General features: G+C 39.5%; 2 protein-coding genes across 8 annotated transcripts in view; one reads left to right on the top strand and one right to left on the bottom strand.

The window, feature by feature from the left end:
• The window catches only part of mtfr1.L (mitochondrial fission regulator 1 L homeolog), a 32,285-nt gene extending 27,135 nt beyond the window's left edge, over nt 1–5,150 (top strand). Inside the window, 5 exon segments of the mRNA NM_001095325.1 lie at nt 612–721; nt 2,141–2,373; nt 3,032–3,293; nt 4,048–4,204; nt 5,035–5,150. Coding sequence (NP_001088794.1) covers nt 612–721; nt 2,141–2,373; nt 3,032–3,293; nt 4,048–4,204; nt 5,035–5,100 — 828 coding nt within the window. The 3' untranslated portion in view covers nt 5,101–5,150.
• Nucleotides 5,151–8,903: 3,753 nt separating this feature from the next.
• On the bottom strand, nt 8,904–93,015 carry pde7a.L (phosphodiesterase 7A L homeolog). 7 transcript variants are annotated; one of them, XM_041566447.1, is made up of 15 exons: nt 90,375–93,015; nt 53,782–53,865; nt 39,067–39,127; nt 33,346–33,378; nt 32,798–32,881; nt 27,830–27,981; nt 24,542–24,605; nt 23,961–24,056; nt 21,622–21,722; nt 19,463–19,594; nt 17,593–17,684; nt 16,900–17,044; nt 15,652–15,748; nt 14,388–14,468; nt 8,904–10,611 (listed from the first exon to the last, which is right to left on the bottom strand). In XM_041566447.1, exons 1-15 carry the CDS (start codon nt 90,510–90,512, stop codon nt 10,457–10,459), a joined length of 1,515 nt encoding a protein of 504 aa, XP_041422381.1. In that variant the 5' UTR covers nt 90,513–93,015; the 3' UTR covers nt 8,904–10,456. The 7 variants fall into 7 exon arrangements, with proteins under 7 accessions (XP_041422381.1, XP_041422382.1, XP_018123535.1 ...); XM_041566448.1 differs by lacking the exon at nt 33,346–33,378 and having other exon boundaries at nt 90,375–93,013; XM_018268046.2 differs by lacking the exon at nt 53,782–53,865 and having other exon boundaries at nt 90,375–93,012.
• Nucleotides 93,016–132,309: the final 39,294 nt, after the last annotated feature.

The following is a 132,309-nucleotide window of genomic DNA, read 5'->3' on the forward strand; positions in this document are numbered from 1 at the left end:
ATATATGAAATCTGTGCATGTAATGTAACCTTTGATGTTATGGAAGGGGTTAATCACGTGCTGGCAGCTTTCTATTATCCCCATGCATCAGAAACTGCAGGGCTGCTTGTGTGTTGGCCTAAAACTACCCATATATTGGTTGATCTAAACTGGAAGTTTCCACTGCATCCACTGGTTGGTGTGGTCTTCTCTAAATAGGGCTGCTTTATGAATCACATGGGTAGGCAGAATGGGCAAAGAACCATTCATTTGGCAACTTTCCCAAACATGTACTGTATGCCCAGCTTTAGCCAGCCTTCAAACAGGTGAACCCTGAGTCAGAGAAACTGATCAGTATTACAAGTGCTGATACTGGTACATCTCCCTGCACAATACAGTTCAGCATAAGAGTTCTATGGGCTCAAACTCTATTGGCCCTTTACAGCTCTTTTTAAACACCAGTTTTCCATTTTCTGGCCTCAGTTGCTTATGCCGCCTCCTCCGATTGCTATATTTTTATATAATTATTCATTTGTACATTATGAAATGGGATGATAGATGCTGTGTGTAGTGTTGTGATGCATTTGATTTTGCATATGTTTTTTGATAATTGTACCTTTTGTTTATTTCAGCTTATCCCCTACCCGGTGGAAATAAATGCTCAGAATGGGAACACAATAGCATCATTTGCTGATGTTGGCTGGGTTGCAAAAGATGAAGGGGAATCATTCGCTAGGCTGCGGTATGTAACATAACTGTGTCTGTATTTTTTTGCCCTTACAGTACAAAGCTGTCTGAAATCCATGTTCAGTCTTATGTTTATTGGCTAGTGCCCAGATTTCTTTCATTCACAAATATTGTTTTTGAAATTGGGTGAATTTTATTTCTCCTTTGTGTTGCCTGACTGTAATTTCCCATGAAGCTGTACTAACACAGATAATATTATGGCCTACAGTACAGTTGTCCCACAACTACATTGCGTCTGTACTGATACAACTCCAAAGGAATAAACAAACTCGTTTTCACTGCTCTAGAAATTGGGCAAAACAAATCACTCAGTGGGGCTCATTTATAAACTTTGAGCCGGGCAGTTTGCATGTGGTTACATTTATAAAGCTGAACAAGAGTGTGCAAACAATTGCGAATTTCTTTTTTCACAAAAGAGCTTTTTAAATATGTCAAAAACTGCAAATTGTGAATATTATGTGAACACTCTGCATTTGAATTACGCCACAACGATGGTGGCGGAGAAAATATTCACAAACCAGTTTTGAAAATTGCAAATTTAAGTTACGGTCAACGCTATTTTCGCATACAACAGCCTCGTACAGTAGGCACACTAATGCAAACACCTGTCTCGTTTGCGAGCCATTTGCGAAAATGTATTCTCAATGTGAATTCGCAAAACCTGGAAAGATGGGCAGAGTAATATATTAATATTAATATATTAGTGTTCAGGAAAAAACATGGGCAATACAACCATTTGCGAATAAATATGCACTGCAGTGAGTATAATTATTGTTCAAGGGTCGTGGTTTGGAACCTTCAGTTTTCCAGCATTTAAATTCCTAGTTTTATTGTTACATGTATGACCAGCTTCAGTTATAGACCACTAGACTTGCCCCAGTGTTGCATGAATGACAATTTACTGAAGGTAAAACCGTTCCTGGTTTTTTTTGGACATGGTCTGACACGCTTGCTCAGCTGGTGTGTGGTGTAGACTGCAACATTCATATCTTTGCATGCAGCTGGATATACAGATATAGACAATATTACTGAAGTTACTAAAAAGTAAACACTGCAAATAACATCTGAATTATATTGAGCGTTTTAGCTGCACTCCCCTGTGTTCCGGTTTCATGCGTTCAGCCGCAGGGGAGCGCAGGAGTAGACGCACTGAATTCTTTTCAATGGGGCTGTACTCACACAGACGCATGTAAGCGGCGAACGCAGGAAAAATGCAACATGCTGTGTCCCAACCTGCGTTCGTCGCTTACATGTGTCTGTGTGAGTACAGCCCCATTGAAAAGAATTCAGTGCATCTACTCCTGCGCTCCCCTGCGGCTGAACACATGAAACTGGAACGCAGGGGAGTGCAGGTAAAAACCCTCGTCTATAAAAGCCCTAACTAACGTAAATGTTTTTCACCCCTCCTTTATAGTTCTGAAATCCGTCCCAACCAAAACACACCTGTATTACCTGAGCCAGTCCCTATGGAGCAGCCACTCATCAGACAGACCTCGTTACCTGTGCTGGCGGAGGAGGAGGTTAAAGCTCAGGGTGTAGCCAATAAAGATGCAATGCAAAAGATCAGCGCCCTCGAGAGTGAACTTGCCAATTTAAGAGCCCAGATAGCAAAGATTGTAACCTTCCAAGAACAGCAAAGCTTAACAGGTATGAAGTGCTTCAATGGAGAGTTCTATTTCTCGGTCCAACGTGTGGCACTCGGACACCACTTGCCACAGTGGAAAAGCTGTTGTGTCATGGGGCGCTGTACATTTTATCACTAGGATTTTAGATATGTCACACACACACACACACACACTGTCAATGTATAGTAAGGGGTTTCTCCGACTTATTAAAGGAATAGTTCAGTATAAAAATAAAAACTAGGTAAATAGGCTGTGCAAAGTAATATAATTAGGTACTGACTGGTAACCAATAAGAGAACTGCAAAGCAGGAAGTAGTGTTTTAGTAATTGTTAGACATCCAGTTACTCCAGCCTTTATAGATTAAGTTTTTGGCTAACTAACTAACTATATTGAAAACGTTTTCTATTGTAAACCGTTTTTATTTTAACGCTGAATAATTCCTTTAAGCGATAAATTGTTGTTTCAAAAATAGAAATTCAGTAGACGGATAAATGGCAGCACTGGGCTGTCTGCCTGAGTCCACACTAGCAACCTCATGGTGTGCTCTTTATACATTATAGAATGAATGCTTATGTCATATCTTTTCCACTGCTCATGGCATTCATTATGGAGTGATATTTATCATTTAAGTGATATCCTTCTTCTGTGTCCTTTATTTCTTGTTATTTTGACTTTCTAGGTTCCTCTACAAGTACAGACAGCGGCAGCCTCTCCACTCCCCCTCCATCAGCAGCTCCTCCTCCACCGCCGCCGCCACCTCCACCTCCACCTCCAGGGCTCCAGAAAAGTGTCTCCGCTATTGACCTTATTAAGGAGCGAAAGGGCAAAAAGACCAGCACAGACATATCCCTCACAGACAGTGCACCAAAGAAGCCAGAAATGCCCAGTATGTTGGATGTCCTCAAAGACATGAACAGGGTGAAACTGCGTTCTGTGAAAAGGTAACTGCTTACTGTGCAGTGGCTGGAGTTCAATTGGGTTCCTCTCTCATATACTGTATTCCATATTGTGAAATACAAACCTGTAGCCACTTACTGCTCATACATTAACATCACCCACACACAGGTCAAGTGCTCCAACCCTGTCACCCCTGAAGTACAGGGATACTCAGTACAGGGATACTCCATTGCCCTGCTTACTGACATATGTAGATTCTCCAAATTTGGAGGCCACATAGTTGGCAAAGTCTGTCTGTCCAGGGGAAGGCAAAAGGACCAGCTGTCAGTTCAGAAGAACAAAGAGCTGATCCTAAAGTTGAAAATTTGCTCCATAATGAATAATTGTGGTGTTGCAAGTGGTATCACTTATGTTCTGTACATTCACAAAAAAGCCACAAGAGCAGCTCACAACGGAAACATTATTCATGGGAGCGCAGGATTCCCTCCTCACCCGAATATGATCCCTCCACCCTCTGTGATGAAGCTCAAGAAGGTTTGTTTTCTAGGTAGGAGCAAACTTGGGGCTGGGTTATTACATAACGCCATATTAACTGCAGGACTCCAGCCCTAATGGTTGTTTTGGGAATTGTGCATATAAAAGCGAGGAGAGATGGGAGGATTACCTTAGACAAGGCTAAACAATAATAGGGAGAAGGTGAGTAGGAGGAAATGTATGTGAAGGCGGATCTCTTTGGTGTGTTTAGGAATGTTCAATGTTAAATTGTTTTTTAATGAAGAGACATATGATCTCTTACAGGAGTCCTGAAGAACACAAGCCAAGTGACCCAACTGACCCAGCTACACTAATAGCAGAAGCATTAAAAAAGAAGTTTGCTTATAGATACCGAAATGACAGCGAATCAGAAAGGACTGTTTCCAAAGCAGAACACCAGCATGTCCCAGAGGTGCCTCTGGTATGTTACAATGTAAAAAAAAGCATGTTTGGGGTCTCTGATCATTGTTAGACTGATTTCAACTCCAGTCTGTAAAAAGTCAGGTTTAAAATACACGGTGCTAGATGATGGTTTAAAAGAGAACTAAAGCTTAACTAAAGAAGTCGATAGAAATGTTGTACATTATGTTTGAGCTTCTGTACCAGCCCAAGGCAACCACAGCCTTTTAGCAGGGAAGATCTGTGTCTCCAAAGATGCCCCAGTAGCTCCCCATCTTCTTTTCTGCTGATTCACTGTACATGCTCTGTGCTGCTGTCACTTACTGAGTTTAGGCACTGACGCACAATATACTGTACATATATATATATATATATATATACTATAAATGTCACAATATAAGGCTGATTAGTAATTAATACTGATAATTACTACATGGCAGCTCAGAAACCAGTGCAACTAGCATCAGAATTTAATAATCCACTTTGTAGCTTCAGCTTATATTAGAGACCAACCTCATTTTCTGCTTGATAATTTGCGACAACCCCTAAATTTACCTTCTCAACAGCTGCTCAGAGCACACAGAGCATGTGCATGTACAGTCCTAACAAAATCCAAGCTGTTGAAGAGGGCCTGCTTACTCTGCAATGTAATCGGGACACTTTCAGGGGGAAGCAGAGAGAGGGACTATCTAGGGTAGTATGTAGGGGCTATATTATTGTGGGAGGAGGGGTTCGTTCTCCTTTAAAACACACAGTGAATGATCCTATAAGTGAGGAACCATGATATAGCAATGCCAAACAAGGTGATTGGTATAAACTCATTTTAGTCTTTTTATTTCTTCTCTCTCTCAGTTTGGACCTCATATGCTGAAATCTACAGGGAAGATGAAGACCCTCATCAAAGCATCACATTCTTGAGAGCAAAAAGAAATATTTTAAAGCTTCTATAAAATGTTCTTCCAGCACGACATTTAGGAGTTTGGACTGATCTCTGTTGATCGCTTTACCTATATATCTGGTATGGCTGCGTGGAGAGTTCTTTAGTGGCTTCTAAAGAGGGAAAGTCTTATTTAGTCATAGGCAAGTGTTTAATGCTAAACAGAACCATGATTCTGCCCCTATAGGATGATCAATAAACACAGGTGACATCAGTACAGGCTTTGTGCAGAGCAGTATTAGTATAGCGCGTTCTTGTCATATTGTGTATTTATTGGGATTAGCAGAATACTGTACGACAGTCAGGGATTGGATGATTTTATCACTCGCTCTGTCTACATTTGTTATAATTGGACAAAATGCAAAGGGAACCCAATTACCCATCTTTGGGTATCCAGTTTTCTTTTGTAGTCATTTTTTTCCTAGGGGCATGTCATCATGATGTCTGCCAATCATAAGCTTTAAAACAGCAGTTTGTACCAAGGATATACATGCCAAGTTTTATTTCATAGTAATACATAATAATGTGCACTAGTGAACTACAGCGCTAAGCATCTTTAGGCAACTGTCACATTGATGTGTTGGGATGTGTAGTTCAGCTCGAGGACTGCTTGACCCTGCTGAAACCTACAGGTATCTCCCCTCCTAGTATATATAAATGCAGAGCTATATGGGCATCATTAGCACAAAAATTATACCGGATTTTTAGGTAAAACTAAGTTGCAAATTAGTTCATTTCCATGCAATTGTTATGTTGTGGTGTTATTGTGAGATGCTGCATTTGGTCCATTGGTCTGCTTTTGGGTTCTAGCTCAGGAGTGGGGCAATTGAATGGCTTATTCTTCCCAAAAACTGTGGAGGGATTGGTGTGCCCTCAGTTCAATAGTAGCTGCCTTGCCAGTGTCATGTATTCTTATTAATGGCCTGCTCCACAGTTAATCCTCACTACAAGGATGATCTAGAATAGTCCGTTCTGAGCAGAAGGACACTAATCACTCTTATCTAGAAGAGATTATAGTTGGCTTTCACATGGTTTCTTTCTAAGGAAACCTAAAGTTTAAGGTTCGCAAAAGTGTTCTAATGTTAGAGGAGGTATAGTGGATGCAATAAGACGTATGCTGTGCTGATATGGGAGTAGATATTCAAGAAACCGTTTTACAGAAAAATACCCCATGAACCCAATAGATGGCTGGAGTATGTTTGGAGAATAGTCCATCGCCCATTTGGAGGGTATGTCCCGCTGTATGGTTAGGTATGTGCAATTGGGAAGCTGCACTGCACTCTTGTCATTGCTCAGTGGTGGAAGCTCATCCTTTACAGAGGTTTAAACTGCAGCCAGGCAATGGATCCTATTGATTGGCTATCTGAACCATCTGCTGTTGTTTTATGGTGCCTAAAGGAAGTCTTTTAGTCACAGGAGCTTGCAATCTTTACCTTTTTATTGTGCAAATCGCGATATAGTTTATTCTGTTACATGAGCAGCAGGATCAGTCTACTTTATTGTATTCTGTTATACTAGTATTGTTGGCAGAAACCCCTTTGTGGCCGTTCTGCCTTGGCCATCTCAGAAATCCCTTTATATAATCATTCAGAACCTCCCGATTTGTACTGTACATAGTTCTGTCTCTGACACTACCTTAATGGAAGCTGACAATGGTTTAGAGTTTTAGAATAATGGTGTAATATTAAATAATACTGTGTTATCTATAATGGTACTTATTTTATTTAAAAAAAAAAAACCCTTGTTTTAGAAGTTGCTAATTTTATTGTATTTATACTAGCTAATTGAAGTTTCCATTTGAAGGAAAGCTACAGCTCAGCTCACAGTTGCCTTATCACAAAAAATTGTTTTAGCAAGTGCCCATGTGCAGGTGGATAGACTCTTCTATCTCTCAGTATGTGTTTAATACAAGCATAGGAGTGTATGGAGGGATTTCACTGCTGAAATATCTGTGACTGATTGAAAAAAAGAGGTTTTGCCCCAATATAAACTATGGCATAAATGTGTGACATGCCATGATTTCAGGGGTGCATTTCGCTGGACTTTCAAAGTGACACCGTTATGGGGGGCTAAAGCAATCAGAGGTCTGAATCTGACCCTTTTGCCATCCCCCAGATTAAACTATATTTGGCATCAAAAACAATACCCACAAAACTGTTCTTATTTTACATTATATAAAAAAAAACTGTTTATTATTAAATTTGGGTTTAAGCTTTGTATAAACTAAACTCCAGCAAGTGTACATTTAAATCCTGCTATATTTATATTTTGAACAAATAAAAGCTGAGATTGCAGCTGTATTGACAGGCACAGAGTTTTCGAAGTTTCTCTGATTATCCAGTCAAATGACCAATCTGATGGGAGGATAGGAAAATGGCTCATAAGTGGAAACTAGAGGCCAAAATAGGACTGTATGTACCTCATGTTTCAGCTCCTAAGGTTTTATCTCAATCTCTGATACATTGTCCCAGGGAGTTGGCCAGCCAAGAAAAGTTAATGGGCATTGCTATGGGCAGTGTCAGACCCATGGATTGTTCTATCACAGTCCACATCAGGGTCCTTCTACCAGTTGCCAGTGTAATGAATGCCATTAGTTTTGTGACTGCTTGGGGGTATCCATGCCAGGGGCACACCACCATATTCATAAAGTGTCATTCCAGAGATTATATAGAATTCCCTGTCCTAGAGAAACCCAAACCTAAGGGCCCCAGCACATTCACACAAAGCAGGGCCAATGTTACCAGGAGCCTGTACCTATTTCAAGTGGGCGAAGGAAACCTAAGAAACACAAACCGATATGGGAAGAATATACAGGTTAGGGAGAGTCTAAAAAAAATTGCTAACTAAGTAGAAAGCATGGGGCAGATTTGATAAAAGGCGAAGTGGCTGATACTCGCGACAATTCAGTAGTGTTTCCCGCCCGCAGGGACATCACCGGGTGCAGGCGCCAATTCGCCAATGAAAAAGACTGGTGCTAGCGTTCATTCGCACTCTATCGCCAGGCCATTTTTCGCTGTGGCAAATGGTCATTAAATTCAAGTGCGGATTTTACTGAATGTTACCTGTTTCACCAGAGTTGCCTTCACCACCTCAGACCAGGCAAAGTGCATTAAAGTAGTTAGATCTTCCTCAATCGTCTTTTCCTTTTTTTCCAGTCTGATTGCCTGCAAAAGACCTAACAAACTTTTTTTGGGCAACCGGTCTTCCCCATACATTTGCAAACCTATGGAACATTCATTTTACAGTGAGCACATGTGTAAGGCATTAAAACAACTCTTGTATTTTATTAAGGTTCCCTGGACATGTGTTTTAAAAAGTGTAATTTGTGAGTATATGCACCAACATTTAACATTAGGACGTCCATACAACTTTAAATTTCCCGCCCTATGCAAATTGATCTGAGCGCAAGATCCCTACGAAGTTTCAATAGGCAGAAATGAAATCAAATGCTCGTATTGCCAAAGTAACGCTAGCGGAAACTTGCCAGCGTTCGCCACCCACAATGAAAAGCCGCATTTTAGTGAACTAGCGTAGCCTGAGCGCATTTACGCCTGGAGAAGTGTAGCGATGGGTGCGAAGCGGTCGCTGGTGACAATTCGCCCTTTAGTAAATCTGTCCCATAGTGTTTTTGGGGGTCAGGTTGGGCATGTTATGAAGTGTGCTAGAATATACAACAGAAAAGCTGATCACTTAGAAAATAAAACAAAATACAGAATGAAGTTGATTGTCTTCTTTAAGCTGATGGCAGATGCACAATACAAAGATGATGCAGATACAAGACTAATACTGTAAAATGAGTTTGTTTTTTATTCATCAAAGTTGAACAGCAACAGGCACGTATTAAAAATGAGTATGGCAAAGCCTTGTACAAATGGCTTTACGCTGAAGCCGTCTCCCAAAAAATGGTCTGTTGCGACAAACTGTAAACAGATAATAAACAGTCGTTTAACAGCAATACCGAGGAAAATACAAACTAAAAAAAAAAAAAGCACCAGTTTCTGATCAAGAGAACAGTTGTGCTCACCAGACTAAAAACAAAATCACAAAAAAAGAATGGAATGTTTTCAGTTTAAAATTAGTCCCACAACTGGTCCTAAAAACAATTCCTTACACAACAAAATCCCACGAGTCGATTATTTCACTAAAGAATGACTAAAAAGGGGAAATAAGAAGAAGAAAAAAAAATGCACTTTTTCAAAAAAAGGGGGGGGAAAAGAATTTGGTCACTTAGCTTTGTGCATAGATTAAGGCATTTGTAGCAATTTGTTACAAGCCGTCCATCCTCTTGATGGGGCTGCTGAACTGATGCACACACCCACTCACAGGCCCACTCGCCCTTGCTCCACTCAAACAGGCGCATACACACTGCAGCAAAAGAGGCATTTTTTTACCCTTGTCCCAATGACTATTCCCTTCCCACTTTATTCCAAATTGGTAAATACCCTGAGCTGATTGTTGTGATTACATTACATTACAACTTGTTGCCCTGCTGGCTCTAGAGTTAACGCCACTTATTTCCATGCAGTTCAAGTGTTCAGTAGTGAAAAAGAATAACAGCATGCAACGCATTCACTGCAGCGCCGTAAAGCACTGCCTTCGAAAGTAAATAACGGGGATGCATTTCCCTCCTGCCTCTGGACTAAAGGCGGGCTTTATGAGCGGAAATATTACAGATGGGAGGGTGGGGGGAGGGGAACTGCTGGGGCAAAAGCTGGGAAGATTTACAGTCAACATTTGTTCTCTTAAATAACAACAAAAAAATGAAAACTCCAGTTAGTGGTTCCGTCAGGGCCATGCGTCCAGGCAAGTTTTCAGTGTAAACAGCATCTCTTGCCAAGGCAGCAAAGCAGTGGGCACTTCACAGTTCCAGCACAAAGTGGAAGGTACAACACCAGTCAGGGAAATTCTGGCCGAGCCATGCCATTCCGTCATTCAACAAGTCTTTTTTTTTTGTTTTCCTTTAACATTTCATTAAAAAAGAGAAGACGACAAAAAAAAAAACAATCCAAGCCAAATATGGAGGGAAACGTGTGGCACATAGAGAAGGAGGAGCTTCCTGCAGTTCTCTGTCAGTCGCAGCTGTGCTTTGCATAATCAAGCTTTCATAGAAAAAGCCAACTGAGGTATGTGCATATTGCTCTGGATTCAGGTCTTGGTTTAAAAAAAAGAAAAATCCGAAAGTTAAAGGAAACCAGTGGAATAAATAATGCTGGCATTGTTTCTATGTAAAAACCTTGGCAACCAGGAGAAATTTCTCTCTCACATTGCAGTCATTGGGAGAAACCAGCAGAGCTGATTCCAGTTCATGGTGCACAGTCTTTCCTGAGGTAAAAGTTATCAGTCAGCCTCTTCGCTGCTCGAGCGCTCCTGCAGCATTCCTTTCCAGCTGGCTTTATTGAGTCCTACGTGGCCGAGCATGGTCTGGGACAGCCTGGTGTTACTGAACCGGGCCCACTCCACAAACAATGGCTCCACCAGGTACGTAATGAAACCTTGGGAAATGGGGGGAGGAAAAACCAAACACATTAGCTGGACAAGAGACAGAGATAGACAGGGTCCAAATTCCCCTAGCAACATACACAGATTTGAATAAGAGACTGGAATATGAACAGGAGAGGCCTGAATAGAAAGACAAGTAATAAAATGTAGTGATAACAATAAGTGTGGAGCCTTACAGAGCATTTTTTTTAGATGGGGTCAGTGACCCCCATTTGAAAGCTGCAAAGAGTCAGAAGAAGGTAAATCATTTAAAAACTATAAAAAAAAAAAGTAAAAAAAAAAATTAAGAATAACTGAAAAGTTGCTTAGCATTGGCCATTCTATAACATACTAGTTGACTTAAAGGAACAGTAACATCAATAAATTAAATTGTTTTAGGGCAGAGACACACACAGTCAGATTCGGGGAGATAAGTCGCCTGGCAACAAATCTCTTCTTCGGGGCGACTAATCTCCCACGAACTGTCTTCCTGCTGGCTAGAATGTAAATCGCCGGCGGGATGGCACTCTGAGCGATTCGTTTTCTGAAATCACTGCAGTTTCCTCATGAGGCAACTCCGGAAATATAATCGCTCCGAGTGCCATCCCGCAGGCGATTTACTTCTAGCCGATGGGAAGGCAGTTCGGGGAGATTAGTCACCCCGAAGAGGAGATTTGTCGCCGAGCAACTAATCCCCCCGTATCTGACAGTGTGTCTGCCCTTAAGTAATAAAAATATAATGCAGTGTTGCCCTGCACTAGTGAAACTGCTGTGTTTGCTTCAGGAACACTACTATTGTTTATATAAATAAGCTGCTGTGTAGCAATGGAGGCAGCCATTCAAAGGAGAAAAGGCTCAAGTTTAACAGCAAATAAGCCCTGTAGAACACAATGGCGTTAAGTTATCCACTATTTAACCTGTGCCATAGTCTTTTCAATTTGGGCCATTGCTACACAGCAGCTTATTTATATGAACTATAGTAGTGTTTCTGAAGCAAACACATCAGTTTTACCAGTGCAGGGCAACAGTATATGATATTTTTATTACTTTATAATACTTTCATTCTTTGGTGTTATTGTTCCTTTAAAGGTGAATCACCCATTTAATGTATCTGCTACACAATAGTCTGTATGTTGTGTTCAGTATGTATGCTTGCTTGGTTTCTCTCTTTCTCAAGCTCAGGTGAATCCTATTTCTGCCCCATTCAGCTGTGCATGCACTTACTGATATATTACTTGCCACCCCTCTCAATGTGGTGCTACTGCAGTAACATTCCCTAATCAGGCAACATATCCTCATATAATACACAAAAGCCATGAATATCCTGTAAATGATATCCTTATAAACGGTGAGTTCTGATGTCATCAGTTATAAACGGTGAGTTCTGTTGTCATTTCGGTCACATGATTCACTGAAATTTGTGTATTATAATAAATAAAGTACCCCCAGTTGCAAAATATGAGGATATTAGAAGTTACCTCGGAGTTCCATGACCTGTATAAAAACACTCGGCCTTCACCCTCGTGTTTTTATAAGGTCATGAAACTCCTCGGTAACTTATAATATCCTTATATTTTACAAGAGGGGGTACTTTATTCAGTATATCACCAACAGATCATTAAAGGGGACCTGTCACCCCCGCCTGAAAATCTGTATAATAAAAGTCCTTTTAAAATTAATCATGAAACCCAATTTTTTTTCTTTTTTCAATTAAAACAACCATACTCATATAAGCTCATTTAAAAATGTCAATCATATATTCCCTGTTCCTCCTCTATGCTTTAGGCATAGAGTCAGAGCAAGCAATTACTTTCACGTTCCATTCTGCAATTTCTAGATGTCACTGCATTACTTTCATTCCCCCTCCATCTCAAACATTTCATTTTGTAGCAAGGGCATGGGCATCAGGTCCCCCATTTTGGTGCATAAACAAGATTTTGGCATGATCTAACGCTTGCCTTAATAACAGTGTCTACAAAATGGCTGCTGCCTGGTTCACGTGATTGTGAATTCCATGAAAAAAAAAAAAAAAAAAGATTTAAATAATTTATATAGTGTAAGTTTATTTCGCTAATTTTGCTTGAGATTAATCTTAAAACAGGATTTGGAATTATTTTTTAGGGTGACAGGTCCCCTTTAAGTTCCTGCAAGACACCAACACCTAAGCCAGTGATCAACATGTTACTCACTAACCCCTTGTTGGTTGCTCCCAGTGGCCTCAAAACAGGGGCTTATTTTTTAATTAGACTTGAAGGCAAGTTTTGGTTTCATAAAAAACAGGTGTACTGTCAAATAGAGCCTCCTGTAGTCTGCTAGTCTATACAGGGGCCACCAAATAGCCAATTACTGCCCTTATTTAGCAGCCCAGGATGTTTTTGCATGCCTGTGTTGCTCCCAACTCTATTTTTGAATGTGGCTCACGGATAAAAAAAAGGTTGGGGACACCTGATCTAAGCTAATCAAATTAAACCCATACCTACAAATAACCACAAGGGGTCAGCAGTGATCTATTTTAAAGGAGGGAAGAAAGACTGTGACCAATGTAACCCATTCCATACCAGCTTCTCTTAGGTCTTATCACATTGCCTTTACCAATACGTGCGAGGCATAGATCACTCATGCATCATCAAAAGGTCAATTCTATGGCAGGTTAAAGTCATCAGTCCTTCAGCTCCATTTGTAGTCCTCCTTTTCTGTAGCGTATTCCTACACCCGATAACATTATGTACATCAGTATGTCTCCCTTTGGCAATCACTTGCACCCACTTACACTGGTATTCTGCCATTTGCCACTGCACATAACGAATCACGTACTGGAAAATATAAGTATAGTCACCTTGGAGCCTAGTGACCTTTATAAAGAATTTGGCTTGCAGCCTTGCTCTTTCAGTTTCAGTTTAGCCTGAGCGTGAACCTTGCAGAAAATGCTAAGCAGCAGTTACACCAAAGGAGTTGTGTGTCCATATAAAGTAGGGATGCACCAGATTCGGGATTGGCCAGGATTCAGACTTTTTCAGCAGGATTGGGAATAGGCAGAATCCTTCTGCCCGGCTGAACCAAATTCTAATTTGCATATGCAAATTAGGAACAGGAAGGGTAATCTCGTGACTTTTTATCACAAAACAAGGAAGTAAAAAACATTTCCCCTTTCCCATCCCGTATTTACATATGCAACTTAGGATTTGGTTCGGTATTCGTCCGAATCTTTCACGGTGGATTCGGCCAAATCCAAAATAGTGGATTCGGTGCATCCCTAATATAAAGGCAGGAGTCTGCAGGCCAGGCACATTTATATTAGTCACAGAACTTCAAAGGGACTTCTAAGTCACATTATATAGTGAATAAAGTACCCCCTCTTGTAAATTATAAGGATATTATAAGTTACCGAGGAGTTTCATGATCATATAAAAACACAAGTGTTTTTATACAGGTCATGGATCTTGGAGGTAACTTTTAATATCCTCATTTTCCAACAGGGGGTACTTTATTTATTATAATGCACAAGATTCAGTGACTTATGTGGCATAAATGACATCACTACTCACTGTTTATAACTGATGACATCACAAGTCACCGTTTATAGGGATATAATTTACAAGATATTCTTTTGTGTATTATAAGGATATATCCTTATAATTCAGGCAATTGTACAAGTGTATGAAAGAGGAAAAGAACTGAAGGGGGCTGGTGAGCTTAATATTCAGGCTTCCCAAATCTCAGATGAAACAGCCAAATCATAGACCCACTGTAGTGACTGCATTCATTGGTCAGAAGAGTATATCGTGCTTACCAATCTGGATATTGGCTATATTCGATGTATGCCGATCGCACAGTGGACCGACATCCAGTTTATATTTGCTTTCAACATCGCCTAAAGAAGAATAAATACGTTACAAAATAACCAGCACATTAGTAACGGGCAGACATGCTGCCACTATTTTCACTACAGAATATAAAAAATAACCCTCAACCCCATACACACACACGTACATGGCACAATTTAAACCCTCCCTCTTCTAAAACCAAATATTAAAGCTGTATCACAGACCTGGAGCAGATTTAAGCAAGCCAGTAGTCACTAGGGCAGTATGGGAAATGCTACAGCAGTATAAATTGAAGCTTGTTGTATTGTTTCCATCTATGATGCACATTTACTACATCACTTCCCAAATTCTGTTTCTAATCACGGCTTTACTTCTTCACATATTTTAAGCTCTTACGCATCTATCCCTGTAATTCCCTATCTCTTCCCTTCCCTCCAAACATTCCCTGAAAATCCACCTGCCTGTCTCCATACTGGCTTCTCCACAGCCAACACACAATAGAAAGGTCACAATAAATGACCACATGATAAGTAAAATTGTGTCAGCTATCTAAACTAGAAATTAAAAACACAACTACCAAATGAAATGTGCACAGTTTAAAGGGATACTGCCATGGGAAAACATGTTTTTTCAAAACGCATCAGTTAATAGTGTGAATTCTGCACTGAAATTCATTTTTCAAAGAAGCAAACAGATTTTGTTATATTCAATTTTAAAATCGGACATGGGGCTAGACATTTGTCAGTTTCCCAGCTGCCCCCAGTCATGTGACTTGTGCACTGATAAACTTCAGTCACTCTTTACTGCTGTACTGCAAATTGGAGTGATATCACCCCCTCCCTTTCCCCCCCCCCCAGCAGCCTAAAAACAGAACAATGGTAAGGTAACGAGATAGCAGCTCCCTAACCAGCTGACTGGTAGATCTAAGAACAACACTCAATAGTAAAAGCCACGTCCCACTGAGACACATTCAGTTACATTAAGTAGGAGAAATAACAGCCTGCCAGAAAGGATACTAAAGTGCAGGCACAAGTCACATGACCGGGGCAGCTGGGAAATTGACAATATGTCTAGCCCCATGTCAGATTTCAAAATTGAATATAAAAAAAATCTGTTTGCTCTTTTGAAAAATGGATTTCAGTGCAGAAGTCTGCTGGAGCAGCACTATTAACTGATGCGTTTTGAAAAAAAAGTATCCCTTTAACCAAGCCCGTAGTTTCAGCCACTTGCCTTGATAAAAGAACTCTTCTGTGACTTTTTCACTCCACTGCTTACTCAGCTCCCAGGTACGGCAGGGATTACATATATCGGCACACTTCAGAGCCATCTGGGGGATCAGAAAGTGAAGGAAAAGAAGTAAAGAATGATATAATTGATATACTGGGTTGCTCTGCATTTGCTGTAGCAGTGACCACTTACAAAAGATTTCTAGTTACGTTACACAGATTGCCAGAGTTCAAGGGATGCAGTTTGCGGAGATTAGTCGCCCCGAAGAAGAGGAGATTTGTCGTGCCCTGACCCTTAAAGGAACAGTTCAGTGTAAAAACTAAAACTGGGTAAATAGGTAAGGCTGTGCAAAATAAAAAATGTTTCTAATATAGTTAGTTAGCCAAAAATCTAATGTATAAAGGCTGGAGTGACTGGATGTCTAACAGAACATAACACTACCTCCTGCTTTTCAGCTCTCTAACTCTGAGTTAGTCACCGACTTTAGTGTGGGCCACATGGGACATAACTGTTGAATGAGTTTACAATTGATCCTCAGCATTCAGCTCAGATTCAAAAACAACAGTTATGACCCATGTCCCCCCCCCTCGTCAAGTCACTGATTGGTTACTGCCTGGTAACCAATCAGTGGAAACCAAAAGACTGCCTGGTAGCCAATCAGTGGAAACCAAAAGAGCTGAAAAGCAGGAAGCTCATGAGCAACATGTTGTTCCCCAACCCCTTGGATGTTGCTCCCAGTGGCCCCAAAACAGATGCTTATTTTTGAATTCCAGGCTTGGAGGCAAAAAACAATAAAAAACAGATATACTGCCAAATAGAGCCTTCTGTAGGCTGCCAGTCCACATAGTGGCTACTAATAGCCAATCACAACCCTTATTTGGCACCACCCAGCAAAATTTTGATGCTTGTGTTGCTCCCCAACTCTTTTTACATCTAAATGCTGCTTATGGGTGAAAAAGGTTGGGGATCCCTACTTTAAACAGTGTTATGTAGTGGCCAATCTAGGGCAGTACAATAAGTTACAATTGTACTCAGCACTGACAAAGATTTACACATCACATCTGTTTGCTAGTTGGAAAAGCTCATGTACAAGAAGGTATGAAAGGGTATTTTGGCCTGCATGTAACATATATGTGTGAGTGTACAGAGGGCATGCAATGGTATTTTGCTGTATGTGGGATTATTACAAATGGCATTCCTCAACAGCAACAGTTTGTTACAGAAGTGTCAAGTGTTCAGAGTCAGACGTACCTGCAGGATAAAGAGTCTGTCAGTGGCGTTGTCTAGGCATAAGTCTCCTCTATCCAGGCAAGTTCTAAACTGCGACAGGTATTCATTTTGCCGACTGATATCTGTAGCAAGAATGATAGAGCCCAACTGGCTTTCCATGTGTTGTCTAGGAGAGAATGTCACAAACAGATCAAAGTCAATAGTGTTTGTGTGATTACTCACATGATGTTACAAGAAGAAAGCACCAACTCCACAGATTGTAGACTGCAACCACCTACAAAGAGCTACCACTCAATTCCTATTCAATACTAGTATGTCTTCAATGGGCTGAACATTATCATCTCAATATTTCCATGCAACTTTCTTTGGCTTCAATAGGATACAATTTTGTATTTGTTGTGGCACTTAGGTAGACTAGAGGGGTATTTGGGACAATAGTACTGCCTGTGGACCAAAATCCTAGATTCCATTTATTTTTTAAGGGAGATCAATTCTGGAGATCCTGGGCACATTTATTAACATACTAAATTGCAACAGTGCAGCATATCAGTCGATTGCCATAAGACAAACAATGATAACTGCTTATTGATTGCTAGGTGTTAATGGAGTGTTGACTACATCAGTACTAGAGCTCATTTAATAGAACATATAAAAAGGTAATAGCAGCATAGTTTGGAAGTAGCATGCATATTGTCACCTTCCATAGTCCCTTACCTCTCCTCTAATGTCAAGTGTGAAAACAAACCCGATTCACGCAACAGACCCACTGCTGATCTCCAGTGGTGGTTCTCTAATACTGAGGTATTCTGAAAGGAAAGCAGAGCCGAGAAAATTAGTGGTGTAAGTTCTACTAGTAAGTTCTACTGAGAGACTTAACATAAAATAACTGCAGCACATATGTATTGCTCAAGCAGTGCAACCTTAGCAGCGGCTGGTAGCCCACTTAGCAAGAGGCTATTGTGCTATTTCTACTCCAGAGGATGTATGGCCATGCAGTAATATTATACATACCAGTCTGAGACTATACAAACATGTTTTTCACAGCTGTTCTTAAAGGGGTTGTTCACCTTTAAACTAACTTTTAGTATGTTGTAGGGTTGTTATACTGAGACAACTTGCAAATGGTCTTTATTTTAAAAACCACAAATAAAAGGATTCTCTTTTTATTTAGCGTTTCTCCAGTTTGGAATTTTAGCAGCTATCTGGTTGCCAGAGTTCGATTTCCCACTGTGGTTTGAACGAGACTGGAATGAGACAAGTTATACACTAAATGGCAGTGTGTTGGGAGTTTCCTTAAATGAAAAGGATCTTGGGGCTTTTGTAGATAACAAGTTGTCTAATTCTGGGCAGTGTCATTCTGTGGCTACTAAAGCAAATAAAGTTCTGTCTTGCATAAGGGCATTAACTCAAGGGATGAAAACATAATTATGCCTCTTTATAGGTCCCTGGTGAGGCCTCATCTGGAATATGCAGTGCAGTTTTGGACTCCGGTCCTTAAGAGGGATATAAATGAGCTGGAGAGAGTGCAGAGACTAAGTGCAACTAAATTGGTTAGAGGGATGGAAGACTTAAATTATGAGGGTAGACTGTCAAGGTTGGGGTTGTTTTCTCTGGAAAAAAGGTGCTTGCGAGGGAACATGATTATACTTTACAAGTACATTAGAGGACAGAAAAGATAAATAGCAGGGGACCTTTTTACCCATAAAGTGGATCACCGTACCAGATGCCACCCCTTTAGACTAGAAGAAAAGAACTTTCATTTGAAGCAACGTAGGTGGTTCTTCACAGTCAGGACAGTGAGGTTGTGGAATGCACTGCCGGGTGATGTTGTGATGCTGATTCAGTTAATGCCTTTAAGAATGGCTTGGATGATTTCTTGGACAGACATAATATCAAAGCCTTGAATAACGGGCAGTCACCACTCCAAATTTGGACTCCTGGATTCTACTGACTAACTGATTTTTTGGTGTTCCGGAGTGGTGACTGCTTGTTATTCAAGGTTTCTGTGTCGCTCCCCTTTGCTGAGGGTCTGGGGCATGAGCACCCAGACCCATTGTGGAAAGCGGTAATCTTGTCCTTTTACTTACAATATACATGCTTCCTATGGTTTTCATTTTATAATATCAAAGCCTATTGTGTAAACTCTATAGATAGTATAGAGGTGGGTATCTAATTTATGTGAGGGTATGGAGGGGTGTGTGTATGGATGCTGGGTTTTCATTTGGAGGGGTTGAACTTGATGGACTATGTCTTTTTTCAACCCAATTTAACTATGTAACTATATGAATAGGAGAGGCTTGAACAGAAAGATAGGTGATAAGGTAACAATATCATTGTTGTATCAAAAGCAGTAGTTTTTGGCAGACAGGGTCATAGAAGCTGGCAAGCATCTGTGGAGGAAGGCAAAATAATTCAAAAACTATTTTTGAAAAAAATGAAGAAAAGTTGCCAAAAACTGGTCATTCTATAAGATCGTAAAAGTTGAACCACTCCTTTTATATATAAAACAAGGGTATCCTCTTGCCTGGGGTTAGTTAATGGGATACAGGTTGAAATTCTGCCTTTGCCCGAGATGCCCCATTACCTTGTATAAAGTTGCTAAGTAGTGGTTTGTTTTTATTAGAAAAGACTGGTTTACACCAGGATGATCCAAATCGTGTGTTGCAGCTGCAATCAAACCCAGCAGGATATCCCAAGGAGTAAAAGACTTGGCAAGCTGCAAGAAGAACAAAGGCACAGTAAGTGAAATGGGACATTTCTTATACAATATCATTTAAAAGATTAGAAATCATGTGCAAAGGGCAGCAGCGTCTTAGAGAAAATCAGTGGATTGCAAGGCAGGTTATGATAAGACTCTTCATTCATTTCCCAGCAATGGCTCTGAGATCATTTATTAAACCATTTGAAGCTGAGCTATGGGCTTACGCTGGGACTCCCCTAGAGGCTCAGACAGCAACAAGCACCCACTCAGTACTAAGATGAGCTGCAAGTGCCGTGTAGTATTTCATGTTCCCTTGGAGACAAAGTATTGCAGGAAAGTGGCCTCTATTACATTAATGATAAGACTGAAAGCAAAATGAATCCACACAATGTTGGAGTGCTCTGTCTGTTACCACAGTACCTTTTCAGGCAGTGGGTGCTAATAAATCCATAGGCCCAAGGTAAGAAAAAGCCAAGAAGTCCCAAATTGCTGTGGCATACCAATCAGTTACTGTGTTTGTATAAAGTGATTTATTGGATCAAAAAGCAGACATCAGTTTATGCAATCACAATAACTGATCACATACAGCACTTCTGACTTTCTCAAAACAAAATGACAACTTATTTAAGGACATAGTGTAAGTAAGACTGGTTGTTCAGCCTACTGTCCTCCAGCTAAACTAAAACTAAACACTGCAGCTGTACCAGTAAAGTTTGTGTTATGCATATGTGTGCGTATTTATATAAGTATTCATTACCTGACAGTGAGAAACTCTGTTATATTACAATCCTAATATGAATTACACTTATTGTATGCACAGAACAGCCCATTTCTGATTCTCTCCAAACACACACATTGATGGGAACTGGCACTTTGTGTGCCTCAATAGAGCCACTCAACGTAAATATGAATAAAGGTGTGCATCAATACATTTTCACCACAACATGGTACATGAGCAGAGTATGAATATTATGGGGGTTATTTATTAAAGTCCGTGTTTATCTCGTTGGCATTTTAAAGGGGAAGAACAAGGTTGTCCGGCACTCAAACGGATCCACCACAGAACCAGAAAATTTTAAATTAAAAAATGTATCCTTATTTTACAAAGTTAAAAAAAAAGTGTATACTTGCATCTCCATCCGCCCTACGCGTTTCATACCATTCCGCCCATGATTAAGTGCCCTGGTTGGTACGAAACGCACAGGGCGGATGGAGATGCCAGCATACACCTTTTTTTAACTGTGTAAAATAAGGATACATTTTTTAACTTGAACTTTTCTGGTCCTGTGGATCCGTTTGAGTGCCTGACAACCCTGTTCTTCTGGTGTGCCGCTACCTAAAGCTGGGGGTCTGGGGCTGGTGCACCCGGACCACATCTACTATTTGGGGAGATTTTTACAAAATATTCTGGGGCAACTTGTCTCTCTAACTATTGCATTTTAAAGGGGAAAACACCATTTTTTTGTGGAAAAAAAACACCAAATACTTTGGGGTTTATTAAACTCCGAGGGTGTTGAAAGTCAGAATAAAAAAGTACTCCAACTCAGACTTGCCGACTTCATGTAGAAGTCAATGGGAGAGGTCCCGAGGATATCCTGATCTGCGCTGGGTTTTATGCAATAATCCAAAGATTTTGTGGTTTTCGGGATCAAAATCCAGCACAGGAAATTTTTGGGAAAATATATTGATAAATAAGGGGAAATAACCAGAGCGGATTTGATCAAAGTATATTTCATTAAGATATTTTCGGATTTTGATAAATAACCCACTATGTGTCTACAATAATTATTATTAATGATAATAAATGGGGCATGTTAATAGTCAAGTTTGTATTTGTGCATATGCAGATTGTGAAATGTCAAGTGATGTGCAGCAATTCAGGTAGAAAATAGTTTATAGTTTACTTACACTGTGATGTAGTATTATTTGCATAGGGATGTGTAACCTACTGCCTAACAGTAATCAGATGTACATGAAAAGTGAAATAAAGGCATAAAACTAGTTTACCCTTTAAAATATATAAGAAAAATTGTGTGCCTTACCGTAGGTTCTTTTAAAAAACAGTACATGGCCTGAGTCACATCAGCAGCGTGGACTGCATTGTGATATGGATTCTGACTGTGGTAATCCTCTTGAACCATAACTGAACAAGAAAAAGGAAAAAATATGAAGCAAGGAGAAAAAAAAAAAACACACTTTTCCATGAATAAAAGCACAGGTAAAGATTTGCAAGAAAAAGGGATTCCTTCACTATGAAGTGAAACGTTGCCTGGTGTTCGGAATGGCGGCACATGTTACCTGGAGATTTAGAATGGCACAGCCATTGCCAAGTGTGCCCTGTAAATTAATAGCTTATACTGTAGACTGTATAGCTTTATAATACACAAAAGCAATGAATATCTTGTAAATTATATCCTTATAAACGGTGAGTTCTGAAGTTATCAGTTATAAACGGTGAATTCTGATGTAATTTCTGTCACATGATTCACTAAAACTTGTGTATTATAATAAATAAAGTACCCCAGTTGCAAAATATGAGGATATTAGAAGTTACCTCGGAGTTCCATGACTTGTGCTTTTATATGGTCATGGAACACCTCGGTAACTTATAATATCCTTATATTTTACAAGAGGTGGTACTTTATTCACTATATAATACACAACAACCATAAACATCCTGTAAATGATTTCCTTATGAAAAGGTGCTTAGTGATGTTAAAAGCTATAATCATTCCTAAGTGTTGTCATTTTGGCACATGACTCACTGAAACTTGTATTATTATTATTGAAAAAAATGTACCTCCAGTTATAAAATACGAGGACTCTAGAAGTCGCCTTGAGATTTCCATGAATTGTACAAAAGCACTTAGCGTGTGGCCTCATGCCTTCATAAGGTCAGGGAACTCATCTAATATACTTATAATGTACAACTGGGGGTACAGTAGTCCCTGTATAACAAACATAATGGCTGGTTTAAAATAAGATTATTAATGAAGTAGAGAATGGTGATGCTTCAGAGCTATCACCATTTTCCCCTTGGAACGGTGAGCTGATATCCGTGTAAGATACTAGTGCCTGAAAATGATTTCTATGTATTAGACCAAAGGTAAACGGGTGAGGGGACTGGGCAAACTAATTCAATCTCTTATGTTATTCAGATGTGTGTATCTCAAATATCTCAATTAGGCAGGTTGGAAAACCCCATCATCTGAGGGCCACATTAGGCCATGGATGAAATCCAAAAACAATGGGGGGAATTCACAAAAGTGGTTATATTGAGACTAAATAAAAGGGATAAAAAAAAAAAAAGATAAAAATATTTCCTACCAAATTCACAAACCTCTATGTCGACTTTTGTGAATTTGTCTTTGAAACAGATGTTTCAGATTTTGTCTTTCACATTTTAACGACATTTTTCTTGAATTTGTCTTTCTCTCTTGCTAAACCTGTCAGTCACCCATTAAATTGGAATTTCCAGGGAGGAGGTTTGTTTTACCTAGGGAAATTATATATAATTATTTTCTGCCTACATGTTTGTGTAATTCCACTTCTCTAACAAGATATAAGGGTCTAAATACAAAAAAATGCTAATTTGCATAATATAGGAATTTGTATCAGAAATGTTTTATTAATTTAGGTCAAGTGTCTAGTGCTGCTGAAAGTAAAAAATTGCCTGGGAGGCTTTACTTTTCCTTTATATAATATATTCACTCAAATTGCTAAAATTGCCTCATTCATTAAGCAAAAACTAGTAAAATAATGCACATGAGTTAACTTTTTACATAAAAATTGTATAAAATATACTTTTTTTATTCATCAGTGTTTTGTTAATGAGGCTTTTACACCTATAGGGTTAAATAGAAATGTGTGCCCTGACTATAAGAGGTTAATCCCTATTAATAAGATAACAACTCCCCAATGGGGCACATACAGGAGGTGTGGCATGAAGATTGGGTGAACTAAAGCAGATCAGATTATTTTAGAATTGTTCTGACACATGGGAAGGTGTTATACTGAGTTTTACTCCATTTTTAAAATGTCGGGAGAAAATGTAGTTTCAAATGTCATTTTTGCAGCATTTTTATGTCATTTGTAAAACAAATTCATAAAAGTGTCTGTACACTGTCTTTCTTTCACTAAAAAATTAAAAGGGACTGTTGAGTCGGAATTTAGGTGGATTTATGCTTGTGAATATAGAGAAAGTATTTTACACCAGTTTACCACCACTTTTACTCCAAAAATGGGATATCTCGACTTTTGTGAATTCCCCCCAATGGGTCTGCAGAGGCCTGCCAGTTGGTCTGATAGAAAGAAGCCCAAAACAATAGTCAGCAGGATCCCCAGGATTGCCTGCATGATTTAATTTTTGACCATGGCTTACCTAGAAATCTTCTTAATTTCACCATGTCCAATTGGAAGTGATCGATCAGACCGTGGTGGCTCAAGAGATGAAACGTTAAGGTAACAAGGCTATTTCCTAGGAAAAATGGAACACAAAAGTAGAGATTATTTCTCCAACAGACACTAAAACATTTATATACAGGTATGGAAACCATTATCCGGAAAGCTTGGGACCTGGAGTTTTCCGGATAATAGATTGTTCCATAATTTGGATCTTCATACCTTAAGTCAACTAGAAAATCATGTAAATATTAAACCCAATAGGCTGGTTTTGCTTCCAATCAGGATTAATTATATCTTAGTTTGGATCAAGTACAAGCTACCGTCGTATTAATACAGAGAAAATCATTTTAAAAAATTTGGATTATTTGGATAAAATGGAGTTTATCATAATTCAGAATACCGGGTTTCTGGAAAACGGATCCCATAACAGTATTTAGAAATAAATTTACTTAGCTTACAGGTGACCATATTTATTCAAACAGAAGCCAATTTCTTTGGAAGCAAAATGTCAAAGCTATATAGTTTAGTGATAAAATAAGAAAAGAGATAAAAACTTACCATTTGTTAACCTGTCAAAAAGAAATATATCAAAACTCCAATTGCCAACTTTTTCCAACATACACTGAAAAGAAAAGAAAAAATGTTAAACCATGACATTTAAAGGCAATCACACACAAAAGACAAAATACATTTTGGCAGATATGCAGATGGTATGGAACACATCAGAAGAGAAAAGCTTGAGAATACAGCAGTGCTCCTTGGTCTGCCTCAAAGGACACCGCTCAGTTTACACATAACTATACAGCCAGGTTCCATTAACATTTTCCTGTTTTGTGTGCGACTGGTGCTCACAATGGATCCTATTTAAGGAGTTCTCAAGTATGTGAGTGACTCCATGCTGTAAGGGTGAATGTTGCATTCTGGCATATGTAAATGCTTAGACCTATCATATGCCTTAGGGTAAAGGTGGCCATACATGGATAGATCCGCTCGTTTGGGGATGACGCCAAACGAGCGGATCTCCCTCCGATATGCCCACCTTGAGGTGGGCAATATCAGGCTGATCCGATCGTGGGCCCTAGGGCCCAACGATCGGATCCTAGCGTTTGCAAATGGGCGGTCGGATCGCGGGACCGCATCAACGAACAGATGCGGCCGCGATGCAACGGGATTTTTAACCCCATCCGATCGAGATCTGGCCAACTTTTGGCCAGATCTCGATCGGGGAAGCCCGTCGGGGGCCCCCATACACGGGCCAATAAGCTGCCGACTCGGTCTGTCGGCAGCTTTTATCGGCCCGTGTATGGCCACCTTAAATCCACACTGGGCGTTTTGGGGAGATTTGGTTGCCTGGCGACTAATCGCCTCGTCTTTTCGGCGACCAAACGCCTTCCCTGACTCTGCGCCGGCTAAAAAAACGCCGTTGCTAATTCATTTTCCGAAGTCACCGAAGTTTCCTTGTGAGGCGACTTCGGTAAACGAACCGCCGCGTGTGATTAGCGCCGGCGTTTTTTCATTTTAAGCCGGCGCAGAGTCAGGGAAGGTATTTGGGGAGATTGGTCGTCGCAAAGACGAAACGATTAGTCACCAGGCGACCAAATCTCCCCAAAACGCCAAGTGTGGACTTACCCTAAGGCATATGATAGGTCTAAGCATTTACATATGCCAGAATGCAACAACTCATGGGCAAAACACATTAGCCAGCATCAGTGTCCATATTAGGACATCCCCCAATTACATTGTTCCCTACATACACCTTTCATGGTGTCAGGTTTGAGTTATTGGTACAGCTTTACTTGAACCTAAGTCATCAATTCTGCTCCCTTTAATCTAAATCGGGTGTCAGGACAATGAACTCCTACCTCTGTGGGCATGTCTTCATTCTCCTTACTACTACAGGTGCCCTTCTGGATTAGACACCCTAATCTTATGCTTTTACTTTTAGGATTAAAGGTATTGTTCACCTTTAAATTAACTTTTAGGCTGACATAGACAATGATATTCTGATACATTTGGCAATTGATTTTTTTCAGTTATTAATGGGCACCTGTTGGGTAAAAATCTAACCCCAACCAAAGGTGCAGTCTAATTGAGCCTGCATTGCGGTTGGGGATAACAGTAGTTTTAAAAAAAAAAAAAAAAAAAATGCCCCCCACAAGCAATAGGCTTGGAGCTCCTGGTGCAAGCCACTCGCATGCTCATAAAGTGCATTTGAAGTCACGCGCATGCACATAATGAGCAATTCGGGGCAGCTTCTTTTTTATTTTTTTTTTAAAACTACTGTTATCCCCAACCGAAATGCGGGCTCTATTAGCCCACACCTTTGATTGGGGATAACATTTTTACCCAACAGGGTTAGCGACACTTATTTGAAAGCTGGAAAGATGTAGAAGAGTATTTTTTATAGTTGTATTTAAGAAACCCGAAAATGTGAGTGTTGGCCAAAAAAAATCAACTTGAAAACTCAAATTTTCATGGAAAACACAACTCAAACCTAAATAAATAACCTCCTTATTATACCCCAACCCTGGAAATAGCTCGAATCTGAAAATACACCATTTAAAACCTGTCAGGGTCACGCAATTTTAACTCGCAGAATCCCATTCAAGTTTTTTCTTAAATAAGAAACCATTCGAGTTGTGAGTTCATTTGAGGTATAAAAAAACACTAACATTCGACCTTTGATAAATAACCCCCTAAATGTGAATGGTTGAGGACGCCAGAGGTCTGACAGCGGATAAACCCCCAGAATGTTGGCCTTCAATTCCTATGGACTTCACTTTCCCATTATTATGAGAAATATTAGTATAAGATATAATTGCATTTTTAATATACTTTGTAATAATGTGATCTATTCGCACTATCACTCACTAAGTTAGGCATTGGGCAGATTTCCCATTCAATGGCCTATTAACAGCCCATTACATTTTGCTTTGTATGAAATAGCATAATATGATGTAACTTAGGGAAATGAGTTTTTGGCAAGCTCCTCAAAAATGCCAAAAGGTGACCAGCTTAGCTGCTTTTCAGCGGGCCAGGGGTCATGTTTTCCCACCAGACATACTTCACTATTCTCACTGCTTAATAACTCAAATTCAGCCTCTCGCTGACATCCTAAATGAGGCTGGATGCCAAGGCTGTGAGCAAGTTTTGGACAGAATGCTGATTAATGTGCATTTGTGAAGCACATGCGTCTATAATGGGACTTGCAATGACAGACTGAATGTCAGATGTTGTTAGAGCACACCAGGCATTTTAGTGACAAACATCAGGTGGAGCAGGAGTCATTTTGACATTTGCTGTGCTCGCAAGGACTGCTGTCTCTTTCATGGAATAATCTTTTAGAATAAACATTCCTGGGTTACAGCTCCATCAGCCTCTTCCATGTAACATCCAGTTATGCTCTAAAACCCGCAGGCCAGAACAAACTGCTTTGGCTGTCCACCCTCGCCTGAAATTAATTTTATAGAGTGCAATATGGTGGTGATTACTTAGTTACCATCATTTTTGGATTCAGCCAAATACTAAATATACCACAATAGATTGGATAACCCAATAAGACCATTTTCCCATTAATTCAAAGTCACATCATTTTAAGGGTATGGATTTGCTTCAGCTGAACACTTCCAAAAGTGTTAAGGTTCCACCATTTCCCAAACTAAATCCTGGAATCCATTCATCCCTATACTAAACTGCGAGTTAAAGGGGGAGGGAAATTGAACGTAAAGTTGGAAACCCTGGAGTATTGAGACCTTTGCGTGGGCTGGAAGCTATAAAATCCAGGGGGTCTTGTTTGAGATAATGCTGAAGTATTATGTTAGGGTTAACAAAAGAACGTATACAAACCTTGGCTTGTCCATTATAATCATCATCTAAAATGTACAAGGAATTCTGTGCAGTGACGCCACGGAAGAAACGAGAGGATTTCAGGTACCGTTGGAAACTGAGCAACCGCCTGATGTTTCTAGCAGACAAGGAGATTTCGATTTCTGAATGTGCTGGAAAAAGTAACAAAAGGAACATTAGGGGTTTCTAAAATATAAATTTGTGTGTTGGCTCACAGGTTAGAAAATAACAATTGTAATTGCAGTTCGTAATACAGGTATGTGACCGGTTATCCCGAATGCTCGGGACCTGGGGTTTTCCGGATAACTAATCTTAAGTCTATTAGAAAATCATGTAAACATTAAATAAACCCAATAGGCTGATTTTGCTTCCAATAAGGAACTGTTTTATTACTATTACAGAGAACAAAGAAATCATTTTAAACAATTTAGATTATTTGGAGAAAATGGAGAAAAGGAGAGACAGCCTTTCTGTAATTCAGAGCTTTCTGGATAATGGGTTTCTGGATAACGGATCCCATACCTGTATACAGATGCTTTTGATGAACGGAGCCAAGACAAGGTATACGTTGTGCAAGGTATGTTAGTGAGAAAAGGAGGTCTGGGAAAGGAGTCAGAGAACAAGTTATCAGACTGCTGCCACTATAACACTAAAGGAATGGCCCAAATTGAAGGTCACTTGGGTTCAAATTGGGAGGTAGAAGCTTCATTACACTTCGGGTTTAACGAGTCATTCATAGATTTTATAATGTTATTTTCAACAGTGTGACCAAATGAGAGACCAAAAAATGGGGGCTTGAACACAAGGTCTGATAACATTAGCAAGAAAGATGCAATGATTTACTAGCAAGTTGTTACATGGTTAGCATGGGCCAATCTGCCTGTATTCTGTATTTGTATCTCTCCGATCCTGAAAACATTACACTGAAAAACCCCTAGCTACCCCCTCATGCCGTCACACCACATTAGTTAGTGTTAAGCAGCCTCAAAAAAGAAGCAATTTCTAGTACGTGGAATTGGTTCCCATCACTTCCCAACTGTACAACTGGAATAGCCACTAACCTGCAAGGCTGGCAATTTGCATTTCAACCAAAAACCATGCAGGATTTAAAGTGGATTCACCTTTTGAGTTAACTTTTAGTATGACATAGAGAGTGATATTCTGAGACAATTTGCAATAGTCTAGTCTAGGGTCCAAATTAGATTGGCAACCATGCATTGATTTGAATAAGAGATGTGATATGGAAAGGAGAGGGCTCGAATAGAAAGAAGAGTAATAACAAGTAGCAATAACAATACACTTGAAAAAGGTAAGCATTTGTTTTTTAAGATGGGGTCAGTGAAAACTGGAAAGATTTAGAAGATGGCAAATAATTAAAAAACTATAAAAAAAAAATAACGATAACATACCAAAAGTTAAATTAAAGGTGAACCACCCTTTAAATACGGTTTAACGGATTCCAATGGAAAATTACTGAAAAGCCCCTTACATTTCCCCCAAAAGAACAGAGAGCATGCAACCCCTGCACGGCTACACCACATAAGAGACATTTGCATTTTAGTCGCACAATTTGTACTATTGTTTCTTTAAATACACACTGTTGCATTTTAGCAAAAATGACGACGCTTGATCTATTCAAACAGCAGGTACACTTGGATTACTGGGTTGGCCACCCGTTCTAGCCTGAGAATGCAAACAGAAGTATTCCCAAATATGCTTACCTTTTTCTCCACTGGAAATACTAGGGATGCCCAAAGAGCAGCTACTGTTCATATAGCACTAGCAGAATCCCTAGATAGTGGCAGTATGCTTGCAAGTGAAGTTCAACAACAGCTGGAGGTCCACAGGATGGACATCCCTGAGTCATATAGAAAACCTATATTATACAGGGAACTATGTACCCCTGTTGTAACTTGTAAGGATATTAGAAGCTATCGGAAGTTACTGAGGAGTGCCGTGATCATATAAAGGCACGGGGCCCCATGGTGAGTTAAAGGAAAAGTAACACCAAAAACCGAAAGTGATTTAAAGTAATTAAAATATAATGTACAGTTGCCCTGCACTGGTAAAAGCTGTGTGTTTGTTTTAGGTATACTACTATAGATTATATAAACGAGCTACTGTGTAGCCATGAGGGCAGCCATTTAAAGCTGGAAAAGGAGAAAAGCCACGGGTTAAATAGCTGATAACATTTAAGCTTTGTAGAATAAAATTGGATTCATCTATTATCGATTATGCAATCGGTGCCTTTTCTCCTTTTCCAGCTTTGAATGGCCGCCCCCATGGCTACACAGCAGCTTGTTTATATAAACTATAACAGTATTTCTGAAGCAATCATACCCGTTTTACCAGTGCAGGGCAACAGTGCACCACATTTACTTTAAAACAATTCTTTTTTGGTTTTTACTGTTCCTTTAAACAGCTTATGCAACCCTTTTGTTGACTTCTAATATCCTTATAATCTAAAGTATGGGCATTTCCCATTGCACCATACAGTAAATTATACAGTTAAAAGCAGTATATAACTTAAAGGGTCAGGTACACAGCTTCAGCCATTTGCCTTGAGACGTCTAGTCCTACTTCTGGCTTGTCTGCTGCCTGTCCCTCTGGTTCCTGCCCTCTCCTAATACTGTCTTTACTCTGTCCAGCCTTGTTCTATTGCCCAAGCTCACCTGCACCAGCAGCCTCCACATCCACCTCCTGCATATTACCAGTATCTTTAAATTCCACCAATACATTGTTCCAGCTCCCCCAATTAGCTTTTCCACCTTTCCACATATTTTATCCATTTGTCTACAGTTCTGCCACCATATTCTGTTCACCTTTCAGCCCTGCTCTCTGGTCTCCACTCACATGCTATCTCTCCTAAAGATGAACTGTTGCACAACCAGCCTATTTCCTGATATAGTGAGAGGACTTTTCATTGGATTGACACTTCCCATTCAATATTTTACCAGTCTGAAACAGGCAAGCTCTAGATTTTACTAGCTCAACCCCATACAACTAACTTAGATACATCTCCCTGTACGCTTCTGTGTATCGGCATAATATTGAGGTTATACTTACTTACACAAGATGGGGTGTAGTGTGACTGTGAATAGAACTTAAGACAAAACTCCCCAGTGACTTCAAATAGCCCAAAAAACTCTTGGGGTACATTATCCACTATATATTACGTGGCTGCTATAATTTACCTGTAAAATATATCCTGAACAGTGCTTAGAGATGTTGTTCGTTATAAGTGGCACTCATTGAGTCCACATGTATAATTTTTTGTTCACCTTCAAACAACTAGTTTTCAGATAGATCACCAGAAATAATGACTTTTTCCAATGACTTTCTATTTTCTATTTGTGACTGTTTTTCTAATATTGAAGTGTCAAGAGTCTTTTTTCACCTTCTGAAGCAGCTCTGGGAGGGGAGGGTCGCCGATCCTGTAAACTGTTCTAAATTTATACATTTAGTTGATACATTTCTTATTTTTGTCCCTGCTGAGCAGAATCTCTGGTTTTCATTACAGGCAGTTGTTAGAATTGATACAATTGTTGCTAATACTCCAGAGATGCTGCTGAGAAATGGATCAACTCAATGTTGCAAAATTGTAACAGTTCAGAGTCTGCACCTGAATTACTGAGCTGCCAGACTCAAACACCACAGACACAAACATTCAACTGAATTGAAAAAAGTGTTTGGAAGGTGAACAACCCCTTTAAAAGATATGTAGACCTGGAAAAAAAAATTCACATTCATATTTTTAGTTTGTGTCAGACCTATTTAACTTTTATTTACTACTAAAATTAATGTTATATCTGTGCCACCTGCTGGTCAGTTCCTGTAGCTGTAGGATCAGAGAGTAATATGGTCAGAAGGAAAACAGAGAGCTGTTATGGTGTTACTTTCTTCAGGAAAGAGATCAGAAGTCTTATAAGATCTCTTTCATATCTTTCTTAAAGGAGAAGGAATAGCATTTTACACTTGGGGGTGCCAAAAGTTAGGCACCCCAAGTGACTACTTTTACATACCTGACACCCCGGGTCGGCACTCCTATCAGCAGAAAACCGCACCAGCCCAGGGTTCTTCTAGTGACCAATATGGAGGGATCCTCTCCCTGCTTCTTCTGGTCTTCTCACAGTTGCGCATGAGCAGTAGACCGGAAAGCCGGACTTTAAACAAAAAAGCCGGCTATTTCGCTCGCCTGCCTGCCCCGGGAAATTTGAAAACTGATGAAGCAGGAAGAGGATCTCTCTGTGGTGCTCTCAAGAAAAACCCCAAACCGGTGTGGTTTTCTGCTGATTGGAGCAACAGCCCGGGGTGTCAGGTAAGTAAATAGTCACTTGGAGTGCCTAATTTTTGGCACCCCAATTGTAAAATGCTATTCCTTCTCCTTTAAGCAGAGCAACATCAGATGAATTCTCTGTTTCTTTTCTGAATGTATCTCTTTACTAACTCTACATTCTCACAGTTAGAGGAACTGGCCATTCATTATCTTAGCAGCTGATAAATTTTGAGAGCTCTGAAACAAAAAAAAATATGTAAATTGCAAAAGGGCTTAGAAAAGCACCATGAGCAGTTTTACATAAATTATCAAGGTTTAAATATCCTTTAATTTTTTATTCCCTGTATATTTTAACTTTGGGGTACACACAAGTTTCAATGTGCCTGTTTCTAAGTGAAATTACTGTAGAGCAATTCTACCTAATGATATCGGTATACATAGTGCATATGGATAGATTTCACAGGCTGTTTATGGCTGTGTAGTGTCAGCTACTTTGAGTATAACAGTCACACAGTTAACATCAACACTCGCAGAGTTTATAAGGTCACATATACAAAGGGTTCCAGAGGGTAAAATCCAAACAACGTAAACTGATCCTCGGTGCTCAGAAGGGGAAGAGGCATTAATGACGAGAGCTGTACATGCCAGTGGGGTTATTCTGTGCACAACTAAACCCGTTTAGAATAACTTACAGTGCAAAACACGAAAGTCAATGTAGGGGTGGGAGCCTCGTCTCTCTGATTCAAACCCAGCTCGGCTTCTTACTCTGACATCTCCTAAAAAGAATAGAAAAGGAAAAAAAAAAAAACAGCAGAAATCAAATCCCCAGGAATGATAATGTGCGTCACTAGAAGAGCACATCTGTCAGCAGCACAATGAACCCTCCCAGCTATCTCCGAGGATTCCAAAACAGGACTTTCAGACATGCAATTGCATGCTTCTGTTATAGGATACAGCCCTGCCTGAGCAAGAGGCCAAAGCATGTGCTGAGCATTCAGATGAAACCAAAGATTATGTGCTCTCACAGTATATAATGGTACAAGGCACCTTAATGTGACAAAACAAGAACATTAAATCCATTCAGATTAATCAGTCCTGCAGTGATGGCTCCCAACATGAGCGTGAGAGAAAGAGTCTGCACAGGGTACAAGGCTTAGCATCTAGAAATGGCAGCTTTCAGCAGTTCAGCTAATCAGATACTTTCAGATAACAGTATATGTTGCCACTAGCATTTACTTACTTGCGCTCAGCTGTTTGAATATTACACAAGAGCCTATCAAAATACCAAAACTCAGTATTAACATTTTTACAGTATCAAGCGGTTCATGTATCGGCTGCAGCTCAATTAAAAAAACAACTTTTGCTCCTTTATGTGGATTCGTTTGCACAACTGAACATCAGGATCAAATAATTATAGTTCTATATATATAGGGATCATGCATTTATACAGGTATGGGACCTGTTATCCAGAATGCTTGGGACCTGGGGTTTTCCATATAATGGATCATAATTTGGATCGTTATACCTTAAGTCTACTAGAAAATCATGTAGACATTAAATAAACCCAATAGGCTGGTTTTGCTTCCAGTAAGGATTAATTATATCTTAGTTTGGATCAAGTACAAGGTACTGTTTTATTATTACAGAGAAAAAGGAAATCGTTTTAAAAAAAAAAAATTGGATTATTTGGATAAAATGGAGTCTATGGGAGATGGTCTGTCTGTAATTCACAACTTTCTGGACATTGAGTTTCCGGATAACGGGTCCATACCTGCATAACTAGAACACAGAATTAAGGTGGCTTGACAGTCGGGTTGCAGTAAAATACCGTACGTGAGGTTTTAGAAAACAGAAGCCCACAGAAATCGATAGGACAGAAGTGATTACATGGTACTCATAAACTGAAATTCCTAACGTCCCCTCCTTTTTGGGGGGAAAAAGCCAATTTTAGCACACCTGCAGCTTCCTGAGCTGCATAATGCTGTGCCTATTTTGAGACTTTACGGCAATAGAAAATCTGATGTTGCCTCTGGAATATATATAGTAGGGCTATTTCACACACAGCTTCGGGAAGGTCTATGTGGCTACTTATAAACAGTACATCAAATACATGAGCAGTTTTAAATATACACAAATATAAAAAAAAGTCAAGTGCAAACTTTTACCCAAGTACAGGTATAGAACTTATCCAGAATGCTCGGGACTTGGGGTTTTCTGAATAATCTTTCAATCATTTGGATCTTCATACCTTAAGTCTACCAGAAAATCATTTAAACATGAAATAAATCCAATAGGCTGGTTTTGCTTCCAATAAGGATTAATTATATCTTAGTTTAGATCAAGTACAAGCTACTGTTTTATTATTATAGAGAAAAAGCATTTTTAAAACTTTGGATTGTTTGGATCAAATGGAGTATATGGGAGGAGGCCATCCCGTAATCCGTAGCTTTCTGGATAATGAGTTTACGGATAACTGATCCCATACCTGTTCTCTCTGAAGGATTTTAAATGCTTTCTATTGCCTTAAGTGGGCATAGACACAAAGATCTGATTTTCGGACCGTGTGTGGAGAGTCCCGACATTTTTCATCCGACGGAGATCTGTCGTTTGGTCGATCTGACAGGTTAAAAGATTTCTGTCGGCTGCCGATAATATCTCTGCATGTATTGCCGATCGTACGATTTTCAGTGGGAGACTGTCACTAGCTTTGGTCGGACATAACTTCCGTACGATTGCTGTCAGGGGCAGAACATCGGCTGATCTGTTCTTTTCTACTTTATTTGATCGGAATGGTTAGTGGCAGGTCGGGAGATGGGGAAGTCCGATCGTACGTTGATTCGTACGATTGAATCTTTGCGCCTGTGGTCATCTTTAGTCATGTACACATTTGAGGTAAATTACACAGGCTAATCCTTAATGCTTTTATGTATATTACGTAAAAATAATGGTTTAGTATCAGTTTACAGGACAACTAATTTTGTGCTGTGTTTTCAGTGTTTTTGTTGTCCAAAACTATGCACAGCTGCAATTATATTGTTTGTTCAACCAATGCATGCTTGTTTCAGCATACATTAAAGGGCTGAATAATCAGAAGAAAATGCAGATCAATATATTTTTTAACGTTAATTGTTTTTTTATTCAGACTTTTTTTCAAACAAAATCAGCTCAATCTCGCTCAGATCTATTCAAGCCAAAAATCCCACCAGCATTTGTTTGAATGGAAATATTTAAATCAATCTACTTGCATGCAAACCTCCTCCTTAAAATTTTCCTGGGCTTCACCTACACCAGTGACAATATATATTTTTCCTAGCCTATTTTGCCAGCCAAATATCTATTTAAAAGAATGCCATTAAAATATGTCCCAGCATCCAAGATAAATAAAACAGCTATTTATTTTCAGGCGTACCAAGACAAAAGGAGTAGGAAGTAAAAAGTTGCCACAAACCAAACTTAAAAAGAGGCTGTATACCCCCAAACAATGCACACATCAATGATGCAATATACCCCCTTTTTCTACATTAGTTTATTTAAAGGAGTAGTTCATCCCTTGTTTAGTCGCTCATTTAAATCAATAAATGGTTGCTAGGGTAAAGTGGACCTTGGCAACCAGATTGCTGAAAGTGCAAACTGGAGAGGTGCTGAATAACAAGGTAAATAACATAAAAGCCCCAAATAATAAAAAATGAAAACCAATTGTAAATTCTCTCAGAATATCACACTCTACATCATACACAAAGTTAATGTAAAGGTGAACAACCCCTGTGTTAGGGCTTTCAATGAACATTCTTTTTATTGTTGTATTGTTTTCAGGTCTGATATTTAAATTCATATTCAATTTCTGGTTCTTACAGGCAAATCAATGGTCCCACCAGAAAGCCCTCTCGATAAACAAAGTCCTCCCTTACCCCAGCTGAAATTTTTTTATGCTGTGCGATATAGAACAGCTCAGTTGCAAAATAGGTCAGGTAGCATCCAAAGTCTTATCATATGACAAAAGAAACTCCAAACACAGAGACACAATTTAGAGCAGTGGGTTTTCAAACTGTGGGTTGTAAAAGTCCATTTTTTTCTGTACAATACAATACCTGTGTATGGCAAGGTTGAAGAAGTACAGCATTAATATGTACACTACGAGACAGCTTTTGCAAGACTAATTTCATGCCCAATAATTACAGAAAGAATTTGGGCAGGTTGTAAAATGTAGTCAGTATTTTCAAAACCTTCATTTTTCTCAGTCATTTTGGTGCAAAATCTGAGAAAAACACATACATTAGGATTTGTAGGATCACAGATGTAAAATGCTGGAAAGCGGTTAGTATGATGTACAGAGTGATATTCTGAGACAAATTGCAATTGGGTTTCATTTTTTATTATTTGTTGTTTTTGAGTTGACTTTTTATTCAGCAGCTCTCCAGCTTGCTGTTTCAGCAACCTGGTTGCTATGGATCAAATTCCCATAGAAACCATGCATTAATTTGAATAAGAGACTGGAATATGAATAGGAGGGGGCATGTAGCAATAACGAAGTAGCAATAACAATTCATTTGTAGCCTTATAGAGCATTTGTTTTTTAGAAGGGGTCAGCGACACCCATTTGAAAGCTGCAACGAGTCAGAAGAAAAAGGCAAATAATTATACAACTATAAAAAATAAATAATGAAAACCAATTGAAAGGTTACTTAGAATTGACCATTCTATAAGATACTAAAGCTACCTTAAAGGTGAACCACCCCTTTAAAATCGAGGTTTGACTGTACATCAGCTCACCATGAAAAAGTAAGATGGCACTCATCTGCAGAACTTGACTATTTTCAGTAGCCTGTAAGGCACCGCAATGTACTATGAAGCATCGTTGGTTTATATTTGCTGCGGAAGATGTATATCCAGACAACTGGAATGCTTTTAATTCTCCCAAACAGCTCTCCAGCAATCTACAGCTAGAGCTTGAATAATTATATACACAGTTAGAGCTTGAGTAATTAGCCTCCCTTTATATGAAAGTAATCTGCAGCTTAGCCATCAGCATGAAACTGTGCCGCGTGGGGTCCGTGACGCATGAAGTTCTAAGAGGGACAAGTCCGAAATGGTCCATGACATCACCTGAACAGCCCAAAGTGATCATGTTTCCTAAACTGTGGTGTAACAACCGGCATTCTATCCCTCAAGCATTCCAACAATGCACACATCTGTAACACTTTCTGTGCATGCATTCAAATGAAAACCACATTACCATCTCAGCACTCGGCAAAAGCCATTTCTAAATTATACTAAAAGGGGACTCTTACCCTTGTGGGATCAGTGTTTATTGCTCAGCCAAACCAGGAAAAGTAAACTTATAAACCAGAGAACCAGCTTACGCTTCGAGAAATGTAGCCAGTTAATTTTCAAGTTTATTTGTGGATAACTTTTATTGTATAAGTAGAGGAAATATTTATTAGAGGGGGTTCCTTATGGCCACAAACATTTAGAGGCCTATTTATTTGTGGGGGGAAAATGGCGGAAAAATACACCAGATAAGACTGTAAAAAGATGGCGCATTTCTCAAGCGGTGCACTGATATTCAGCGATCGCATACCTCTATGTAAAAATCTGGTGTAAATGGAAACGGACGTTTAAAAAATGCTGCCGGAAAATATGGCATTCATCCATAATTTTTTTTCAGCAGGTATTTTCTTGCTACTTTTCCCATTAATGTTAATGGAAAAGGCTTTGTTTTCCGAAGTCGGCAGAAGTTGCCTCACGAGGAAACTTCGAGCAACTTCGGAAAGCCGAAGCGATCTGAGTGCCATCCCACCGACGATTTACATTCTAGCCGGCGGGAAGGCATTTATGGGAGATTAGTTGCCTGAAGAAGAGGCGATTTGTCGCTGGGCAACTAATATCTCCCAGTAGCCACGTCTGCCACCACCCTTACATTCAATAGTCTATTCAATCAGTTCAGCCATAAAGGATTTTTTTTTTTTGGGTGTGTGTGTGTGTTATTTTCAGTTATCCAATATCAAACGCAATCAGCCAAAACAAACAAAGAAACAAAAAATGCACATAAATGGCATGTAATCAGGTGATCATATATCCATCTACTTCAATGCATTCTGCCAATTTGAGCAACCAACTTACATTATTGCCCGGGGTATAATTTGTCAAATATTAGAGAGCACAAGCCATGTGGCTCTATAGAAGCCATAAAGTGCTGTTAGCCATAGCAAAGAATAAAACTTGGTACAGAAATAGGACTTTATGTCCGTATACAATAATGTGCAAATGCATATTTTACTAAACATTAGCCCCAAGCTGTTCCAATTTAAGTCGGCCGGTCTTCACTGAAAATGGACAGAGTTTTGGTTGGCAAACTAACCAGGACTAGGGTGGATCAGAGTGTGCCCGACATTTATTTCCACTTGTATAATGAACTATAAGGCGCGCTTATACATTTAAAAGTAACAGGAATAATTTAGAATTACACATATGCAATATTAAAGGACAGGTTCTGTATACCATAACCAGCAAAAACCAAATATGGGTTTTCCTTTTGATCCAAAACTATGGTAACTATTACCTACATAATGCAGGTTCAAAACTAGGGTAGAAGGAGCAGAGGCACCTGACAAGGGTGCAATCATTTTGGAAAGGGGGGAGCCAATTGCAGTAAAAAATAATTTATACATTTTTATTGTTACATCCCATCAACAATTAATAACTACAGTATGTTATCCAATCCCTTCCTGCACAAGTTGATCTGTGTTGGCCACTAACTATGTCAAACAGTGGGTAATGGTTTTGTACTACTCCAGGGACACCTTTGCTTTAGATGCAAATGCTCTTTGCCCCAGTTCTAACAGAGTGCTAAATAGTATTACCCATTGTTTGGCATAAAAAGTTTGGCTTTTTATTTTCAGAGCATTTTAATAACATACCAATAAACCAAAACATGACGGTTGTGATAAATCAAATTTCTTACCTAGCATACGAATGTACAGAGCAGTTTGGTCAGAGCTATCATAGGATATTGCACCACGTCTCTGCAAAAAAAAACAAAAAAAATCAAAAGAGGTGAATAATAAGCAATTTTGTAACATTAACATTAGCCAAATTATTATCAGTGCACCTTTACTAAGTCAACAATATACCAAGCTTAGCTAGTATATATGAGTGTTGGTTGATCACCAAAATTACTGCCAGTACAGGTATGGGACCTGTTATCCAGAATGCATGTGACATGGGATTTTCAGGGTAACAGATCTTTGTATAAGTTGGATCTTCATACCTTAAGTCTACTAGAAAATAATTTAAACATTATATAAACCCAATAGGATGATTTTGCTTCCAATAAGGAACTGTTTATATTATATATTTTGTATCAAGTACAAGGTGCTGTTTTATTATTACAGAGAAAAATTAATTATTTTTAAAAATCTGGATTATTTGGATAAAATAGATTCTAAAGGAAGACCTTCCCATAAGCAGAGCTTTCTGGATAACAGGTTTCCGGATAATGGTTCCCCTCCTTATGGCTAAAGGTACTTGCATTTTCCATAGGCAAAAATGATGTGTAAATTTTCATTTTGCACCTTCTTATGTCTTTCTAAAGAATCTCCGGGGGTCGCAGACTAACTGTTCTAAATTGATACATTTAGTTGATACATTTTTGAGCAGAATCTGTGACTTTCATTAAAGGCAACAATTGATACAAATTTTAGCTAACATTCCACATATCCTGCTGAGAATCTAATGTATCAAATTGTAACAGTTCAGAATCTTCTCCTGGATTACTAAACTGCCACACTGAAACACCACCAAAGCACGAACATTACATTTTAAACTTCAATCAAATGGTAAAAAATAAAACAAAAATGGAAATTGAAAAAAGTCTGAAAACAAATGAACTGAAAAAGGTGTTTTGAGGGTGAACAACTCCTTTGACATTTGAATATTTCAGTGAGTGTTCTTGTCTTATAGATCACTGGTATTCAATTCCATGCAGCTCTGAGAGCTTGCCAATGGTTGATTCCATACAAATATCTAATCCTGATATATATGACACTGAATTAATAAAAAAAAAAAAAAAATCTAAAAATCCACATTGTAGTAGAGCCATTGATTAACACCTGTAAAGAAAGTATAAGTCAGACATTTCCAGTGTTATCCAAGAAGCATTAACATTCTCAGAATCAGAGATCTATTTGAAAGTGATACTGATACTTATTAAGCAATTCCCAGCATTAAGCTGGCCATAGATGCAAAGATCCGATCGTACGAATCATCGTACGATCGGACTTTCCCATCTCCCGACCCGCCACTAACCATTCAGATCAAAGTCTTACCAGTCAGATTAGTTAAAGAAGAGATCAGCAATGTTCTGCCCCTGACAGCAATCGTACGATACTTATGTCTGACAACACTAGTGACAGTCTCCCACTGAAAATCGTACGATCGGCAATACACGCAGAGATATTATCAGCAGCCGACAGAAATTTTCTAACCTGTCCGATCGACCAAACGACCGATCTCCGCCGGACGAAAAATGTCGGGACTCTCCACACACGGTCCGAAAATCGTACGAATCCTCGATTCGTACGATCAGATCTTTGCGTCTATGGCCAGCTTTAGTCCTGACGTAAAACTACCCTTGCTGGAATATTACCATAGCTCTGACATGCAGATTATACTTTTTACTTTGCAATGTCTCAAAGGATAAAACTTGCCTTAACACCAGGGCTGTGAGTTTTGCAAGGTCTATGGGTGTGTTACTGTATGTCTGCTTTCAGTGTGTACCAATCCTATGCCCCTTCCCTGTGGAGATTTTCCACATTAAAACAGGATTGCCAGGTTATTAAGATGTGAGTTTAGTATAGGCAAATTATAAAAATATTTTGAGTTCAAAAACAGAAAACCAAGAACATATGAATACAAAAGTGAATAAACAACAAGAAACGGACAAGAACAAGACTCTATTAAGACGAACGCAAGACATCTTCCAAACCACATATAATCACAGTTGCATGGGTTTCACCAGGTATTCCGATTTCCTCCCACATTCCAATAATCCACAGACCACAGTATGCAAACGTGACAGGGACCTTATATTGTAAGCGCCACTGGGGCAGGGACTAATGTAGATAATGTAAGTATAATCTCTGTAAAATGATGCATAATAATTTAGCAGTATAAAAATAGAAGATTATTTTCTTGTGTGGTTTACCCATTGTGATCTCACAGCACGTTGGATAGCCCCCCCCCCCCCCCCGTCAGACAGAATACTTTATTAAATTATCCTAGTTCTCCTGCAGTAGGATAGTAATATTTGCCATTTGAAAAAAATATATAGCAGGTAAATAGGGATGATCTGATCTGCTGAGGCATGTAACATGTCATGGGAACTTCCATTCTTTGTTTCAATTTCAAAAATGCACACAGAACCCATGTTTTGTATACAATAACAGCTCAGCCCTCAGATTTACAAACCCAACTTGGGAAAAATAAACATTTGGTAAACCCATAACACACTACTTACATAATGTTTTTACTTTGTAATAGTGTGCTATATGACTTTCTACAAGATCTTATCCAATACCCTGCATATTCAAAGGCCATGCTATGCCCCACAGTGTCCTACAGTGCTTGCTGAAGGGCTACGAAAATCCATCAGATGCCTAGGAGCATCCACTTGAACTGCACCTTCTAAACTGTAGTCCCACAGGGTGATCATAGGTCTCTATAATTTATGATCAAGCTTGAGAGACATATCTGTTTTCACAATACATAAAGTAACCCTATTGTAAAATAGGATATTATAAATCACAGAGGAGTTCCATGACCATATCCAGGTCATGGAACCCCGAGGATACTTATAATAATCTCATATTTTCCAACAAGGAGTACTTTATTTGTTGTAATACACAGTTTAGCGAGTCATGTGACAAAAATGACATCGGTACTCACCGTTTATAACCGATGACATCACTAGTCACCTACTGTCATTTATAAACATATGTCACAGAGGAGTTATGTGACCATAACTCCAAGGTGACTTCTAATATCTTTATAAATTTCAGTAGTGGCTACATTATGCATTATAATCTACATTTTGTGTGAAATGTCGGGAGGGGGGTGGGGGCGTCGGAGGGGTCGGCGTCCAATTCTGGTTGCCGGCGTCCAAACAGGGCGTGCCGGCATCCAATTCGGGCGCGCCAGCGTTCAATCTGAACACATCGGCATCAAATTCGGCGGCCGGGGACCCGTTATAAATGGCTCCTTCGGACGTTTATAAAGATAGAATTTACAGTCTGGTCCCATATTTATATATTTATATATACTCGAGTATAAGACGAGTTTTTCAGCATCCAAAATGTGCTGAAAAAGTCTACCTCGGCTTATACTCGAGTCAGTGGGCAGTAGCTGAGATTGCAGTCACTTTTAATAGTGTTTATTTTCAAACAAAACACATTTTATAAAAATGTGTTTTGTTTGAAAATAAACACTATTACTTCACTACAGAACAGTGTGTGCTGATCCTTCAAAAGACTATATACGATTTATTGATCGTGCACCACTGGCAACATCTGTCTGAGTGCTGGGACTGTGGGATAATAATTGTTGTAAAGCTATATATATATATATATATATATATATATATATACACACACATACATACATACATGCATACACACACACGCACCCGTGTAGAGATTGGAGTGGTCAGAGTGCAGGTACTTTTGGATATATATATATATATATATATATATATATATATATATATATATATATATATATATATATATATATATATATATATATATATATATATATATATATATACACACACATACATACATACACACACACACACACACACGCAAATACACACACACACACACACACACACACACAATGGTTATAACCCTGCATCTGCAAAGTAGCATTCCAAATGTTTCTTGCATTGTATAAAACATGACCTAGATATTGAATTACAAAAACTAACCATCTTGCCCTTTCTTACAAACAATAAAAAGCCGTTCACAAAAAGCCGTTCGCATTCCCTCGGCAGGGGAGAACAGTTTGTAGCAACTCTGCAGGAACATAAAACAAAGCAGAATGTAGTGTTTCAGCAGACGGCGGCTCTTTTGGCTTCATGCAACTGCTCAAAGGAAGGACAAGGCTAAGGCCAACGCTTACACAGGCACCAAACCACACAAAAACAGCCCCAAACACCTAAACCCACAGCAGCACTTTTTATATTCCATCTTCACAAATATAAACTAAAAAAACATTACATAACATAAGCTCATATTCGTTAAAGGCACAGTTCCCATTAATGAAACCTATATAGGTATATATAGCTTAGTGAAACCAAAATAGTATACGCCAAATAATGACTTTTTAAAATTGCTTTCTATTTTCTATTGCCATCATTTTTCGTAATAGGTTCAAAAAATGAATTTATTTTAATTTTCCTGCCTTGGTTGAAGACCGTCTAAACTGTATTTTGATACATTAGTTCATATATTGGTTATGAGTTGAAGGAAATGCTGCTAAATCAATTACACAAGCTGCCCTGTCTTAATGAGCAAATTGAGTTGCTTGGTAAAAAAAAAACAACATTATATGGGCCCAAAAACTGATTTTTGAAAAATAGAATTAATACCGTTGCATGTTTATCCCTTTACATTCCCTTTGTCTGACTTTTAAAGGAATTGTTCAGTATAAAAATGAAAACTGTAAAATGTAAATAGATAAGGCTGTGCAAAAAATAAAATGTTTCTAATATAGTTAGTTAGCCAAAAATGTAATGTATAAAGGCTGGAGTGACTGGATGTCTAACAAAACACTACTTCCTGCTTTGCATCTCTCATTGTAGCCACTGATGCTGCATGCTGAGGATCAACTGCAAACTCATTGAACAGTTTGAATCTGAGCTGAATGCTAAGGATTAATTGCAAACTCACTGAACAGTTATGTACCGTATGGCTCCCCTTAAAGTTGCTGACTAACTCAGAGTTAGAGAGCTGAAAAGCAGGAAGTAGTGTTCTGTTCTGTTAAGACACCCAGTCACCCCAGCTTTTATAGATTAGATTTTTGGCTACCTATACGAATAACATTTTTTATTTTGCACAGCCTATTTACCCAGTTTTTATTTTTACACTGAACTGTTCCTTTAAAAAAGTAAAAAAAAAATGTAACATGATCAGGACTCTTCCAGTCTTTTCCAGTACATGGTATGCTTTGTTGCTGGAGAAGGAAAAAATGCAAGAGAAAGCATTTCCCCTACAATTAGGTGATTTAAATGTTTTAGCACCTGTGATTTACAATTACTTCTATGTGAAGGTATTGTTTGATATTTTGTTGCCCAAGCTGAAGACTTCGCACGGATAACAGAACCAGAACACGCTTAACTGGCTTGCACAAGCTGCATTCAATAGCAGTTACATTTACACTTAACTTCACGTCCACAGCACTGCTTTAGGGTATATCTAATGCTGAATTCAGTCTTTGGGGCAAATTTATTAAAGGGCGAAGTGGCTAATGCTAGCGAAAATTCGCCAGCGTGACGTCATTTTGCCACTTTGCCAATCTACTAACGGGTGCTGGCGTAAATTAGTTAGCAAAGGGGACCTACTCTAGCGCTACTTCGCACCCTTACACCAGGCGAAGTTTCGCTCTGGCAAAGGGACGTAACTACGCTAATTCACTAAGTTGCAGATTTTCGTGAACGTTACCTCTTGCGCCAGTCTTTACTTCGCCGCCTCAGACAAGGTGAAGTGCAATAGAGTAGATAGGGATGGTCCAAAAAAAAGTTGAAAAGTCCCAAAAAAACGCTGGCGTCTTTTACTTTTTATAGGTTGATATTTTTTTTTTAGGGTACCCTCCTTCCCCACTATGGCACCTAAACTAAATTGTGGGCATTAAAACACATTTATTAAGGTTGCCTGGCTTTGTGTAGTGTAATGTGTTTTCTGCTGCATATACGGCCATTGTACTTTAACTGCACGCCATATGCAAATATGCCATCACTAGCGTAACTTCCAACCGCTGATTGTAACATCGCTATCGCAACTTTGCAAACAATTGGTAAATTGTGCGCAACTTCGGATCTTCATGAATTTGCGCAACCCTGGCGAATCTACACCTGGCGAAGTCAACGCTGGCGCAACTTCGGAGGTAAGTGAATTTGCCCCTTTGATGGGGGGTATGATTATTAACACTCTGCAAATCTAAACCTGGGCAGTAACCCCAATGGGCACCCAAAGTCTTTGCCATATCTGGCTGGGGGATATACATACGGAAATATACGGTCTAAGGTGAAAGCTAGTTTTATACCAAAACAGCTGAACATGATATTTATATTGTAAACATGGACCTTAAAAAAAACCCCAAAAACTACAAAGAATCTTGCTTTACAGCTCAATAGTGTCAAGCATCAGCATGTTACCTTTATGCAAGGCCTTACCTGCGCTTATCTCAGATCTCAAACTTTGTGACAATGATAGGCCCGATTGTCATACTCGTTTTGTATTGTGCCCGCAACGTTGCACAATCATTGAACCACACACACTATTTCCTGCATGATCTTTAAAAGTAAGCAAGAGAAACTCTCCCTTCTTATTGGTTTAAATCAGATACCAAAGTACAATTTGGTGGGTTGGGGCAAAATAAAATAGTATATAATTAGAAACATTATCACAGCCAAAAAAGTTTCTAATAGTTCTAATCACAAAAGTCAGTTTAGGAAATCATGGAACTAAACATTTTTAATAACATTTTCCACTTCATTCCTTGAAAATATTATATATATATATATATATATATATATATATATATATATATATATATATATATATATATATATATATATATATATATATATATATATATATATATATATATATCTATATCTATAAAATATAATTTAGTTCTATATTTACATATGTGTATACCGCTATGTTAAGGGTGATCTTTTTCCTTTTTCTTTTTCCCTTTTATATAGATTGGTCGTATATTACATTTCAATCTATGCACATATAACATCCCTTTGTGGGTGTGTCTTATAGCTGTAACCTTTTAAGGATGTGAGATCATTGTAAACTTTATTGCTTGACAAAGTAGCGGGAGCTTCGAAATGTTGCATTATTACTTGCTTGATAAAAATTTTCTTTTAATTGCACCAAGCAAGTCGTCTGGACTTTTTTGTTCATTATAAATTGTGTCCTTGCTTGGACTAAGTCACGGACTGGGTTCACACTCCACTCCATTTTGTTTATATATATATATATATATATATAGGATCTGTTATCCAGAAAGGTTCCAAATTATGAAGCCTTTCTCCCACAGACCCACATGGACATTTTATCCAAACAATCCAAATTTTTAAAAATTATTTCTTTTTTCTCTGTAATGCTAAAACAGCACCTTGTAATTGATCCAAACAAAGATATAATTACTGTTAAGTGGAAGAAAAAACAGTCTGAACATTCTGTATAACAGGTCCCATACCTGTATATCAAAACTCACACCTAGGATCTTGAATAAAAGATGAATTAACCGCAGAAAAAAAAGACCATAAATACACACTGGCGTTCAGTGGAAAAAATGCACAAATAAATTTCTCCCTGTACAAATGCTCAGGCACAGCCAGTCTATGTAAACAGCTGAGTATTTGCCTACCTTAGAAGTATCCACTTGATAAGTATTAACGCTATTGACCAGATTGATGCTATTCCCATCGAGTCACATAAAACAGTGCATCATAGTCCTTCCCTGCACTTCAGATGGCAGCATGGGCGTTGAGAGCATAATAAAGAACAAGCAATCTGTGACATTAAACAGAATGGCTCCAAGTGACTTGAGCTTAAAGCAGCTGCACTAACATTAATCAACCGATTACTGGGGGCAGAGTCTGTCTCTGCACTGCTCTGTGTGACTCCCTGATAAGGACTCCAGTGCCAGCCAAACACAAGGGACCCAATAGCATAACCACCGCACGTTGTAGGAGCCAAGTCATGGCTGTTATTGCCATCAGCATAGTTAACTGAGGTCACTGTTAATTATTTATTTCCATCTGTATCTTGGAATTATTTTACTGCACTGCTCCATTACATAAGTTGGATTCCAGTCCTTAGTGATCCCCATTTGAAAGCTAAAAAGAGTCAAAAGAAAAAGGCGAATCACTGTAACACAAAAAAAAAAAAAACAGTAGTAATGAAGACCAATTGAAAAGTTGCTTAGAACTGGCCATTTTATAAGATACTAAAAGCTAACTTAAAGGGGTGGGTCACCTTTAGATTAACTTTTCGTATGTTATAGAAGGGCTTATTCTAAGCATCTTTTTTCAAAATTATTAAATTATTTGCCTGTTCCAGTTTTAAAGGGAGGGAGGGAGGGAGGGAGAGGGAGAGGGAGAGGGAGAGGGAGAGGGAGAGGGAGAGAGAGAGAGAGAGACACTCGCGATACAAGCAACTGCCTGGGCGCTGGTTATAACATAGTGTAATAATCCACAAAATAAAACCGCACTCCAAGGTCTTGAAATAGCGAAAATAGTGGAAAATTTATTTCAACATTTCGGCACACTGACTCGGGCCGTCTTCAGGAAGTGTGGCCCGAGTCAGTGTGCCGAAACGTTAAAATAAATTTTCCACTATTTTCACTATTTCAAGACCTTGGAGTGCTGTTTTAATTTTTTGGATTATAACAAACAAGGGAAAGTTGTGCTCACCACTATTTTTTAAAACCATTAGGCAGGGGTGCAATGAGGGTGTGACCACAAAATACATATAGTCAACTACAAGAGTCCTCTGCACTCAACCCATTATCAATATATTTAAGACAGAGACATTTTGTGCATACTGCTACTGAAAAATGCCTTACCCTTTAAACAACACAGGGATTGTTTGTCCATATAATGTATAATTAAGCAATTGAATTCTTAATGAATCAGATGAAAATTAAGCGTAGGACTGGCCAGATATGGGATGACTTTGACGTAGTTGGCCATCTTAAATATATTGCAATATATGGACAAACAATCCCTGTGTTGTTTAAAGGGTAAGGCATTTTTCAGTAGCAGTATGCACAAAATGTCGCTGTCTTAAATATATTGATAATGGGTTGAGTGCAGAGGACTCTTGTAGTTGACTATATGTATTTTGTGGTCACAGCCTCATTGCACCCCCGCCTAATGGTTTTAAAAAATAGTGGTGAGCACAACTTTCCCTTGTTTGTTATAGTTATACAGGAGCAGTGACCAGCTCCATGTTGTAGCTCCCACCCCTCCCAGCTATAGTCAGGTGATCCCACTGGTGTCTAATAAAAGGGCAGCCAAGTTTGGGAGTTTTACTTTGAAAGCAGCTAGTAAGTTGCAGGTAAAACCTAGTCCCTTTGTAAAATGTATAATGAAGCAATTGAATTCTTAATGAATCAGATGAAAATTAAGCGTAGGACTGGCCAGATATGGGATGACTTTGACGTAGTTGGCCAGCTTAAATATATTGCAATATATGGACAAACAATCCCTGTTTTGTTTAAAGGGTAAGGCATTTTTCAGTAGCAGTATGCACAAAATGTCTCTGTCTTAAATATATTGATAATGGGTTGAGTGCAGAGGACCTCTTGTAGTTGACATATATATATATCTATATATATATATCTATATAGATATATCTATATATCTATATATTATTATATATCTATACATATATATATATCTATATCTATATCTATATCTATATATCTATATCTATATATCTATCTATATATCTATCTATCTATCTATCTATCTATCTATCTATCTATCTATCTATCTATATATATATCTATATATATATATCTATATATATATATATATACATATATACACACACACTATATATATATATATAGATATATAGATATATAGATATATAGATATATAGATATATATATATATATATATAGATATATAGATATATAGATATATAGATATATAGATATATAGATATATAGATATATAGATATATAGATATATAGATATATAGATATATAGAGATATAGATATAGATATAGATATATATATATATATAAAATATGGGGTCCCCTGACAATTAGTTTCACATAGTTAAGATTTATACATGCTGTTGCTTACGGCCCCAGGTATATGTACTAGATGGGTTTGACACACATGCCCATGGGTTAAAATAACTACACTTACAGCTTAAGGGTTACAGCTAGATGGTGATACGGATTTAAAAGGGCTTATTGATGTGGGTTAAGCCAGCACAAGATTTCCAGTTTGTAGAGGCAGGGCCCTGACTAGATAATCAAACGAGGTGAACAAACGTAGGAACCATTAACCCGCTTAGAGAGTGGTATTTTTAAATAATTTTTAAATAATTGATAAAGTATTTAGTATAAACAATGAATGACTCTCCGTTTAGGCCTATTATTCTAACTCAATTTTAGGATGTTTTTAGTAACAGTGTTTAATGACATGCAGCATATTTATGTAGATACAGTATTACTAATAAGTTGCAACATTTTTACACAATATCGTGTTTTTATCTGTATAAGGGATATATTGTTTTAAATGAGATGATTTATAACTTCTAGTTATACATGTGCTTTGCCGTTTCTAGGTTTGCTTGTTCGGAATGAGTGATACTTAAATTATGTTACGTTTCTGTGACGATGTTGCCACGTCAGTTCCAATTTGTCAAATGCCTCTTATTTAAGTGCATTTTCACCAACTACCAGACACTTTGAGAAAGGCTTCAGAGGAGGCCTAAACGTTATTCTCGCATACAACAATACATTTTTTTTTAGATTTACATAAAACCTGTCAGTGCGGATCCTCTTTCCTGGTTACTTATTGAATCTTTGATACTGCACCCAGGCAACTCAAACCTTTATTCTTGAGGTGCTGGCTACCTTGTGGATTGTGTGTATATATACACAAATCAGTGCAGGGTTGCTAGGGTAATTTGGACCCTAGCAACCAGAATACTGAAATTGCTAACAAATAAAAAATTAAAGCTGATTGCAAATTGTCTCACAATATCACTCTCTACATCAGTGGTCCCCAACTAGTAACTCCTGAGCAACATGTAGCTCACCAACCCCTTGGATGTTGCTCCCAGTGGCCCCAAAGCAGGTGATTATTTCTGAATTCCAGGCTTGAAGAAAAGTTTTAGTTGCATAAAAACCAGGTGTACAGTCTGACCTCCTATAGGCTTCCAATCCACATAGGGGCTACCAAATAGCCAATCACTGTCCTTATTTGGCACCCCAGGAAATTTTTCATACTTGCGTTGCCCCCCAACTCTTTTTACACCAGAATGTTGCTCACGGATAATAAAGGTCGGGGACCCCTGCTCTACATCATACTAAAAGTTAGTTTGAAGGTGAACAATCCCTCTAAAGGGATACATTGAGTAGGAGAAACAACAGCCTGCCAGAAAGCAATTCCATCCTAAAGTGCTGGCTCTTTCTGAAAGCACATGATCAGGCAAAATGACCTGAGATGGCGCCTACACACCAATATTACAACTTGAAAAAATACACTTGCTGGTTCAGGAATTAAATTTTATATTGTAGAGTGAATTATTTGCAGTTAAACAGTGTAATTTAGAAGGTATCTCTTCATACTCGTCTACAGTATTTTATACTGCAGTGATTCCAGTAAAACATAGATGGGATCTATTACCTGGAATGTTGTCGATCTAGAATTTTCCAGATGAAAGATCCTATAGATAGATTTCTAACTTCCCAATAAGTGATGCTTCTCGACTAGTAGCTAACGATTATAGATAAATATATTTAATTTGTGTAAATTTGAATTTATTGACCAAAATATAGGACTAGCGCTAGGGATAGATGAGCCTGTCATTTCAGCTACTGCCTAGCAGGCAGATTCACATACAAGCAACAGGTCATGTGCAAGTCAGCTTTAACCCTTCAGAGGCTGTGTTGCTATTTTGTCAGCAGCAAATACATATTGCCTCTGTTGCACTTACCTTGACTGGGGACTGCACAATGCAGCATCGGGGGGGGGGGGGGGAACAGGGTATTGCAAAGAATAAAAGAGAAAGCTCATAAATCTAAATATTGGTAAAGTATCTGAGGCTCACTGATCATTATCAGTGTTGATTAGCACATGTAAAGCCAAATGTACAGAATGTGTAATATGCAGATTTATATGTACAGGCATAGGATCGGTTATCCAGAATGCTTGGGACCTAGGGGTTCTGTAATCTCCATACCTAAGGAACAGTAACACCAAAAAATGAAAGTGTTTTAAAGTAATGAAAATATCATGTAGCGTTGCCCTGCACTGGTAAAACTGATGTGTTTGCTTCAGAAACACTACTATAGTTCATATAAACAAGCTGCTGTGTAGCAATGGCAGAAATTGAAAAAAGGCTATATGGCACAGGATAAATAATGGATAACAGATAACATTATGTTCTACAGAGTTTATCTGCTATGTAACTGGAGCCTTTTCTCCTTTGAATAGGTGCCCCCTACACAGCAGCTTATTTATATAAAAAATATAATTTCTTAAGCAAACACAGCAGGCTCTTCGTTTTCCAAAGTCGCCCGAAGTTTCCTCGCAAGGCAACTTCGATCGACTTCAGAAAACGAAGTGCCGCTAGTGCCATACCGCAGGCGCTTTTTCATTCTAGCAGGTGGAAAATAGGGGGAAGCAGTTTGGGGAGATTAGTTGCCCCAAAGAAGAGGCGATTAGTCGCAGGGCGACTAAATCTCCCCAAATCTCAGAGTGTGACATTACCCTAACCAGTGCAGGGCAACACTGCATTATATTTTTATTACTTCAAAACAATTACATTTTTTGAAGTTACTGTTCCTTTAAGTCTGCTATAAATCATTTCAATGTAAATTAAACCCAATAAGACTGTTTTGCCCCAATAAGGATTAATTATATATAAGTTGGGATGAAGTACAAGGTACTGTTTTAACACTACAGAGAAAAAGGAAATAATATTTAAACATCCGAATTATTGAATTAAATAGAGTCTATGGGAGATGGCCTTCCCGTAATTCAGAACTGGATAATAGGTTTTCGGATAACAAATCCCATACCTGTGCTGCCAGTACATACACATTTGCATATTATCAGATGTTGCTTGCCAGTTAAAGGAATTGTCCAGTATAAAATAAAAACTGGGTAAATAGATAGGCTGTGCAAAATAAAAAATGTTTCTAATACAGTTAGTTAGCAACAAATGTAATGTATAAAGGCTGTCTCACATTATAGCCAGAACACTACTTCCTGCTTTGCAGCTCTCTTGCTTTCCACTGATTGGTTACCATGCAGTAACCAATCATTGACTTGAGGAGGGGGCACATGGGCCATAACTGTTGCTTTTGAATCTGAGCTGCATGCTAAGTATCAATTGCAAACTCACTGAACAGTTATGTCCCATATGGGCCCCCCTTAAGGTCTCTGGCTAAATCAGAGTTAGAGAGGTGAAAAGTAGGACGTTGTGTTCTATTATGTTAGACATCCAGTCACTCCAGCCTTTATAGAATACATTTTTGGCTAACTAACTATATTAGAAATGTATTTTATTTTGCACAGCCTATTTACCCTGTTTTTATTTTTACTCTGAACTGTTCCTTTAAAGCTGTAGCAGTACAGGGTACAATGTTTCTATGGCCGGTGTCTATGTGCCAGTGCTTGTGGCAGGGGATTAGGACAGAGACCCACCGTCATTTCCTTGGATTGTCAGAGTTACTGTGTATGAGAGTCTGTAAAGGGGGAAGGATGAAAAAGTTGGTCTCTGGGATTCCCTCCCTCCCACAAGGACACCTGTCAGTCTTGGCATCAGTCTTTATCATGTGCAGAAGATTTAACTCTGCGTGGAGATCTCTTGACCAAATTAGGCCAAGCTCATCTGCATTGACATCAGTGCTTATAATTTTGGAATCCAATGGACAGAAATAGCTCCATTGCAGTGAATGGTATACAAACCAAGTATCTTAAAGAGACAGTGGAGCACTTTAGGCACATCGTGTTTCCCAAGTCTGCCCTGTCTGGAACGTGCCTCAGGCCAAGTTCTTTTTTTTTTCCTAGTCTACTTAAAAGAATACTATACCCCCGAACAATGTAGGACTCTATAAAAAGATATTGCATAAAATATCTCATGTGTAAAACCCTGCTTCATGTAAATAAACCATTTTAATAGTAATATACTTTTCTAGTAGTATGTGCCATTGGGTAATCATAAATAGAAAATCGCCATTTTAAAAAATAAGGGCCGCCCCCTGGGATTGTAGGATTCACGGTGCACACAAACAAACCATACATGTTATGTCAGATGAGCCAATTAACAGACAGAGTTGTGTCTTTTGCTTCCACACTTCTTCCTGTTACAGTTAGAGTTGTAGTATTTCTGGTCAGGTGATCTCTGAGGCAGCACACAGACCATCACGAAATGATAGTTCAAGGCAAGAAATGTAAAAGGGCAATATTTACTTATATATATATATATATATATATATATATAAATCAGTTTGGTAAGATTCTTTATTATGTCACTTAATATGATATAAACTGTTGCTTAAATATTCCTTTTGGGGGTTAAGTTTTCCTTTAAAGGGACATTAAAGGGGGGGGGACCTGTCACCCTAAGACATAATTCCAAATTGTTATTTATTGTGCTAGTTAAGCAAAATAAACTTTACTTACACTATATAAATTATTTAAATCTTGGTTGCAGTCAGCCTTGGAATTCACCATCACAGCAAGCAGGCAGCAGCCATTTTGTGGATACTGTTAAGACAAGCATTGCAACACCTCAAAATCTTGTTTATGCACCAGAATCGGGGACCCGATGTCCATGTCTTTGCATTGGCTACACAATTATATACAGTGAACGGGGAGGGGCAATGTGGGGAGTGCAGTAACCTGTACAAAATGCAGAATGGAAAGTAATTAACTGCCCCGCCTCTACGCCTAAGGCATAGAGGAGGGGCAGGCAATATATGATTGACAGCTGAAATCTTTAAATGCATAACTGGTTTTTATAACAAGTATGGATGTTTTAATGAAAAAAAGAATTTGGGTTTCATGTCTAATTTGGAAAGGACTTTTACTATACAGCTTTTTATGTCTGGATTACAGTTCCACTTTAATAAATGAAACCCTGACAAACACTCACAATCTTACTTTGCCTGTCCCAATTTTTCAGGAGGTCATGTTCAAACTAAGTCACAGAGACTACATTCAGCAGTTTAATTGTGGCTTGCTCATGATTTCAGTAGCCACGGTGGGGTTGCTGGTGAATGAGCCAACACAGTGTCGGATTGGGACACCAGGGGCCCACCCAAAAACCTTAGACCAGGGGCCCACCATAAAACCTTAGACCAGGAGCCACTCTCAGTTTTATTCTTCATCTCCTCGATCAACCTCTATTCTCCTATAGTTTGTTTTCTTTACATACTACAATCAATTACTCCATCTATTTAGCCTCTTTGTTCTCATAGAAATAGGGAATGGCTATGAAACAGGCAGAAAGTTAAGCAGCATGAGGGCCCACTGACACCTTGGCCCACCGGGATACCAGGAAAACTCCCGGTGGGCCAGTCCAACACTGAGCCTACAATGAGGCATGCCCCCCCCCATCCTCTGGATAGAGAAGACTGACACAGGTGATGATTAATACAGAATGAGAGATAATCCCAGGTGATTGTCAGGTCAGCGCTCCTTGGGCAGCAGACAAAGGAGCCTTGTAGCTAGTTATCAAAAGCAACTAGTTTTTATTGTTCTTTAGTTTGATAGTAAACTATATTGGTCATAATTAATGTCCCTAGCAGCTGCCAGGAGCCTGAATGACGGACTCTTAGAATAAAAGTAGAAAGATGAATACAAAATAGTACTGACCTTAAAGCATTATCTATCAGCATGTGATCTTGTTGTTAATACATGGGGATGGGCAAGATGAAAACATTTTGCGGCACATTTATCAAGGGTTGAAATTCGAATTCATGCAAGTTTTTTTAAAACTACAATAAACTTCCATGAACCCGAAATTCTAGCAATCTAAATCTAAAATCTACATTTTTGAACTCAGGTGGAACAGGATCGACCCAAAAACTTGAATCGAATTTGACTCCGATTTTAAAAACTGCAGGAGGGCTGCAAATGACTCCAAATTGATCTCTGAAATTGATTGACTTAAACAGCAATTCTGCAGGTATTAGGTGGTGAAGAGTCAATTTCAAGATCTTAAAGGGCCAGAGTATGGAAAATCTCAAATCAAATTTTTTGAAAAACTCTAATCAAATCCCTAGTCAAATTTGACAGTTTTGACTATAAAAAAAACTCGGAACATTTCAATTTTCGATTCGACCCTTGATAAATCTGCCCCATACAATCTTAATGTAACATTTACCAAAAAGAGTGATCCTCAAACAGTAGCGCATGAGCAACGTACTGCTAAACAACCCCATGGCTGTTGCTCCCTGTGGCCTCAAAACAGGTGCTTGTTTTTAAATTCCTGGCTTGGAGGCAAGTTGTGTTGCATAAAAACCAGGGGTACTGCCAAGCAGAGCCTCCTGTATGCTGACAGTCCACATAAGGGCTACCAAATGGCCAATCACAGCACTTTATGAACCACCCAGGCACATTTTTCATGCTTGCATTGCTCCCCTTTTTTTATTTTTTATTTTTTTATCTGAATGTTGCTCATCTGTATAAAAATGTTGGGGACCCCTAAAATAGAACTTAAAGAAGCCACCAGGGGGCAGCATGGCTTACGACCAGTAATGAATTCTTGATCTGTAACAAACATATTTTATTTATGCATATTCAAAAACTTATTGATACAATAATTTCCAGCTCCTAATTTAAAACTCAAGAATGCCATTGGTTTTCCACATCAGGTGACTCAGCTGCCATGAACTGGCACCACAAACGCAGTAAATAATGTGCTGTGCTGATGATACAAGTGCTGCTGCTCCCAGAGCTCTTCTGGAAAATGTGGAACCCCAAAAGTATTTGTACCTCATCTTCTGGCTGCACAACCCACACCTGCCCTGGAGCTACATGCTCCAGACAATTAAGTACACATAACTACCCAAAAGCATTTTGAATCCCAGACCAAAGGCTGAGTCAATAAAAGCGAAGGGTCACCAATTGGACACACATTTCCACTCAAATTAGGGTCTAACCATTCAAATGCTTAGGGCTCCCTTATCTATTATTGTCGCCCTGCCCAAAGTAAGGTTGTTAAGTCAAACCGTATCCATGGGCTTGGAAAGGTTAAATAAGAATTGCTGCAGACAGTATCTAGGATTTATGCACTACTGCCGCTGTAAATGACTCCCAGAGTGCAAAGAAAAAGCAGCAGTACATTGTGAACTGAAAGAAGGGGTTTCCAGTAACATACAAGAAACAAACCATTATGTTAATAACTTAGGGACTACTGCAAATGGAAAGTAAACTAACCAAAAACCTCTATTTACTGGAAAACAGCACAGTTCTCTTCAAATGGTCAATCTGACCAAATAGGGCACCTTATGTAACTAGTATATAAATGCAAGATGCAGTATTTCAACATTTTAGGAGTCTCAAATTTAGCTTCAATAATTTAACCAAGCTTCTGATTCTGGCTAGATTGCCAGTTAAAATATATTTGGTAGTGCAATGTTTACCTTTAAATCGTCACCCTCTAGGAAGTGATATTTCAATAAAAACCTAACTACTTAGGATCCAGTACAGTTATCCACAGTTTGTTCCACAGAGGAGAACAAAAACAGCAATGCTATAAAGACTTCTGTGAAGGAATATTAAAGGAGAAGGAAAGGTTAAAACTAAGTAAGCCTTATCAGAAAGGTCCATCTAAATATACCAGTAAACCCTCAAAGTAATGCTGCTCTGAGTCCCCTGTCAAAAGAAACACTGCATTTCTTTCCTTCTATTGTGTACACATGGGCTTCTGCATCAGACTTCCTGCCTTCAGCTTAAACCTCATTGCCCTGGGCAAGAGCATGCTCAGTTTGCTCCTCTTCCCCACCCTTCTCTTCTGTAATCTGAGCCCAGAGCAGGGAGAGACTCAGGCAGGAAGTGATGTCACACCATGTTGATACTGCAGCTCCTATCCTTAACAAACAGAGAGTTTCTAGAGCTATTTACTCAGGTATGGTAAAACATTCTACAGAATAAATATAGCATTCTAGCTTGCACTATTGTCGCTAATCTATTGGCAATAAAATGCCTCCGTAGCTTTCCTTCTCCTTTAAGTTGCTACTGGTCCCAGTAGTGAGGCAGAAAGCACAGCTGCAGAGATCACACATAATATGGTTGTTTGGAGGTTCCACATGCAGTGCTAAACTACTTCAACGTTTTGCAACATTTGACAGATTTCAAATTAGAAATCCCAGCTTCCCGTCTGATCATCAAAAAGAAGAATTGTGAGTGATTTTGTTTTGTAACATGTTTAAGCCAAAGGGTGCCAATTCCACGAGCCAGTCATGGTTGTTCACCTTCAAACAACTTGTTGGTTTCAGATAGAAAATAGAAAGTAATTCTGTAATTGTTTCTGGTGATCTATGTCACTGCAATATTGAAGTGTAAAGTGTAATTTTTCACCTTCTTAAGCAGCTCTAGGAGGGGAGGGTCGCCGACCCTGTAAACTGTTCTAAATTGATACATTTAGTTGATACATTTCTTATATTTGTCCCTGCTGAGCAGAATCTCTGGGTTTCATTACAGGCAGCTGTTAGACTTGATACAATAGTTGCTAATATTCCAGAGATGCTGCTGAGAAATGGATCAACTCAATGTTGCAAAATTTTAACAGTTTAGCATCTGCATCTGAATTACTGAGCTGCCAGACTCAAACACCACAGACACAAACATTCACCTTTACACTTAGATTTTGGAAAAACAGTAAAAAATAAATAAAGGAAAGCAACTGAAAAAAATCTATTTCTGGGTAACAATCTGAAAACAACTGAACAAAAAAAAGTGTTTGGAAGGTGAACAACCCCTTTAACGGCAGCATACTAAAATATAGCTATAAATACAGTCATATGAAAAAGTTTGGGAACCCCTCATTTTTCTTTGGAGTTTTGTTTATCATCGGCTGAGCTTTAAAAGTAGCAACTTCCTTTTAATATATAACATGCCTTATGGAAACAGTAGTATTTTAGCAGAAGTTTTTTGGATTAACAGTATTGGCTAACAATAAAAATACATTACAAGCTTTCGGAGCACTATGAAAGCTAGAAAGACACAGCATATATTCTGTTAGATCAGTGAAAAGTATTCATGAGCAATAAATTAGGAAGTTACAGATAGAGATCAAATGTCTGCTTCATCCAATGTGGTATTCATGATTACATGTACAAGGGGCTCTACAGGAGGCATATACATTGGTGAAACAGGACAAAAATTGCGCACAAGGATGAACCATCACAGACATAAAACCAACACCAACTCATGTGATACACCAGTGGGGCAACATAGGCCACCTTAAATACCCTTTCTCATGATTGGGCACAGCTGCCTATGAAGTTCAAGGCTTAACGAGCTAATCCAACCAATTTAGTGTTGCCAGTAATCAAAATTGAGCAGTTACATGCATTCAAATTAGCAAAATTACAAGGGTACCAACATTTTTTGCACAGCCAGTTTTCCACATTTGATTTTATCTCATAACTAAATACTGCTTCACTAAAAATCTTTGTTCAGAAAACACCCCAGTACTCCGATGTTAATGGGAAATGAAAGACATACCACTGTTATCTTTTTTGTTGAAAGTGAAGTAAATTATTATGCAGGCTGAGAGGGGTTCCCAAACTTTTTCATATGACTGTATATATAAATTAAGAAATCACTTTGCGGCTTTTTTTTTGTTTTGTGAATAGTGACATTACAAAAAGATACGTCCATATATGCAAAAAAAAAAAGTTCACTGTGAAAGTGTTTTCTGGCATGATTTAACCATAGTTACCATGACTTTTTCCTATACATTTAAATTTTACTACAATGTGTTTTTAGATGAGCTATAAATATACGCGCTAATTTTATGTCTATAAAAATGTTTGTGTACATTTCAGATGTAAAAGACAACCGGATAAAAATAAAAAAGAAAACATTGCTAATGAAACTATTGACTATTTGAATGAAACAATGTCCCTGTCATTTCACTACATGGGGTTTTACAATATTTGATTGAGCAATTCTCCACAAGAGATAATGGCGCAGAGAACAAAAAGTATTGCATTCTCAACAATGACCATAGAAGCCAAAGTCTTTATAGGTATATTGCACTTCATTCTCCTTTGTTTTCAGTTCAGTTGTTTTCAGTTTGTTCCCCAAAAAAAGGACTTTTTTCAATTACTTTCCATTATTTATTTTTTACTGTTTTTCCAAAATCTGAGTTTAATGTTTAAAGTTCCTGTCTCTGGTGTTTGAGTCTGGCATCTCAGTAATTCAGGTGCAGACTTTAAACTGTTACAATTTTGCAACATTTAATTGATACATTTCTCAGCAGAAGTATTAGCAGGAGTATTAGCAACTTTTGTATCAATTCTAACAGCTGTAATGAAACTCATGGATTCTCCTCAGCAGGGACAAAGATAAGAAATGTATCAAATAAATTTATCAATTTAGAACAGTTTAGGGGGTCGGCGACCCCCTCCCAAGAGCTGCTTTAGAAGGTGAAAAATGACACTTTACACTTCAATATTAGAAAAACAGTCACACATAGAAAATAGAAAGTCATTGGAAAAAGTTGTCATTTCTGGTGATCTATCTGAAACCAACTAGTTGTTTGAAGGTGAACAATTGTTTATGAACTAGCCAATGTGCTTGGTTTGCATTTGATTATATATATTGAACATGAAAATGGTTAGGTTGCAGAGCAGAATGTGTAATAGCGTTACAAGCCTGCATTGCAATCGAATGTAATACTTACTGTCCCTTTAAGCCATGTATGTTTGCGTCACGTCTTTTATATTTCCTTGGGAACTTTTCATATGTTGAAAAGCCCTGGAAGTAATTAAGTCCTAGAAGTAATGAAACTGGAAACCCCTTTCAGCAGAGAGAACACACAGTTAAATTATCAAAGTAAACACGGGGAGTAAGTGTATTGCTCTTCCACCAGTACAGGGCAAACACTGTAGTCTTATATGCAGTGTTTGATTAGGCACTGCTGCCTCCATTACTTGGTTATAATAAAAAACACTTGCACACCCTTTATGTAGATAAATAGAGTTAAGCTCGGTGGCCAGTGTTTAGAGCAGTGATCCCCTACCAGTGGCTGGTGAGCAACATGTTGCCCCCCAACCCCTTGGATGTTGCTCTCAGTGGCCTCAAAGCAGGTGCTTATATTTGAATTCCAGGCTTAAGCTCCCCATAGACGCGACGATTCTTCTTGCCGAACGACCGATTTTAGAGAAGCCCGACTGATCCTTCGAAATTATCGTGCGGTTAGTGGGATTCGAACAATCGTACATCTTACGATTTTTCGGCCGACATCTGTCAGGAAATTGATCAGCCAGGTCAAAAAATCTTTGTCAGTCCCAGTGCAATCTATCTATGTTTGCAGGGACAAGCAGGCAGCTCCCTTTTGCAAATTGGTCTTTTTAGTTGATGGTAAATACGTACGATTGTTCGGAGAAGATCGTGGTCTCACGATCAGGATCTGATCTTTTAAAAATCTCAACATCTATGGCCAGCTTTAGAGGCAAGTTTTGGTTGTAAAAAAAACAGGTGTACTGAACCAGTCCACATAGGGGCTACCAAAAGCCCTTATTTGACCCCTCGCAGGAAAAAATTTTGTGCTTGTATTGCTCCCCAACTATTGTTAAAATTCAATGTAGCTCATGGGTGAAAAAGGTTGGGGACCCCTGGTTTAGAGGATACAGCAACCTCCAGGTACAAAGGACAGGATCTTGAAATGGCACAATAATGTGATAGTGAATGCAGAATTTAAAACTAGACAACTGTATTTTCTTTCTGGTGTAAGAATCCAGACATTAGCTGACCTCACATAAAACGTTGAGGGCAAAAATGATCTATAAACACACCGGAAAGATCAAAAAAAGCAAATGGGAATCTACAGGTGTACAGCAAATATTTTACCAGAATGCCAACCACTCTGGCCTTCGCTCACCAGCGCAAGGGCCACATTCAGAAACCTAAAAGGCAGAACAATTCCATTAAAGGGTTGTTGACTTTAAAATTAACGTTAATGGTTATATAGAGAGGGATATTCTGAGACAGTTTTTAATTGGGTTTAATTTTTTATTATTTATGATTTTTGAGTTATTTAGCTTTTTATTCTGCAGCTCTCCAGTTTACAATTTCAGCAATCTGACCTAAATTACCCTAGCAACAATGCACTAATTTGAATAAGAGACTGGAATATGAAAGAGAAGCAATAAAAAAGTAGCAATACAAATAAATGTGTAGCCTCACAGAGCATTTGTTTTTTAGATGGGGTCAGTGACCCCATTTGAAATCTGGGTCAGAAGAAGAAGGCAGATAATTCAAAAAGAAAAAATAAAGAAAAAATGAAGGCCAAATGAAATGATGCTTAGAATTGGACATTCTATAACAGGGCTGTCCAACAGGCAGGCCCACGACCCCCCCCCCCCCTTTCTATGGCCCCCCACATGCTGTGTTTGCTTACCATATGTAAACTTTAAAAGGTATCACTACAGAGATTAACTGGCCCCTGCATTGTTTAAACCTCAAATTCAGACTGTAATCCCCTATATTGTTCACACCTGTGATCCCCCTGCATTGCTCACACTTGTGACACCTCTATATCCTAAAGCCCTGTACTGTTTACTAGTGATGTGCGGGCCGACCCGCTGGTCGGGCGAACCCTGGACAAAATGCACGGGCTTCCAGTGCCGGAATTTAGACTTCTGCCTGCCCCGCCCCTTTTGTGACGTCACTGTGGGGCGGGGACGGGTCTATGAATAAAGGGGAGCGGCGGGCCCGGGTTGGATGCGGGTATTGGGTGTGCCATTCTCTGCTTGCCCAGTGCTGCTTGGGTGTGCCATTCTCTGCTTGCCCAGTGCTGCTTGGGTGTGCCATTCTCTGCTTGCCCAGTGCTGCTTGTGTGTGCCATTGCCCAGTGCTGCTTGTGTGTGCCATTGCCCAGTGCTGCTTGTGTGTGCCATTGCCAGTGCTGCTTGTGTGTGCCATTGCCAGTGCTGCTTGCATGTGCCATTGCCCAGTGCTGCTTGTGTGTGCCATTCTCTGCTTGCCCAGTGCTGCTTGGGTGTGCCATTCTCTGCTTGCCCAGTGCTGCTTGTGTGTGCCATTCTCTGCTTGCCCTATGCTACCTGTCAAATGTAAGCCTGTTAGGAGTTTGTTCTTGGGGTTTGTTAGCATTTGGAAATTGTTGTTAAGGGCCCCTTAGGTGTTTAATCATGTGTTGGAGGGTTGTTGTATTATCCACAGGGGAGGATGAGGCATATGGATTTCAGTTCTTCACATATGAGTGATGAGGGATTTCCCTGCAGTGAGCACCAACCATTTGGTTTTTTGGCGTGCTACCACCGTTAATGTGGATATGACCTTAAATGTTCTTGTGGTAACATGGGTGTGGTTTACAGTGGGTGTGGTTTAAAAGGGGGAGTGGCCAACACTGACTTCCATTATCGGCTCTCCACCACATAGGCCAGTAAAATTTTGGCCCTCGGTACCACAGAAGTTGGACAGCACTGTTCTATAACATACTAAAAGTTAACTAAAAAGGTAAACCACCTCTTTAATTTTTCCCAACCCTTTCCTAAGATTTATCAGTTCCATTCCGTTCTGGAACACATGTATTCCAGGAGTTGACATTTATGATGCATTAGTGAAAATCAGCAAAGCCACACACAAAAGCCTCAGTGCTATAATCCACCAACTGGCGAAGTCTCTTTGATTTTACAAGATGATAACCCAAAAGCACTGGGGGGTACAGAATTCTATGAGTGTTAAATAGTACAGACTCAATACCTCAGAATGATCTTAGGACAAATGTCAGATTTCCATACACCAGTTTACCACCCTGCAAACCAGACTCTGTGAACCAAAGGACAGCGAACCATCCAGTTAGTGAAAGGCTGGATTAACCAGCGTATTTAAGGACAGCAGAGATTCCCAAATAGCGTAGACAAAAAGTACTTTACTATTTCCATTGTAAACAGGGCCGCCATCAGGGGGGGACAGGGGGGACAAGCGTACCGGGCCCGGGCATGAAGGGGGGCCCGGCAGCGCTGCATTTTTTTGAAGATCCGGGCCCCCCTTACAAGCGCCCGAGCCGTACGTCATTCCTCTTGAGTGCCGAATGCGGAAGTGCCGAAAAGCTGAAGCCGATGCGCCGAAAAGACCCGAAGTCACGGAAAAACCCGAAGTCCCGAAGTCACGAAGCGCCGAAAAGACCCGAAGTCACGAAAACAGCCGAAGCCCTGAAGCAGCGCAAAGACCCGAAGTCACGAAAACAGCCGAAATTGAAGTCCTGAAGCGGTGAAAAGAAGTACTGAAGCCATGAGTTCAATTCTACTGAACACCAGTTTGTGTTTTTTTTTTTTTTAATCCCCTGGCCACCAATGTATTATTTTAATATTCTATAGGCCCCTGCCACCAATCTTTTTTTTAAAACTTTTTTTTTGGGGCCCCAATTTTTTTTTTAACTCGTAAGGGGCCCTTGCCACCATTGTTTTTTTTTTGTTTTTTTTTTTTAAAAAAAAATTAATTTTCTTTTTGGTGGCCCCAAATTTTTTTAACTTGTAAGGGGGCCCCTGCCACCAGTTTTTTTTTTTTTTTTCAAAAAAAAATTATTTTTTTTTTAAATTTTTTTTTGGGGCCCCAATTTGTTTTTAATTTATAAGGGGGCCCCTGCCGCCAATGTTTGTTTATTTTTTAGTTTTTTTACATTTTTTTTTGTTGGGGCCCCAAGTTTTTTTTAACTTATAAGGGGGCCCCTGCCACCAATGTTTAAAAAAAAAAAAAAAAAAAAAAAAAAAAATTTAATTTTTTTTTTTTGGGGCCCCAATTTTTTTTATAAGGGGGCCCTGACCATCAATAGCTTTTTACAACTTGTGTGGGGGGGGGTTACTTTTTTAGCGCTGATGTCTGTGTGGTCTTTTAACTGCGATGTGGGCGGGATATGGGGCGGAGCTTGGTCGTCAGTGTGGGCGGGGCCCAGGGGGCCCCAAAAATTTTGTTGTACGGGGCCCCGTGATTTCTAATGGCGGCCCTGATTGTAAATAACTAATTTGTTTTACTTGACAAAATAATAATAATTGCCCACTTCTCTTATAAAAACAAGGGTTATTTGAATGGAGGGAGGATTTGCCTAGCTTCTATTTTTTTCAAATTGAAAAGCCCTTCCATCCCACTTTAGGCTTATTCTACATGTATGGTATCTGTTATCCAGAATCCTGCTATTTCCCATACACTTTATTTTATCTAAATAATCCATATTTTTAAAAGTGATTTCCTTTTTCTCTGTAATAATAAAACAGTAGCTTGTACTTGATCCAAACTTGGACGCAAACAAATCTATTGGGTTTTTTAATGTTTACATGATTTTTTTGGTAGACAAAGTGATACTGACACTAAAAAAAATATATATCAAAATATTAAATGTACATTAAGGGGCAGATTTACTAAGGGTCGAATATCGAGGGTTAATTAACCCTCGATATTCGACCAGGAACTAAAATCGTTCGACTTCGAATATCGAAGTCGAACGATTGAGCGCTAATCCTGCGATCGACCGATCGAAGGATTATTCGTTCGATCAAACGATTAAATCCTTCGAATCGAACGATTCGAAGGATTTTAATCCAACAATCGAAGGAATATCCTTCGATCAAAAAAACGCAGGCAAGCCTATGGGGACCTTCCCCATAGGCTAACATTGAGTTCGGTAGCTTTTAGCTGCCGAACTAGGGGGTCGAAGTTTTTCTTAAAGAGACAGTACTTCGATTATCGAATGGTCGAATAGTCGAACGATTTTTAGTTCGAATCGTTCGATTCGAAGTCGAAGTAGTAGTCGAAGGTCGAAGTAGCCCATTCGATGGTCGAAGTAGCCAAAAAAACACTTCGAAATTCGAAGTTTTTTTAATTCGAATCCTTCACTCGAGCTTTGTAAATGTGCCCCCAAAAGTAGGGATGCACCGAAACCTTGGTGAAAGATTTGGCCGAATACTGAACCGAATCCGAATTTGCATATGCAAATAAGGGACAGGAAAGGAAAAAGTGGGAAAAAAAAAACCTCTTCTTTTGTGACGAAAAGTCACGTTATTTCCCTAACTGCCCCTAATTTACAAATGCAAATTAGGATTCGGTTCGGCCAGGAACAAGGATTCGGCCGAATCCTGCTGAAAAAGGCCGAATCCCAAGCTGAATCCTGGATTCGGTGCATCCCTAATTAAAAGTTACCTATAGCCCATGCTGATAATTTTTCACCGATAGCTCTGCTTTTGTAAGTATTTTTACTTGAAGTTCTTAAACCTGACTGTTTTGCCAAACCGACTGTCCCTTCCCAACAAGTCAGAGTTTCTAATGCTAACGGACTACTGAAGCTCAAATATATCAGCCCCCTCATAGAGGAACATGGAGGATCAGATGTGTAATGTAAAAGCATCTGCAAATATTTTTATGGCAAAATTATAGATCGCATGCAAACACAATATTATGATATATGTAAAAAAAAAAAAAGGTTTAATTTCGGGTGTCAGTATCTTTAAGGTATGAAGTCACTTCTGCTTTTGTGTGATCTTGGTTGGAAGGTAAGTAAGTTGACCCATTGCGGGCCGAGTCAGGTAGTGAATCACTGGGGACAAATTGCGGTTATGGGTCGGGTCCAGATCCCAGAAAATGGACCCGCACAGGACTCTATTATTTGCCAGTAAGTTTATAATACTGCCCCCCCCCCATCCCCGGTTGGCATTTTCTCAGTTAGGCCGGTGAAACACCAGTCAGATGGCAACCCCAGTAATACACATACAATAGGTTTCAGCAGAGTATACCTTATATTTTATTCCATGCAAGTTTCAAAGAGTCACGTGACAAAAGTGATAGCAATAAGGACCATTTATATAATCCGTTATATAGTGAATAAAACTCCCCCTATATATACCCCCTATATATAAGGATATTTTAAGTTACATAGGAGTACCATTTTTATACAGGTCATAGAACTCCGAGGTGACTTCTAAAATCCTCATATTTTGCAATAGGGGGTACTTTATTATAATGCACAAGTTTCGGTGCGTCATGTGACAGAATTTACATCACTAAACTCCAATTATAACCAATGACATCACTAAGCAGAGTTTATAAGGATGGTATTTACAGGATATTCATGACTCTTATGTATTATATAGTGAATAAAGTACCCCCTCTTGTAAAATGTAAGGAGATTATAAGTTACCGAGGAGTTTCATGACCATATAAAAACACGAGGCCGAAGGCACTCTTCCTCTTCAAATAATAATGTGTATATTTTAAGTTACCAAGGAGTTCCATGACCATATCAAATCACGAAGGCCGAAGGCCGAGTGTTTTTATACAGACCATGGAACTACGAGGGGACTTCCAATATCCTCATATTTAGCAACAGGGTGTACTTTATTTATTATAATACACAAGTTTCGGTGAGACATGTGACAGAAATGATACCGCTAAACTCTGATTATAACCGATGACATCACTAAGCACCATTTATAAGGATATCATTTACAGGATATTCATGGCTGGTGTACTATAAATAGTGAATAAAGTACCCCCTCTTGTAAAATATAAGGATATTATTTGTTACCGAGGAGTTTCATGACCATATAAAAACACGAGGCCGAAGGCCGAGTGTTTTTATACAGGTCATGGAACTCCGAGGTAACTTCTAATATCCTCATATTTTACAACTGGGGGTACTTTATTTATTATAATACACAAATTTTAGTGAGTCATGTGACAGAAATGACATCACTACTCACCGTTTATAACTGATGACATCACTACTCACCATTTATAAGGATATAATTTACAGGATATTCATGGCTTTTGTGTATTATATACATATATGAACACGTTATAACAATCAGCCATTGGTGTGTTTGCATGCACTTACAGTGAGGAATTAACATCTCTAGGAATAAAGGTAGCCATACACTTGAAGATCCGCCCATTTAAAAATCTTTGCCTAGAATGGCCACCTTATTCTGGGCCATATTGTGCGAATCAGGTGGTTTGACCCTTGTGCCAACAATGCAATCCTAAGGGATCAGCGCACATGCTCAGATTCGGGGAGATTAGCCGTCTGGTTACAAATCTCCTCTCCTTCGGGGGGACTAATCTCCCCAAACTCCATCTCGCCGGCTAGAATGTAAATCGCCGGCCAGATGGCACTTGAGTGCCTCGTTTTCAGAAGTAGCCCAAAGTTTCAAGCGACTTCCAAGTGCCATCCCACCGGCAGTTTACATTCTAGCCGGCGGGAGGCAGTTCGGAAAGAGTAGACGCCGGGCAACAAATCTCCCCGAATCGGAGCATGTGCCCTGAACCTAACAGAGGACAAGTCAAGAGACAACCACAAGGGTGTGCACTGATGCAGCCTTTGCACAAGTTGGTAAATTAAACAAAACATTTGATTAAAAACTATACCATACAAAAAATAAAAAATGTATTGTATATTTAGTTTAGCACAGAAAGTATGAAGAAACAACCTATTGCTAATGAAATATTTCCATTATGATATATGATTGGGAGCTGCCAGACTGGTTGTCAGCAACATCCTACGCAGACCACCTTCTAATGCACATGGTTATAAAAATTGCAGATGCAAGCATCAACTTTCTATCAACTTTTATTCTTATAGATACATACATAAAAGAAAATTATATGCACAGCAGGCTATTCCTTTATATTTTATAGTAAAAAAAAAAAAACACATGAATGCTTGCTGCTGTACTGTGCAGGATCTGACATGCATTGTGCTGCTTTGCATCAGAGATAAGGATCAAGCACACATACACTAATACCCATTAAAAACCAGTGAGAACTAGTATATCTAGACATAACAGTATTTATCTGGTTATAAAATCCCACAGTTACTATTTTTTCCTTGACATGATCCATGTGATATTCATACAAATGCAATAAGCCGTAAGCTTTGCAATAAACATGGGGTATTAAAAGTGATATCAACAGAAGGCTAAGGGTTTCAAGGATATCAGATATTTAAGGGATATTGTTTATTTATCATATGCTCAATTCATGTTATGTGTCTTCTGTGCAGAGCAGAAATCTGAAGTATATCCATATCATACCTCCCCACATTGTGGAAATGGAAAGAGGGACAAAAGAATTTGCATCTGTGGGGGCAATTTTTTTGACCATGCCCGTTTTTACGGCCACACCCCCTAATTACCACGCCCATTTTACAAAATTTGACAGGTTATTAAAGTTTGAACACATTTCCTGTAGTTTTTATGTTTTATTATAGTTTTACTAATGAAGGTAAATTGCCCTTTAAGCTGTGAGTCTAACTTCTCCCAAGGGACAAAACTGTTACAAATGTATCTTAAGTATTTATTCAGTGCTCTCTGCCAAGAGCCAATTAAGTTAGAAACTTTGTATCTTTTTTGGCTGTTCAGTACAGAGAAATTGGAACTTTCCAGTACAAAAGCAGGACTGCGGGTTGAGCTGTCAAAAGCGGGACTGTCTATCTCAAAACAGGACAGTTGGGAGGTATGATCGTATATACAGTCTGGTATCCATTATCCAGAATGCTTATGACCCAAGGTTTACCAGATATGGGATAAATCCGGTAGGATTGTTATGTCAACATTAAAGGAAAACTATACCCCCAAACAATGTAGGTCTCTATTAAAAGATACTGAGTAAAACAGCTCATGTGTAAAACCCTGCTTCATGTAAATGAACCATTATCATAATAATATACTTTTTTAGTAGTATGTGCCATTGGGTAATCATAAATAGAAAATTGCCATTTTAAAAAATAAGGGCCGCCCCCAGAGATCGTAAGATTCACTGTGCACACATACAAACCACATGTAAGGTCACATGAGCCAATTAACAGACAGAGTTCTGCCTTTTGCTTCCTCACTTCTTCCTGTTACAGTTAGTGTTGTAGTATTTCTGGTCAGGTGATCTCTGAGGCAGCACAGATAGAGTCACAAAATGGTGGTTCAAGGCAAGAGATGTAAAAGGGCAATATTTATGTAAATATATATTCCAGTTTGGTAAGATTCTTTAATGTCATTCAATTTGATATAAACTATCTGTTGCTTAAGTATTCATTTTGGGGGTATAGTTTTCCTTTAAGGAGTCATGCATCTTAGTTACCATCAAGTACAGGTATGGAACCTGTTATCCAGAATGCTCAGGACATGGGGTTTTCCGGATAATGGATCATTCCCTAATTTGGATCTTCATACTTTAAGTCTACTAGAAAATCATGTAAACATTAAATAAACCCAATAGGCTGGTTCTGCTTAAAGTAAGGATTAATTATATATTAGTTTGGATCAAGTACAAGCTACAGTTTTATTATTACAGAGAAAAAGGAAAGCAGTTAAAATCAGTAAAATTTGTATTATTTAATTATATATCCGCAATTCGGCACTTTCTGGATAACGAGTTTCGGGATAATGGATCCCATATCTGTAAATAATACTGTTTAATTATTAATGAGTAAAAGGAAAACCATTTTAAAAATTTGAATTATTTGTTTTAAATGGTTTCTATAAATATGCCCAAACTCTTCTTTTCTTCTGTTCATGACCAATTTAACTGGATGCAGAGGCACTGATTTAATTCAGCATTTTGAATCGGTGTTACTATTAACATACGAAAAGAGATGGGGGGGAAGCCTCTCAATTTAACAACCTGCGTCTTCTCCTTACAAAAGGCAAGAACAATAGGACTACAATGAGTTTTATTTGCCGTATCTATGATACTCTTCCTATTGTACTTGAATGAAAGAATTAAGGATGCACAAGTAATGCTGTAATTTGCATTGACGTTATTAGGAGCTCCTCATTCACCAGATTTATGGAGAGAACGTATTAGGAATACTCTGCATTATCATCTGAAGAGGAAGAGTGCATTATTTGTTTACTGTATAATACACACGAAGAAAAAACAAGCACACACTCCTGGAGCCAACCGGTGAAGTTAAAATTGAAGTTTATTCCATATTGCTAAAATAACACGTCCTAACGCGTTTCGTATCTACCGATACGTAATCCTAGGCACAAACAAACCGTTACAAGAATATAAACATGTTAAAAGGATATGACGTTAGGATCAATCCTCTTGCGGTTTAGCCCTATGTTTCCAATTTAATCCCAATTTAGTTTATATGGAACATAAGCTACAATGGAAATGGTTAATGCAGGGGGAAACTGGGATCAATTTAGATATTAAAACCTGCAACAAGGTCTCTGATAAAGATACAAACATAATTATACAAAAAATATACAAAAATTTAAATATGTTACACATTGAATTACATTTCCAAAAAGTTTGATAAATGGTAAGTAAAATCTACACTGTGCGCCAACATTCAAGTTTAGTTCATATGTGAAATGTATGCGTTAGATCAAAATTTATTATAACTAAATACTTAATTAAATTCTAATTCATAGAGAAGAAAAGAATCCCTTTTGTTGTAAATTCATAGATTCATGAATCTATTTATTCTCCAAATATTATTTTTGGTTCACTTTATTATTGATTCATGAAGATACTAATTCATCATGTAATTAATTAACTGGTCCTATTAAGTCTATTAATTTATTTGCTCATTAACATTATAATAGAATGTTCTTTGATTGAGTGAAAAGTTGTCGATTTCATGAATCAGAGTTCAATATGAAACGCATTCGGACATGTAATTTTAGCAATATGGAATAAACCTAAATTTTAACTTCACCGGTTGGCTCCAGGAATGCGTGCTTGTTTTTTCTGGTTGTATTCTCACCTCAAGCTACGGGTTTGGGGCACGGCACCCAAACCACCCGTCATTATTGGGGAGTGCGAAAAAAGCAGATTTTACCTACACTAAATTACATTGTTTAAACTGTGCCTGAAAGTGACGGAGCTGGGGTTTACACACCCAGATCACTCTACCCATCGGGTGAGCTGCAGTCTAACTTATTTTGCTGTTCCACATATAATGGTCAGAGTTTTTACATTTCCGTGCTAAAAAAATTCAATTGGACATCTTTTTTACTTTCTGGGATTAGAGCTGGTTTTGTCCATAAATACACAAGAGCCATGAATATCCTGTAAATTACATCCTTATAAACGGTGCTTAGTGATGTCATTGGTTATAATCAGAACATAGTGATGTCATTTCTGACACATGACTCAATGAAATTTGTGTATTATAATAAATAAAGTACCCAATTGCAAAATATTAGGATATTAGAAGTTACCTCGGAGTTCCATGACCTGTATAAAAACACTCGGCCTTCGACATCTTGCTTTTATATGGTCATAGAACGCCTCTGTAACTTATGATATCCTTATATTTTACAAGAGAGGGTACTTTATTCACTATATATTTTGTCATAACAGCTCACATAGGGGCAGTTTTATGGAAAGTGGTCAGGAACCTATTTTACTCACCACAATGAGTAAAATATGTACCAACATTGAGATTAACATGCTAAAGTTGTATCATGAGCTAAAACAAAATAAATCACTTCCCAAAAATGAATGGGTTTTATTAACAAGCCTGCAGCATGCAAAGAAGGGGTTTTGGGCAGAATTCAACATGCTCTCGCGTATTCGGCGCAGAGTCTGAGTGACTCTGAGTAAGTGCCGGTGGATCCGGCAAGAAACGCGTAAGTCAGCTTGCACACCCACCGCCAAAACTCTCACCTGTTTCTATGATGAAATAAAGCCTGGAATCTTGCATTTAACGCTGTTGTCCTTGTGATGTCCTGGATCTGCGCCGAATACGCGAGAGCATGTTGAATTCTGCAATGGATGCCGGCACGAAGTAACCGGAGTCTCGCACAGGCTGCGACCAGACAAACACAGCTAATCCGGGTGAGCTCCGATGCAAACCGCATCTTTCTTTGTCCTATGAAGGGGTTTTGGGCACTCAGAAAAATTCCACGAGGGCTGCCAAAATCAAAGTTAAAAATATATTTTTTTGTAGATTCATTATAAAAGGAACCATATCTCGATTGGCCCTACACGCTCTATGCCCTCCAAGGCACTTAATCATAGGCTGATTGAGTAGCCCATGATATCAGTGGGAGACTGTCACCAACTTTTGGGAGACATAACTTTCGTACGATTGCTGTCAGGGGCAGAACATCGTCTGATCTGTTCTTTTACTACTTTATTTGATCTGAATGGTTAGTGGCAGGTCGGGAGACGACACAGAACAATCGTTCGTCTGATATGAAGGTAAATCTGCACATCTATGGCCAGCCTAATATATACTGTATTCCCCTTGGGAATAGTTTGCGGACCATGACGATTTAAATGCTCTGTATGGTAATACCAAAAAATGAAAGTGCATGAAAGTAATGAAATGTACTGATTTCACTGCACTCGTACAACTGGTGTTTATGCTGCAGAAACTCTACAATAGTTTTATATAAACAAGCTGCTGTGTAGCCAAGGGGGCCGACATTCAAAGCTGAAAAAGGACAAAAGGCACAGTACACTCAACAGATAAACTCTATAGTATACAATAGGATTCTTCAGAATGTATCTGTGATCCATTGTGTATCCTGTGCTTGAATGGCTGCCCTCAGTTTCAGGACTGCCAGCTAAGCAATGGCCGGCGCGTCTTTCCTCGTCGACTGGGCATCCAAAATGGTGGCGCCCATAGGTACCACATGGGTAGCGGCAGCGCCAAAGCGCCGACACCGTCGTGATGACGTCATGCGCCTGGCGTGAAAATTTTAAATAAAAACCCTTCCAGGTCACGAGTTCAATGCCCGATTGTAGTGTTTGTTTGGAACATTCTTGGGTGATTATTATTTCCCATTATCCTGATTTCTGGACTTTTGACCCTGCCTAAACCTTGATTCTGATATTATTCTGCCTGGACTTTGACTACGATTTTGCCTGAACTTATTTGTACTGCGATCTTGGACCCCTAAAACTTCCTCCCTGGTCCTGACTACTCCCGCTGGAAGATGATAGGCCCCCTGACACATAGCTGCACAGCAGCTTGTTTATAGAAACTATAATAGTTTATCTAAAGCAAACACACCAGTTTTACCAGTGTATGACAAAAGTACGGTACATTATATTGTAACTATTAAAACACTTTAATTTTTTGGCATTACTGTTCCTTTAAATTGAACATTCAAAAATGACAGCATAGTTTGACAAAAAAAAAATTGGATTAGCATCATCAGCGCCCGCAAGTGCCATCTAGCATTAGTTCATGAAGGCTGTATTTTTCACAGACTACCTCAATCAAAGGGGGTTGGTTTAGGTTGCTGTGAACTGTAGCCTACCAGTGCATTGCAATGACCAAATATTAGGACATTCATAGGCCTAACACGTTTCGTGCCTGTGTGGGCACTTACTAATATGGGTAAGTGTCCTCACAGGTACGAAAAACGATAGGCCACACAGGCACGAAACGCATTAGCTACTGCTTTACTTGGATTTTTTGCACATTGAAAAATGAATGGTAACCCTTGGACTGGGTTAGTGAGAAACCATTTTGTTATTTTTACCTCTTCCTGATTCCATTTTTCTAGTTTCTTTATTTCTGAACTATCTATTCATTCTGCTCCTGGACAGAGCCACACACCAATACTTGTGTGTTTAATCTTCCATCATCTTCCTTTGCAGAATACATTTCAACGATCTAAAGTTGCTCAAAGCAGAGAATTTTATTAAATGTATCCCAAAGAGTAGAGAATGATCTTAGGGTTTTAAATATGCAGTTATCCAAGAAAAATTACTTATAAATCTCCCTGTCCTAATGTGCACTGTTAATTCAATCAGGAGGTGAAAGCAACATTATGCAACAAAGACCAGAAAGTGGGTTTGGAAGTGCTTCAAACAGCCACTTGACAGTCGCACGGTGAAGGAGCCTACAGCTTTGAAACCTGAAACATCTTGTTCATTATAAGGCAGGTTTGCTAAAAGGCGTCATTATAATCAATTTACAATTGGCAATGAAACAGTACACCTTATTCCAAGGTGAGAAAGAGAAAATGGCCAGGGTGTGGTTCAGTAAACAGGCAAGAAAAGAAATGATAATCCAGGTAAGTAAAAATGTTGTATCTTCCTTTTAACTAGCAATTTTCTTAATCCTGATTAGGGCCATTAGTCCTTTTTTTGCTAATTTGTTAATGTATCGCCGTAAGGAATTCTACTCCTGGAATGAATTCTACAGAGTTTTATGGAGGACTCTTGTGGCACACCAAGGCAAAACTCAAACAATTCTTTCTCAATCAATAATATTGCTAGGATGTCAGTAAAGGGGTCAATCAGGGTAAATCTACTGTACATACCCCCTATTAATCCTTCACTCCATACACTCTGCAGGCACAAGAATTGTAGGTGTGGTCAAATATGTACAATATATGCCTTTGTGACATTAACCTTAGCATAAAGTCATAAAACGGCGGTAACTATATTGTGAATGACATCACTCAAGATGTGACTAATTATACTCGACAGCACACAAAGGAGCATCAGTTGCAGCACATGATAGAAATTCCATTAGTTGGATCTTGTAAACACGTAAACTGTAGGCAAATCAATCTGGCTTCTGAAATACAGGCATAACAGTTTATCACGGTAAATCAGTACCAAGTAGGGTTGCCACATTTTCCGGAAAAAAATACCGGCCTTCCTATATATTTTTCTTTTTTCCCTATTAATAACATTGGGATTAACCATAATTTTTACCGGCCATGCCGGTAAAATGCTGGTCAGGTGGCAACCCTACCCCCAAGTAGTCTCTATGGCCGCCAGGTTTTCAGACATAGCTTTAGGACATCATTTTAATAAATAGATTTGCCCACATTTTTACCCGGGTGAATTTCACTCTAGCGGACTGTGGCGATCTCTAACTTTACTCTTTAATAAATATACCCCCTAGTTTGTGTGTTTCGTGTGAAATATAATAGGGAACTTAAAGGGATACGTTCATGCAAAAACATGGTTTTTTTTTCAAAACACATCAGCTAATAGTGCTGCTCCAGCAGAATTCTGCACTGAAATCAGATTCTCAAAAGAGCAAACCTATTTTTTTTTTTTTATTGAATTTTGAAACCTGACATGGGGCTAGATATATGGTCAGTTTCCCAGCTGGCCCCAGTCATGTGACTTGTGCTCTGATAAACTTCAATCACTCTTTACTGCTGTAGTGCAAGTTGGAGTGATATCACCCCGCTCCGCCCCCCCTCCAGCAGCCTAACAACAGAACAATGGGAAGGTAACCAGATAGCAGAAACATAACAGCTGCCTGATAGATCTAAGAACAGCACTCAATAGTAAAATCCAGGTCTCACTATGACCCCATTCAGTTACATTGAGTAGGAGAAACAACAGCCTGCAAGAAAGCAGTTCCATCCAAGTGCTGGCTCTTTCTGAAAGCAAGATGACCTGAGATGGATGCCTACACACCAATATTAAAACAAAAAAAAAAATACTCTTGCTGGTTTAAGAATTAAATTTTATATGGTAGAAATTTTTTTGCAGTGTAAACAGTGTAATTTAGAAATAAAATCTACAGTACATCATAAAAATCATGACAGAATCCCTTTAAATTTTAAGCTGCACAGGGCAGGGGCTGATGTGAATGTAAAGCGCTGCAGAACACAACTATATATGGATATTAGTCCCAAACTATGTCTTGAATGGAAGGGCAACACACAAATCCATCAATTAGGTATAATTGCTTGGTTTAAATAAACAAAGGCTAAAAGCCTGCTTGTAACTCTTTTCCTTCTCAACATTCTACTACTTCTCCCCCTATGGGGGAGGGAGGTCTATAGATTGTCATGCAGGGTTATGGGTATAATTTCCAGACAAGCATCTCAAAAGTTGACAGCAATCAGTAAAGTGGCTGTAGTGGGTCTGTCTGTGCTTGCACAAGCAAACTAGTCATTCTCGTGTAGGCTGGAAAGGGAGAGCAACAGTGCTCTGAGACCATGATCTCCATATACTGGTATGGGATCCATTATCTGGAAACCCGTTATCCAGAAAGCTCCGAATTACAGAGTGGCCATCTCCCGCAGACAATATTTTATCCAAAAATACCACATTTTAAAAATGATTTCCTTTTTCTCTGTAGTAATAAACAGTAGCTTGTACTTGAGCCAAACTAAGATATAATTAATCCTTAATGGAAGCAAAACCAGTCTATTGGGTTTATTTCATGTTTACATGATTTTCTAGTAGACGTAAAGGGTTGGTTCACTTTTAAAGTAACTTTTATTATGTAATAGAACGGCTAATTCTAATCAACTTTTTAATTGGTTTTCATTATTTATAGTTTTATAATTATTTGCCTTTTTCTTTGCAGCTTTCAAATGGTCGTCGCTGACTCCCTTCAGCTTATGCAAATCAATGCATGGTTGCTAGGGTAATTTGGACCCTAGTTACCAGATTGGTTACAATGTAGATTGAAGAGCTGCTGAATAAAAAGCTAAATAACTCAAAAAAAATTGCAAATTGTCTCAGAAGATCACTCTCTACGTCATACTAAAAGGTGAACAACCCCTTTAAAGGTATGAAGATCCAAATTACAGAAAGATTCTTATCTGGAAAACCCCAGTGCCCAAGCATTCTTGAAAACAGGTCCCATACCTGTACTCACCATGTTGTATAAAAAGCAAAGAAAGCTAGCAATAGCATGTGTCTCTATTAGAAAAAATTGTAACTTGTTTTTATTTAAAATACTTTGTTAGCATGTGTTAAGGCAGGATTGCTGAATTTGCAACCAGAAGGCCACCAATCCCTATCCTGGCAGTTGTATACTGAGAAGTGCTTTCAATCTTTCAATGCCACTGGGTACAATACCAGTTAGACTGGCATCAGAGAGTAGAGCAGCAGGGAGTGTGTGCTTGCCGGTTATTGCATGTACTTAACATATTAAAGGGGTGTTCACCTTTAAGTTCACTAATAGTATGTTATAGAATGGCCATTTCGAAGCATCTTTTCAACTGGCCTTCATATTTTCTTTTTGATCGTTTTTTAAATTATTTGCCTTCTTCTTCTTCTGGCGCTTCCCAGTTTTCAAATGGGGGTCACTGACCCCATCTAAAAAAACAAATGCTCTGTAAGGCTACACATGTATTGTCATTGCTACTTTTTATTACTCATCTTTCTATTCAGACCTCTCCTATTCATATTCCAGTCTCTTATTCAAATCAGTCCATTCTTGCTAGGGTTATTTGGACCCTAGCAACCAGATTGCTGAAATCGCAAATTGAAGAGCTGCTGAATAAAAAGCTAAATAACCCAAAAACAACAAGTAGCAAAATATGAAAACCAATTGCAAATTGTCGCAGAATATCCCTCTCTACATCATACTAAAAGTTAATTCAAAGGTGAACAACCCCTTTAACTAATAATTAAGAGTTCAGCCTTTTTGGCATATAGAGCGGAGTCAGAAACCTCCCAAGTCAGAAAAAACACAGGGCTAAGGTATAGACATCCAGCTGTTACGGCCATCTCATGTCAGTGCCACATCTTTTGGTGCATGGTTTGTTTTGACTGCCACTATACGCAAAGACCTTGCCACTCGTCCTGTTCTTCATCTGTGCCAGCCAGTAACACCTCTTCAGTTAAGTGGTGCCAGGGGGCAGTGCAAAGACCCGAGAGGCTGGGGACCATTTACATCAGTTGTTATGCATAAAGAATCAAATTTACATGTGTTTTAATTTATATGATTGTGCTGATAAGGAAGTAGGAATGACTCCTGATTGGTATTTTATTGCCAGTATTAAGAAATCAAAATATGTGAAGGCTGTTACTTTTTTCCCCAGAAAAAATAACAACCCTATAAACAATGCCTTGTCCAAACACTCTCCTGTAACAGTGCACACCAATGGGGCAGTTGAAATGATTTGAGATGGCAGAATGCTCTTTTTAAAGGGATACGGCCATGGGAAAAAAACATCAGTTAATAGTGCTGCTCCAGCAGAATTCTGCACTGAAATCCTTTTCTCAAAAGAGCAAACAGATTTTTTTATATTTCATTTTAAAATCCGACATGGGGCTAGACATAATGTCAGTTTCCCAGCTGCCCCCAGTCACGTGACTTGTGCACCGATAAACTTCAGTCACTCTTTACTGCAAGTTGGAGTGATATCACCCCCTCCATATCCCCCCACCAGCAGCCCAACAACAGAAAAACAGGAAGGTAACCAGATATCATCTCCCTAACACAAGATAACAGCTGCCTGGTAGATATAAGAACGGCACTCAATAGTAAAATCCAGGTCCCACTGCAACACATTCAGTAGGAGAAACAACAGCCTGCCAGAAAGCAGTTCCATCCTAAAGTGCTGGCTCTTTCTGAAAGCACATGACCAGGCAAAATGACCTGAGATGGCTGCCTACACACCAATATTAGAACTAAATAAAATACACTTGCTGGTTCAGGAATTCAATTTTATATTGTAGAGTGCATTATTTGCAGTGTAAACAGTTTCATTTAGAAATAAAAATGACATCATAAAAATCATAACAGAATTCCTTTAACCAAACAAGTTATTTTGCACACAGAAGGATGTAACGATTTTTAAACGAGTTCAGCAAGAAAAGCAACAAAATATTTACAGTACAGGTATGGGATCTGTTATCCGGAAACCCGTTATCCAGAAAGCTAAGAATTGCGTAATGGCTGTCTCCCATAGACTTAAAGAGTGCATATATTTAAAAATGATTTCCTTTTTCTCTGTTATAATAAAACAGTACCTTGTACTTGATCCAAACAAAGATATAATTAATCCTTATTGGAAGAAAAAACAGCTTTTAGGTTTATTTAATGTTTACATGATTTTCTTGTAGACTTAAGGTGTATGAAGATCCAAATTACGGAAAGATCCGTTATCTGGAAAACGCCAGGTCCCGAACATTCTGGATAATAGGTCCCATACCTGTATAATGTTCCTTTAAGAAGCCAATGAGGAACAATCAGTATTTCTGTGCCAGCAAACATTTTTTGAGACAAGTAGTATAAGGTTTTGCTTCAGGGAAAAAAATATTGTGGAGAGAACACTGTAAAACCTGAACTATTCTTTTCCATATCAGGTAAAGTAGTAAACTGCTAAAGAAAGAAATAAATCACAGCTGAAGAATAGTGCTGCTCCACTTTTTGGGCACATTTTACTGAACCACTCCAGGATGCTTTATTGAATCTTGTGAGGCTCTCGTTTATTTTTCTGCATGGAGGAGCAGATTTCCTGCTAATCACTACATGTGACTCATTTCCACATGTCACTGATTAAAAACAGAACCTCTTCATTTTCAAGGCTGAAAAAGTATCTGCCTTTCTGGCTTTAGCTTCATAAGACAAATATGCAATAGGAGAGGCTGCCTAGCTTGGTGGGATTCACATCATTCCCTCCTCAAGTGAACCAGGACAAGAGCTGCTAGTAATAACACACTGACATACACTAGCACAATGCCATGTTCCCTAATTCATTGAGTTGGCTCAACAACCTTTACAATTACAACATTTCATCCAAACGTCTCAACTAAACATGGGACATACAGCCTATAGCTAACTCAATGGTATACTGAACATGGGCTATACAGCCTATGGCTAACTCAATCGTAGACTGAACATGGGCTATACAGCCTATGTCTAACTCAATCGTAGACTGAACATGGGATTTACAGCCTATGGTAAAGACAGGAGCCGTTATAGTCAGGTAGAGTGAGCCCACATGCAGGGAATCTGCGAGCTGGTGTGGCCAAGGAAACCGATCTGGCCGCGGAATGCAAACAATTCAGAAGATTGTAATCGGACTCCACCAGATGAGGTAGCGATCACGTGGAAACCAGCATTTCGTGACCATTGTGTTACTTCATCAGAAGTTTCTGATGAAGTGACACAATGGTCACGAAACGTGTCGAGCGCACATCCCCTGCCCGCTTGTGATTTTAAAGTGATATTTAATAAAGTCTTCATTTTGTTTTCATACGCTGGTTTCAACGTGATCGCTACCTCATCTGGTGGAGTCCGTTTCCAATCTTCTGAATTATATACAGCCTATGGCTAGGGCTCAGGAAGAAGCCATTTAGGTGAAACGCGTAAGCGGGACTACATGTGTTCGGTGCAGAAGCGACCCTTCTATTGCACATAGAGGAGCCTTAGCATTATCTGGGACGCACACAGAAAATTTTTAATGCGGCTACAAAGAATCTGTTTGAGTGTAATTTTGAATTTTTATTACACTGTTTTAAGTCATTCTGCACATGCTGTTTTTATCTCTCTATATGAATAAAGGAGGAGGATCCTGGAACATGGAATAGAACATCCCTAATTCTGCCTGTCTTAACTCACGTCTGGTGAGTGTATGGTGCCACTGGAGGCACTAGGATCCCTGTGGTTATATCTTTTGATTTCTCTTTCCTAGACAATAATCCTTGCGTCTACCCCTAAGTTATGAGAGAATGTTATAATTGATTGGGGTCACGGAAGAGTTACAAAATTCAACACATGGATTGTATATATTTTTTTTAATCACACACCTAAGGGCAAAAGCAACACTTGTGTTAGTGAATTCTTTTTTAAACACACAGTCCACGGAAGGTGATCCGTATGCACAAAGTGTCACGTGAAAGATGTTATGTAATAAGGCACAAATGTTGTGAATATCACGAAGGGTGAAAACTCTAAGAGGCAGATTTACTAAGCTCGAGTCAATAGTTTGAATCAAAAAATATTCAAATTTCAAAGTAATTTTTTGGGTAATTCGACCATCGAATTGGTCAAATTTGATCGAATCTAATGATTCTAAAGATTCGAAGGAAAAATCGTTTCGAAACCATTCGATAATCGAAGTACTGTTCTTTAAAAAAAAACTTCGACTTCATACTTTGCCAAATTAAGCTACTGAAGTCCAATGTTAGCCTATGGGGACCTTCCCCAGCACTTTTCTAAGTTTTTTTTTTTTTTTGGTCAAATAAAAATCCTTCAATCGATCGCTTAAAATCGATCGCTTAAAATCGTTCAAATCTTTCATCGTTCGAATCGAAGCTTTTGCCCTAAAATCCTTCGAATTCGAAGGATCTTAATTCGAGGGTTCGAATAGTATGGTGTGTTTATCACCATACTGCTCTGAAAATAAAATAGCGGTAATTCCTGTAAAGTAGGGCATGAGCGTTGTAATGTGGAAATAGGTTTTCTCATCAGTAGAGACCAATGCTCTTGGCCAGAGTTCAAAGCAAGTAGTGAAAATCTACCATAGCCCACACCTCAAACAAAGAAAAAAAATAAAATATACCTGCAGTGGCGTATAGTGGCATGCTGTGGGTAGCTTGCTAAAATAAAAGGAAGCATATATGGTGCAAAATACAGGTAAATATAGCCAAAGAACACGCTTCAGTTTGCTAAAACAAGAGAGAATGTTTATCTTTTAGCATATCTTTTAGCAAGACAATGCTCCTGAATACAAGTCTAAAGTGACATTAGAATGGACAAGATTCATCCGACTAACCTAAACAACCTCAAGAACATTCACCTAGAACAATGGGCTAACGCCCCCTAAACAACTACATCTTGTATCTGGTCATCTGCTGACAAGCAAAGAACTTTAGAAGTTGTACATTAGTAACTGATGAAGCGCCATGGCATTGCTTCTTTCTGGATCACCCCCTCTATGTTTTTTACCCGTTATATCAAGCTATTGTTAAAAACCCGCAATGATTAAAATAACTCCAGTGCCTTGCATATTACTTCACCCCCAAGCCAATACTTGGTAGAACCAACCTTGCCCAGACCCATCACCTTACTGTTTTGAAGGCAACAGTAATTCCTGTAAAGCAGGGTGCAACAGTTGTAATGTGAAAATATGTTTTATCATGAGAATAGACCAATAGCATGTAGTGTTATGCTGTGGGGTAGCTTGTTAAAATCAAAGGAAGAATGAATGGTGGAAAACACAGGTAAATAAAGAAGTTGAAGTTTACCAAAAAACATGAGAACCTTTTTTCTCAGGACAATGATCCTAAATACAAGGCTAACATAACATTGGAGTGGCTTAAGAACAAAAAGGTAACTATCCGGCAAAAGCACAGTCAAAGCTTCATCCAACCAACCTGAATTTGCCTACAAAAATGGGTCAAAATTACAGCCCAAACAAAGCAGTTACATATTGACGGTCATTGCAGTGGCAGGTGGTTCTATTGAGTATTGACTATGGAATGAACACAAACTGGTACAACCAACAAACGGTCACAATAAAAATATTTCAAATTAAATTAAATTTCAAAAATCCCAGTTAAATACATTTTCATTCCAGTTTGTAACACACCCCCAGGGGAGTTAAATACTCGCATAACATTCTAAATACAAGGATCCCTACAATGGCTGTTAATGTACAGAATAGACTGCTGATGTAACCTCCAAAACTTGCCAAAATCCAGCACATTATTGTCTGCATTATCTGGTAAACCGATTAGATTTTCTTTATACATGGATAGAGCATCTGGTCTTTTTTTTTTAATCCAGCTTAACCTCGTCCAACAAGCAGCACAGGCCAAAATATGCAAACAGAAAATGTGTTGGCTTCAAGAAGCAGAGACCGGGCAATGGTGAAGTAGCCAGATAAAGCATTAGAAATATTAAAATGATAATGAAAATTAATTTTGTATGAAGCAACAAGACTGCATGTACTGTTTCTGCGTGATAGTTCACCAGTTTCTGGACATAAAAGAAGAATGTATGAAAGGTATTCTGATAAATAGCCAGCAATTATTAGGATAATACAAATGAACCTAACTCAGTTTATACATTAGGAGCACGTTTTCTCAAAAATGATGGGTCCCCGACCCCATTAAATAAATAAATGGTATTAGGAGCAAGTATATGGTCAAAGATCACCTAGGTAAATGATGGGCTTCGGTGCAACAGTAGAGAGCAGTCCAGCAAAACTCAAAGGAATCCAACTTTCCAACTTGCAAACACGTCAGTTTTATTACTAAGCTACAACAGATAAAGCAATGTAATAAAAGTATTTTACAAGCCTGGTGGGGTTCCTTTAAAAAAGAAAAAGTGTCTGGGCCTTTCAAAAGACTGGGGCTTGGACGGGGTACAGGAGCAGAACCATAGGGTTATAAGCTACGGGAAAGAAACCACATCCATTGGAAACAAAGTGACTTTAAAAGACTGGCCCCCATATGTAATATAAAGCACTAAGTTTGCCCAGGAGCAGTAACGAATGACAACCAATAAGATTCTTGCATTTAAACAGGTGACTAGTAAATGCTACCTGCTGATTGGTTGCTATAGGCTACTGCCCCATGGCAAACTTAGTGTCTTTTATTACATAACCCCCTGGGGCTCTTATCACTGGGCAAATTTGTAACAGTCAGATGCAAATAAGATGATTATATTAGTTATTTGCATCTGATATGGTTGGATTCGGCGGTGGCTTCAGGAAAACAGAAGTAAACATAGACATTACATTACCCGTCTATACAACAATCAAAAACCAAGCTTGTCTCAGGGTTAGAGAGGCAAATTTTGACCCCCTCAGTTTCTCAGGCTGTCACAAAAGACATTATTTGAAAGCAGGAGATCTATGGCTCTCAAGCTAAAACACTAAAAAAAGCAATGGGAAATTATTAGAGATTATTTGTATAACATTTACAATTGGCAAAGCAGCTCAGGTCTACAAAAATTGTGTTCTTGCTACAACAAAATGTTAAATAATATACCATAGTGAAATGTATCTAACAAACACAAAACTCTCTCTCTTCTATGCGAGTGGTGCACGAATGGAACACAAAGATAACCACAAACTATGGAATAACCTTAGTGCTAATCCAGTCAAACACGGAATAGATACTTGGTTGTTTTAGAGAACTTAAACAAGAATATTATAGGGCAAACTAGACAGCCCAACTGGTTCTATTCTACTGTTAAATTTTAGGTTTCTATAACAGTGTTAGGGGCTCTTATACATGGGTGTTTCTTGATGTAATTATATGCAGTGGCTTTTTTAACTTCCACCGCACAGGAGCCAAACCTTAAAGGAACAATAACATCAACATTTTAAAAAAAAAAAAAAAAAAAATTGTTTGTATACTACGAAATAAAAAACACCAACACATATTGAACTTTAAAATCGCAAAGTCTTTATTCAGAAATAAAATTACCAAATCTCCGCTTTTGCTCCTCTTCAGAAAAGGCGACAGGGTGACTATTCTTTGTGTAGCGCTCAATTTCTCTTCCCTGGCGCCGCACGATGGATCACCCAATCGCCTTTTCTAAAGAGGGTGCAAGCGGAGATTCGGTAAGTTATTTCTAAATAAAGATTTTAAAGTTTAATATGTGTCGGTGTTTTTTCTTTCGTAGTACACAAATTTTATTTTTAAATTTTATTGATGTTACTGATCCTTTAATCGTTGCTATTAAGTTTCAGTACACTAGTCCCATATATTACGAATAGCCTTTATGAAACCCAGCATGAAGCGCAAATTCATCTAAGCATTAAATAAACATAGAACAGGTATGGGATCAGTTATCCGGAAACCCGTTTCCAGAAAGCTCCAAATTACGCAAAGGCTGCCTCCCATAGACTCCATTATAGTAAAATAATGCAAATTTTTTAACATTCTTTGCTTTTTCTCAGTAATAATAAAACAGTACCTTGTACTTGATTTGAACCCAGAAAGAATTACCGGTAATCCTTATTGGAAGCAATACTAGCTTATTGAATTATTTAATGTTTACATGGTTTTCTAGTAGACTTAAGGGATGAAGATCCAAATTACAGAAAGATCCGTTATCCAGAAAACCCCAGGTCCCGAGCATTGTGGATAACAGGTCCAATACCTGTACTGTTTAAACAGCAGTACTGTATTGCATTCCAACCATGTGGATTCATGCAGCTTAGTTACAAGCACAAGGTACTGTTTGATTATTACAGAGAAAAAGGAAATCATTTTTAAAAATTTGAATTATTTGCCTAAAATGTTCTGTAATATACATGGTCTTCCAGGAATTCAGAGGCTTCTGGATATCAGGTCTCCAGATAAAAGATCTCATACCTGTAGTAGCAAGATTGACATAATTAAAAAAACATATATTGTACTTTTAACCATAAATGTGTGAATATCTCAAAATGTTGCTTTATAACTGTCCTGTAAGCCTAACTGTGCCTTTATTTGAATACTACTGAGCTTATTGTATCAAATGCCATAAGGAACGCAGACACAAAACATGTGAAACATATGTGCTGAAGAAAATGTGGCATTTATCAGAGTCTTCATTCACTTCTGGCAGCTTTGCATTTCCTCGCTGTTTCGCATTTGTAATAAAAGGATATTAGAGCAGATCTTTTGCGTAAGCAATGAGAAAAATTACAGAAATCCATCCTCCCACAAAGCTAATGCACTGGTGAAATATGTAATGCCTGGGAATTTTCCTTTTCTTCCTTTAGAAAGAATATAATCATGAAAAACCGATCATGATATTTTATAATGTCACAGTCAAGAGGCACAAAGTAAGGTATTTACAGTAGATGAACAATTTCAGATCTTTAATAAGCGACTCTGAGGTAAGGGGATTAAGGGCAACAAAAACAAACTTACAATTGTTTTCTGTATACTTAGAAAAATTGCGTAATATAACACAGAGCAGCCCTCCTCTGCATACATCAGCATTAGCAGGAGCTGCCATACATCACCGAAGTAGCAGAGGACTGTTCCCAAGGCCACAGGACGGTATTTATTTTTTTTGGCCTCTCCTACTATTATAATGATAGTTCTTTCGTAGCCCTCTTGTAATGTTGATATCCCCTTTAAAAAAAGATGGTAGGTTGTGTGGCACAGGAGAAGAGTTCATGCAAAGCATCATCATCAATAAAGAGCTTAAAAAAGTTATTTGAGCCAGTCCATTTCAGAACAATACATTTTATGAAGGCCTGTCCCTTTCAATCAGAACAAGAAAGCAGTCATTTGCAAACTTAAGGTGCCCATAGACGCGACGATTCTTCTTGCCAAACGACCGATTTTAGGGAAGTCTGACCAATCCTTCAAAATTATCGTGCGGTTAGTGGGATTCGAACGATCGTACATCTTACGATTTTTCAGCCGACATCTGTCAGGAAATTGATCGGCCAGGTCAAAAAATCTTTGTCGGTCCCAGTGCAATCTATCTATGTTTGCAGGGACAAGCAGGCAGCTCCCCTTTGTTTTCCTGGCAAATTGGTCTTTTTAGTTGATGGTAAATTCGTACGATCGCTCCGAGAAGATCGTGGTCTCAGGATCTGATCTTTTAAAAATCTCAACATCTATGGCCAGCTTTACTCTGTGTCCACTCGACACACATCAATCTATCACTTACACAAACTATATAAGAAAGTGTACTGGAAGGCCCTCAACTGTTTAAGCGAAACGTTAAAAAGCTGAACATACCATATGGGTAGGACTACATGGACGTTTTCAGCGCAATCTAACACGCTGCAACAAAAACGCCAGCGTCAAATCTCATGCGACGGAAATAAGGTAAGTGAATAAATTGTCGGATGAAGTCGCAGCATTGAACGGACGCTGATCACACAAAGGGATATATGCCCACCTTGAGTTCAGAACGATCAGGCTTATCCGATCCTCGGATCATGTAATGCTGGCGGTCCATGTGATGTCAAACCAACAGAAAGTTCAAACCTGTCCAATTGACTTTTCCGATTTTCGGCCAGATAGATTGGTCAGGTGGGCACACAAATAAACTACCAAGTCTGTCTAAAGGACCCAAATTGGCATCTTAAATCCGCCCATGTATGGCCACCTTAATTCTAAAAAAAATCACTGCATTTTGTGCAAAGCACTCTGACAGAGCATAAAACTACGATAGAATTTCCATGTGCAGCAACCTCCTGCAAAAATATTGCTCCCGTCCTCCATGCTCGACTTCTGTACTTCCCAAATATTTGCCAGTCCTCTCTGGTAGTGGTGGCAGCAACCAAAGCAAGCACAGGGGAAACGTCAGTTGCCAAGAGTTCCTTGGACAACTGTGTGCCCACCATCAGAAGAAATAAGTGAGCTGAGGGAGAAACTGGGGCTAGATTTTATGTAATTGAGTGACTATTCAGGTACAATAACTTAGCTCTATGATATATACCGCACACAAACTAGGACAAGCTAACTGTACAGAAGCGAAAGGAAAAAATTATGCACATTTACAATGTAATGAGGTGTACCCAAAGCTAAAATTTATGAACTTGGCTTATGGTGGGAGGTGTTTTATTTTCCCCACAGTATCTTACTTAGATAAACCAGCTATGCTTCTGCCCAGCACAGGGTGCAAAAGACAAGGATTTTGTGTGTTGATGGAGCAAAACCCTTGTTGATATTTTTTTGAGTTGAGTGAAGTGACAGGAAAGGGCAGAAAAGAGATTAGCATGCAGGGAATAGCAGTTCTGCGCAACAGGAAAGGGGCAGGTTCTACAGAAGCCTCTGCCATGTAGGATAATAAACCACAACACACACCATCAGCTTCCTCTCCCAAAGCATAATTACCCTGGCAGGGCTAAAAAGAGTATATGTCTGACCGAGACTTGCATACACAGCAATATAAAAGGCTTGAAGTGGCTAACTTAACAGAAATGCTTCACAGGTGTCAGGACGCAGGAGTGCTTACTTGAGAAAAGCTTTACCATTCTGAGACAAGAGCTGTGCTCCGAGTGCTTGCAGCACAGGTTTATTTAGTTAGCTATTAAAGGTCTAACCTCAAGTCCCTTTTGGTTATTTGTTACTTACAGACTCAAAGACAACACCGGGTCTTGTACACATGTTACGCACCCTGTGGCCACATACGCCTTCCAGAATGAGGAAAACATAAAATTTCCCACAAGTGATTATACACCTGACTGGGATGGAGTGTCTTCTCCCTGTAGTTGGAGCATGTGGTTGAGGTATAACAGAAAATAACTGCAGCCACACAGTCTGCAGCAGGCAGATGTACATTCATGTATGCTTATTTTAACCCTAAAAAAGTATTCAAGAGAAGTGCCGTTTGTGCCCCAAAGTGTAGCTAGGAAAGGCACTACACCTCATGGACAATAAATTACCAAAGTTTTCATCTGCATTGTTCCTGCAATAAACCAACCTTGCCAAAATGTACATTTTATGTATAAAATATACACTGGCACTAGCAAACACACACAAACACCTTTATTGACATACCACTAGCAAAGTGTTTGCACGACTGTTTGTTCATTCTGGCTCCCAATGGTGCAGACATCTTTTAAAATAGCTGGTACCATATCTAAAAAAAATTGCATTGGGCAGATTATAGGAACACGGTCCTCAAAGGAAAACTGAACACATTTTCACTTAAATCTTATTAAACATTTGGCAAGAATATTAGATCCATATAGTTAAAGGGATGGTTCACCTTCTGGACAACTTTTAGTATACCGTAATACAGAATGGTCTATTCCAAGAAAATTTGGTCTTCTGTTTTTGATTTATTCACCTTCCTTTTTTGGATTCCAGCTTTCAAATGGGGGTCACTGACTCAAGCAGCTAAAAACCATTGCAATGTGAGGCTACAATTTTAATGTTGTTACTTTTTATACATTTATCTTTCTAGCCCCTCCTCTAATAATATTTATGTCTCTCTTTTGAGCCACTGCTTGGTTGCTATGTAAAATAAGACCCTAGCAACCAGATAGCTGCCAAAATGCCAAACTGGAGAACAGATAAACAAGAAGCAAAATAATTAATAAACCGCAAATTCTAAAAAATCAAGACCAGTTGCAAACTGTCTCAGAATAGCATTTTCTACATCATACTAGAAGTTAATTTAGTGGTGAACAACTCCTTTAAATGATGAAAAGAATATAAGACAGGAATGTTATGGAGGGTTAGGTTACCTTTAAGATGGCGACAGAAAAAAAAAAAAAAAAAAAAAAAAAAGCAGCAGCATACTTTTATTTCGTTTTGGCCATAATGAAATGTAATCAAAGCTGGAATTTGGAAGGGTATCCCAGATCCCCTACAAAAAGTGTGGCCAAACAACTAGAATAAAGTCAATGTGGCCTTCTGTATAGTTGTTCGCTTGTATGAACTTTCAATCTGTAGCCTAGGCACCAACACAAGCATTATGACGCAAGCATTTTGAGAGAAGATACACCATAACTTAGTATAACCATTACTTAGTATAGAATAATCTCTGATATAGGTCCAGCAGGTACCTATATCAGAGATTACTCTGTCAAGGCTTAAAACCCCCTTTAGAGAAAATTAAGTCTAAAAATACAACTCTACCAAAGAAAATGTAATTCTAAACAACTATCCAATATACATGTATTAAATATTTTTTTTATTGAACATACACTTAGATGTTGCTGCAATTGCAACTCCTTTTCTTACACCTCTAGTTCTGTCTCTTGCAAGAATGCAGCAGGTCATGCTCCTTCGCAGGTCATCTAATCAGCCGACTTCTGCTACATTGTTTTAAAGTCAGAACCAACAGGGAACAGAATAGCAAGGGAGATAGTGATACAGGTATGGGACTTGTTATCCAGAATGCTCGGGACCTGGGGCTTTCTGGATAATACATCTTTCCATAATTTGGATCTTCGTGTAAATATTACATAAACCCAATAAGCTGGTTTTGCTTCCAATAAGGATTAACTATATCTTAGTTTGGATCAAATACAAAGGATCAGTTTTATTATTACAGAGAAAAAGGAAATTCTTTTTATAGATTTTGATTATTTGGATAAAATGGAGTCTATGGCAGATGGCCTTTCCAGAATTGCGAGCTTTTTGGATAACTGGTTTCCAGATAACAGATCCCAACCTGTACTGATTTGAATAGCGGTACATATTTAAATAATGTTAAAAAAAAAAATTGGAAAGTTGCTCGTAATTAGAAATTCTTTTAATAAGAAAATTTTATTTTTGGGCTTACTTCGCCCTTTTTATACCTTACGCAAGGAATAACACGCTATTATCAGTATAATAATCTATAAGCAGTATATTGATCAATCCTTGATAGGGAGAGGGGGTTTTGTCAACTTCTAAATACTTAATGGGTCAAGGGTTAAAAACATTTGAGAGTCCTTGTTACACAGCACATTGCACGTGAATAGTTACAGGTATTATCTTACCTGAGAAAGCTGCCTGGGATTAGGACATCCAAAGAGCGCTGAGCTCGAGCTAAAGCTGATGGCACCTCTGCGGCTGAGGACATGTTTAGGTACCAGCCTGTCCAAAGGCAGCACCGGCAGCTGGTAACATACTTCCATTGAATGCTGTCTGATGAGGGCCGGCCTGGCAAGGCAACCCACCAATAAAGAGAGAGGAGACAGACAAAAAGCAAAATATCTGGGAAAGGGGAACAAACTGATGCGCACCTATGCATCAAAGCGTTGGGGGTCAAATTAGGTGCGCTCAGAACAAAGTCACCAAACCAGCGATTTGTCTAGTCAGTGGTTGGTATAAAACCATAGTCACCCATCTGCAGGTTTTTTTTTGTATTATTTCTTCCCCCAAAGTAAATATTATATATAGATATATAACCGTACACTGCAGCTGTAACAATACTTGGGAGTGAAGAAGTTTAAAAAAAAAAAAAAAAAAAAACTCAAACGATGGCACGTCAATATGAAAATGGAAATCCTTGAAGAGTATGGCACTGCAAAAGGAGCATGGGAAACAGGTGGAGGGGGGCAAGGTCACTGCCAGTGTTAGGAAATAAATCACAGTTGCAAGCAGTAAATGTTTTTTCTGAACTGCAGAACAGTTGGAGACTGTAGGGTTTAAAGAGGGTGAGGACTGTGGAAGTGCCGAATCTCACTGTAGGGAAGGACTTGCTAGGTTACTAATGAGAGGGTGAAAGAATACTGATCTCACTGCAGGGTAAGAGATAATGTTTGGGGAGCTAAGGGAAGGGATTTTTGGCTCAGGATCTCACGGCAGACTAATAGCTGTGGAGCTGGGAACAAACGGCTGGTGGAGGAACCAAGTTGATGAAACTATAATTCTGAAATAGGCTAAAAGATAAATTCTCACTGTAAAAATGATAATGTGGGAAGGGTTTTCTCTAACTAACTCATTAAATTTGCTAGCTATGGCATTCCACCTTAAACAGATGAGCCAACACTTCACAGTAGGTTAGGAGTTGTTACAGGCGAATGTATGGGGTTGCTATGGGATAGGTTGAGAGATGTGGGTTAGCTGGCGACTGGAGGTTCCAGAGTTTGGATGAATTCAGATTATATTCACAGAACAGGGAAAGGACTGGATGCTGTAGGTTTGGGAGATGGGAATCCCCTAAAAGAGGAATCACAAGAAAGATAGGATAACTGGTGTTGGGCTCTAACAAACTTTGGAAGGTAGTGGGACTCTGGAGGCAGGAATTGACTGCAGCCTGTGATTGGGTTGGTGAGAATTCAGTGCAGGAAGGAGGATGTCAGGGGCAGGTAGGGATGAATGAGTCCTCCCAGGATAGGTAGCAGCAGATATGGATTTAGAGGTGTGAGAGGACAAGAAGGGCTGGCAGGGGCCTAATGAGTTAATGGCACTTTGGGGGGGGTACAGCTAATGGGGGGGTACAGATAATGGGAAGCAGATGGAGTCTGAATGGGCAATGAGGTGCTGGGGGGGGGGGGATGCCAGCAGATAAATAATGAATGAGGTGCCTTGGTTGGTTGGTGCAAGGCGGCCGGCACTGCAGCAGTGAGGGTGGGGGCGGTATCAGTCACAACAGGAGCTCAAGTCCATATCACTTCCCCCAGTGTCAGTCTCAGAGGAAGCCGTGTGGCCCTACAGGGCCCGTTCCCACAGTACCGAGAATCCCTTGCAGTGCAGCGGTGCTAATCCCCGGCAGGCTGTGCAGTTGAGTGCTCGGGTTCCGTGTGCTCGGGTTCCGCTGGCTGCTCCGCTCTCCGCTACTTCTCCTCCCTGCCTGTAAGCTCCGCACTCCCATCTTCCCCTCCTCGCCGGGGTCACAGCCGCCGCATCCCCCAGCTCTTGGGAGGACACAGCAGCGCGGGGCCTCTCCTCCAACAGCCCCGGTCCCTCCTCGCTATAGAATCCCACTCAGCGCCCGACCTCAATGACTTGACTTCCTCAGTTTCGGCGGATAATCCCGGCAGCACAGTGAGCGCACATGGAGCCGCTGGATCAGGCTGCCATTGTCCGGACGGCTGCAGCGCTTGTCAATGAGAGGGAACAGGCAGGATCAGCACGGAGCGCTGTGTGACAATGGAAGCAGCATGCGAGCCCGTGGGAGGAGGGATGCACGGCAGTGTTGCCTTTTGTCTGCGCTCCGGGAGATTCCCTCAGCTGCACCTCCTTCCGCTGCTGCTGTCGCACACGCAACACTGCGCTCTCCCCTTATCCCTCACACACGGCCACAAAGGAGATACGGAAAGAAAAAGAAAGAAAATAAAATCCCCTCTCACAGGCTCCCCATTAACCCAGCTGTAGACACCACCTGCCGGAGGCGGGGCACCTTCACCCAGACTGACACTGGCTGCGGCGGCTCCACTTCACCGCCCAGGGAGTTTGTAAACGCGCGCGTGATTGGCTAGAGAGACTCACGGTCAACACAAGAGCCTTTCTGATTGGTGGGATTAGCGTGAGGGTGATCCCAGGGTCTAGGCTATGTTGAACAGTGCTAGGGGGGTATTCCTTCTCTGGGGTTTGCCCTTCTGTTGTGCCGCATCCCTGCAGGTGCTCGTCCTACCTGACAGCGGCACCGTTTGGTTGTACCTCCCCCCACGCCAACAATTACAGTGTTTAGTTCAGTATTTGCTACAGGGACTAAACACTGGGTATCCCTAACCCATGAGTCATGTGCTCTCTGTGCTGGGCTTTTCCCTCATCATACTGAGCAACCAGAAGATGTGTCAATACTTCCAATTAAAGCCCATGTATTTTCATATAAAGGCCTCTCTTGCGAGCATGTCGCCTTTATTATTGTTTCCCACTCAGACTTTTGATTTCGTGTGAGAATTTGTGGTGCATCATTATTTATTCATAGTGTACCAGCTACTTATGCAGCCCTTTGTTATGATTTATAACAAACAGGGGTCTTACAATAATTACACAAAGATTACATAATAAAAATAGGATCACGGGGACCTGCTGACATGGGCACCCAAAAACTGTTTTTTCTTTTAAAGGCATTGTTCACCTTTAAATTACATTTTTAGTCGTATGTAGACAGGGATTTTCTGAGACAAGTTGCAATTGGTTTTCATTTTGTATTATTTTTGAGGTATTTTGCTTTTTATTCAGCATCTCTCCAGTTTGCAGTTTCAGCAGTGTGGTTGCTAGGATCCAAATGACCCTAGCGCTCAGAAACTGATTTCAATAAGAAACTGGGATAAGAATAAGAGAGGACCTGAATAGAGAGACGAGTAATAAAAACATGCAATAACAATACATGTGTAGCCTTACAGAGCATTTGTTTTTTTAGATGGGGTCAGTGACCCCCTCCCGGGCAAATGCCCCTAACTCTTTACTTACCCCTCCATGCAGATTCTGTCCAGCAGAGTTCACAGACGCCACCTTCTTCTCTTCGCTAATCTTCGGAATGAGACCAGCGTATCAGCTCGTGCAGTTGGAGCGACTTTCTCCTTAGCAACAACTGCGTATGCGCCAAAACGCACAAGAATTGCAGAAGCGCCAGTCTCATTCTGAAGATTACCGAATCGGCTGAAGATGGCACCCGTGATCTCCAATGCATGGATCTGCACCATGGGGTAAGTAAAGAGTTAGGGGCATTTGCCCAGGGTGGGGGTCTATGTAGGGTTTTTTAAATTAAGGTTTTGCTTTAAAGGTGAACCACCCCTTTAATTTCATAATGAAATAAAATATAATTGTAAGCCATTTTCCCATATACATAAATTCAGAATTGTTATTTTTTTTATATATGTTTGGTCTGACATAAGAGGAGTCAGATCTCCTTCGGGTCTGCTACAACTAGGGTTGCCACCTTTTCTGGAAAAAAAATACCGGCCTTCCTCTATTCTTGCCGTTTTTCTACTATTAATAACATTAGGATCAAGCATCATTTTTACCGGCCAGGCCGGTAAAATACCGTCCAGGTGGCAACCGTAATGGCAACATTGGTTTAGCAAAAAGAGATTATAAACAGGCAGACACCGTGTTCAATAGCATATACATGTACAAATAACTTTAATTCCACTGGAATTTTTAAATTAATGTATAACGGAAAGTTGCTTAAAATTACATCTTCTGTTACTATACAAATTTGGATGGAGGACTCATTTGAAGTAGCCATGTTTGGTGCATTTCAGTACTTTTTGCACAACCCTTAATAAGCATGTGGTTACCCCTTTGAATGCTAGTCTAAACAACTATGGCTGCAGGCTATCTTCCAACACAGATCTAATTGTGCAGAGATATTACAGGGAAGCAAATTGGAAAGAGCTTGAATCACTAAAGAAATAACTTTTGCAGATGTTGTCTATTAGCGAATGACTGTTATAGGGTAATGTCACAGAGGTGACCTCTCTGCTCTCCTCTTAAATGCTCAGGAGACATTAACCAATATGTTACTAATAGCTGACCCTGGTGAATGAGCACAAAATAACGACAGCCTCTCGGCTGAACATAGACTAGGGCTACAGATCAACACAAGAATCTTGAAAGTTTTTAAAAAGCACTACTTTTTGGCACCATAAATTGTTTCACGAATGGTTTTAGTTCCATGTATTGGAAGATGGATTGTAAAGGTGTGTGTGTGCTGAAGGTGAAAATATGATACATGGGCTTGCATTGCATTTCAAACATTGCTTTAGAAACAAAGTAGCACAGGTCACAGGTCTCCACAAAACCTTACGTTTCTGGTCACCAAGTAAAATATTTTGGCAAACTGAATCTTTGAAGTTTGCTCTTCTGTAGCTGTGACTTTCCAGAAAACCCCACACTGCCAACGAGCTTAGCCTTCAGAAGTACAAATATAGACAATCTTGGAGGCAGCGAAGCAGACTCTGCACTAATAGTGCAATTTTTATTATGGTACATTAACTCCCAGATGATAGCCCTGTTAAAAAGTAGTTAGTGGCAATGTGCAAAAACATACTTACATTAAGGGGCAGATTTATCAAGGGTCGAATTGAAAATTCAAATTTGAATTTTTAAATTTTTTTTATGGTCAAAACTCTCAAATTCGACTAGGAATTTATCCAAATTCTTTGAGTTTTTTAACAAAAATTAAAATCCGATTTTTGAGATTTGTCATACTCTGGCCCTTTAAGAATTTGAATCCGACTATTCGTCACCTAAAACCTGGCAAATTGCTCTTTAAATCAATGGGAGAGGTCCAGGGATCAATTTGGAGATGTTTGCAGCCTTCCTGACATTCAAGTTTTTTTTGGAGAAAAAACTTGGATCGAGTTTGATCGAATTTGATTCAAATTGGATTTGAGTTTTCAGGTCGTTTCAATTCGTCCGACTTTAAAAAATGTGATTTGAATAATACATTTGGATTGGTCGAATTTCGAATTTATGGGAGTTACGAAAAAAAAATTAGAGAGAAAATCTTGATTCATACAAATCGAATAGGTATCGAATATGATTAGATCGGTCAGAAACATTAGATCGAATATCAGACATTCAAATTTTTTCTTAAATAACCTCTGTGAGTATATTCGAACTAAAAAAAAATTCACATGAATTCGAAATTCGACCTTTGATAAATGGGTTTGGCCTCCCCATGTTGCCACAGTCCGTTGTTTACTAAGCCAGTGTAGGACAATGGTTTTTTTTCATAAAAAATGTGATTTTAATAATACATTTGGATTGGTCAAATTTCAAATTTATTGGAGTTATGAAAAAAAATTTCGAGAGAAAATCTCGATTCATACAAATCGAATAGGTATCGAATATGATTAGATCAGTCAGAAACATTAAATAACCTCTGTGAGTATATTCAAATTAAAAAAAAAATTCAAATGAATTCGAAATTCGACCTTTGATAAATGGGTTTGGCCTCCCCATGTTGCCACAGTCCATTATTTACTGAGCCAGTGTAGGACAATGTCTTTGGAGGGGGTTTGAACCTCCCTTTATCAGGAACATCATAATGTTATTGTGCATTAGCTCAATAAACAACGCAATGTTTGGCAGGAATCATGAGTGCTCCTTACTACTATCTTTGCCTCCAGATGCATGGTGCTTTTCAAATCAACCTAAAACATTTGAATATGAGTATTATATTGACTATAAATGATTTAAAGAATGGATATTAAAGGACATGTCAACCCAAAAAACTATGTTTTACCCAATAAAAGAAAACACAATTATGAGCAGCTCAAATATGAATTGATTAAAAAGTTATCAGTGCTTTAAATGTATCTGTAAATGTAATTGCTATTGAAAGCAGCATTTGCTTAACTCCTGGTTGTTACTTTTTAAACAATGTTGCAAAAGCCAGTCTCGTCCAGCAAGACAAGTCTGTCAATCCATTGGTTTGTGTTTCATTGTTTCAAAAGCCAGAGCCACCAGGGCAGAAAATAAAAAGGGACAAACACTGCTTTCAATAGCAATTCATATACAAATATACAAATAACCGTAGAAAATTTGTAATGAATGTATGTATATATTATAAGTTCTTAGAATCATGTTTTCTTTTATTAGGCAAACAATATTTTTGGGTTGACATCCTTTAAGTAATAAAGTAATATTAAGGGGCCTATTTATTAAACTTCAATTTTTTCTGATCGAGTTTTTAAAGGGGATAAACTCGAATTTTAAGAGGGGGAAAAAAAATCTATTTTTTAGAGATTTATTATAGCCTGAAGCAGCTAAATATCCAAATCCAAAAATACTGCAGCTAAAACCTGTTGAAGTCATGTAGAAGTCAATAGCAGATGTCCCTTTTACAATTTTAATACGTTTCTTGACATTGTGGTCTGCTCTGGTTTTCGTACAATAATCCGAAAAAAGTCCAGGTTATCAGGAACAACTTGATTCGAGCGTCAATTTAGAAAAAGTCGCACAATTCCAATTGCAGCATGATTTTCTTTAGACTTTTCCCACACTGACTTTTTCTATCTTATTTTTTGATAAATGAGGTACTTTCGTGGATGGGAGTAATAAAAAAGTTTATTAAAAATGGGAACATTTTGAGTTTAAATAATTACCCCCCTAAGTAATAACAAGTTATGATACAGCACATTTTTAGTGTAATTTAATTTGTTAGTGGGACAAATTCTTCAACATACAATGCAACTTTGGGCTTCAGTTCACAAAAATATAATATCAAATTATGGAAATGGGCGATTTTATTCATGAATGCTAATAGTGTTGCTTATATTTATCTTAAAGGGCAAGTCAACCCCAAAATAAAAATGTGCCTAATAAAAGAAAACATAATTCTAAGCAACTTTCCAATATACATTTATTAAGATTTCAGTGCTTTTAAAGTTATTTGTAAAAACATTTGCTATTATTATCCGGTATTGATTGTGATGTATGTAACTCCAAATGTTCTATGCATATAATTCATGTGATTTAGTTGTATAATCACATTTACTTTAAAGTGCTACACAATATGTTGGCGCTATATAAATACATGTTAATAATAATAATAATAATAATATTAAAAGCAGCATTTGATAAAGTCCTACTTGTTACTTTTTAAACATTGCTGCAAATGTCTAGGTTCCCCAGCAAAGTCAGTTCTGTTAATCAACTGCCTTGCAGTCTTAGCCATCAAGGCAGAGAATAGAAAGAGACAGACAAACACTGCTTTCAATAGCAATACATATACAAATAGATTACAAACCATAGAAAATGTGTATATTGCAAAGTTGCTTAGAATAATATTTTCTTTTATTAGACAAATTTTTATTCTGGGGTTGACTTGCCTTTTAAGTTCTGTAAAGTGCCCTTTAACAGTCTCGTTTGGAGTGTAGCTTATAGTACAGGCAAGTGCCACTGGTGGGCAAGAGATTTCCCCATAAAATAAATATTTTGGAAAACTCAGTTCCTTAAGGATAACACAAGTAACACCAAAACATGGTGTCTAATAAAAGGGCAGCCAAGTTTGGGAGTTTTACTTTGAAAGCAGCTAGTAAGTTGCAGGTAAAACGTATTCGTCCCTTTTATAAAATGTATAATTAAACCATAGAATTCTTAATGAATCAGATGAAAATTGAGCATAGGACTGGCCAGATATGGGATGACTTTGACGTAGTTGGCCAGCTTAAATATATTGCAATATATGGACATTTTGTTTAAAGGGTAAGGCATTTTTCAGTAGCAGTATGCACAAAATGTCTCTGTCTTAAATATATTGATAATGGGTTGAGTGCAGAGGAATCTTGTATTTGTCTATATGTATTTTGTGGTCACAGCCTCATTGCACCCCCGCCTAATGATTTTAAAAACTAGTGGTGAGCACAACTTTCCCTTGTTTGTTATAGTTCTACAAGAGCAGTGACCAGCTCCATGTTGTAGCTCCCACCCTCTCCAACTATAGTCAGGTGATCCCACTGGTGTCTAATAAAAGGGCAGCCAAGTTTGGGAGTTTTACTTTGAAAGCAGCTAGTAAGTTGCAGGTAAAACGTATTCGTCCCTTTTATAAAATGTATAATTAAACCATAGAATTCTTAATGAATCAGATGAAAATTGAGCATAGGACTGGCCAGATATGGGATGACTTTGACGTAGTTGGCCAGCTTAAATATATTGCAATATATGGACAAACAATCCCTGTTTTGTTTAAAGGGTAAGGCATTTTTCAGTAGCAGTATGCACAAAATGTCTCTGTCTTAAATATATTGATAATGGGTTGAGTGCAGAGGAATCTTGTATTTGTCTATATGTATTTTGTGGTCACAGCCTCATTGCACCCCCGCCTAATGTTTTTAAAAACTAGTGGTGAGCACAACTTTCCCTTGTTTGTTATAACACCAAAACATGGGAAAAGAAAGGGTTTTGTATGCATTTAAATATAATAATTTGGTCTGATTACATCAACTGTCAAACCTCCCTTTTACCATCTTTGCTTCTTTGAATAATAGCTGCTTACATGCACATGTTGGAAGTTATTCCTAATTAAATAAGCAGCATATGGACTTTCTGTGTCTCCTTTTAGAGGCATGACTTGGAAATCTACATGGAAAGTACAGAGAAATAGCTTTAAGCTTGCATCTACTTTTTCTGTATGGAAAATATGGTTTCACATGTAGACCAATCCAAGTTACCTGCAGATTGAGTGGCTGTACTTCCCCTTTGAATCTTGACACCTGTCCAAAAGGCATTCAATACTGTAGCGTCGGCCTAATGTCAGACAGCCCTTACAGACTTAAGGTGACAGTCAGGGGCACATGCAAGATTGAAATTAATCCACCCAATGACATCAGTTGACCAAACTGTCTGCATTCCTATGGTTATTTACAGAATAGAATGCTAAGCCTGCACACGTAGCTACTAGAACATGTACATAGATAAGGCCAGTGGCATAACTACCATACAACAGACCCCATGGGGAGGGAAGGGGAACCCAGACCACTGCAAGATCTGCTTGCTCCCCTGTGCCACTTCTGCTTTCACATTAATTTCAACACCTGCCCACATGAGCACCCAAGGAAATATTACACTAAAAACATGAATTCACTTCAAATATTTTGGACTGTGAGCCTCCTAGTCCAAGGTTGGAACTTCCAGGGGTGCAGGGCTTCCACTCCCTTGGGGCTCTCGTCTAAGTAATTTTGCAAGTAGAAAGAAGCAGATCAGTGCCCCTACTCCATTGATTTGAATCACATCAGCCTGTGTGCGGTCACACAGAGCGGAGCTGAAATCAGTGTGTGACTGCATACAGGCTGATCTGATTCAAATCAATGGAGCAGGGGCACTGAGCAGATCTGCTTCTCTCAGCCTGCAAAAATATGCAAGCTGACAACTGCCTATGTGTCGTGAGCCAAATGGTCTGCTTAATCTCTGAATGTTACGATTAAATCATTTTACATATACTGTAGTTAAAACCTTTAAAAATGTTATGGGATTATGTCCAGTTAGGTTTATGTCACACAGAGAGAAATTCATAGTTTGCTAGAAATAGGCTTTCATTGCATTCTATGTGCTAGCAGACTATTATGATCACACATTAGGAACTACCTTAAAACCTATTGCTATAGCAGCTACTGATGTTCCTACAAAACATAAACCCAACAGACAAGTCTGCTGGGAACAGCAACTGGTTATAGTATAGTAGGGGGGCAATAGAATTCATCAAGCAAAGGCAAACTCATAGGGGCAAATTTACTAATTTCTAATTTACTAATTTTCACCTCAGAAGGCATCGCCATACTTTGCTCAACTTCGTCAGACATTAATTCGTAGCGAATACGTGTATTTATCAAAATGCAAAGTTTCATCTCGCAGACGCTGGCAAAGTTTCACCAGTGAAAATTTGTCAGCATGGACGTTTCTAAGTGATTTTTTGCTAGTGTTACTTTCAACCTAGTGAAACTTTGCTTATGTCAATTTAAAATTAGCTGGTACATACAGGTCATATATATGTCTTTATTAGTGAGTGTTAGAGAAATTGCTGGAAGTGGCCACTTAATATTAAAAATGTCCAAGGAAGCAAAATGAAGACAAAAGAGATCTTCTATTGTCCTAGGCATGAGCCCACCCTAAAACAAATGTGGCATGAGCTTTAAATGGTTACAATTTTTTTAAACAAACATATATTTAACAGTTACAACTTTTAAACATAGTCCCACATTAAAATATGAAAAAACGCCCGTGTTTTGTCTTTTTTTTATGACAAGATATGATATCACCGACAAAATGATGTTGAGGATGTAGCTAAATCTTATCAATTAGCCAGGTATAACCCGGCAAAACAGACTCTGGCGAATAGGGTAACGGATTGGAAGGTTTGAACTTTGCAGAGTTACAATCGTTCGTCTGGCGAAATGATGCGAAACTTCGCTAGCGCTGAGCTTTTTTCACTAGCGAATTCTCCTCTTCGCCTTTTAGTAAATTGCCGATGTCTGTGCAAATTGTCTTTTGACAATTTTCGCTGTATTAAAGTGACCTGTAGTGTGCTGACTGAAAATGTGGAGAAGTACAATACATGACATTTCTGGAGTTTCAGATTTCTGGAGTTTCAGATTTCTATGTACAGAGATTGAATGTTTAGCTGTAGGCAATGTTCCCTCTTATTCTCTCTCGGCTATAAGTGCAAAATATTCTTTTGTGTGCAAATTTTAAACTTGTGTGCACTGTTTTTAAAACTATGTGCTCAGGTCAGAATCAATATAAAATACTTTGTGCTCACCACAATTTGTTGTGTGCGCTGGTTTCAAAGTTTGTGTGCACGTCCACAAAGGCACACCTTATAGGGAACATTGGTTGCAGGGTACATTCTGATTGGATAGGCAATCCTGCAGCTTTTTTAGTGTTGCTGTGCAGTAACCTGTAGCAACCAATAATATGTTCGCTTATATTGTTCTAAGTGCAATACACCAGTCAAAGCTAACTACTAATTAATTGCTATCCAAGGGTAATTTTCAGCAGGGTCATGCAGGGTCTGCTTCCTTTCTCAAAGCAACCCATTAGATTATTGATTTACATTGATCTGCAGGCAATTTGATGTAAAATGACCCAGAAAATCAGCTCATTTTGCTCTCAGTTACTGCACTGGTACAGATTTGCATCTGTGGTTAATATATGATGGCCAGTGATTGTCTGTCATGTATAGTTTAGAATTTCAAGTTGGCCATACACTGAATAATAATATGGCTGTGGTCATAAGAGGAACAGGCATGGATTTGTGGAATGGCCACAAAGTCTTGGGACTAGGAGCCAGTTGTTTTATATTATGGCTGTTGTTTTAAACAATTAGATATCAGCACTGTAGCTAGTAGTTATTGTAAGAGAAATAGCTGGAAGCCAATGGACCCCATTTCATATTTTACTAAAATTGACCTACATTTTTATTTCAGATGAAAGAACATTCTTTGTGTTAATGGCAGCAACTTTGGTCACGGGGCTGTGATGGGACCTCTGTACCTCCATAGAGTTATGACCCAGGTTACTCAGTCCTACAAAATATCTTGGAAAAGAATATATAGTGTAATATTTAGAACATATACACATCCACTACTTGTGCAATTAGATTGAAATGTAATCAAAGTGTTCAGGTTAAGTTTCTCTTTAAAAACAAAGTTCGTAGGAGTAGACATTATTATCTTGCTTCCTGTATGGTCCTGTCTTATAGCAATCTAACAGCATCGCAATCATCTCCTTCGTGTCTCTGCTCCAGCTGCTCCCAGAAATTACGTTTTTGCCTGACGCATTTCGCTGCCAATCAGCTTTCTCAGAGGCGCCTCAAACTTGAATCAATGGCAGCTGACACGTGAGCAAATGAGCAATTCCTCCTTAATTTTACTTTAACTGACCTTCAGGCTGCCGCTCTTCTTAAATCTGCCATATAGTTGGGAAGCCTCTGTTGTCCAGTGACATGGTCTCTTTTAATCTTTTCTGGAACTGGACCATCTCATGATATTGTGGGAAAGATGCAAATTAATCTAATTTTCACAGGTAAATCTGACAATGAGAATGACAAGGGCTTTCTTTTATTTGCTTAGCCTAGTGTCTGCATGAATTTAGATTTAGCCCTACCCTATGGCTAGACTAGATATTAGTATGGTTAAGGACTGCTGGTGTAGACGTAAGCAGGTTTACAGCAAGACATCAGGTTCAAGTTGCAACAATGCTTTGAATTTTCTTATATGTCAGTAAATATGAAACCATGCACTTACTTGTTAGTAAATGAAGCTTGAATGGACTAAATTCTTGAGAACTATCAGTAACTTGAAAAGAATGCAAAGTTTATTTCCCAGGCAAAATAAATGGAACAACACATAACCAGATATTGTTTCAAGCCACTCCACATAACTGATATTGGTACTGAACACTGGTGCATGCTGTACATGGCTGGTGTGAGCAAGGATTGAGAAACTTGCACTGTGACATAACTAAATATTACTGGGCTCCACAGCAAATTATTTTTCAGGGCCCCAAAATGTCTAGAGATTGACCTGTTTTACCAATATTTATTTAAATCCTATAGGAATTAGGTCCTCATTGGGCCCCTATACCTCCTGGCCCCCCCTGCAGTCACAGGGTCTGCTTCCTCTACAGTTACACCCCTGAACTTGAAGTTGCTATAAACTATAAAGTGATTTGAGATTTGTCATAGGAAAAAAATGCAGCATATATAACTTGGCCATAAATTGATTTGTAAAAAAGAACCTGGACTGCGTTGTGCCTATTATGATGTTTAATTGATGGTCTATATATCAAATATGATATATATAATGAAAGTAAACGTCTTACACATATAGTCGATGCATCATAAAGTTTACAGTCCAATTGCTTTGCTCTCCATTTTGACTGTGGCCTTCTCATTGATTGCATCTAAAATTCCACTTACGTGTTTAGTACCTGCAGAAACCCCTGTCCTATCCCTCTTGTTATCCAATTCGATATCTTTAGAGCAGGGGTTACCCTTCTCTTATATTTGCATTTACAGTAATTATATTTACCAGTTTTATCCTCCTGTTTACACGCTGTAATGCACAGTGCAGGACTATTCATACGGCTAATTTATTTAAATTCATACGATTAATTTATTTAAGGGAACTGCATGCAAAGCTCAAAAATGCAGTGCACTTTGTTATGGTCTACATGCATCTACATGAAAATCATTAAGGGGAAAATGTGGTAGTTAAACATAATATAATTTACAGACAGACCATAAAACACATATGTAAGCATTTTAAACACAGAATGATATACGCATCTGGCTGTTCTCAGGGAAGACTTCATCGGTCTGGGATAGGACCTTGGGCAAATAGAAGTGGGGTAGATTCCATATTCATTTTATATATAGGTGTGTTTCTTTTGCATCATGGCATTGGCTTCAGGTGAGCTTTGGGTACTGTACTGAACTTTTGTCCTGAAAATTCTGATTGGATAAAGTTGTTTCCCCCACCAATTTGAGCTTAAAGGAGAAGGAAAGCTACGGAGGCTAAGAGGTGCCAACTGAGCATGCTGATGCCCAGGCGAAAGGAGGTTTAAGCTGAAGGCAGGACATCTGATACAGAAGCCCATGAGTACACAATAGAAGGAAAGAAATGCAGTGTTTCTTTTGACAGAGGACTCTGAGGAGCATTACTGAGGGTTTACTGGTATATTTAGGTGGACCTTTCTAATAACGCTTACTTAGATTTAACCTTTCCTTCTCCTTTAACACACAATTGCTACAATATGTGCTCATTTTTCTCAGTAAAACATATCAAATTGGGCTAAACACACAGTTACTACACTATGCACTCATTTTCTCAGTAAAAAAACTAAAAAAAACCAATGGCTTACAAAGTAAAAGGAGAAAAAGATACCTGTGTACCTATAGTAGTAATAACTATATTCTTATAAACACTGCATTATGTAATAAAAGTTCCAGAGTCTGCCTATCTATAACCTACCTATCTAATAACCCATAGCAACCAATCAGATCTTCTATTTTAAACACCTGACCAGTAGTAATGCCACTTTCTCATTGGTTGCTAGACAAGTACCAAATGTCTGACCTTTTATTATATCACTGCCCAATGTATCACACATCATGTGCTTTTATACAGGCCTGTAATATCTAATTTCACTACTATTCTAGTAAGTGCAATTTCTCAAGAAACCTTGAGTAGTTTGCAACCTTCAGAATGTAATTTTTTTTCATTTAAGTAATGGAACAATTTTATAGACATCAACTGCCTTTAGTTAGGGATGAACAAGCTCAAATGTGTTTCACAGACAAGCACCAAATAATGTTAGTGACATGCTAATCTGTACATATAATTGCAAATCTACAACCTCTAATATACTTTCTATAAAGATCTTGAAAACAGCAAAGAAGTCCCTCCTTTTTTCCTTGAATTCTCTCCAGTCTGGAATAACCTGCTTGACAACACCAAATCCTGCACCACCCTTAACTTTTCAGCATGTGCTGTCTCTGACCTGAATTATCTGTTCAAGTCAAAATCATTTATATAACCTTTAAACATACTGGGGTTCACTTATTTACCTGCCACAAAGGCTGGCCCCATAGAAAACAATAACGTAGTACAGAGCCTCCTTCTTAGCAAGACATAACAAGGGAGATTCTCCTAAACATAATATTGGAGGGACATTTCTAACCCCAATGTATAATCCATTGCCTTATGAGACCATCTTCTTACCAGTCTCTGTTTAGTTCATATGGACCTCCATAGCTAAATTAATATTATTCTAATACTAATTTTATTTCCTGCCTTCCTCGCCTGCACCTACCCTTTTCTTATCCATGAGACAATCAGAACTATAATTTACAGCAATTACAGAGTTAGCCCCCTTCTAACTGACCTGCCCATTTTATCTCCCCCTAGTCTGTGATGAATGTTGATTGCTGCTGTCAGATTTATTGGGGTTATTGTTAAAAAACTGCTAAATCTGCACTGTATGTAGGTACTGTAAGAGATGTGGTTAAAAAGACCATTATGTAGTGTATATTTCACCAGTATTAGACTGGTGAATAGTAAACTCCAGTGAAAAATGTACAGTATGTTGCTGCAGCAAGTAAGGCTGTGTATTTATTTTGCCAGCTCAGGAAAACCTGGGTGAACAGGTCCCTGGAGTAAATAGAAGAGAGCACGATGGGCCTTCCATTCCTTGCCCCAGTAAGTGTTTTGCAGCTGCCTAAGTAGAGGTGTGGGACTACACCTCAGTGCTTCCCCTGGAGACCTCCTTGTGCTAGAAGAAGGTGAGGGGCCTGTGGACACATCCATGTGCAGGAAGGAGGTGTGCGTGTGTGTAGCTGGGGAAGAGACTGAGGGCAAACTCACTAACCGGCAAAATTCGCCAGCGCTGGCTTCGCTCACATCGCAACACTTCACCAGGCGTAAATTCACCTGGACAACGCTAATTCACAAAGTTCCGAAGTTGTGCACAAGGTACCGAACGCTGGCGAAGTTGCGCCAGCGAAAATATGCTCAGCAGTTCCAAGTTACGCTAGCGTTGGCTAATTTGCATACGGTGTGCAGTTAAAGTACAATGGCCGTATTTGCTGCAGCAAGTACATTACACTACACAAGGCCAGGGAACCTTAATAAAAATGTATAGAGGTGTTATATCGCCCTACACATGTGCCCACAGTTTAATTTAGGTGCCATATGTTATAAAATGTAGGGGGGAAGGAGTGTACCCATAAAAAAATTCAACCTTTTTCAGCCTATCACCCTATAAAAAGGAAAAGACGCCAGCGTTTTTTGAGACTTAGAAAAATTTCCAACGCCTGGCGTTAGAGTGCGAAGTTGCGCCAGAGTATATCTCCTTGGCAAAATGTTTTTAGCCACTTCGCCCTTAAATTTCCCAAGCTAAGCTCAAATGTTGGAGAAAGCGCCAAAGGAGTGGAGAGAGGGAGAGAAAAACCCCTCCCAAGAGACTGTGTGAGTCTAACAGGATTCTGAGACTTGTGTACATGCATGACTGTACGTACTGGACATTTGTGTTAATGTGTGTGTTGAATTGGGTCTGTTAATTCTTATGTGAAGCAACAGTGCTGAAGCATTCATTTTGTTCCTAATAAAAGCCAGCCACACTGCATTGAACATTTTATGGTGGTACAGACTCCATTTCTGTGCTTTAACTGTCCTGTGGCTATGATCTTAGCTAGCTGAATGTCACAGTACCCACAGGAATTAAGATGGCCATAGATGCAAAGATAAAGTCATACGGAAAGAAGGTTTGTACAGTTTTCAGACCGTGTGTGGATCGTTCCGATATTTTTCGCACCATGACAATTGATCATTTAGTTCAGTGCTGTCCAACTTCTATGGTACCGAGGGCCAAAATGTTACTGGCCTATGCGGTGGAGGACCAATAATAGAAGTCAGTGTTAAACCACACCCACTCTAAACCACACCCATGTTACCAAATGGTTGGTGCTCACTGCAGAGAAATCACTCATATGTGAAAAATTTAAGTCATGTTAAAACATACCCTTAAATCCATATGCCTCATCCTCCCCTGTGGACAATATAACAACCCCCTCAACAACAATTTCCAAATGCTAACAAACCCCAAGAACAAACCCCTAACAGGCTTCCATTCCACAGGTAGCGTAGGGCAAGCAGAGAATGGCACACACAAGCAGCACTGGGCAAGCAGAGAATGGCACACACAAGCAGCACTGAGTAAGCAGAGAATGGCACACACAAGCAGCACTGGGCAAGCAGAGAATGGGATACAATTCGGCGACATCCGATGGCACACAGGTCTACAGGAATTCTTCTAAAAATTCTTTATTTACGGATTGCAAATGCTTTTGCATTTGCAATCCGTAAATAAAGAATTTTTGGAAGAATTCCTGTAGACCTGTGTGCCATCGGATGTCGCCGATTTGTATCCTATTGTGAGGTTGCCGAGCCTCTACCCTTGTGCACCAGGCGTCTCTTAATTTCCACAGGGTGTGCGTGGTCCTACACTACTTCTAACCCAAGCAGAGAATGGCACACACAAGCAGCACTGGGCAAGCAGAGAATGGCACACACAAGCAGCACAGAGTAAGCAGAGAATGGCACACACAAGCAGCATTGGGCAAGCAGAGAATGACACACACAAGCAGCACTGAGTAAGCAGAGAATGACACACACAAGCAGCACTGGGCAAGCAGAGAATGGAACACCCAAGCAGCAGAGTAAGTAGAGAATGGAACACACAGGGAGGGAAGGCAGAACAGAGCAGGAGACAGTGAAATCTATCATTCTAATATGTACTACATACAGTGACACAGTGCTGATGCCCCATTAGCATTTTGAATAAGGTGTGAACATGTGAACAATGTGGGCAGTTTCAGTCTGGGTCTCAGGTGTGAACAGTACAGGCTTTTAGTATATAAACAATAGAGGTGTCACAAGTGTGAACAATGCAGTGGGATCACAGGTGTGAACAATACAGGGGATTAGTTTGAAGTTAAAGTTTAAACAATGTAGGGGCCAGTTAATCTCTGTAGTGATACTTTTTACATTTTACATATGGTAAGCAGACAGTTGGACAGCCCTGATTTAGTTGATAGGACAGGTTAGAAGTAGTGATGGGCAAATAAATTAGGCAGGCATGGATTCACGGTGCATTTCTGGGTTTCACTGCCTGTAAATATTTTTGCAAAACTGTGGGGGAAAATTTGCTGCGAAAAAAAAATTATTACGTCAAAATTATTCGGACACCTATTATTGAGCATATTAGAATTTAGTACAAATAACAAGTTAGGGTGAGATCATGGGCTAAACGGGGCCAAAGAGCCGTTCACAATGAAACGCTTGTGATGAAAGTGAAGGTATTCAGATGCCTAATGCTACACACACAGCACTGCCTTAACACCTAAAAATGAGAGGGTTTAATCCTCTTTAATTAGAGAGACATGGGATGTAATGGGTAAAGTGACAGTGATGAGCAAATCTAACCCTTTCCCTACTGTGACAAATTTGTGAAACCATAGAAAGGTTTGTGGTATTTTAGTAAGGCTTCAACCTTTTCAAATTGTAATAATGCCATTGGAATTTTACTGGTGCAAAAATAACAGTATTTACTCCCATGGTTTTTCCCTAACACATGCCAACATTATGGCACTGAAAATATAATGAAAATATTGATGCAAAGCTGTAGCAAAATTAGAACTGTGATGCAAAACTGTACCAGAAAAAAAAATTAGCGCTTCTATAATGTCCCTGTGGCCAAACATACATTCATCACTGGTGTGGCAAAAATTCTCTAAATTAATCTGCCATTATCTTCCAGTAGTAAATCTGAGCTAACCAGGAATCTAGAAAGCAAACCATTGCACCTAAAGGCAGAGGTTCCCAAAATGTGCTTCTTGAGGGAAGGCCGTCTCTCATAGACTCTATTTTATCCAAATAATCCAAATTCCATTTCAACAATCTATTTAATTTCTGTCTGTAATAAAACTACATTGTACTTGATCCAAACTAAAATATAATTAATCGTTATTTGAAGAAAAAACAGCCTTTTCTGTGTTTGTGAAGATTCTCATTCATCCAGGTCATGGCATATCTATAGAAATAAGTCAAATCAACTGGACTTGCTGTGTTTTTTTTCTTGAAGATGTTTCGCCCAATCCAACTGGCTTTCTCAATTCAGAATTACTTGTAAATACGATCTTTCAGGAGTATATCCTCTGGAATGTTGCTAGGTTTTTTGGACTGCTTGGTAAGAGTCAGAGAGGCAGGAAAGCTGGAAATAGAGGTCTAATGGGAAACCAACCCACACAGATCAGTACCTGCTGTTTGACTCTGACCATCCACTAGATCACAAACTGGGGGTTATCAACACTCCACATCACAGAGCAGACAAGATCCCCACCTGCACAGAGACTAAGTTGAAAGACATGGAACATCTCAGAGGGGTCCTGAAGACATGTGGGTATCCAGATTGGGCCTTTGTGAAAACCGGTAGAAAGAGAAGGAATAACCAGGGGCGCGCCGCCAACGAGGCGAGTTGAGACACTCGCCTCAGGCGGCACGCCGGAGAGGTTTCCAGGGGCGGCAAAAAGCCGCTACTGGTACCTTTAAGAGCCGAATTTCCGGTTTTTAAACCGGAAATTCGGCTTTACCAATGCGAGAGAGCGCAATTGTGCTCTCCGCATTAGAGTTCCTGCCTCCCTTCCCGACTGGTAAACCGGGGAGGGGGCAGCATTGCAGGAGCCGCCTCAGGCGGCGTTTTCCCCTGAATCGGCGCTGGCAATAACACCAAAACTACCGGTGAAGGTGGAAAACAGGACAGGAGAAAGAACTTGGTCCTCCCATATGTAGCTGGGGTGTCAGAAAAACTTTGAAGGATTTTTAATTAACACCACATCCCTATCTGCTTTAAACCCAGCAACACACGGAGGCAGGAACTGGTTCACCCAAAAGATCCAACCCCAAAGCACAAGTAACATTGTGTATGCAGTGCAGTGAGGAGTGTTCTGATTTGTATGCGGAAGAAACCAAACAACAGTTATACCAGTGTATGGTGCAGCACAGAAGAGCCAGCTCCTCTGGTCAGGACGGAGAGCGACTGGTTCAAAAGAGGTGTTTAAGAAGCCATATGTGTAAAATGAAGATGGGGTGGTGGGTGCCACATCTATTGTCTGCCACATTGTCACCACCGGCACCCAATACCAGAACAAGTGCCAAGCACCCTGGTCTCGGCTCTGCTTCACCAGTAGTGTGACCACCGTTGGGCTTCGGGAGGAGCCCTCAGCTTACTTGGGTGCCACCTGGACTTAACGAGGGGTGCAAGGCGAGATGTTCTGGCTGGCAAAGGGGCACGGCTGTTGTCAATCAAGGGGTTAAGCAGGAAGAGTTGTCGTAGGCAGGCAAGGGTCAGCATACAGAATGCAGAGTAGTCAAGAACAGGCTGGGTCAAACACCGGTAAACAAACAAACAGGATACAGATCAGATGCACAAGGCTCAGGAAACCACTAGAAACCAAGTTCTATCACGGGCATCAGTCAGCAGTCAGAATGGGCCTTTTATAGGGGAAGAATTTCGCACCCAAGAACGCACGTTCTTGGGCGCGAAATTCTTCCCCTATAAAAGGCCCATTCTGACTGCTGCCCGTGATAGAACACTAATGGCGCCGGGAGGAAGAAGGAGAAGGAGCACGGCGGCGTGGCGGCCGTCCATCCCGGTCCACCACTAGACCACCAGGTATTTTTATTACACACATACAATGCTGTTTCGGCACCTCTGCCTGGAAGATTTAATAACAAATCAAAGCTCCAATCTTGCTAATACAATCAACACCTAACTTCGTGACATCATAGCAGATAATGATAAACAGATTATGCTGATTGGAGCAACATTCCAGAGTATATATTCCCAAAATATCCTATTTACAAGTTATTCTGAATTGAGAAAACCAGTTGGATGACTGGTGAAATGTCTTCAAGGGAAAAAAAAACAACAGCATTCAATGTTTACATGCTGTTTTAATAAACTTAAGGTATGAAGATTCAAATTATGGAAAGATCTGATATCCAGAAAACAATCTGTTTTTATCAGACTTTTTGGAGGGGGTCTGTGCTTCCTTTAACTGGATCATACCAATGGCAGAACTTTGAACATAGTTCTGTTTGTCATTGTTTTGTTCTGTTGTTACTATTAGGCTGCACTTGCAAACTGCACCTTAGAGGAATATAGGACTTCACACTTTCTATAAGTCTCTACAAACAAGATACAAAGAAAAACTGTTTGTGTAACTTACTTTCCTTTTCTGCAATGAAAATAAAACAAAGAAAATATTGCCATTGATTTGTTTGGATGTAACCAAAGAATTTGCCAGTATAATACATCCATTTGTCAAACTGAGAATCTAAGCAGTGAAACTGGTTTCTTCCCCATTATCCTGTTATAGATAATCTCTTTAATTTTACAACAGTTTCAAGTGTAGAAATATGACACCATGGAAAGGACAACTGGAATCGGTTGAACTGATAATTGGTTATTTAAGATCTTAACACTCCACAACTAACCAGACTTTGGTCATTGAAGGGCTGATATTATCTTTCACTATTGTGCTTTGCTTATATTATTATCTTTGTTGTTAGTGAATGCTAATAGTGTATATTAATATCTACTTATTGCTTAATGTGCTGCCTAATCTGTAATTCTGTAAAGGTTTAGTTTGTTTGTAATTTACAGCTAACAAATAAAGTATTTCTTTTAGCTGAGGAGAAGGAATGGATTAAGTGCACATGTGATGGTTCCAACAGTTTTGACTGCCACAAACGCCATTAATAACTGCAGGTTTCTTTAGGTATAGGCAAACATTATTTCACAATGAGGATCTACTAGTGATACTGTTAATGTACCTCTTTATGAGCCTCAGTAAGCTTATTTTGAATAAACCATTTTTCCCAAAAAAGTGAAGTTGGGTACCCTTAGGGGTTCAAACCAGTAAATTGTACTTCTAAGGTGATGGTGACTTTTGAAGTGGTGTACTTTTTCATAAAACAAATTAAAAGTGCTCTACTATACCAGTCGCTCTTTGTGGCATTGATTGCTGGTTGATATCCTTACTACAATGGTAACCATGTGTTTCAGAAAATTCATGCTGCAGTACGCTATGGGGCAGATTTACTAAAGGGCGAAGTGACTAACGTTAGCGAAAATTCGACAGCGTGACTTCATTTTGTTACTTTGCCAATTTACTAATGGGCGCAGGCATAACTTCGCTAGCGAAGGAGATAGACTTTAGAGGTAATTCGCTCCCTTACATCTGGCAAAGTTGCGCTCTGGCGAATGGACGTAACTACGCAAATTCACTAAGATGCGGATGTTGCTGAACGTTACCTCTTGCATCAGACTTGCCTTCGCCACCTCAGACCAGCAAAGTGCAATAGAGTAGATAGGAGTTCCTCAGAAATAGTTGCAAATTTTTCTAACGTAAGAGCGTAATTAATTTTAGGGTAACTGGCTTCCCCCTTACATTTCCTTACATATGGCACATAAACTATACACAGGACATTATAACAGCTCTATTTTCTTTTATTAAGGTTCCCTGGGCTTGTGTAGTGTAATGTATTTGCTGCAACATATACATCCATTGAAATTGAAACTTCCCGCCGTATGCAAGTTAGCCAATGCTAGCGCAACTTCGCTTCGCGTGGTACAGTAAAGCAGGGCAACTTCACCAGCGTTCGGGGCCCTGGACGCAACTTTGTATTTCAGTGAATTAGTGTTGTTTGGGCAAATTTACGCCTGGCGAAGTGTTGCGAATCGGACGCTAGCGCAAATTCGGTGCTTAGTGAATCTGCCCCTATAAGTGTTAAAAAGTTTTTATTTGAGCCAAAGACCAGGCTTGGTCTTTGGCATAAATAAATACTTTTTAACACTTATCAGAGTGCTGCAGTGTGAAGTTTCTTGTTCAGGTTACAAGGGTCATTAAAAAGATTACACTTTATTTCTCATGCTTTAATTGAAAAGGCGGGGAATCTCCTACACTTTTATATTTTTTGTAGAGGAAGAAATGAAGGCATAAAAAAGACTACTTTAAAAAGTTACTGTTCTGAATGAAAGTGACATGAATATTAGGTTGGGATATACATGACTCTCCATTGGGATTCCAGACTGTAACTTTATGGACGCGGAAAAGTATAAAATGCATTGGAATGGAGCTACTGCTATTAAGTGATCAAATATCAAACAGGAACAGGGATTAAGTGCAGGATCCTGTTGATGGCATTGAGCCCATTTTTAATTTGCTATGGCCCAGGCACCAGTGGCACAGCAGTTAAGATGGCCCAGCCTTCCTTTGTTCACATGTCAAAAAGAATGAATTAAGCAAAAAGTCAGGCAGTTGAATCCATGATTTCAGAATGCAATCAAATACACAATATAAAAATATCCCTGGTCTTTTGATTGTATAATCAGTCAATTTTGGCAGCCCAGGAAAAACAGGGTTACTTGTAGCTATATACACATATTTTTCATATACTAGTTTTCTGTGTCCTATTTAACCTGTGAAACGTATCTAGCCAGCTACATGTAGCAGTTCATCTAGCCGAGTGCTATATAATACTACTGCCTGAACTGGCATCCCTTAACCCTTTTTAGAAATGTGGCCTATAAATCACTAATACAAACATGACAGGTGTGTTCTAGGTTAAGTCTTCTATTGACTGGTAGTTAAAGGGACACTTGCAGGTTGCAGGATATACTGTAAGCATTTAAAAATTGTATTTTTTAAAATAGTTCCAACACACTTTATCAATTTTTATCCTGCAAAACTCATAATGCAAGGTAGGGCTGTGATGGGAGACATTGCAATTGCTATAAATTAATTCGAAGGTACCTATGTGCAAGTAGAGTAACTGACCATACCTTTTGATAATATGTACACTGTTCCTTTAAAATCTCAGTTGCAGAAGGTTCTGTTAGAAAGCTCTGATTATTTTTAGCAGGTTACTTATTTTTTCTTGACCCACGAGGGAAGTAGCCCCATTCTTCATACGACCTGCACAGATGTCATCAAAGCCTTAGAACTTAATTACTTTTTTTTTTCAAGTGAGGGAAATTAATATATTCAGTGGGGCTGTGAATATAAAGAATGTTGGTAAAGCTCAGCTATCACGTTAACACATCAAATGGAGTGTGACACCTTGTATGGAGTTGAGCAATGAAAAGTTATATTTATTTGTGTCTGCGACATGAGCTCAACATGAGCTGAATGAATAGGGCTTGTTCTGAACATACTTTTTGCCTATTGTTTTAATTAAGAATGATCTATGGTTTATGTTATTTCTGGCGCTAAACAAGAATATGAAGTCAGTTTTAATTGAGCACTTCCTGTTACTTCCTGATCCCAAAGGCTCTGATAAAACAATTTACCAGTACGATGAGAAGCCCCTGATAATGAGACACCCAAATACTGATGCATAGAGAAGAGATGGGTTTATTTCTTCAAAGGTAGATAGGGAGCTCTTAATGAAGGGGGAAGTAAGTCAGTGTTGGACTGGGACAGCAGGGGCCCACCCAAAAACATTTCACCAGGGGCCCACCTATTCATTTTAGACCAGTGGCCCACTCTCAGTACTATTTTCTTTTTCTCCTTACTCTTACTCCTCTATTCTCCTAGTCCCTCTTTCTTTACATACTATAATCTATTATTCCATCTGTTTAGCCTCTTTGTTCTCATAGAAATAGGGAAATAGGCCAAATGTTTAGCAGCATGAGGGCCCACTGACACCTGGGCCCACCGGGATTTTTCCAGGTTTCCTGGTGGGCCAGTCCGACACTGAAGTAAGTTCAGTACAAATAGTTCAGTTTTCATATGAGAGCTTTATAATGACATGTAATGTAATTCCAACAAAAGTCCTATTTATTCTGTTCATTTTTAGCTAAGGTGTTTTTAGGTGTGTACTGTCCCCTTAATGGAGAGTTTTACTAATTGTATAATTAATTACAGCTATATGTGTTTTCTCTGGGTGTTTTACTATCACAGCATAATACCTGAGTGGTAGATGCTAATATAAACCCTTAATGAAAAGTAGACCCTACACTGAGTAACTAGGCCATCCTTGTCAATCCTATTGTCAGTAGTGATCAGTCTTTGGAAGAAACCATGTTATAGCAAGGTAAGCAATGATGACACATATCTTAAGGAGCGAAGACAGACTAGGAGAATAGTTGTCCCGCGATTAATCTCCTCTAGTGCAGGAGATGAATCTTCTCTGAATGCTGCCCCAGCGGCTAAAATGCAATTGTCAGTTGGGAAATATAGATGGGGCAAAGTTGCCCAAAGTTTCCTTGCAAGGAAACTTCAGGGTACTTTGGAAAGTAGCACTGCGTTGTATGTATGTTTCATTGCAGGACAACAAATCTCCTACTTCACTCCTAGGGGCAAATTCACTAAAGCGTGAAGCGGCTAACCCTAGTGCAAATTCACCAGCCTGACGTCAGTTCGTTACTTCATCTATCTAATAAAGGGCGCTGGCGTAAATTCGCTAGCGAAGAGGACCTACTCTAGCGCTACTTTGCACCCTAACGCCAGGCGAAGTTGCGCTATGGCGAAGGGACGTAACTGCGCTAATTCACTAACTTGCGGATTTTTCTGAATGTTACCTCTTGCGCCAGACTTGCCTTCGCCACCTTGCTTCAAAAAAAGTTTACATTTTTTCTATGTCCTAAAAACGCTGGCATCTTTTACTTTTTTAAGGGTGATAGGCTGAAAAAGATCGTAATTTTTTTAGGGGTACCCTCCTTCCCCCCTACATTTCCTAACATATGGCACCTAAATTATACAGTGAGCACATGTATAAGGCAAAATAACAGCTCTATTTTATTTTATGAAGCTTTCCCAGGCTTGTGTAGTGTAATGTATTTGCTGCTACATATATGTTCATTGTACTTTAACTTAATGCCGTATGCAAATTAGGCATCGCTAGCGTAACTTTGCTTTGCTTGACGAATTAACACTAGCGCAACTTCGCTACCTTTCGCCTCCCTGAGCACAACTTCGGATTTTAGTGAATTAGCGTCGCCCTGGCGAAGGCTGCGCTAGCGCAACTCCGCAGGTTAGTGAATTTGCCCCCTAGAGTATCCATCTGTAGGCTTTGCACATATTACAGTTAAGTCCAAGCACAACTGAGATAAGATAATTGTATAATTGAGGCGGTTATAGTGTGTGTGAACCGAAGTTTCTGTTCTATTAGAAACCAAGCTGTGAAGTAATTAAGAAACTATACTCAAGGTGTGAATAGACAAAGTAGCCCTGTATAGGATCAAAAAGTTCTGCGAACAATAGCGTAGTAGTAGTAAAAAAAGGTGTAGACTTAAGTAACTTTTCAAAAGCATACAAACACTGAGCTGAATTGTATGAGATACTTATGTGTTTTGAGTATTTAGGTCAGTGATTCACTGGAAGTAAAGACCCACTATGATGTGAAACATAAACAGTAGATCTTTTTCCCAACTCTATGTGGTGCTTTTAATATGAAATTGTAAATACAATTCATGGTCCATTATTCCTTTATTATCATCCCATGGATGGAAATATTTAAAGCTAAAAGTACATTTATTTTACATCCTGTCTGTCCTTCTGGCTGCCCACAAGCAGCTTATCACAGGGCTCTTGTTGTGTTTGTTTTCCTATTACCAAATATCAGGAGGTGGAATGTTCTACCAGAGCGGAGCAATATTTGAAGGAAGGGGGGCCCTTAGATAGAACTGAGCAGTAGAGAAATGTTTGGAAACAGAATAGTAACGCAATTCAAAAGTGATTAACATTTGATGAGTGTTTTAATGATAGATTAGTTTGAGGATTTTCTGTTAAGAATGATCAAAATGAGCTTCACGTATTGTGTGAAATCGACACCTTTAATACATTCTTACTAAAAATAAAGTAGTTTGTGATGTGCCTTTCCTCATCAAACTAACATCTTGCGCATTCAAACAGCAGGTTACCAGACCAGTCAAAACAATGACAATGGGACAGAGGAGAAAAAAGCCTTAGATAAAATCTCTGTCTCCAATAAGGCTTTGACCACACAGAATAATAATGTGCTAACACATTGTTTAACTTTTTGGTTTTAGCATTTTGCAATTAATTAGTCAGTGGGCTATGCAATCACAACTCTTCATAATAATGTACCTTAACTTTAGAAGAAAACACTTGTTCTGTGTATACATGTCCTTCATTCAAAGACCTTTGTGGGTCTGATATACTGTACCTCTATGTGATCTATAGAGGTCAGATGTGTTCTAATAGTGGTTCCAAAACTGTGGGGCTGGTCCTCCTAGAGAGGCCCAACTTCAAGACCAGTTAGATTGAGATTTACAAGAATGTCTATTGTGTCTCCTGGAAGCTAAATTTGAAGCCAGGTCAGTTTGGATGATAATTGGGGCAATGCTTTGGGCAACTTAGCACTACTGCATTTGTGCACAATTACACGGGATGAACATGTGTAAGTGTTATACATATGGAATTTCCAATAGTGACAGATGGAAAGGTATTTTTTGTGCTTTGTTTCTGAAATGATTTCATTGGATATGAAAAAGTACTTTGTGTCATTGCCCTTTTTGTTATTAGCAAAATTTGCATGTGATTACAAGACTATGGGGCAAATTTACTTACCTCCGAAAATGCACCAGCAACGGATATGCTGACATCACAACACTTCGCCAGGCATATATTTGCCAAGACGACGCTAATTCACGAAAATCCGAAGTTGTGTCCAGGGTTCCGAACAATTGCGAAGTTGCGCTAGCGATAATACGATAAGCAGTTTCGAAGTTACACCAGTGATGCCTAATTAGCATACGGCGTGAAGTTACAGTACAATGGCCGTAACTGCATTACACTACACAAGGCCAGGGAACCTTAATAAAATAAAATAGAGGTGTTATATTGCCCTACACATGTGCCCTCTGTATAGTTTATGTGCCGTATGTTAGGAAATGTAGGGGGGAAGGAGGGAACCCAAAAAAATTAAAGGGGCTGTTCACCTTCAAACAAGATAGATCACCGGAAATAACGACTTTTTCCAATGACTTTCTATTTTCTATGTGTGTGACGGTTTTTCTAATATTGAAGTGTAAATTGTCATTTCTCTCCTTCTGAAGCAGCTCTGGGAGGGGGGGTCGCCGATCCTGTAAACTGTTCTAAATGGATACATTTAGTTGATACATTTCTTATCTTTGTCCCTGCTCAGCAGAATCTCTGGGTTTCATTACAGGCAGCTGTTAGACTTGATACAATTGTTGCTAATACTCCAGAGATGCTGCTGAGAAATGGATCAACTTTGTTGTTTGGAAGGTGAACAACCCCTTTAACAATCTTCAGCCTACCACCCTGTAAAAAGTAAAAGATGCCAGCGTTTTTCACTTTTCCAACACATTAATATCATGTTCATTCTAAGGTATCCAAATTCCTGGTCCCAAGCAAGTGTTTGTTTCCTAGAAGTCTGTTTAAGTTTTACTTACTACAAAATGTATAAAATTCAGCCATTGGTCATTAGGGAAGTGTAACGGGCCCGAAGGCACAGTAATAGTGTAGACCAAAGAGGAGACCAGACCAGGTTCGAGGTACAAAAGGGTTTATCCAAAGAATCGTCAAAATACAGGCAAAAGGTCAGACCAGGCAGAAGACAAGCAAAATCGAAGAACAGGCAGGAATCGGTACACAAGAATCAAAATAGATAATAACACCCAGGAACACTGTAGCAGGAACCTATAGTTGGGCAAGGACTGGAAGGGGAAGTGAGTTTAAGTAGTCCCTGGGTTGGCGCCAAATTTTGACGCGCTTGCGTCAGACGCAGACGCCAGCGTCCCCAAGCTGACGTCTTGACGCCGGCGCCCGATTTTGACGCCGGCGTCCATTCCGTCGCCGACGACCAATCCTGGACTGGGAAGGAGATGAGGTCATAGACCTGTGCCCGGCAGGAGCCATGTGGTGAGGCAGGCGGTCGCCATCTTGGACGCCATCTTGAAGACTTGGAGTAGATTCCATTACAGTACCCCCCTCCTTAGGGGGGGCCTCAGGACCACCGAGTCTAGGGGAGAGAGGGAATAATTTATGGAATCTACGAACCAAGATGGGCGCATGGACATCTGAGCTCCTGACCCAGGAGCACTCTTCGGGACCGAACCCCTTCCACTCGATGAGATATTGAAGAGTGCCCCTGGAAAGACGAGAGTCCAAAATCCTCTTCACTTCGAATTCCTGGTGATTGTCAACCAGGACTGGAGCTGGGGGAGAAGAAGAAGAAGAAAGAGACACAGCAGGCTTAAGGAGAGAGACATGGAAGACATTCGGGATCCGCATCTCTGGGGGGAGTTGAAGACGAACCGCCACCGGATTGATGATTTCAATGACAGGATAGGGACCGATGAATCTGGGACCAAGCTTTGGGGTAGGAATCTTCAGGCGGATGTTACGGGTGGAAAGCCAGACCTTATCACCAGGAGCATAGGGCGGAGCAGGAATCCTCTTCTTGTCGGCAAACCTCTTTTGGATCAGAGAGCTCTTCTGTAGATTAGAGGCAACAGCAGCCCAAATCGCCATCATGTGGGCAGCCTGGTCGTTGGCGGCAGGAACATTGGTGAGGAGAAGATCCTGGGGAAACGCCAATGGATTCTGACCGTAGACACAGAAGAAAGGGGACTGATGTGATGAAGAATGCAAGGCGTTGTTATGGGCGAACTCAGCCCAGGGAAGGAGATCCGACCAATCGTCTTGGCACAGGGAAACATGGCAGCGAAGAAATTGTTCCAACGCCTGGTTCACTCTCTCAGCAGCTCCATTGGATTGCGGGTGATAGGCAGAAGAAAATTGTAAAGAAATGTTGAGAGCTTTGCATAAGGATCTCCAAAACCTAGAGACGAATTGTGAGCCACGGTCAGAGACGATCTCGGCAGGAAACCCATGGAGACGAAAAATATGATGGATGAAAAGCTTGGAAAGTTCAGGGGCAGAGGGAAGTTTGTGGAGGGGAATGAAATGAGCCATCTTGCTAAACCTGTCAACGACAACCCAGATGACAGTGTGACCGGAGGAGACAGGCAGTTCCACAATAAATCCATGGCAAGATGAGTCCAAGGACGAGATGGAATAGGTAATGGAAGAAGGAGTCCTTTAGGGGGAGAATGTCCAGACTTGGAAATGGCACAGATGGTACAAGAAGAAACAAAGTCTTTGACATCTTTCTTCATGGATGGCCACCACACCAGGCGAGAAAGGAGTTCGGTAGTCTTCTCTACTCCGGGATGACCAGCCTGTTTAGAACTGTGAGCCTGGGATAGAATAGACTGGCGACAATCAGGAGGAACAAAGGCAACCCCTAGAGGAATATTGTCCGGAGCAGAAGCTTGAGCGGAAAGGATTTGCGAGGCCAAGGAGGGAAATAGGGCAGCTACGATCTTGGAGGAAGGCACAATGGGTTCAGGATCTTCGGAACAGGGAACTTCAGGGATAAAACTTCTAGACAAAGCATCAGCCTTTCTATTTCTAGAGCCAGGACGAAGGTGATGACGAAGTTAAAACGGGAGAAGAATAGTGACCATCTGGCTTGTCGAGGATTCAAACGTTTGAGGGACTGGATAAATTCGAGGTTCTTATGGTCTGTAAAGATGGTCACGGGAATGGAGGATCCTTCCAGTAAATGTCTCCACTCCTCCAGGGCGAGTTTCACTGCCAATAACTCACGATTCCCCACATCGTAGTTCTGCTCGGAGGAGGAAAACTTCTTAGAGAAGAATGCACAGGGATGCAATTTCCCATCCAAGGAAGATCTCTGTGACAAGACAGCTCCAGCTCCCACATCTGAGGCGTCGACTTCGAGGAAGAAGGGAAGAAGAAGATCAGGGTGTCTGAGAATAGGTGCAGAAGAAAAGGCAGTTTTCAGGGATTCAAAGGCTTCCAGGGCTGGAGGAGGCCAGTGTTGTGGCTTACCCCCTTTGCGGATGAGGGCCAGGATAGGAGAGATTTTGGAAGAGAAACCTTTAATAAATTGTCTGTAATAGTTGGCAAAGCCAATAAATCTCTGGATAGCCTTGACACTTGTGGGGAGGGGCCAATCAAGAATTGCTGAAACCTTGGCTGGATCCATCTTGAAACCCTGCTGGGAGATGATGTACCCAAGAAAAGGGATGGAGGACACTTCAAACGAACACTTTTCCAATTTAGCGAAGAGATTATTCTTTCTTAGACGAAGAAGAACTTCCTTCACTTGGGAGCGATGCTCGTGGAGATTTTTGGAAAAGACAAGAATGTCATCCAGATAGACAACAACACTTTGCCCCAACAGGTCTCTGAATATATCATTCACGAACTCTTGGAAGACCGCCGGGGGCGTTACATAGTCCAAATGGCATGACTAGATATTCATAATGCCCATCTCGGGTATTGAAGGCGGTCTTCCATTCGTCCCCTTCACGAACTCTAATGAGGTTATAGGCACCCCGAAGATCCAGCTTGGTGAAGATCTTGGCCCCTCTTAACTGATCGAAGAGTTCGGAGATTAGGGGGAGAGGGTAACGGTTTTTAATGGTGATTTTGTTTAACCCCCTATAGTCGATGCATGGTCGCAGACCTCTGTCCTTCTTTTCGACAAAGAAAAATCCAGCACCAGCAGGGGAGGAAGAAGGGCGGATGAAGCCTCTTTGGAGATTTTCCTGAATGTAGGTCTTCATGGCAGCCGTCTCAGAGGGGGAAAGAGGATAGGTGCGACCCCGGGGAGGCATGGAACCAGGAAGAAGTTCGACTGGACAGTCATAGGGTCGATGAGGAGGAAGAATCTCTGCAGAGCCCTTATTGAAGACGTCAGCAAAATCTTGATAGATGGACGGAAGGGTCAACTTGGGAGAAATAGAAGAAACTTTGATAAGGGGCACAGCAGGCAAACAGTTCTGTTGGCAATAGGGGCTCCAGCGGGAGACTTGAGCGGAGGTCCAGTCAATGACTGGATTATGGGTACACAACCAGGGGAGCCCCAAAACAAGTGGAGTTGAAGGGCAGTCGATGATTAGAAAGGCCAATCTCTCCAGATGCATGGTGCCCACTCTAAGAGAAAGTTCGACGGTGGTTTGAGAAATAATGGCCGAAGACAGAGGGCGGTCATCAATAGCCAAGACTCGCAGAGGAGAAGCCAAAGGTTGTAGAGGAACCGCATAGCGAGCAGCAAAAACTCTGTCCAAGAAATTTCCAGCAGCACCAGAGTCCAGGAAAGCTTGCACTGGGATCTTCTGGGAACCGAATTGGATCTGTGCCGGAAGAAGGAAACGTTGAATAGAGGGTTGGGGAGAATGACAAACACCACCCAGATAGGTCTCCCCAAACCTACCTAGGTGCTGGCGTTTCCCGGCTTCACAGGACACTCATGGGCGAAGTGTGATTTGCCCCCACAATACAGGCATAGGCCGGCAGCCCTTCTCCGTGGCTTCTCCTGTTCGGAAAGACGAGCCCGTCCGATCTGCATGGGTTCCTCAGTAGATGGAGCAGAGGAAGCAGAAGCCGCAGGAGTAGGAGAGGGGAAAGCAGAAGCCGGATTGAAGAGTAGGGGTCTCTGAAAGCGAGGAGCCAGGGTGGATTGGAACCGGGGATACTTCTTCGAACGCTCTCTGTCGAGCTCGAGTTGAAATTCCCTCTGTCGGGTGTCAACCTTTATGGCCAACGCCACCAGATCCTCCCACGAGAAGGAATTTCCCGGGAGACCAAATCGTTTTTGATCCGCATGGCTAGGCCGTTGTAAAAGGCGACATGGTACCCATCATTGTTCCAGGTGGTCTCCGCCACTAGGGTGCGGAACTCAATGGCGTACTCCGGAACAGAGCGAGTGCCTTGCTGGATCTGGAACAGGCGAGCAGAGGATGCCGTAGCTCGGCCAGGGGCATCAAAGACAACCCGAAGTTCACGGATGAAGGCACTGGCATCGTCAATCAAAGGATCCCTCTTTTCCCACAAAGGTGATGCCCATTCCAAAGCCTTCCCCTGTAGGCGAGTAATCATGTACCCCACTTTAGCTTGTTCAGATACAAACTGACCTGGCAGCAGGGCGAACTGGATCTCGCACTGGTTGATGAAACCTCTGCATGCAACAGGATCGCCGCTGTAGAGGGGAGGCGCAGGAATGCGAGGTTCCGAAGGCTGAAGTGGGCTTGCAGGAATGGCCACAGGGACCGGGGCCACAGGTGACAACGCCGACAACTTGTCCAGGATAGCTTCAAGAGCCTGACCGAAGTGTGTCTGCTGGGCTTCGTATGACTGCATGCGGGAAGCCAAACCGCGGATAGCACCACCGACATCAGGTGGAGCTGGAGTCTCCTCCGAAGGGTCCATGGCCCAACTATACTGTAACGGGCCCGAAGGCACAGTAATAGTGTAGACCAAAGAGGAGACCAGACCAGGTTCGAGGTACAAAAGGGTTTATCCAAAGAATCGTCAAAATACAGGCAAAAGGTCAGACCAGGCAGAAGACAAGCAAAATCGAAGAACAGGCAGGAATCGGTACACAAGAATCAAAATAGATAATAACACCCAGGAACACTGTAGCAGGAACCTATAGTTGGGCAAGGACTGGAAGGGGAAGTGAGTTTAAGTAGTCCCTGGGTTGGCGCCAAATTTTGACGCGCTTGCGTCAGACGCAGACGCCAGCGTCCCCACGCTGACGTCTTGACGCCGGCGCCCGATTTTGACGCCGGCGTCCATTCCGTCGCCGACGACCAATCCTGGACTGGGAAGGAGATGAGGTCATAGACCTGTGCCCGGCAGGAGCCATGTGGTGAGGCAGGCGGTCGCCATCTTGGACGCCATCTTGAAGACTTGGAGTAGATTCCATTACAGGAAGAAACTAATAGAAAAAATAGTGGGGACTATTCTAATAGCAAAAACAGTTATTTGTCTGGCAGCACTGATTTGTGTGAAGACGGCCAGTCTATTAACACCAGAAACAGACCACAACATTTTAGTTGTCTTGAGGTTACCATTCATAATACAATAAAGTTTTTGTTCATGACATGTTAAACATAGGATAAGATACCAGGGATGGCTCACTCTAAATGATATACTTCTCTTTCTCTTCTTTTAAAGTATGACATGAAATAAACATCACACACCATAATTAGAGACATCATGACTTTGGGGCATGCAAAAACTTGTTTGGGAAGTCATCAGAGAGAAAATACAGTTTTTCAGGTACATCTTTTCTAAACTGCACAAATAGGCAACATTGTGCTACTATAGCCTGAAACTTATGTCAAAGCCATCGAAACAGCAATTTAATCCAGATAAATAATATAGTTAATTGTGAACGCCCTGTTGCAGCATATAAAGGCGTTAAAAATCAGTAAGAAGTTCCATGACCATATAAAGGAAGGAGGCTGCAGTTTATGTGCTTTAACTTGTGTGCTTGACTGCTAACATCTTCATGTTTGTTTTATAAATTTATCTGAAGAAAAAACTATTTTACAGATATTTTAGCTAGAAGAAGGTGTATTTCATGTTTTGTTTTTAACTTGGGGGAAGGCCCACAATTACAAAGAATCCTCTTAATGTACTTAATAGCTCTATTTAGTGACATAACTAAATGGGCCCGGCCCCCTGGCAAAATAACTTTTCTGGGCCCCCTCTGCAAAATCATGATTTTGTGTGTATTGCAGGTCACCCACAAACCTATGCCTTCCAGGCCCCCTGAATAGATGAAGCCCCCTGCAGCCAATGGGCCTGCCTCCTCTCTAAATATATACTACTCAGTATATCCAAACTCTGTTAATCTTGAAACAATTTTTTTTTACTTGGATCTGGAGGTTGTGGCATGCCCATTAGGGCTCCTTCTTAAAGATCTAAGGAATAATGATCCTCATAAGGCTTCTTCCTCCTATTCCGTTGAAGTACTGGGGAAAGCTTTTGCCAATCACAAAAAGGGGCCCTCTCTAGGTCAGGTTAAGGAAGGTCTGAATACCCTTAATCCATTGTGCAATTAGGCAGAAATAAAATGACCATCACTAGCCCCTACAGAGCCTTTTGGCTACGGTGTTTCCTCTCAAAAAAGGAGGGTCTATTGTTCCACACCCTTGTAATCTTTTTCTTTTTTTTTAGCAATTTGCACTTGGAACCCTTCAGGGCTTCAACAGAAAAAAAACTCAATATAAAGGACCATCTATGGCAGTTTCAGGCCCTTTGGTATTTGTCAGTGTTTCCAGATTGCCAGTTAAGGTCTGGTGAAAGGTCAAGCTAAGTGGGATTCTTTCTGCCTAGTCCAGAGATACTGCAGTCAGAACATTCTGAATTCAGAGGAATTGAGGCTGCATGCAAGCAAAATAGAATTGCAAAATGAAGTGGTTAATTGGATGGAAATTTCCTAGTGATCTGGGAGGAGAGCAATAATGATAGACAGCTGCTGCTTTAGACAGCTCCATGTATTGGGTAACCCAAAGACTGTTTGAGGAAAGCACATTATTTGGCATCCTTCGCTGCTTTTATAGATTACTTCAGAAAGTAATACATGTTGTATCTCATTAATAAGGTTTTTCTATTAACAGTCTGTTCCATGGCTATGTGCCAGTGCCACCTCATTTATGATTTAGAAAGTGCATTATACTTTATTGGAATGCCAACAGATACACCTTTGTGTTGAAGGACAAAGAAACAGACCATCCAGGAAGTACATAAAGGAGACTTTGTTTAGCTATATTTTATTAACTTCAATTAATAATCTGCCATGGGGCAATACAAGGTAATAAAGTACATGCAAATCCAACCACATACTGCATTGTGTGTGTTCAGTTAGTGGTGTAAGTAGATGTTACTGGACCTCACAGCAAATTCAATTTAGGGGCCCAAATCTTTGGTACATTAACATATTCTACCAATATACAGTATATTGATATTAGGGGTTCACTGGGCTCTCTGTACTCTTGAGTCCCTGTGCAAAGGCAGATTTGGCCTCCTCTGTAGTTACGCCCCTATGTTCTGTAGTGTCATTAGTGTCCCGTAGCGACTAAATGTCCAAATATGCCTTGCCATTGGGACCTGCAGGAATCACTGTGGGTAAAAGATAAACAGTGTAATTGTGATTCTTCATGAGATTCACATGCCCCAATCCCCCGTAAGCTCTCAGAAAGATGAGGAAATATACGCATATGCACCACAAACCACTGCTATTGGATTTAGACAGTAAAGAAACACAATCACTGTGGTGACCTGGAATGAATAAGTCTAACTCTTTATTACCCACACATACAGCTTTATAAACAGAACAAAGAGCCAATGTCATTTCTGTTTCCAAAGTGATTTACTAATCAGTGCATTGGGGAGTACAAGTAATATTAATTAATATTAATATTTCCGTACGGGATCTAGAGGACTAATTAATATTAATATTTCCGTATGGGATCTAGAGGACTAAACTTGGAGGTCATTTACCACTACCATAAGAAATGCCAAACACCTGCTTGCCCCTTAGTGCTCATTCAGCAAGCTGTGGTCTGCACCTCAGAGACAGAGAACGGAGGCTGCAATGGGGTCCAGCAATAAGGCAAGGCCTGATCTTCACCCCTGATGCTGCAGACTGTACCTCAATCCATATTTTGCACACTACCTTAAATGTCATAAATGACTCCTATTTACACTAGATCCAATAACCCACAGCAACCAGATCAGAGTGGTCATATACTTAAAACAAGTGCAGTTGAGATTGCACAAAGTTTGCCCAGTGTCACCTCAGTCAGTCCTATTCGTGGTGCCATAAACCCCCTTCCCATGCATAAACCCGTTCCCTTGAAGTTGCAACTCGAAGGGAGATAAGGGAGAGCGCTAGGTAGCCAGAGAATGTCTGGGTCGAAGGGGCCCATGGGTTTCTTCCCAATGTCCTGCTGGCCCAGGCTTACCCTGACTTTGCAAAAGGTCTTCCATAAAAAATTAAATTAATTAAAAATACTTGCATCTAATGTTACAGTTGGGCTTGGAATTTTAAACTTGCATCTATTGACACAGGGCAACCCTGGAACTACCAACCCATAACTCCAAGGTTCCCAAAACCGCTTGCATATAACCAGCAAATCTGCACTTAAAGAATCGAACGCACCTCATTTTGACGCCCAACGTGGTGCCATCTGAATTTGCAGTACAATTGTGTCCAACTGGTATTAAGTGCATGCATGGGTTACCATTGCATCTGGCAAATCTCCCCCGTGCACATGCATTGATGCAGGGATTAAAAAACAAAGCAAAAACAGTTTATTGTTGGTAAAAAACATGGCAATTGAATGCGATATTGCACTTTGCACTTGCAGTAAGTAAATGACCCTTAAGATGTTTGCTTCCATACAAGCAACCAGAGAATAATACCTCCTGATTGGTTGCCATTTACTAGACTAGACTGTTTAAATTTGCACCTACCATTATTCTACCTACCATCTATCATTTTGTGCGGTTGTATCTTGTACAAAGCTTGCCTCACCATTTTTGATATGCTGCAAAAATTTGCTATTTTATTAACCTTTTAAGTGACATATGATTTAGAATCTTCCCTGGTGGCTTTTTGATTTATGTGTACTTAGCAAGCTGCAGCATAGATTAAGTAGCCAGCTTCAGGCACTAAAAGGTTTAAACTCACAAATATTTTTGTGATTACTTTGATTGAAACATGCTGAAACAAGTTGTTTTCATTTTATTTGCTGCTGACGTTGACCACAGAATGCAATAGAGTCATTAAATCATAGGCTATATTCTTCAGCATTAGAAACTCTGGGCAGGGTGGGTGATGTCACGGTATAGAGCCAGGGATGTCAGGGATGGGGCCATGACGTTACGGTGCAGGGGTTATGACCTGGTTATTTGGCTTTTGGCAATCACAGAGTCATTCTAGGAGAGTCCTGTCCAGTTTTCCTAATTCGAAACACTGGGCAAAGATGGCCCAAATAGCCCTTTTGAATACTGGACTGTCCAGGTCAAAATCAGACAGGTGGCAACCATAGTTCCACTGGGTAAGGGATTGATATAAATGATGGATAATTTCTGTTGAGCGTTCACATTCATGGGTGGATGGTATGTACCAGAAAGGTGCAAAACAGGTATTTTTTAAACTGTTGGCTCCTATTCTCCCACCTTCAGCTTTTCCTGAGATCAACTTCCTCAGTCTCCCATTCAGGTTGTAAACATACAGTACTCCTTCCTCACTGAGGCTTCCAAATGACATAAATGTGACTCATTCTATTCTTTAGAAACATCACCCAACACCAGTAGTGCCGTTTTGAGTCTAACAGCAAAAGGGAAAGTTGTGCTCATCATTAAATATTTTTGAGGCAGGGGTGCAATGGAAATGTTATCGTATATTTCAGACAGAAAAAGAAACATTTTTATCTCCAAATGTTCTAATGTTATTAATATATTAAAATTGGTAAGTGCAGAGGATGTCTTTTTTTTTTTTGGTTGTCCAACCTCTCTTGCTATTTTACTCCAGAGAAGCACTTCTGACATTTAAGTACCATCACATACTTACTATCTGGTACTAATATATATAGTATATAATATATATATAAGTCCACTTCTCATAGATAAATTTAGATGATCAGTGCATATACTAGGTCACTAACTACCTTAGAAATGAAGCGTCCCCAATTGCCTGCACTTCTGCCAGGTAGCATCTGGTCACTCACCTGCATTGCCATATTGTAACAATTCCCACACAATCTGAATGTGGCCATTCATATAATATGAATGCTTGAATTAAAACAAGTTTTTCATTGATTCACTCTGTGCTTGGGTTAGTATATTATTAGAGAAGAATGTGATAGATAAAGATTCTCTAGAACAAAATAACCAGTTGTTAGGATGTGCCATATGTTTTAAGAGGAACATGTTTCATTGAGAAAAGTATAGGTATGGGACCTGTTATCCAGAATGCTAGGGACCTGGGGTGTTCCGTATAAGGGATCTTTCCATAATTTGGATCTCTATACCTTAGGTCTACTAAAAAGAATTTAAACATTAATTAAATCCAATAGGATTGTTTTGCCATAAAGCGTATAATTTACAGCTTATTTGGGATCCAGTACACGGTATTGTTTTCTCATTACAGAGAAAAAGGAAATATAAAAAATTTGAATTTTTGTTAAAATGCAGTCTATGGGAGATGGCCTTCCTGTAATTCGGAGCTTTCTGGATAATGGATTTCCAGATAACGGATCCCATACCTGAACTAACCTCCATGCATGTTCCTTTGCAACTTGTGGGTTGTGTCCCTGTGCCCCTTTTGCAGTGATGGAAGAGAATCATGAGATTACTGTTGGTCTGGACCAGGTGGAAATTCAAGGTTTCTTGGTGGGTGAAGTGAATCAGATGCTGTTATTAGCACTTGAAGTGCATCACATGGAAACAAATGCAAGGGAAAAAAAGTGCCCCTAATTTGTGTAAATATTGGTGCACTTTTTATACTTTGGAGTACACGCAGTATAGTATACATCCACAATTATGTTGGAATTGTAGCAAAAGATGCTGATTTGTGGTTAAAAAAATGGCAGTTTGCCTCCAAATCTTACACTACATGCACACTGTGTTGTGAACACAAGGTATGTATGTTCCAATGTGTTCAGCTGTATGGCACCACAACCCACAGACACCCAATCATTTCCATCCATCCCACCTATCATGAGGGTTCTCTAAGTTTAGGGGCCGATTCACTAACTTCGAGTGAAGGATTCGAATGAAAAAAATTCGAATTTCGAAGTATTTTTTGGGTACTTCGACCATCGAATTGGTTAAATTCGTTCGAATTCGAACGAAATCGAACGATTCGAAGTAAAAATCGCTCGACTATTCGACCATTCGATAGTCTAAGTACTTTCCCTTTAAAAAAAACTTCGACCCCCTACTTCGGCAGATAAAACCTACCGAAGTCAATGTTAGCCTATGGGGAAGGTCCCCATAGGCTTGCTAACCTTTTTTTGATCGAAGGATTTTCCTTCGATCGTTGGATTAAAATCGTTCGAATCGTTCGATTCGAAGGATTTAATCGTTCGATCTAACTAAAAATCCTTCGATCGATCGAACGCAGGATTAGCGCTAAATCCTTCGACTTCGATTTTCGAAGTCGAAGGATTTCAATTCGAGGGTCGAATTTCGAAGTATTTTTAACTTCGAAATTTGACCCTTAGTGAATCTGCCCCTAAATGTTTGCACTTTTTCAATCCTGCTGTAATTTAATTCTTGCTGGAATCCGTTCACAGAACTCCATTATAGGCCATATAGAATTAATATTTCACAGGTTACAACTATATTTCTAGATACATATCATACTAGGGAAATAACCGAGGTGAAGTTATTTACAGTAGAGCCCTAACTTGTGGAATCTAAAGGTTTGTAGAGATCTGGATGTGGACAAAGGGTTTCTACCTTATTTATCTGATTCAGTGATGGATGAATGTTGGGAGTGGGCCAGATGCTCATATTGCTTCCAGCCCAATCCATTCTTGGTAATGAATTTCCTGGAAACATTATACCTAGAGGGTCATAATTAGAAGGGTAATAAGCTCTAAGGGGTATATTTATCAAAGAGTGAAGCGAGAGATCACCAGAGTGAAAATCCGCCACTCTCCATTCATTTCCATAGGATTTTTAAAAGAGTATTGATAAATATGCCTGTAAAGCAAGGAGGCTGAAACAAGGAGAGCAGGAGGGTTAGTACCCCACAAAATCACCCAATAGTATTAGGACTCCAGCAGTTAGTCTCAGAAATAGGACATTCCTGGAGTGAGGCAGCACTGTGAGTACTACCTCTGGGTATCTGAAACTGCCATGCCCATGTAATATCATTAGGGAAATGGCATTGTCTGGAAGTATCTATGTAGTGATTGATGGTTGTATCATCTGAACAATACCACCAAAGTGATTGTGTAACCTGCAGTAAATACAGAGTTGTCATTTACTGTTGTCCAAGTTATTGTGATATCAGTTTCTGAGTGTGTGAATTCGGTGAGGTTAACCCTTCCTCCACCAGTACAGCGAGGGGCCTACCTGCGAGAAAGAGTACTGTGTAACACGTTCTTTACCGGGAGTTGCATGGAGTAGTGACTTATGGCCAAGTCCAAGGTAATCGATCTGAAGGTAATACAGAGTAGAGCGAAACAATCTTCCAAATAGTGTCACAGTATGTAAAGCATGTCATTGTTTTTGAGAAGAATAAATTGTGCCCCTTATTATTCATTAGTACTATAATATTTTATGTTTGGTCAGCCCAGACATAGGCAGGGGGTTGCCTAAGTATGAATCTGTGGAACATAAGGATAAAATAACACTCTAAAAATTGCTTAATTTTTTAAAAAAACAAAGATCAAATACTAAAAAGTTTTTTGATGATACTGGTTATTTTCAATTGTTTAACCTTATTACAATTGGCCATGACATAGGATAGGTCTGGTCAATAGCTTTCCAGGAAGAAAAATCAATAAGTTCTTAAGTATATCAGACCAGAATAAAGAGCTTTTTCAGTTCCTAAATATATTAAGACACAGGTTTACCAGCCGGACATAAATAATAACACCAGAATAGATTTTAAATATCGAAATATCTGTTTGTCTGTATTTAGACTATGAACTTTACATCTCCGCCAAAACCAGTTATAATAAACCGATAGGATAGACAGACACTTCGAATGTGGGGAATAAAGTTTGCTGTTCATTGCCTCTTAAGAAATAATCTTTTTAAAAAAGGAAGGGAATTGAAAGTAAAGGCATTGACGTCACTGGGTTTCATAAATAAGAACCGTTTCCTGTCAGTTGAACCACAGAGCTTTCTAAACTGTCAGACACAAATTAAAAAAGATTCAATTAAGCAATGAAATGAACCTTAAGAGAAATAATATCAGTAGGAACATAGGCAGGCCTCAATGTTCCATAGCTGTATGAATTCAATTTTAATTTTTGATCAGTCTTCTTTTGTAGGTCAAAAACTGTGTGTGTTTGTATGTGAGTGCCTGTCTATATGTGTCACTGACACACTTTAAAAAAAACGTCACT

Source organism: Xenopus laevis, chromosome 6L (assembly GCF_017654675.1).
Source record: "Xenopus laevis strain J_2021 chromosome 6L, Xenopus_laevis_v10.1, whole genome shotgun sequence".
Lineage (NCBI taxonomy): Eukaryota > Metazoa > Chordata > Amphibia > Anura > Pipidae > Xenopus > Xenopus laevis.

Coding starts and splice junctions, on each gene's coding strand:
- pde7a.L (XM_041566447.1), bottom strand. CDS start 90,512: ATGGAAGTATGTTACCAGCTGCCGGTGCTGCCTTTGGACAGGCTGGTA. Junction 21,723..23,960: donor GAAATTAAGAAGATTTCTAG/GTAAGCCATGGT, acceptor TTTCTTGTTCAG/TTATGGTTCAAGAGGATTAC. Junction 15,749..16,899: donor ACAGACTCTTTATCCTGCAG/GTACGTCTGACT, acceptor CTGATCCCCCAG/ATGGCTCTGAAGTGTGCCGA.